Source organism: Leucoraja erinacea, chromosome 31, assembly GCF_028641065.1.
Source record: "Leucoraja erinacea ecotype New England chromosome 31, Leri_hhj_1, whole genome shotgun sequence".
NCBI classification, from domain to species: domain Eukaryota; kingdom Metazoa; phylum Chordata; class Chondrichthyes; order Rajiformes; family Rajidae; genus Leucoraja; species Leucoraja erinaceus.
The window spans coordinates 7,056,070-7,200,248 of NC_073407.1; the positions used below are offsets into that span (position 1 = coordinate 7,056,070).

A 144,179-nucleotide genomic window follows, 5' to 3' on the forward strand; every position below is an offset into this window, starting at 1 on the left:
CCACAAATGGGAGAGTCTAGGACCAGAGGTCTCAGAATTAAAGGACGTTCCTTTAGGAAGGAGATGAGGAGCAATTTCTTTAGTCAGAGGGTGGTGAATCTGCAGAATACATTGCTACAGAAGGCTGTGGAGGCCAAGTCAATGGCAGAGATAGATTCTTGATTAGTGCTGGTGTCAGGGGTTATGGATAAAAGACGGGAGAATGGGGTGTGGAGGGAGAAATAGATCAGCCATATTTGAATGGCAGAGTGGGATTGATGGGCCAAATAGCCTAATTCTCCTCCTAGAGCTTATGAACTTAGCCATTTACATTGAATTGGAACATCAGCAACAAGCCATCATTGAATGAAGAGATGGGATGGATGTTAACAAAAGAGACATGAACAGCCTGTCTGGGAATATTCCATTGCTGTGGGGAGCCTACAAAATAATCCAACCGACCATGGATTCCATATTAATCAATAAAGGGACCTTACAGCGCTAGAGCCCTGGCTTGGATCCTGACTATGGGAGCTGTCTGTACGGAGTTTGTTTGTGGCTCCTGTGACCGTGTGGGCATTCTCCAGGTGTTCTGGTTTCCTCGCACATTTCAAAGACGTCCAAGGCTTGTTGGTTAATTGGCTTCAGTAGGTTATTAAATTAAAATGTCCCTAGTGTGTAAGAAAGCTTAAATGTATGGGGTGATCGCTGGTCGGCATGGACTTGGTGGTGCGGAGGACCTGGTTTCATACTGTATCTCTAAAGTCTAAATATCGAGAATATGCAGCAGATTAGGCAGCATCTGTGGAGAAAGAGTTTACATTTCACATTCATGATGTTTCATCAGAGCTGACTATTTCAGGTTCAGACTTATAAGGCTTGTTATGAGATTGTTGAATTCCACACCGAGTCCTGAAGGCAGTTATGTGTCTGGTTGGACGATGAGGTGCTGTGGTCTCTTAACAAAACAAAGCTCTGGAATAACTCTTAATCTGACAAGTCCTGACCTGAAACATCACCTATCCACGTTCTCCAGGGATGCTGTCTGACCCACTGAGTTACTCCAGTCTTTGCTAGAATAATCAGCGAGTCAAGCAGCATCCAGGGTGACAATGTTTTGGGTCGGAACACTTAAGTCTGAAAAAGGGTCTAAAATGTTGTCTATCCATTTCCTTCACAAATGTTACCTGACCTACTGAATACATCCAGCACTTTGTATTTTGCTCAGCTTTCCAGCATCTGTAGTTTCTTGTGCCTCCGTTTAACTGCTGCAGTCTCCATCTTGGTATGGAACCCATTGGAACCCATAGGAGGCAAAGAACAGGGTGTTGCAGAAGGAACAGTCACTTTGGAATTGCTGAAGGTGAGGGAGTGCAAGACTTGTTGGTACTTCAGTGGAAATTGTGGATGTTGAATGTAAAAGCTGCTGGGGTAGGAAAAGACAAGCAGGTTCCAGGTTTAGTCTCCCCGCTTCACTCAGACTGGGTCCAACTTGTACCAGTTCGCAGAGCAAGATTAAATTAATAGTAAAAGTGAATCAGTTCATTGGGAGCAGTTGAGCGACCAGTTTTGTTTATGTAATTTTGTGAACAGCATGGGGTTGCAAGGTATAGAATCATATTTATACAGCACAGAAACAAGCTCTTCAGGCTAACATGCCCAAGATGCCCCATCTACACTAGGCCCTCCTGTCTACGTTTGGCCCATATCCCTCTAAACCCCGTCCAAATGTTATTATACCTCAATTATTTCCTCTGGCAGCTCATTCCTTGCACCCGCCACCCTGTGTGTTCGGGTGGTGTATATGGAACATCTGTAATTGTGTGGTATCCTATAGATTCTATAACTACATGGTACATTTATATTCTACATAAATGTGCACAGAATTTCCAAGTAAATGATATTAAATTAAAAGCAATAAGCCTGAAATTGTCCCAACTCAATGAAGGATAGCACAGAGCCGCCGACTGCAACTGCACTTTCTTGCCATGAGACCTATAAAGTGGAAGGTAAACTCATCAAATGTTGTCATCTATTCAGCTCATTTATCCCCTTCTCGGGAATTACCATGCCTCCATTTAACACCTCAGCACAGGAACTCAAGGTTTTGTGGGAACGTTGCAACAAAGGCGGAAACAGAATTCCCTATAGTAGCACCGCCAGGCAGTTACCAAAGCGTTTTCCTTTTGTTCAACTGCATCCGGGAAGTAGATTTGTTCGGAGGGTTTAGACTGAGCACCACTGCATTGCTGCTCCAAATGTTGCTGGCAAGTTTGTATGCAACGTACACATTTGGGATCAGATATCTGTAGAAATTCATACATCTCATAGGTTTACACAGAACCTGAGCTTCAATCTTCTGCAGAATTCCATCAGCAGTTACATCAGTTTTAGTCAGTTTAAATACTGACTCGTACAAACATACCTGTGAAGTTAATGTGCTGTAGAACTCGAAGACCACTCACATTGCAAGCAAAAGGGAATTAATGCGGAAATCAATTCTTCAGTAGGGCAAGAACCAAATTCACCAGCAGACACAAACAATGGGATAAACTGCTCCCTTTAATTAGCATTATGGATTGATATATTACATTAATCTCCTTAAAGACAGTATACATTTTTCCTGTGTGCAAGATTGTGCAAGCTCGTTAACTTAGGCTTTGTAAAATCTCTAACAGTTTCAAAGAGGCAGTAATACAGGTGATGCAGCTAACAAACAAAATGTAGTATTGAGTTAGCACAGGTTAAATTTCTCAAGAAAACAGTCCCTTCTGTGTCCCTAGCTGCTAACTGCAGAAAATCAGGAGTTGTCCATTCCCAATGTTTCAGAACATCACTGATATGGTGGTATGTTTGGTCCTTATGTATTTTCTGGCTCAAAATGATTGTGAGTATACAATTCTTTGTTTTTGATTAAAGCAGTTGTAATTTTTTTTTCAAATAATTTACACTCTATGAAAGTGGTAGCTTCCATACATTCCAAAATCTCTTAGGATACAATCAATGACTCATATACAAGTTGTCTAAGCAAAGTAATGGGGAAAGGCGTCAAATGTTTAAGATAGTACTTCAAAATTTAAAACACAAAAGCAACTTAGAATGAACCTGCAGCAAAAGCCTGTTAAAAATAAATAGTTGACAATTCAATTTTCACAAAGTCTAATTGTAAAATAAATAAGTCCCAATCCCTAAACACCATTGCTTATATTCAGATTTCTTTCCTAAATCAAAGTTTCTTTATGGTAAGGAAAACATTAAAAAAAAAAATATATATCAATGTCTTAAAATTTCAAAGTGCAACTGCAAAACCCAGATTGTTGTTTCAGCCAATTAGTCTTTAGCAGAAGCAAGCACCCTTCAGCTGCACCTTCTCACAATGCCATTAGGAACCCAGCATGATAATTCATAATCTGTGTACTATCCTCAGTAAACCCCAATGATGCCCAAACTATCATCCGCAACGCCAGGGAAACATAACATTCACTAAACCAAAAGAGAGCTAAGTTTTTAATTTTTTTTCAAACAATTCCACTCTGTGTCCGATTTTCTCCAATTAGCTCATCTGTAAAACGGTTTTATGCCAGATTAGGTACTGTGAGCAATTCTGCTCAAGTTATCAATTCAGACACTTCATAGCTGCATACAACACCAAATGCATTAATACTCTGCGGCCAGATGTATACATAAATTACTTTCTCCAGTTTTCTAACACTATCAGGCCGAGATCTGCACCAGTGTAAGTAATTCAGGTTCCCAAACGTGTAACCCAAGATTAGATGTATTCAAAAATGCCATTTGATCATGTAACCTTCCATTAGCGTTAACTAGACACTTAACACTCAAACTTAATTACACCAAATAAAAATAAAGTTAAAATAAAAGTTGCTTTTGGTAAGTCATTTCAACTCAACATGAACAGTGATCACCTACTCTCAGTAGGGTTGGCTGAAAAATTCTTATAATGTGCAGATAAAATTAATAACTCATTGTTGTAATCAGGTGAATAGACTTTTGTTTTTTTTTTGTTTTTTTAAATCACCCCAGTGTATGGCTTTATCAGTTGATTGTATTCACCATCGAATCTTCCACCACGTGACAACTGGCAAACTAAAGTGTGCAGATGCACATCAAGATTCATTCCAGGACGTTTTTTTAATTGCACAGATTAAAAGCTGGCGAAGGTTTTGTTCCATGGATCCAGGTTGGGTTGATGTCAAGTGTTCCATTTCTTCAGGACGACAATCAGGGTGGTGTTTGAAATATAGCCGAGTAAGATCTTTTTATCTAGCTTGACACTAAAATATCTTGTCTCACATCAAATATACCTAGTTAGACCATGTTCCGGATTTTGCAAATTAGATAATTAATAATTAAAGAATGTAGAGTCTTAACGTTTGCTGTCTAAGAAATGGTCAATTGCAAGGTTTGGACGGGAGTACTTGCTCTTTAGGTCTTTCCTCCAGAGGGGATATATTGAGGTGCATAATCTGACGCTCAGATAAAGTATCCAACATTCCATGTCCTTGATCCAAACTGCAACACTATCATTAGAGAAATGCTCGGAACAAGTCTCAGGTGAGGACCAGTAACTAAGATTGGGGAGGATGCCATACAACGGCTGCCAGTGGACAGACTCGTATAAGCAATCCAAGGTGGCCTTTGCTGGCCCATGGATCTGATATGTTAGACTGGGTTTTGGATCACCACAATGGAGACCATCTTCTCTCGTTTATTTTCTAAAAATATGCAAAATCAGATGAAATTTACATGAATATAACTATTTATCCACCCATCGAGTAATGATCCCTTTTTATATATAATATAAAGAAAAAAAACAAATCAGACTTAACTTATTGGAGCTGCCATTATTTAATCCTACCTTGTGAGCCATTTATAATGTAACCTAAAATGCAATAATTTAAATTCGTATCATATCTTGCCATTTATATATCCCAACAATCCACATCTGACTCACTGCAGTTTTAAAGTTTGATCTGTAAATTGTTCTGGACAAGCCAAGTCCCAATGCCTCCGACTCTATTTATTAAAAACGGCTTTGTAAAGGTGCAGTAAGCGCAAGTCATCTATGGCTGTCCATTCATGTTGGCCGTTAAATGTTAACTCTGACTGTCGACAAAGGCACTGCTGTCAACTGGAAGTCTCAGCTGCTGTGAGGGATTGAAGTGATTTTTGCTGGTCTTCCACTCAAATTTTCATCTCTCTCAGCCATGGCAGTCATGGTTGCAAATTTCCTCGTGTGCTCCAGGAGATGAAGAGATGTGCTTCTGAGAGGCATGAATGGTCTTCACACCCCAGTCGATTACACAGAGAGAAAAAAAAAACCTTCATGAGAATAAGGGAGTTCAAATAGCAGTCAAGGTTGAAATTCAATTGCAGGCGAGAGTTCAACATTTTCATTGCTGCTTTTACTACATATCTTGCTGAGTTTGGATTGTGGGAGAGTCACCTCTGCATTCCCTGACTAAAACTGGATCTCTTATTCAGAAGCCAGTCTCAGATTCAGTTTTTTTCCTGGATCGATGATTTGCCACGTAATAAAGAAACTAGATTAAGAACTGGAAATACTGAGAGCCAGCACTTAAGATTTTGCTCTTCCTCAAGCCAAGCGAAACCTTGTAAAATTTCCTCCAAAAAAGCATCATTATACGAATTAAGTTTCTAAAGACCCCAGCAACAAAATAGCAGAGTCCCATTCTGCCTTACTAACAGGTTTGTTAAATGTTAACACGTAAAACAGATGCCAATAAGGTTACAATGTCAGGTATATCAGCTTTCTTAAAGAAAAGCCCAGACTTTGGAAATAATTTATTGGAAGGCTGAAAAACATGAGGCAACACAAAAAGGTGACTTCTTCAGAGAAACTGATTGACCTGTTTTTGCCTCTGGTTCAGGCATGCTGCACACCTGCAACAATCTACTTTCAGGGAAACCATGATTTGTTTGGTCAAATGCAAGTTTCCACCCCCTGCTTTGAACGGGATGCTCAAGAAAAAGAATCACTGCCTCATGAAAAAGACATGACGCCATGAGCTGCAGATTCTTTCGTCAGTATTGAGAAGTGGGGATGGGCGTGGTGAGTGAAATGAAATCAAAACAACACTTGTTTAAGGCCCCAGTTTCAGAATTCACACAGACCAGAATAACAGAGAGGGGGAGGTGTCATTTGCTTACAGTACAGTTTCAAATTCTGAAATACCTGAAAAAGTGTGGTCCCTTTTCGCATTGCTGACAGTAATATAAAGACCTGTTAGTAAATTTGATTGTTAATTTTGGTAAAGATCCAGTGAATCTAGTTGTGTTTTGTTTTTCATTTAAACGTCTCCACGCTATGTACATGTATTATACAAGAGAAGATTCAATCCTCAGCTCCCTCCCACAAACAGTTGGTGTAAATCTCTTCACTTTTCCTCGCAGTCTGTTATGCAGGTGGTGTTCTGCATCACTTGCGATCATCAATGGTTTTAATGAATTCAACTGCTGCTGTGAACTGCATCCACCAATAGGATTCCTCTCCACCGAGCCGGCTGGCATAGAAATTATTGATGTACTGAACAGTGGACAGCAGGCAGGGTGGGTTAGCCTAAAGGTATAAAAGAGATGAATTAAAAGCGTACAAAATCAGGAGGGAGAAAGAATCAGACAATATATTACTTTTCATTCAATAGCAATGTCTTAATTTACGCTTCATGGGAAATACATATAAAATGCTACGTATTCAGAGGCATTCAGAATGGTTCAATTAGATTAAAGGTGTTTTATATCACCTCCACTACATCATCTCTCAGACATGTTGCATTGTCTAGCCTTGCCAATTAGCCTGAAGAAGCCGTCATTAGCGCTGCAGAATCCTGCAGGAATTGATGACAATGAATTTTCCTCCAAATGCATTAAAACAACAATCTTTCTGACAGCAGATGATATTTTTAGCTCAGAATATATATATTTGCATAGGATTAAGTGGCCATCTTTTGCACGGCGAAAGCTTTACCACCACAGCCCAAAAGTGGTCCAAATGTTCAAGGTTCAAAGATTTTGCACACTGAATACCCCAATGATTACAGGGTTGGACAAAATTTCACAGGACTGCTGTCACTGCAAACAAAACATCAACAGATCAAGGGACAATCGGAATCAAACTGAAATTTGCTGCATCTAACTATCTGAAAATAATTTTAAATGCATAAAATGGTTCACAAAGCAATTTAGTTTTCGGGGCAAGAGCCATTTTCATTTGGTTAGCTGAAAGATGCATTCCTCTGCTGATGTGCCAAGATGTGGCATTTTGAAATGGCTGCATAAGTGCACTCCTGCACAAAATTGATATTCATTTGATGACTCACCTTGATGAGGACAAACACAAGAACAGGAACAAAGTCATCGGCCCCAGGGACTGAATCCTCATTGGCCAGGCTTAACAGATTCATTATGGTGGAGCACATTCGGAGGATGCACTGAACCTTATCTCTTGGGGTCTTGTATGCATTGATTGTTCGAACCTCAGACTGTGCAGATGGCCATGGAGCTTCCTTCAAGTATACCTGGAAAAGATGCAGAAAGTGCGTGTGATGTACACAACACCACGTCCTCTACTGGCACATTTCCTTAAATTAAGAATTAATTTCTATTTTATGGAGGCAGTCTATCAGAAGCAGGCAATATTAAAAAGGATTAAAACCAGTGTGACCTATTAAAAGAATTATTTGTGCAGTGCAGAGAAAAAAAATTATAATGTGGCTGCCTTTGTGTATTTGCCTGTAACAATAATACCTCCACAGACTTCATGGCGTAGGCATCTCAGCAGCTCCAGAGAGGTGGCTTCCATAGGTACGCACAAAAGAATGTCAAAAGATCAGAACGCATTGGACAAGTTTCACTTGATCTTTGAGCAGCAGCAACTGGGCTGTAAATTCCATTTTGGAGGCAGAAAGGTCTGACGGGAACAGTCTCCTCTGATAATAAGCATAGATCATCTCAGTGAATTAGCAGCACACAGTAAAGGGCCTGGATACTGTATCTTATAGCTGGAAGGAGAGACAGTGGCAGAGACTTGTAATGGATTGGAGGGGAAAGCAAGAGAAGAAAGGGAGGGAAAAAAAAAACTGTGAAGCTACTGCCCGAGACATTCTTTTATTTGGCCATTCTGAATGTCAGGTTGTATTTGTTAAACCGTATGTGGAATTGTACTCATCTAGGACTGAACACCTTCAGGCAAGGGAGAAAGTACAGAAAAACAGTTAGAAGAAAAACATTGAACAGCTATACTGGAAAGGAAAGTGGTAAACAACAAGGACTAGAACAACTACCCAGTCATTAAGTCAACTTGGATCAAACATTACAGAATAAAATGAAACTACCCTGGCGCGGGCAAGATTTAAATCACATTCACCCTGCCTCATGCTCTCGTTCACTTTCTGACGCTGATAACACAACAAACTCTTGGAGATGAGAACAGGTAATCTGCTGAGCTGAGAAAAGCGAGTTTAAAAGGTAAAAGGGATTTTAGGCTCCATGAAGAAGAGCCAACAGCACAGTGAATACAAAACTGTGCTTTGCAGCCTATTTGTTAAAAAAGATTAGTGGCAAATTCCTGCTGTCACAAGTATCCCACCCAACTGGCTTTAGTGGGAGGGGGATGAAGTAAGAGAACTGGTAATTAATCAGGTAAAGTCTAAAATTACCATTTTGTCGAATTAAAAATTTCCCCAAAGTTCATTAGATTGACCCCCAAGACTTGATCATCAGTAACAAACACCAGGAGATGGAGCTGATTCCTGAGGCTGTGGCCAGCAGTGCTGAAGGGAACCACAGGCGTTCAGCCATTGGGACAGATGTCCTGGACGTGTGTGAATATGTCGCCCTGTCACTGCTGTGGAATCCAGTGGGGTATCCGTTTCTTCAAGGGAATCCCAACATTATAATGGAAAATTCACACTCAGATCAATTCAATGTGGTTTCTCAGCAGCAGAATGCAGAAGGCAAATGATTTTATAATTAATTTATGACTATTTCAACAGCTTCTAAATGTCTGAATGTCAGAATCAAACCATCTAAGAGCCTCAGCTTTGGCTCTCATTTTGCATCCTGGTAAAGCCTGCAGGGGTTTTCCAAAGAGTGGGGCCTAATCTATACACCCAACATCGTGTTGGTGCTGAGACCAAGTCATCCGTCTTCAGGATGGAAGACTCAGAGTCCTGCCCTCTCCATCATACCCAATGAGTGGAAGCCTGCATCCAAAACCTGGCCATTGGTCATTATTTGCAAGCCAAATTTCATATCAAACATTTCCTTGCTACAATTATAATTTCAATTCCCTATATCAACTACTCCACGGTATATAAGAGGCATACACAGCATAACTTTTGTCCTTATCAAATCCAATTCCCCCAATTTTGTTCCCAATCAAATGATAGCATTCTGTACTACATGAAAACAAAGGGAAAATTGCTCTGTGACACTTTCATGTTATATTTAACACTAGCTGTGTGAAAATATTAAATCCTCAACGTATCTGTACATCATTCTGAAAGCTCTTGTAGCATCTGCAAATGAAATTAAAACTCAAACAAACACACATAAGCAGGCTACTGAAGCCCCAAGCCTACTCTTACAGGATTCTAACCTAAACTTTCATTCTCATCTACCCATGGTAACCTTTACTACCTTTCTTCAGGTATCCTACTTGCCTCCACCTTCAAAATGTTCCCTTTTAAGGAAGAGACTCCTGACTCTCAATGAAAATGTGACCACTTCTCTGTCTGTTCTACTCTTGTATTCTATTAGCTTGGCAATAGATGATGACACTCAGATCCCTCAATATCTCACTCATCAATTATATAATTGAGTGACTGAAAGGTACAGAACGGAATCACACCCTTCGGCCCATTCACAATAGTTCTATGTTAGCCCGGTTTCTCATCCTTTCCCTACACACTTGGGGCAATTTACAGAGGTTACAAAATCTCCGAGGCGATAACCTACAAAACCACACGCCTTTGGGGTGTGGAAGGAAACTAGAGCACCCGGAGGAAATCCATGCACTCAGAGAGAATGTACAAATTCCATACGAATAGAACCCAGATCTGTGGTTCTGTGAGGCCGTAGCTACACCAGCTGCGCCACTGTGCTGCCCCTATTATTGCTTTTAATATACTTTTATTAGTTTTTAAAAACTTTTATTAATACACTTGTATTTCTCAAGCTAAAGTCGATAACTTTGCATTTTCCCCACATACTGCTTTGCCTGATCTATTTGTTCACTAACTCAACTCATGTATCCTGGAGCCTCCTAAGCTTTTGCAATTTAATTTCCCAATCATCTTTGCGTCATCAAATTTAACAACCATACGACTCAGCAACTTCATCCGTTTATATAAATTGTAGAAAGTAGAAGCCACTGCCCCAATCCTTGTGGCAGACCTTGCCAACTGGAAAAAGATCTATATCCTGTTAGCCTGCTGATCTTCTATTCACTGTAATATATTACATCCTAAAGCACGAGCTTCCATTTCCCACAGCTACATATGAGGTGACACTCTCTCGAAATCTAAAGATAGTACATTCACTGGCCCCTCTTCATCCTCAAGGAACTGCAGTATTTACAATGAAAATGTCAAAAATAGCAGATACCGAGAATGTGAAAAAGCAAGAGAAAATGCCGGAAACACTCAAGTAGGGTGATATCATCAGAGGAAAGAGAAACATCTTTTTTGCTATCGAAAGAATAGGTCGAGAGAGAGTTTTGGTGAAGGGCTTTTGACCTGAAATCTTAATTCTTTCTCTTTCCATTGTTACTGTGTAACTTGCTGAATGTCTCCAGTATTTTGGTTTTTAATTCAATATTTACACATTTCTTTGTTCCCAAACCTTTTCTGCACAGTTTTGCCAAGCAACAAAACTAAATTTACACAAATCATTACCTCTGGGACCTGAAGTGCCCGGTGATTTGCACTGACAACTTTGCAGAGACGCTGAATATGCTCATAGAAGAGTCTGAAAAATAAACATCATAGCGACTCAATTTAAGATTAAATGATTAAAATGTAATAAATTAGTTTAAACAAGACCAAGCCCTTCATTAAATGTCTTTAACAAAGAAAAATATCAAGATATGTTTTGAGCATAAAGTCAGAAACAAAAAGTTGAAGGGTTATAGATTAAGTTATAGGTTGAAGAGAGTGCTGTTTTTACACTTATTTGCAAAATGTGTATTGTGTCCGATGGAATATCTAAATAATTCAGACTGTACATTGCAGAAAAGTCATAAAAATGAATCAGGGGTGCCCATCAGTTATTGATAATGAAACTGGAAATCGCAGTGTTGAACATTAGCGATGATCAGAAAAGTTGCCGAAATCAAAATCAAATAATTTTATAAAAATCAAAAGAGAATATCTGTAGCCTTCTTAGTCATGTTCAAAATCTTTCAAACTATGCTCCAAAACTATATTTTACATATAAGGCACAGTAAAATCCTGATTAATTCAGATTATTAAAAACAAACTGAGCACTTGATCATGGACACTTCAAAAGCATTTATAAAATAAATTGCTTTGAAACAAGAGCATTTTCACAAACATGAATAATGCACATTTATAATATTGATAACTATGACATCACTTCTGTTCATATTACAAAGGTGGCATGTCCTTGGATTTTTGACCTAACAACTTTTTTAAATTTGATTCCACCACAGAGTTAAGAAATATGCATCTCTCTCTCTCGCTCTCATAGTTATTACAACTGAACTCAGTACTTCACGTTGTAGTGCTTAAACCCTACACTGAAAGCTTACCCTTTTCAGAGTGGCAATACACAAGATAGCATTTTGCTGCAAACTTCACATTAGGAGCAAATTTGCCAACATTTGCAACATTTGAAAATTTAAGCTAAAGAAAAGTATGGTTCCTATCATCTCAATATAATGAATGAATAAGTTTATTGGCCAAGTATTCACATACAAGGAATTTGCCTTGGTGCTCCGCCCGCAAGTGACATGACATACAGTGACAGTCAGGAATTACACATAAAGCATTAAACATTAATAATAAAACATTATTGATTAAACATGTGAAGTGAATAAAATACCAGAGCAAAAGGAGGTTACAGATTTTTGGTTATTGAGTAGAGCTACTACTCGTGGATGAAAAACTGGTTTTATGTCTGGCTGTGGCAGCTTTGACAGTCCGGAGTCGGCTTCCAGCGGGAAGTGATTCAGAGTTTGTGGCCAGGGTGAGAGGGGTCAGAGATGATCTTACCCACTCGCTTCCTGGCCCTTGCAGTGTACAGTTTTGTCAATGGAGGGAAGGTTACAGCCAATAACCTTCTCAGCTGATCGGACGATTCACTGCAGCCTCCGGATGTCGAGCTTGGTGGCTGAGCCAAACCAGACCATGATGGAGAAGGTGAGGACAGACTCTAGATTGGCCGTATAGAATTGGACAATCATTGCCAGTGGCAGATTGTGCTTCCTCAACTGCTGCAAGAAGTACATCCTCAGTCAATGGTGGCCCCCCATTTAAGGTCCTTGGAGATGATGGTTTCCAGGAACTTAAAAGACTCCACAGATGTGACTGTGATGTTGTTGATGGTGAATGGGGTGAGGGTAGGGGGAGCTCTCCTTAAGTACCCTCTTTACAAACATGTGTTAAAAAAAAACTAAGATATCAACAGCTACACCATTCATAAATAAAGATCAAAGGACAGCGTTTGGTATGGCATGACCAATAAACATTTTTAAAGACCACTTTCTTTCAGTATTCAGTGATTTTATTATTGTCCTAACTACAGAAAGAAAACAATAAAATAACATAGAATGATGGCCCATTTTTGTTGGATTCAATAACGTTATTGAAAGGAAGCCATAATGAATATCTTGTTACGAGAGTTATTTTCAAAGTTATGCACAATTAGTCATACAACACGGAAACAGGCCATTTGGCCCAGCTCATCCATGTTGAACAGGATTTGACACTATATTGTTACTTATAATTAATTTTAAAATATATTTATTTATATTATTTATTGTTACTTACTGGTCGCGTAAAATATCACCGTCCTGATTGGGGTAGAAAGCCAGTTTGAAAATGCGGTTCATGACACTGCGTTCAATTGCCATCTGTGCATCCTGGAGCTGTTCCTCGCTGGCGTTCTGCCAGATAACGTCTTGTGCCATAGCTCCATACAATGACTGCAAGAATTCTTCTACTAAAGCTGTTTTGTCATCTGCTGCAGTGAGATTCTGAAAGTCTGCACAAATAGTGAAGCTAAATCAAGCAGTGCACAAATTGCTATTTTTGAGAACTTCAGCAGTGGTATCTCTCTCAGTTTCCACCTCTCCTCCTCCAACAGAGTTGGTTTTCAGGGAATATCATTTAGCAGGCGGTGACTGCCCTCTAGTGCTTCACCTGCAAGTCGTAACAGTGAGTTTTGGCAGGCAATTTTCCATGGAGACTGTCAGAGTCTAGCCAGATTCTGTTTCCATCCACTGCCAGCAAACTTCTCAGTATGGGTTAATGGATAGCAATCAAGAGCAAGAACAACAACTTGTATTTATATAGTGGCTGTAATGTCCCAAGGCAGTTCACAGAAGCTTCAAACAGAATGTTGGCTGATGATCTTCCTCCTAACTAGCCGGGGAACACTGAGAGCAAATACTGTGCCCCTAATGCTTCACAAACCAAAAATTAGCCAGCACAGTGTGGGTGCTTCAGATCTACTTGGCCTGACCAGGGATAAGGGCTGTTCTGCACAAGCGCCAGACCACAGGAAACTCTCACTTAAATACTCTGAAAATGTTCAGACAAGTTGAAATTATAACATTTTCAACTTGAACCCATCTACTTCAAATTAAGTACTGAAACTTTCTCTAGTGGCGTTTAGCATTGTACTGGATAACAATTACAGACACATTAATTAAAAATTGACAGTAATTCCAATTGTGGAAGGGATGTCTCTTGCTTGCAAAATACCTGCCACACAAATTTACTTCAGATCCATTTGTCAAAACAGTAACAGAAATTGACATTTGTAGAAAACCGTATTTCACTTTATAATCAACTACAATTGATCACCAATAGTAAACTGCTACACATCCAACAGAATTAAAGCTGATTTTGTCCAATGTTAATAACAAAGTAGAGTGGCATGGTTCATTAAATAAATGCCCCTTTTCTGCCACCATCAGAAAAACAGGCCCAGTAATGGAAACATTTTAAAGAAATTCAGATTTCTGCTCCAGAAATGGTTATTGGGAATAAATACATAACAGATGTGGTCACTGTAGAGTGCGTTACTGGGGGGCGGGGGTAATAACTGTGCCTTGTTAGATTTGGATAATGTACACTCGACACTCGTACACAGCAGTGTTCAGTCTACTTGAGATCACACTTTAATTTTATATCTTTAAATTAAACAAACTAACCCAAGCGCAATTCTCTCATATATTCCCTTTCATGGGAAAGGCAAACACATAATCACAAAGGCTGGCAATTTATCTCAATCTTTTTCTTAATCAGCAAGGTATCTGCAGATATTGTGTATATTAATGCTCATTAGTCTGTTTTGGGGAGTCAGAACAATGATCAAAATATGTGTGAAGACAAAATAAGTGTGAAGATGTCGATGTTTCGTATTTCTGATATAAAATAACTAGCAAAGACCAGATGAACCAAACGAGGGCAGCTAGAATGCAAGGAGCAAACGTTTAATCATCCCACACTCCCAGCCTCCACCAACAGCCACGTTCTCCCCTGGAAGACATTCATATTTTCCATTATCTTCCCCAGCTTCTTGTTGGGAAATGATAGCGTGGACACCAGTCACCCTCTAGTCACCTCCCACAGTGGCTGATGCTTGACAATCAATGTCAGCATCAACTCACTCCATTTCCACACATGCCAAAGACACGTTATCAGACTGGATGGGAAATGTTTCACTTTTTTCCCCCATATACAAATAATGCTGAGGAGAATTGTGCAAACCCAACTTGACCATAACCAATATCAACCTACTTCTAGGAGCTAAGTTCTAGGAGCTTGGAATGGGTGCGGTTCAGCCACTGAATGAATAGATTCACTCCACCAAAGGAATCATAATGTTAACTTTTGATAGTTAATTCAATCAACAGATTTACATCCCACATAGAAACAATCACGAAAAAGGTTTGTTAGTAATCAACTGAAAAGTGTTCCTGTTACCTTTAATAAATTCCAGAATATGCTTCTCTCGACTTTCAAGCAATAGCCTCACACAGACCGTTGTGAAATATCTGTTGGCAACTTCTTTATCTCTCAGCACCCTTTGCAAGAGCCTTTCAAGGTGGGCTTGTGTCGTCTGGAGTCCCTGACGACATCGTGTCAAATAAGCAATATATGGAGCTCGTTTTCTTAAATAAAGAGAAAGATTACTGCACATTTAATGCAAATTAACCAGCAACAATTCATTAGCAAAGTAGGCTGTAACACATAGCAAATAGAGGATGCAGCAAGCTGAAAAATACAGCTGCAAGGAAAAGCTGGCATCATATCCTAGAATTAAAAGCTATAATGGGCTGGAGTGTTAAATGATTATAACCTACTGCTTCTGGTCTTTGAGAAACAATAACACTAGTATGTTAGTATTTTAAACACAAATCATCTCTATGCCTATTTGTATGAAAATACTAAAGTTCTTAAATGTTTCTTTCAGTCCTTTGCGGGAGAGTAGTATATGAATGCTTTCCTGCAACAGAGATAAATAGTTTGATTATTTTTCGTAACTGGGATATATGTTGTTGAGGATAACTCATGGGTTTTCCTTGCCAAAATAATACAGCATCTTTGGATTTATTATGCTAGCAGTAACACATCCATGCCCGTGCTTAAAGGTATTTTCCAAACAGCATAGTAAATAGATTCTACCTGTAGTCGTCAGCAATTGCAGAGAGTAGCTTGCGACAGGTCCTGTTGTCAAATCTGCCAACGCAGCGCATGGTTTCCTGAATCTGTGCCATCAAGTGCTTATCCTGCAAATTGATGGCTTCGGCCAGCTGAACTTTGAGAAAGCACACAATCTCATTGTCTAAAAAATAAAGACCAATATAAAAATCAAATTAGCCTTGGAGTCATACATAGTAGCAATGTTACAAAATTTTGAGATAAAAAAATCAAGCCTGCAATTTAACTCATCAGATAAAGCATAAAAAGAAGTTCTAATTCACTTTTATATCTTCAGTATTAAAAAGTTATGGCCATTTTCATACTCGGAAATTAGCATCCTGTTCCCTATTGCTTTTCCATTGACTTAACACAAAAGCTGTGATCGAGGTCAGTCAACAGCCCATCACTTTCTTAAAAATTAAGAGAACTGAATGAAATTTTCAGTTATTATAGATTGAAGCATTCTGAAACAAATATAAAATTATAATCTTACTTGGATGACCTGAAATTAAAGCATATAATTAGTTAATTACCTAATTGTAGCTAATTACAAAATTGACCGTTGTGACGGAAATAGTAAAAAAAAACACCCAGACTGACTTAAAAATTCAAAAATGTGATATTCTCAAGATCAGAACTTTAATATTATTGTATAATATGCTGTAAGTCCGCAACAGATAGGTAAATAAATTACTATTTCTAGCAATAGACCAAGTCTTTATGGAGAAATCAGTTGCTACCTGGTACATTGGCATAGCATAATCAGCAGCATCAACATACTCCTCAGATTGTAGCCAATGAGCAACTCTGTACACCTTATTTTTCCTCAACTTTTTAATTTTGGCATTGTAAACCACAAGTTTTTGCTCTTCAAACCACACATGGCATGCCTTTCTGCCCACTACTTTCCCATTAACAATATCCTGTAGATTCCATTTCTTAAGAAAAGGATATTTTTTTTAAATAGCCTAAGTATCCAAATAACAAACTAATCCCATTCGCACAAGAATTCACAATATAACATGATTTTTAAATCTCAGTCATGAATATATATTCCAGATGGAAGGAATTTAATGCTTAATTCCCATAAATTAATCTAGAAACATCCACCCAAAATATAATCAAATTATTGTTTTTTGCACAATACATGTGACTCAAGCTGTTGTGAATATTTAGTTTAAAAATAATGATCATGGAGAGAGAGAGAATAACACAAAATATAGACAAAATCAGACAGCTTATCTCCAAAAAACCCGGCATTTTAATCATCTTGCTTCTGGAACATAATTGATTGGAACGTTGCATTTGCAGTGAATTTGAACCCCATATCGGCAGGAAAAACACTGCCGGTTTGTATGGGGCCCACAATGTGTGTGCCGAACACGATGCCAAGTTCAACTGATCTCATCTGCCTGTACATGATCCATTATCGTAGAGTCATACAACACATAAATACAAGAACACAAGAGAATAGGAGCAGGCGTAGGCCACTTACCCCCTCAGGCCTACCCTGCCATTCACTGCCACCCCAGTTGAGTTTCCATAGCCCTTAACAAGAGCCAATAGTATTTTATTGTCATATATTCCAATACAGAACAATGAAATTCTTACTGATGGCAGTGTTAATCCTGGCCAAATTGGAGAGGCTAGGACTTTAAAATGGGGTAACAGCTTCAGGGCTGCTGGGAGATTTGGTCAATTTGGAATTGCTCGCTGCAGAGCTGGGACACGCTGGGGAGTGGTGCCAGTGTGTCTAGAGCCTAGATACAAGTTGCAAGAAAAGAATAAGAACATCTGCAGAGCCTGTCAATTAGGTGCAAAATGCATAGAATGGATTGGATGGCTGCAAACTAGACATACACCTTGTAAATAATGTTGCAGAGTTCTACTTTGCCAAGTGTTGATTGGGTGAGGTATTGAGCCTTGTCTGGGTTTCTTGCAGATCAGGGTAAAAGTTGGCTTCCTTGAGAAGTCCTGTTTGAATACAATGTATTAAGCTGCTGTACTATTGGGTAAGGGAAATGTCTGTTAAGTATGGGGTTAATCGATATCTGTAATTGGATTATTAAGAGACCACTCCCATGCGGTTCGGCCCCTCGAGGTCCCGGGACATATAAAAGTTTGCTACCACGAGGTCCAGCACCAATCTTCTGGGAGAGCACTTGGGAATGCGTGACCTTCTGGAGTGTCTCTGTTTGAGCAAGGCCTAGAGGGCTTGATCAGGCAGATTCGAGGATCGAACCCGTGCTGGGATAGGTACAGCAGTTGAACTGTAATTGCGCTTTTGTTAAAATAAAGATTAGTTGTTCAAGTGCTTGATTCAGTGTTTTTACTGAAACTAGACTGGGGGGAAGCTTAGAACAAGCAATTTACAGCAGCACAACAGATATATAATCATAATTCTCTGTTCCTCTTCTGCTCCATCACTGCAAAGTTCCCAATTCCCCTGCACATTCAAGAAATGATCGAATGCGTAGGAAAGAACTGCAGAAGCTGGTTTAAATTGAAGATAGACACAAAATGCTGGAGTAAATCAGCAGATCAGGCAGCATCACTGGAAAGAAGAAATGGGTGACGTTTCGGGTCGAAACCCTTCTTCAGACTGATCTATCTCATTTTGAAATACCTCCAGTGATCAAACCTCTTTAACCGACCGGGGTAGAAAATTCCTGAGAATCTTCATTAGCGAGAGGAAATTCTGATGATGCATCTCTCTGTGGAATCAACTCAACATTTGTCTCTCATGCTCCCTTAATTGTTTCACAAAGATCACCCTCAATCGTCTAAAACGTCAAAGAATGCAGGTCTAATTTAGCCCAGTCCACAGAGACCAAGCATCCAACTAATCTTGTTTTATTTTCCTCACATTTCCTTCAATTCCCACCAGATTATACCACACACATATGCACTAGCAAAAATTAACCTACCAACATGCATTTTTATGGGGACCAAGAGGAAAATACAGCACAATGAAGGAGATCACAGCAGCTGAAAGGAAATCCACATGGTCACAGAGAGAACATGCAAACTCCACACAGATAGTGCCGGAGGACTGGATTGAATCCAGTGGAACTGTGAGGCAGTAGCTCTACTTGCTGCACCTCCTTGCTTGATTGATGTGCAAAACAAGAAACAAAAGCTGAGCAAGCTAAGAATGCATTGACAGTCGAGGGAAATTCAAAAGCCACAAGAATAAGAATATATTGAACAGAAACTGATAGAATAATGATTCCTTCTGTGCAATTGGAAGGGAGACTCCCTGCACAAAATAAGGGGGGGGGAAAAGCGACATTTAAGAAACATTTAGACAGGTGCATGGATAGGACAGGTTTGGAGGGATACGAGCCAAATGCAGGCAGGTGGGTCGGCGTGGGCAAGTTGGGCCAAAGGGCCTGTTTCAATGCTGCATGGCTATGACTCAACCTTTGCTTCCTGATTGCAGTCAGAAATCATTTTTTTTATTCCCTTGGGGAAATTGATTAAATGGAAATGATTGAATTCAGAATATCCATGAGATGCTGCCCAAAGTGTTAGATATGATTAAAGACCACAAATTATTTTGAGGAGTCTTTACCTTCAGATTCCCCTTGGTCCGGTCCTCCAGGGGGCCCATTTCTTGTTGCTGAATGGCTCACCAAAGGGAAGGCAATCGAGTCAGCTGAACATAGTGCCATTCGCAATTTCTTCTTTGCATCCCTAATTGGAGGAACAAAATGCCATTTTTATATTCCTGGCAATTAAGCAAAATAGAAACAGGGCAATTCTTAACACTCTGAGGTACCTTCCAGTTTTAGCTGGTTGGTCAATCCCATTAAACATGCTAATAACATTTGGCTATGGACAAATTTAAACCATTTTGTCCAAAAGTGGGCAAAATGTACAGGACAATAAACTGAAAAGCAACAAAGCAAAGTGGAGAAGTAGAAACAGGGAATTGCAGATGTTGGGTTTATAATTTTTTTAAAAAGGACACAAAGTGCTGGAATAACTCAACGGGTCAGGCAGCATCTCCAGATAACAGGGTCCCGACCTGAAACGTCACCCATCCATGTTTGCCAGAGATGCTGCCTGACCCTGGAATTGCAGATGCTGCTGAGTTATTCCAGCACTTTGTGCCCTCCGAAGCAAAGTGGAACAGCTTCCTCCATCAAATTCCACATTCTACCAAAAGGCAGGAGACAAGGAGTAAGCAAAGATGAAAGAGGCGGCAAAGGGTAGCTTGATTTTTTTTCTACACAGGAAGGGATAATAAAGGATGGAGTCTGTAATGGCAAATTTCTGACATTTCCAGTGTCCTCTTTTCCAGCTACTTACATAGGTACGGAGGAGTGATCTTACGCAGACCTAATAGAACATGTTCCAGTCGTCATTTCCACATTGGTTGTTTATTGAAGTAGTTGTACAAACAAAGAGATGAACGTACCAGGTTTTCCTTATTCTGCATGCAAGTTGTAGCTGGCTGCTCTGTCTCTGTTCTGGTAAGAACTGTGTGCTCTCCCTCCCAGTGCCCGCCACTTCCTGTCCGCTATGCCCTTATATACACACCATCCTGTGCATCTAATGACCGCCCCCAAGTGTCCAAAATAATACGGCATGATATATCTAGACAAAATTACGTAATATGCCAACAGTAGCTAGCCTAAACATAAATGGCTCCTACAGAGCCAGTCTGAAGACAACAAAACAGACTTATTATCCTACTATGCCTTAGCTCCTGTGACAGACTGAAAAGGATGCTACCTGAAGGAGAATGTGGAGTCTTGAGTCTGGGCCGACTGGCTGGCGGAGTCTGGCAGATCATCCGCTGAAAGGTTCTGAAGAGTTTCATCACGTGGCGAATCGTGCATACTCTCATCTCCGATGACCTCTGGAAAAAAGCAAACAGCTTGCATTGTGACGGAGAGTCACTTTCAGGAAAGAGCGATGGAGCAAAGAAGCCCTGAATTTAACCAACCAATAGGAGCTTGGATGCTCAACCAACAATCTCAATATCATGTGCGTTGATTAGCAGGAACGGTGCAAAACAGTGTTTGGCTTGTGCACTGGTGCTCCATATAATGATGCAAAGTCAAAGTCAAATTTATTCATCGCATGCACCAACCAAGGTACAGTGAAATTAATTTGCCATGCAGCGACACAGTTGTAAAACAGAACACATAATACACAATAACATCTAACACAAACATCCACCACAGCATTCTTCACTGTGGTGAAAGGCATCAAAGTTCAGTCAGTCCTCCTCCCTTGTTCATCCGTGGTCGGGGCCATGAACCCTCCCTAGTCGCCGCTACGGACGACCGGATGTACAGGCCCTCTCATCGGGATGATTGAAACGCCAACGTCGGGATGGTCGAACACACTCCACTTTCCAACCGGAGACTGCGGCTTCCGGATGCTATAGGCCGCAGGCCAGTGGTCGGAGCTCTTCTCCGGCGATCCCCAGCAAGGGATCCCAGACTCCGGAGGGTAAGTCCACGCGTCGCCCGCGGCTTGAAGCTCTGCAGACCACTGCCCCATGATGTGAAAGTCACCAGGACAGCAATTGGGGCACTGCTCTCTGGCATGGGTTCGCCCCCGCTCCGCGATGGAAAACTCCACGCTGCTGAAGCTCTGGGTCCGACTCTGGGAAAGGCCGTTCCAATCCAAGCTGTTAGGCCACAAGAGGGGAGGCGGAGAAGCAACATCGAAAATGTCGCCTCTCCATCGAGCAAGTTACGGGTTTCCCCCCCTTCACCCCCAACATAAGACACACCGAGAGGCACTAAAACAAACACTCGGACATAACTAAAAAAAACAAAAAAAGCTGAAATAACGAACACACTGCTGGCAGGGCAGCCGACTCACAGCACCCCCAGAGGCCAATGGATAGAGAGTGAACAGCCAGCACAAAGGTAAAACAAACACCAAACCATGAACAATGAAAGGTTTAAGAAAGAACTGCAGATGCTGGAAAAATGGAAGATAGACAGAAATACTGGAGAAACTCAGCGGGTGAGGCAGCAACTATGGAGCGAAGGAATAGGTGACGTTTTGGGTCGAGACCCTTCTTTAACCAGAAATGTCACCTATTCCTTCGATCCATAGATGCTGCCTCACCCGCTGAGTTTCTCCAGCATTTTTGTCTACCTATGAACAATGAAAGGATTGCTTTTAAATCACATCAAACTCCTTTAGTTCCCTTCCCTACATCCTGTTGAAAACATGCATATTCCTGATGTGTTACAACATCATGGTTCAGTTTTGATAGTGAATGCTGCAATGTTAGGAATTATGAGGATTCCACAATCTATTAGGAGGAATTCACTGTCAAGTTTGATCCCACACGTACCCGCTTTGGGCAGTTGTATCCAGCATTATCAATGAAAGTTATCATTTTTCCCAACCTTGTGGCAGCATCATTAACACCGATTCCTGCTGCTCTCCGTATCTCCTCTTCTCAGTCTTTTGTCCAAAGTGCTGGAGTAACTCAGCGGGTCAGACAGCATCTCTGGAGATAAAGGATCCTTTGTCTCCTGAGATGCTGCCTGACCCACTGAGTTACTCCAACACTGTGTCTATCTCTGCAGTTTAACTTCTAGCTTTAGCTTGATATTAATTAGTTACAGCTCAATGCCTGCTGATGCTTTGGAGGCTCTTGCATAACTGTGAGTCTAACCACAAAGTGATTCTTCAACCGATTATTTTGTCTGGTACACACTGATAGCTCAGTGGCCTGACTATTATATAAACCCCACATTAATGATGACATTACATCTCCTGCTCATACAAGATCATATGCCATTACTTCAGTAACAAATGTGACTGACACGGTGGCACAGCGGTAGAGTTGCTAACTTAGAACGCCAGAGACCTGGGTTCGATCCTGACTAAGGGTGCTTGTCTGTACATTCTCCCCGTGACCTGCGTGGGTTTTCTCTGGGATCTCCAATTTCCTCCCACACTCCAAAGATGTATAGGTTTGTAGTTTAATTGGCATGGTATATTTGTAAATTGTTTCCAGTGTGTTTTGGACGGTGTTAGTGTACAGGGATTGCTGGTCGGCGCGGACACGGTGGGTCGACGGGCCTGTTTCCGCGCTGTATCTCTAAACTAAAATAAAACTAAGATACGATCAAATACCATTTCTAAACCGGAGTGAACATTAAGATGACTTACCTGTAACCTCATCATTTGCAACTGCTTCACTGGGACTGGATCGTTTAATAGCACTTCTGTATTTATCCAGAATATCCTCAGCAGCCTGGGCTTGTGCATTCAACCTGGGAATTGGCTCATCTGGCAACACACAGAATCAGTGTGAACAAACAATTCTAGCTACTCTTTAAAAAAAAATGTAGAGAAGACTTTTTTAATTCTTAATCTGCATTTACATGTTTATTATTTCTTCTTAAATAGTCTTAACCTTTATGGGCATGTCTTTATTTTTCTTTTTATAAAAGAATCAATGTAAAGTTATGACGACATCATGCTGAAAATAATTATAATGACAAAAATGAACATTTTTAATACTATTAATGGTTGCTTTAAAACAGTTTAAATATGGAAATACGAATTAAAATACAAAATTAAAACAATTCAAAATCAGCATCTTATGATTCTGCAGAATAATTGGTACAAATCGTCATTAGTTAGATATTGGTAATGCCTGCACCAAAAGACAATTACAGAAAGGCTGAAAATGGTTGCCATTTGACACTGAGCTATTTATGGATTAGATCCAGATTGTTAGATTTAATGCATTAATTCTTGAGATCGTTCACACTTTAAAAAAAACAACATATCAAATGATCACCTGTGACTTTGCTCACAGGTAATCCCAGGGTAAAGCGAGAAAACGCAATGGTGCATGCACAGAAACGGAGAAAGCATGCTTACTATACATGCACAAATGTAGGCAGCAAAAACATTACACACAGAAAACAGAGTAACTAACTCAAGGCATAGCTCAAACACCAAAAGCACTAGGAACAGAGCAGAAAGCAAGCATCGTGAAAGAGGTTAACCCTAAGCAAGATGGAAAGGTGCAGATACTACTAAATGAAATGGGTAAAATTTGTGATTAGCTTCGTTCCAGAAATGAAGTTATTGATAGAATTCTGGGGAATCAATAAACTCATTAAAGACCACAAATTATTTCTACCCCCATGGATTTCTCTGACTATTTATGCACAAACGTGAGGTGTTTCTTAGTGAATATATATTGTTTTTTTAAGAACAGTATTTAAATATATGCCATACTGGATAAAAATACGCTTGTTACGCAGCTTTATAAATATCACATTTATCCATCACTTACAATGTCTTTAATGGATAGTATTAAAATGTTTTCCTAACCACATATAGGATTGTTGTCTGATTTTCCACTCAATATATATATATATATATAGATATAGATATATATATATATATATATATATATTTTTTTTTTTTTTTAAATACATTGTCCCCATATAGTTGTCCAAGATGGTAGTTGATGATCTTTCAAAACTGCTCAAGGAAGCAGATATAACTGAATACTTAAAAGGACACAAATGTGCTGGAGTTACTCAGCAGTCAGTATCTCTGGAGAACATGGATAGGTTACATTTCATTTCAGACTATAACTTAATACTGCCTAGGTGATTTCAAACAGCAGAGTGTTAAATGCCAATGTGGAAATTGAGTCACATATAAGCAAATTGGGGACGAATGGCAGTTTTATTTTTGAAAAACGCACTTGAATAAGTTTTATAAACTCAGTTCGCAAAGTAATTTTTACTGATTCTACCCTTTGCTTCCTGGTATTTAAAAATCTCTAATTAATTTTCTAAATAATCAGCGCACAAATTAACAACAATTAGCAATAATTCCATAAGATGAATGCACCACAATTTGAAATCTGCGCACATTACTTCAGAATTTTTGAGTCGGGGAAATAGCACATCTATCTGACTAACTTTTAATCATCAGCATCTTTAAAGTTTTGCTTGTTAGCACCCAAGAAGCACTTTGGGACAATTGCATGTCAAATATGTGATATGAAAAAGGCATGTTTATTGCTGAATGGGTAGAGTTGCTGCCTTGCAGCACCGGAGACCCGGGTTCGATCCTGACTACGGGTGCTGGCTGTCTAGAGTTTGTACGTTCTCCCCGTGACCACGTAGGTTTTCTCCGAGATCTTCGGTTTCCTCCCACACTCCAAAGACGTACAGGTTTGTAGGATAATTGGCTTGGTATTCATAGGATAGTGTTAATGTGTGGGGATCGCTGGTTGGTGCGGTCTCGGTGGGCCGAAGGGCCTGTTTCCACCCTTTATCTCTAAACTAAACTCAAGCAAGAATAATAAAGTCATTCGCCCAAAGTCCCTCAAAGACCCTAAAATATTCACTTCTGTCTAATAATTCCTAGACTAGAAAATTAAATTCAACTAATTTAATATCTTTAAGCTAAAATAAATGTATACATTGAAAGAGTATTTTTCCCGGTGAAGTTGCACTAACATGGTCATCCACATTCGTTCAACATTTATAGAATGAGATTTCAGTACACTGATAGTATGATTTTATAAAAGACTAATTACATTTTAGTACTCATAAAACAACTTCTGTTTATTCTTCTGTCAACGATCTTGGGAGCCACAATTAAATTAATCAGCAACCAGCATCCCATTTTAACCACAATCTACATTTCTACATGCTCCAAAAGCATTTTCGGTGATGAAGGGAGGAAATCATAAAGTTGAGTTATGTCGTCTTAAATTTTCTATGACCTACTTTCACCGATTCCTTTTTACAGACTTGTAAGTCTCTGATCATTTTACACTACCTCAATTATATGGTTGATCATCCACAAAGATTTTGTGATAATGTGACACCATCGGTAGCAGTAACAGGGGAAATCATGTTACGAAGGGGAAATCATGCTTGACTAATCTTCTAGAATTTTTTGAGGATGTAACTAGGAAATTGGACAAGGGAGAGCCAGTGGATGTAGAGTACCTGGACTTTCAGAAAACCTTTGATAAGGTCCCACATAGGAGATTAGTGGGCAAAATTAGAGCACATTAGTGCGAATGGTATGTTAGCTTTCATTGCAAAAGGATTTGAGTATAGGAGCAGGGAGGTTCTACTGCAGTTGTACAGGGTCTTGGTGAGACCACACCTGGAGTATTGCGTGCAGTTTTGGTCTCCAAATCTGAGGAAGGACATTATTGCCATAGAGGGAGTGCAGAGAAGGTTCACCAGACTGATTCCTGGGATGTCAGGACTGTCTTATGAAGAAAGACTGGATAGACTTGGTTTATACTCTCTAGAATTTAGGAGATTTAGAGGGGATCTTATAGAAACTTTCAAAATTCTTAAGGGGTTGGACAGGCTAGATGCAGGAAGATTGTTCCCGATGTGGCCAAGGGGATCAGAGGGTATGGAGAGAAGGCAGGTACGGGATACTGAGTTGGATGATCAGCCATGATCATATTAAATGGCGGTGCAGGCTCGAAGGGCCGAATGGCCTACTCCTGCACCTAATTTCTATGTTTCTATGATGTTAGGGAAGTCCAGGACAAGGGGTCACAGCTTAAGGATAAGGGGAAAATCCTTTAAAACCGAGATGAGAAGAACTTTTTTCACACAGAGAGTGGTGAATCTCTGGAAATCTCTGCCACAGAGGGTAGTTGAGGCCAGTTCATTGGCTATATTTAAGAGGGAGTTAGATGTGGCCCTTGTGGCTAAGGGGATCAGGGGGTATGGAGAGAAGGCAGGTACGGGATACTGAGTTGGATGATCAGCCATGATCATATTGAATGGCGGTGCAGGCTCGAAGGGCCGAATGGCCTACTCCTGCACCTAATTTCTATGTTTCTATGTTTTCTACATGGTATTGGGGGTAGGGTACTGACACGGATTTAAAAAAAATGGTTGCCAGACAGGAAACAAAGAGTAGGGATTAACAGGTCCCTTTCAGAATGGCAGGCAGTGACTAGTGGGTTATCGCAAGGCTCACTGCTGGGACCGCAGCTATTTACAATATACATGAATGATTCAGATGACGGGATTAAAAGTAACATTAACAAATTTGCAGATAACACAAAGCTGGGTGGCAGTGTGAACTGTAAGAGGATACTATGAGGATGCAGGGTGACTTGGACAGGTTGGATGAGTGAGCAGATGCATGCCAAATGCCGTTTAATGTGGATAAATGTGAGGTTATCCACTTTAGTGGCAAGAACAAGAAGGCAGATTATTATCTGAATGGTGCCAAGTTGGGAAAAGAGGAAGTACAAAGAGATCTGGGGGGTCCTTGTTCATCACTCACTGAAAGTAAGCATGCAGGTACATCAGGCAGTGAAGAAAGTTGGCCTTCATAACAGGAAGTGTTGAGTATAGGAGCAAAGAGGTCCTTCTGCAGATGTACAGGGTCCTGGTGAGACCACACCTGGAGTATTGTGTGTATTTTTGGTCTCCAAACTTGAGGAAGAGCATTCTTGCTATTGAGGGAGTGCAGCGTAGGTTCACGAGGTTAATTCCCGGGATGGCTGGACTGTCATACGTTGAAAGAATGGAGCGACTGAGCTTGTACACTCTGGAATTTAGAAGGATAAGAAGGGATCTTATTGAAACATATAAGATTATTAAGGGATTGGACACGCTAACATGTTCCCCGTGTTGTGGGAGTCCAGAACCAGGAGCCACAGTTCAAGAATAAGGGGTAGGCCATTTAGAACGGAGATGAGGAAAAACGTTTTCACCCAGAGAGTTGTGAATCTGTGGAATTCTCTGCCTCAGAAGGCAGTGGAGGCCGATTCTCTGGATGCTTTCAAGAGAGAGTTAGTTAGAGCTCTCAAAGATAGCAGAGTCAAGGGGTATGGGGAGAAGGCAGGAAAGAGGTACTGATTGTAGATGATCACAGTGAATGGCGGTGCTGGCTCAAAGGGCCGAATGGCCTGCTCATGCACCTATTGTCTATCAGGAGCCCAACTAACAACATCTTCACTTCACTATTCACCTCTGTTGTTCCAGCTTTTTGGCAAGATCAGTAGGCAGCAGAACAGCTGGCTTGGGGGTTCTACGTTTCCCCATGAAACAGGCAGCAAGGGTGCATGTGAACGGAACATCAGCTAGTACAGAATAATCTTACTTCACGTGGTCAGTGAAGCACCACAGCTCAACCTGAAGGCTCCAGAGATAGTTTATAGTCCCACAGCACAGGTCCTCAGGGTTGTTGCTGCCAGGACGAGGCACAGGGCAACTGTCGGTGATGAGGGGCAATTACTGTTGGCAGTTTCACTGTGGTCCAACAGCTGGAATACCACACGGATGCCTGCAGGAGCTGCAAGCTGACAAATCACTGAATCCCCATTCACTCTAATGATTCACAATTATCCACCCACAGGATCATCTATGAAGGTTGACTGAGGTCCCACAAAGTTACGTTTCTGTATGTAGTTGAAATGTAGATCAAAATCAATTACTTTCCCCATTGTATCTTTTTTATTTTCTGCATTTCCTTTGTGATTCCCTTTTTGTAATGCTTCCATCTTAGCTGCCAAAACATTTTACTCATATCACCTTTCCGCCAACCACATTAAAAAGATCCTGTCGCCAGAGATAGACACAAAATGCTGGAGTAACTCAGTGGGACAGGCAGCATCTCTGGATGGAAGGAATATGTGACATTTCAGGTCGAGACTCTTCTTCAGACTGAAGGGTCTCGACCTGAAGCGTCACCCATTCCTTTTATCCAGAGATGCTGCCTGTCCCGCTGAGTTACTCAGGCATTTTGTGTCTATCTTGGTGTATACCAGCATTTGCCATCCTGTCACCGGACATCTGTTGAACAGAAGATGCATAAATAACAACCTCCAAGTCTGCCTTGCTCATCGCAGTGTAAATCAAGGATCTCCAGTGTTCTTTGCAAACCAACCAACATTACATTGGTGTACACTGATGGCCATAACAGGTCACTTACTCACTCTTGTGTAAATGAGCTGGAGAATTAAATTATTACATTTAAGCAGCCCAAACATTCTACTGTCTATTGACCCCAAACCATCTTGTGAAACAGTGACTTTCTTACATACATTTGAAACTTGCTCAGTATTTGAACATGTGGATACGAGTAAAATGCCTTTGTGAAATCAAGGTACACAACATTAAACTTCGTACCATCACCCAGTAAAGGCAAACACCTCAAAGAAAGTTAAGTAATCATAAAGAACAATCTGAAACCACGTCGTCAAGCTGACTCCCCTTTCTTCTGTACTTTTAACTTATTTCTTCACAACTTAGGTAATAAGATGCAAACCTGAAGATGGATCCCGACCTAAGGATTATCTGTTCATTTCCCCTCACAGATGCTGCCTGTCTTGCCGAGTTCCTCCAACAGTTTGTTTTTTTACTCAGATCTCTAATTTGTCCGTTTATCATAAGGACAAATGCTAACAATACGAATAATAGTTATTCCGGTGCAGGACTCTAGGCCAGTGAGCTCTGGAGAATTTTGATGAAGGAATCTGCCAGTGAACTTCTTCAGAACCATAGGAGCGGGCTGATGCCTCACCTCACTTAAGCTGCCATCTTCAATGTATCCTGTCATAAGCATTACCATTCATGGGCTACTTTTCACCATTGAGCATTTCTTATTTTACTTGCAGCTACTGATAGAAACTTAATAGCTTCCTTACTTTTCTAAGCTTGGTGATTGCGATTGCCGTTTTTTAGTAACCCATTTCAGTCGGTCATAATGTACGTGCTGAAAACTGCAAACGCCGTTTCCTTTACCGAGGAAAAGCTTTGCCAGGGGCGGTGGTGGAGACATATACGATAGTGGAGTTCAAGAGGCTTTCAGATTGGCGTGTGGATATGCAGGGAATGAAGGGATGAAAAGATTAGTTTATCTAGGCATCATGTTCGGCACAGATATTGTGGGCCGAAGGGCCTGTTCGTGTACTGTTCTATGCTCTTTATACTAAAGAGCCTGTTCTATGCTCTTTATACTGAAAATAAACAGGAGTGCAGCTGCTCATAACTATGATATTCATCCCTGATATGAATAGGGGATATGGTACCAGAAGTGAACCAATGCAATAGTACTCCATACAGACATCAAATCTGCAGGTTATATCTCATAGAGGAAAGCAAAAACAAAATTCATCCTCACTATTGAAAGAAAAATATCATACATTTTACTATAATTTTAAATGTGGCTATGTTTCCAATAAATGTCACCAGAATCAAAATCTCAACCTTGCCTCTTCACTTTTAAATGTATAATACCATGCCATTAGTTTATTTTTGTCATTAAAACTGCAAAGGATATCCCTCTTATTTAAAAATAAATGTCTTTTGACTATCTACTTACAAAATGGTATAACTACATTAATTCTCCATGTAACCCCTGCTACTTAAAATTGAAGACCAATTATTTACAGTCACCAGTTCAGACTTTTCAATAAAAGGTTGTAGGGCTGAACATTTTTAAAGTTCCACCTTCATTAAGAAAAGGACAGGTAGGGCAAACATGGGACCCATGGAGAGTGCAACTGGGAAATTAATTTCAGGAATAAAGGAACGAGCAAATAATTTACACAACTACATTACATCATGGTGAAGGATGGAATTTTAAGGCCTCCACAAAGGCCTGTTGAGTTCCTTCAGCAGTTTTATACTCGATTTAATCCCAGGTTCAGGCCTCTTGGAATTTTAGGGAGTCACCAGGCATCAAAATCTGGTCCAATTTATTTTCAAGATGTATCAGTTTTATTATATGAGAACTATCCATACCAACAGTGTTCTTCTCCATCCTTCCCTACTTCTCTTCGATTACTTTTCAGGAGATGTATGGTCTTGGGGTACCTGGTAATTGTTAACAAGCATACAGCCAGAGCAACCATGGCAGGACAGAATGGTGGATCTCGTGGGAAGCCAAGGACAGCAAGTGCTTCTTGGCTGGTTGGAGTCAATCACCAGGCTACTTGTGGACAATGGATTACATGTTGTCCACCATGGCAGACTGAGAATTTGGAAAGACATTTGCGAGGTCAGAATCTAACAACGGGGATCTCTGCACAAAGTTGTAAATTTCAACCAGGGCACCAATTACATGGAAACACATCCAACTTGCACACCACCCCAACTTCCTCGTTTCTCCATCACTGCAGATATGCAACTGGCAATGTTTGATCCAACAACCTGTAAATGACATAATCAACTGGACTGCAACAGGTCAAGGCATCAGTTACAACCCTACTGAGCTCAACTAGGGATTGGCAATAAATGACACCCTTGCCAATAACATCAACCAGAAGAATGAAATGTGTGGAAAACAACATCTATATAATTAAAAGTCTCATTTTGACCACTTCCTGTCTGCACTGTATATTGATTTTAGAAAAAACGCTACCCTGTATTGTTGTGATTTTTGGCCATCTTACTCACAGTCCTCCTCCGCCGAGCCAGCCCCGAGGATTGTTCCCATCGATGAAAAGTAAAAAAGTTATGACTGTTTAAAAAACCTTGAGATCTGCTGATTGGTCCTCTCGCTTGTCAATCACCGCGTAGAAGATAACTCCCCTTCTGGGGGGCGGCAGGACTATAAAACCCCGGATGCCTGATCGCGAGGGAGAGGCCACGACTGTCATTCTACGCTGTGAACTGTGAGTCTGCAATGTACTTGCAATAATGATTTGTTAGCCCTTAATGACAATGTCATGAGTTGTTTGGCCTGCTGCCCTGCCTCTGCTTCAAAGTGCAATGCTTTATTAGGTTCGACGGTGTTTGGAAGGAATAAATGTTTTATTAGGTTGTGACATCCGCTTAGTGCAGAGGTCGCGCTGATTGCCGAAGTGCCGTTGACTGCGGAAACCACACAGTGGAGAGGCCGTGCTCGGCCGTGTGAGTAGATTCAAGAAAGTTTACTGTCATTTATATGGTGTGTGTGTGTGTGTGTGTGTGTGTGTGTGTGTGTGTGTGTGTGTGTGTGTGTGTGTGTGTGTGTGTGTGTGTGTGTGTGTGTGTGTGTGTGTGTGTGTGTGTGTGTGTGTGTGTGTGTGTGTGTGTGTGTGTGTGTGTGTGTGTGTGTGTGTGTGTGTGTTGGAATTGGTGGCGAGGTGGAATATTGCGTTGGGGGACCAGCCCTCCCATGTGAAGCTGGGACCCAATGGGTCCCACTTAGTCTAGTACAATATAAAAGCACACTGAAACAGTAAAACTTCGGCATAAATTCTATTTAAGGAATTACTCCATTTTTGGTGAGGACATGGTACAAAAAGATTGTGTAGCCAATTGATCCTCAATAAGATGATTTACGTTATCTGTTAGCCAATTACATTTAGATAATTTTGATTTCAGAAGAATACAAATTATAAACTGGAGTGCATCTTTAACCATAACCATGAGTTTGTCATAATTTATGTACTTGTATTTCTTTCCTCTTATGAAAATATTATTTGATTCCACTGACATTTTTTAATGGAGGCTTAAACCAATATTGTCAGACATGTTTACTCCAGGAATGGTCTTTGGAGAACATTCAAGACCACAGCCAAAAGCCAATGTGAGCTCCGCTGCTTCCCAGGTTTATGGACACCAAAACAACATGCAGTATTCCCTGCATCATCAAAGGAAGATTAGAAAACCTAGGGATTGGACATTAGCACTAAACCATACAAACTAATACGCATATTTCAACAAGGGAATCAATAAGGAATCTTGCCAGTGGACTTATTTCTAAGACTTTTATTCTGACCGATTTCCTGAATCAATTGGTTAATTGATTAAACCTCCCAGTACATATACCTGTACAATTATTTAATTCTCCAATACATCAAGGATGACACATCATTAAACACAATGGATAGGAATTAGATCATCATTTAATTATTCAACCTTAAGTTCTTCTCCAATGAGTGGGATTACACCTTGATAACAAGGATTCCCATGTCAGATTCCAATTGATCAACCACAGCTCTGTCTTCAACCACAACCCCATCCAAACTCCTGGACCTTGGAGTCAACGCCCTCCTCTGTCACTGGATCCTGGATTTTCTGACCCACAGGCCACGATTAGTAAGGAGAGGTGACAACTTCTCCTCCACAATAATTATCAACATCAATGCCCCACATGGATGTGTTCTTTGTCCCCTACTATATTCCCTATACACTCACAACTGTGCAGCCAAATTCGGCTTAAATATCATCTACAAGTTTGCAGATGACATTACTGCGGTGGGCTGGATCACAAGCGATGACAAGACAGAGTACAGGAAGGAAATAGAGAACGGAATAATAGTGTCAGGTCAACCACCTCTCCCTCAATGTCAGCAAGACGAAGGAGCCAGTTATCAAGGAAGCCTGGTGGAGCACATGTCCCAATCAGCATCAACGTTGAAGTGGAAATAGTTGAAAGCTTCAGGTTACTTAGCATAAATATTAATCGATAATCTGTCAAGGAACAACTGCCAAGAAGGCACACCCACACATTTACTTCCTTAGGAGACTGATTTGGGAACAGCTCTGTCCAAGACTAGAAATAAATTGCAGAGAGTTATGGATGTAGCCCAGTCTATCACATAGACCAGACTCCCACCATAACTCCATCTACACTTCACTCTGCCTGAGGAAAGCAGCCAACATAATCGAAGACATTACCCACCCCGGTCATTCCTTTTTCTCCCTGTTCCTGGTGGGCAGAAGATAAAGAAGCTTGAAAGCGCGCACCACCAGATTCAGAAACTGTTTATTCCCCACTTATCGGGCCTCTGAACAGTCCTTCCATAAGTCCAATTTTCCTCCACCACATAGTGGACATTGTACTTTTGCTGATGAAATTGGTGCACTAAAATGCTGAGAACTATATTCTGCACTCCGTATCTTTCCCTTGTGCTTGTGTTTGGCTTGATGTATAGTATTCGATTGGGTAGCTTGCTAAACAAAGTTTTTCACTGTACCTCAGTATACATGACAATAATGAACTTAAACCATTCAAATGTGAGGGAGACTTTTTCACGTGAAAATTTTGGGTTAGGGTTAATGAAAATGTACTATAAAGATTATTAGATATTTTGATGACTGATGATTTTAACCTCTCTCAGTTGAACAATTTGAGTATGAATCAGATACCTGCTTTCGAGTCGGCTTTAGTTTGTCTTAATTTCATCTGGATCTCAAATGTTCCCATTTTTCATTACAAAAAGGAGAGGAATCCTATTATTCATTTAGTTACTCTTTTAAACTTTAGAAAACATTTAATATCAAGTTTAAATTGTTAAAAAAGACATGAGATGCACTAGTAACACACAGAGGATGAGCAAAGCAACAAATTGATTATTGCACCGTGAAGCTTCACCTAAAAATAAATTAATTGATAGTGCAGCAGAGGCCTGGAAAAGGTGAGGAGAGTGCCAAAGAGTGAAGAAAAGCAGGTTTAGGAAAAGCACTAAGAATCACTGAAAGAGCAAAGACACAGGCAAGACATCTACAACTTGTCTTGTAATTGGATCCTTGGGTACACTGCCTAATGATCAACTGCACAGTTGTGATCATTGTGGTGATCCTATTAGAATTAACCTTCCAAGCTACAGGTATATGTTAGCATTAGGTTTAGTAACTACTACAGTGCAAAGGCACTTTGGAATCATAGATACAGGCGACATAATTGTATTACATTGTTAATGTGATTGCCATGCATTTGAATATTTATTCCTAAAATAAATCATAATGCTCTGATAATTTGGATTTTCAAGCTATTCCTATTTCATGCAGGTGTTATTCATTTTTGTCGTCCTCATTCACCATTCTTTATGTAAGGTAGGATCAGCCAACCTTGCATGGCCTGAAACCTGTCCTGTGCACCATCTTCTCTGTCTTTTTCTTGTTTATCTTTCTTCCTGAAGGAAATGGGAGCTAAAGAGAAAATATACCACATTACAAAAACAAAGCAACTTCTTCACACACAGGATGAAGAAATTCATGGCTTTAACCAAAACCTTGTGGAGGTGTGCCCGACAGCAATGAAGGTTTTAATATTGGATAACATCTCTCCACACTGCTATACCAGTTACACTGAAAATATTCAGCTGCAACACTACCTACAACTAGTTGTCGATAAATCAACGGGATACAGATGTCACTGCAGTTATGTTAGTAAAATCTATTTCTCGTTCAATGGAGGTCAGCAAAATTAAAACATAAATCAATAAGTTTTTGATGGCAAATATTTGTAACCAGCACCAAGGATAACTATTGGTTTTAAGTAAGCAAGGCTGCAAGACATACTAAATATGGAACTTTTTTTTTTAAATTCAACCCCAAGAGTAGTGTGGGAGTAGGGAAGTAACTGAATTTTGGGAAGAGACAAGTAAATTGACAAGAAATAAAATCAATTCAACAATTCTTGAGAAATTCATAGACTTCTAACATGCTAAAGTAGTTGACAAGCAGTAAAACAAGAAGTGCAAACAAGCAGCCTTTTCATTTTCACAGGTAAGAGTGAATCAAATCAAAATGCACTGAGCTGCCACAGGCAAATGCACAAGAAAGTTACAGAAATAGTTAAGCTAGGAAAAGATCACTTTATTTCAAGGTACTGATGAATTCTAATGCAAAAAATCTCTAATCCAATTAGCTTACAAAACCACTTGATCAATTATTTTATGTTGCACGACAGTCATAATCCCTAGACTGACCTTTCGGAATAGCAGATACAAATCGCTTCTTCCACCAGGATTTGCTACGATCCGATTTCTCATCATCGCTGTCTTTTCTATCCTCTCCCTGTGCAAAAGGGATGTTGAGTTATTTGGAATGCAAAATGATTGAACCATACAAGATAAAGCATTGCGCGTTATTAATTTCACATTGCTACACTCAAGTTTTGTTTTGTTCAGAGATGCAGCATGAAAACAGGCCCCTTCGGCCCATCGAGTCCACACCGACCATCAATTACCCGTTCGCACACTAGTACTATATGTGCCCTACATACTAGGGGTAATTTACAGAGGCCAATTAACCTACAAACCTGCACGTTTTTAGGATCCAGAGAGAACGTGCAAACTCCACGTAGACTATATACTAAGTCAGGATTGAACCCGAGTCTCTTGTGCTGTGAAGCAGTAGTTCTACACTGTATGCTGCAAATTAGAGGTCCCAGTTAACTTGCTTATCTTCTGTATTGTAGTAAGCTTCGCTTCCGATTTCCACATCCTTCCCATGGGGAAACAAATGGTGCACAAATACGAAATTAATATCAAAGTTTAGTGCAAAGTCTGTTTTATTCCACAAACGTATGGAAACTAGGGATTATAACGCCACATCTGGGTGTTTATTGTTTTAACATGCCAAAAGCATTTTAAAATTGGTTATTTGTCCACCAAGAAAGATTTGCATCCATATTATTCGGTATGTCGAGGAATACTCTAATGAACTTCTAGTGTGTACGATAGAGAGGATACTGACTGATTGCATCACAGCCTAATTCAGTAACTCAAACACCCAGGAATATAGACAAGGTTGACACACCCTGTCCACCATAAGTGCTGACCTCCCCACCATTAAAAGGATCTATAGGCCTCAAAAAGGCAGCCATAATCATCAAAGACCACACCATCCTGGCCATGCTCTGATTTCACTCCTACCATTAGTAAGAGAGTACAGGAGCCTGAAAACCATGACCACCAAGTTCAAGAGTGGCTTCTTCCCAACAACCATCTGCTTCTTGAACACTGCACAACATTAACCTCAACAACTATGAACCTTTATGGACTGTGGTTGCACAAAGGACTTCGGGGTGTTTTTGCACTGGAATCACAGTTATTAATTCCTTAAAATTTATAAATTATTACATGTTACTTAAGTGTATGGTCATTACAGGCCTGTTATGCTGCTGCAAGAAGAACTTCATAGTTTGTTGTCGGTACACATGACAATTAAACACTCGATTGCTATTTCAAAAACATTTTTAAACTGGTTATTTTTGTTCACTAAGAAAGATCTGCATTTATATATACTGCCTTTATATACACTATATTTTTGCTCATCTTGTTGACATTAAATTAGTCAATTGATAAACATCTCCAGTTAAGAGTTTTTTTGTTTGGCAAAAAATGAGATGCTTGCACAATGAGACTAGACCTTACCAGGGAGTCTTTGCTTGGGGACGACGTTGGCCCACCGATCCCAGTCACTGCCCCCGATGCAAATATTTCTTCATTCACTGCCCTCCTACTACCTGGAATATTCCATCCAGGATCACTCATTGGTCTTCGAGATGCCAAAACAACATCAGAGCTTCTGCTGCGGACAAGTCTTTCTGGAAAGGAATGTCGCTGTTTAAGCAGCTCCGCTTCAGTTTGGCAACATATGTGTGACCCAAACGGTGGCAATCTGGCGTCACTGCCCCCTATGGCACCTTCTAGTATTGGAGGGTCCGGTGGTGGGTGTGACGGTCTTGCATAGTGCACTTTAGGCCTGACTATTGATGGTATGCTTGAAGCTGTGAATATTGGAAATGAATGAGAAAAAAACAAACACGGATTACGGTATGCTGACACCTCTGACAGGATAGGAAGATCAACTGGAAGAACTAGATCCATCCATCATAGCATCACAATGTACAAATGTTGATAATCCTGGCTGGGATCCAGAGAGAAACATTTCAAATCTCTAAATGTATAACATTGAATTTTGTGGTTTGGAAAGCTATACTTCCATGCATCAACTATTCCGCCCACAAAACCTGCATCATTAACTCCATTTATTCTTTCGATTTATCTTTTAATTTTGTTGGATAAACCACACCTGTTATCAGAAGTTTAATTCTATTTATTGAGCTACTGCTTTAAAAAGGGAATTAAAGCCGGAATCAAAGCTAGGCTTTAGAAACTGAAGGCTTGCCTGGTGGCATTCCAGGAAGGAAACTTTATATAGTCAGTAGTATGAAATATCTAGAAGCATAAATTTAATTAGTCGAGGTAATCATCTATGTAAAACAAAAAACATTTACATACAAATGAATCATTTAGAAGTTTAAATGTTTTTTTTAAACCTTGTTCACATGAAACTGAATTGGATGAACTGAGGACAGAGGCTTAGCAGAGAACAATGCGACAGATTTGTGGGCAAAAGATCAAACCTAATGTCAATGGATCTGCAGTAAGATTATACAAGGAAGTGCAGAAATATGGGTGACCAACAATAATCTGATATTTAAACTGTCTGAAACAAGGTGAAAATTAAAAGGAGCCTCAAATGTCTTCCAATTTCTAATTATCTTCCATCCGATTTCTTTAAAAGCTTTTATTTTCTTTATCCATAACACTGGGATCTCTGTCCTGTAGCTACACTTGAGATTTGCATTCCCTGAAGTACAATGATTGCAGTGGATGTCCGTACAGAGAACGGGGGGGGAGTGAGAAAACCATCACGATATTGAGGCATGGTGGTTGCCGAGAGGTATGGACTAATGCTGCCTGGATTAGAAAGTATTGCCTACAAGGAGATATTAGAGAAACTCAGTTACAAAATGATGGAGTAACGCAGCAGGTCAGGCAGCATCTTTGGAGAGCATGGATAGGTGACCTTTCTGGTCAAGAGCCTACTTCAGACCCTAGAGAAATTTGGATTGTTTTCTCTGGAATGTTGGAAGACCTTATGTCAGTCAGAACCTTATGCCCAGTATGCAAATGTCAAGGACAAGAGGGCATAGCTTTAATAATAATAATAATAATAATATAATAATAACTTTATTTGTATAGCACTTTTCATACAATTGAATGTAACCCAAAGTGTGTTTCACAAAAACACAGGTCTAAACAAAAATACAATTTAAAACTGTAAGGCCATAGACAGTTAATAACATAAAAAAGCAAGGATTTATATAAAAATATAAAATAAAAATAAAAAATGGAGTGTAAAAGGACAAAAAACAAAAACGCTGAGGACAAATACAGTCTCGTATACTATATGAGCACACAAGCTGCTGAATGGTATGCTGAGATAAATACAAGAGAATAAAGGTAATTTTTACAATGTCATCAGAAGAAGAATGGCGTCAGTTAAAAGCTAGATTGAAAAGATAATTTTTTTTTGCTGCCGTTTAAAAATGTCAACTGAGTGGGCGTCTCTCATAAGATGAGAGGGGCAAAGTTTAAAGGTGATGTGTGGGCAGGTTTTATTTTATATAGAATGGTGGGTGCCTGGAACGAGTTGCCAGAGTTGGTTGCCAGGCAGATATGATATTGCCATTTAAGTGGCTTTGAGATGGGCACATGAATAGGCAGGGAATAGAGGAATATGGACCATGTGTAGATGAATTGCAGATGCCGGTTTATACCAAAGATAGACATAATGTGTTGGAGTAACTCAGCAAGTCAGGCAGCATCTCTGGAGAAAAAAAGGATGGTAGACGTTTCGGGTCAGGACCCTTCTTCAGACTGAAAGTAGAGGGTAGGGAACTGGAGTTTCTGTTCTATGTTTTAACTGGAGATGCAATTTCAAATCCTATCACTGCAACAAGGAAATTTAAACAGAGTTAACTAATTCATCTGGAATTTAAATTTTGACTTCAAGTCGCAACTAAACTACCAGTTGACATAAAACCACATTAGATTCAGAGAGAGCTCAACCCTGAACATCGCTTGTCCATTTCCACCACGGATGCTGCCTGACCAGTTGAGTTCCTCCTTTGATGCGCACCGCCATTAATGTCCTTTATTAAAGGAAATCTGCCATTTCTCTCTAGACCAATATAAATTTGGCTGACTCGCATGTTATTTGAAGTCGCCGAGCAAGTCACTCAATTCAAGGACAATCAGGGACAGACAAGAAGTGTTAGCCTTGCTTACATAGAATAAAGACAGAGGTAGAAACTAAACCCTGACAAAAGGTATTGCATGCTTTTGGTTAACATTATGAAAAGGAAGTTCTGGTTTTGGAGAAGATAGACCAAATATCAACCGATAAGTTGAAGCACTTCAATCATAAGGAGAGATTGCAGATATTAAAAATAGTTGAATTCTAATTCACCACAGGGCAAATAAACTAAAAATTTAGTATTATTTGTACGTCAATCAAAAAGACTACAAAAGAACACACCTGTGGTACAAAAACATTCACAGTTAATTCCTTTACAAAGACCATAGTTAATGAACTGTACCGTAGACAATATAAACCAAATATGTTGGCAATTCTATGAGACTAGATAGTTGGGAAAAGCCACAAAGGACAAAACTCAGTGGACTATATCCAGTCGTCAACATTTGTAACCACAGAATAGAATAACTCCTTTATTCTCTGACGTTCAGTCCAATCTAATTCAGTCAACCTTCCGTAAAATTTGTAAACGTGCTGTAGAATAGCAGCACCTTGGGGAGCTCCGATTCTCCACATCACAAGTTTGTCGATCAAGTGGACACAAAGCAAGGCCCATGAGGCAGGCAATAAAATGAATTAGGAATTCATTGGGGGCTTTTCAACTGCATCTTCAGCTGTCACAGACTGCATTGGGGAAGTTCAACAGGGATAGTGTGTAAGGATATACAAATGGGTGAAACAAAACAGAACCTAATGAATTACAACATCACTCCTCAAATTAGTGAATATTATTTTCAATTTTTCAATATTTCAATGGAATTATCTTCTAATATTTTGAGAGAAAGAGAAATGAGAAAGCAAAAATAAAACCAAGCATAATTTGCATCCTGTTGTAGGTGAACCCCATTTCTTTATCAAAGTTCATACGTTCCCAGAGCAGTAATAGGCCATTCAGCCCATCAAGTCTACTCTGCTATTCAATCATGGCTGATCTATCTTTTCCTGTCAACCCCATCCTCCTGCCGACAGCCTTACTAATTAAGAATCTGTCATCTCCATTGAGATGAAAAGAAACTGCTTTTAGCTCTATACTACAAAACAGTGACTTGAAAAAGTTTTAACCTACCATCTGAAGACAGCGGATCAAACATTGCAAGCAATGCATCTGTCTGGGAAAGTGAAGAAGTCAACTGATGTCCACCTGTAAACACAAAAACAATAGAAAGATATGCAATCAAACTTGGGCGCAAGGTTAGGTTACATATTTGAAAGCATAGTGAACATGAGAAAGTTACAGAACAAGTTACGGAGAAGAGAGTCACAAGGAACCTCCGGAATGTCACCTATCTGTTCCCTCCACAGATGCTGCCTGACCCACTGTATTATTCCAGCACTTTGTATTTTGCAGAAGCCACAGATAAGAATGCAAGCATTATTTGTGGCTGATCAGGTGGAAATGTCAACCACAAAACCACATTCTGGTATGGTTGAGGTGTGGTGCAGCACCTGATGTGTGCATTTCAAATGATCATCAATGAAGTTTGCCACCCCTGAAATACCAGTTCTAGTACTCAGAATTAATAAACAAACAACTCATTTGCTGGCAGCTCAACTTATGTATGTTTAACCAAGCAGAACTTTCATGAGTAGATGGGAAATTCTGCTGGGGAAAAAAAAAAAAAAAAAAATCTGCTTAAAATCTGAATGCATTGAAAAGCATCTTACCACTAGGCCATTAGAACTGATTTCTATTAATCCAAATACTTGGCCATTGGCTTAATTAAAACACCTTTATTTACCTTGCACACTTTCCTCCACGTCAGGGCTTGTTACAGAATCTTTTCCTCCAAAATCAGAGCTGCATTCTGATCGTATGTCCTCAACTTTATTGGGTATGTCTTCCGATGTAATACTGATGCCTGTTAAATAGTGTAAAAAGCCTAAAAGGCATTAATTCTTAAATGTAAGTATTGTGATTAGACTTCAAGAAGAAAATTTTATCTTACAATAGAAGCTACAACAGTTTCTTTAGAAGTGACAATTTCAAACTTACACATATTTACCTCTATACTGAAAACAAGTGAGCACAAAATTCTGCTGTTGTGTACCTGATACAACACTGAGTCCAGGAGTACTGGGCCTTGAGTTCACTTCTCTCACATCTGTATCATCGGATGTGCTACCAATCCCAGAACAACTTTCCAGCTCTTGCATTCGTTCCTCCTGCTTCAGGTCTGTGGCTTCTGAAAAATAGTTCCCAATAGTATTTCTATATTAACTATGATATATTTTCTCAAACTTTTCAAGACTTATAAAACTAAACAATTAAAAAAGGAAAATATTTTAATTTCATCTCTTCCCTAAGTCCACGGAGATGAAGATGTGGGACACATTGGTAGGAAGAACAGAAAAGCTGAATATTATTTAAATGAAAATAGATTACAGAATACAGTCAGACAGCAAATCTGGAGAATATGGATAGTGAATGTTTTGAAGTGTCCCGACCGGAAACAACCTAAAACGTCACCGATTCATGTTATGCAGAGATGCTCTGGACCCGCTGAGTTACTCCAGCACTTTGTTGTTGTTTTTTGTAAACCAGCATCTGCAGTTCCTTGTGTTTACATATTACAGAAGGGTCCAGATATCCTTGTGTTTGACACAAGGATATGAGCAATTGGGGAGGCAAATAGAACACTGAGCATAATTGCAATAATGATGGAGTACATAGACACTCATGAGGTTGATTCCTGGGATGAAGGGGTGATTTTATGAGGTATGCCTTGTAAATACACTGCAGTTTACAAAAGGATAATCATTTAAACTAACTGAAATTCCCAAGAGGCTACATGGATAAATGCTATAAGGATATTTCCCCTAATCTAGGATCAAATTTTCAGAATAAGAGACATTCATCACTTTGGCCAAACATCACCTTTAAGGCTAATAATTATTTTGTAATCATACACACAATTTAAATGTTGCACTGGAGACACAAGAGACTGGAATCTTGAGCAAAAACCAAGCTGCTGTAGTAATTCAGTGAGTCAGTCTGACCTGTTGAGTTCCTTCAGCAGTTTAAATATTACACTATTTTCCAAATGCAGGCATCTCGTGGTTTACACAGATGTTACGTGCTTGAAAAGCAGACCCAATTCAAAAACGCACAAATGAAACATATACGCATCTATGCTGTCAGCAGTAAATTTGAGCTCATTATTACAAAAAAACATAAGAGTCCTTAATTCAAGCTTTGGTATTGAAGGAACAAGTGAGTTATTTCAAACACGAGTAAAACACGAGGTGCCTGGGCACTCTTTCTTCCCTCCCTAACCTACCAACACCAGGAGGAAAACAGCAGAAGCACCTGCTCTGGCACCTTTTGGACACAAACATCTGTGGTTATAAATGTACTCATCAGGATGGAGATGAGGAGAAAGTTACTCTTTCAATGGATTATGAAACTTTGAAATGTTCTACCCCAGAGAGCTGTGAAAGTTGACTCATTTGGAAAGTGAGATCGATAGATTGTTGAACAATATAGGAATTGATGAGGATCGGGCATAGAAGTGATCTACACTCAAGGTCCCACTAAAAGACAGAACAAGCTCCACCGGTTGCAGACTACTCCTGCTCTTATTTTGGTTATGTTCGGTTACTGTGACCAATCAAATACCTAAAGGTCAAGACTGATTAACTAACTGAAATTAACTGACTTCAAATACTGCAGTTGTGCCCACAAAACTCATGACTGTGCCTCCTCATGTGCTTGTGTTCGTAACTTTGATCAAACGGGACCTTTAAATCTCATAATTGGTTTCATAACCACACACACACAATTTTAATTTTGCACTCCATTTCCCAAATACACCCTTTCTTTCCCCCCCCCCCAACCCCCTTTGACCTATCAACACCTGGATAATATCAGCACAAGCATCTGCTTTGGCACCTATTGGAGATGACCATCTGTGATTATAAGTGTGCCAGACCTGTTTCTCTTGCATTGCATTGCACTGTACTAAAGCCAACTGAATTCAGATTAACCAACACTAACACCTACCGAGTGTTCGTACCAATCTCATTAAAAACGTGGTCCAAAATTCTATGGGATTGCCTATGTGCTCTCATATTCTCAGCTTTGCACATGGTGAGCCTTATCTTTAGGCAGTTTCAATATCAAAAGAAAGTAAAACTCAATTCAAAAAAGGAAAATGGCTTATGACAAACTCATAAGCTAAACTAAATAATTAAATTCTTGAAACAAAAGACTAGGAATTAAGGCTAATTCTTAATGCTAAGTGCATTACAAACTTCATGACTTCTTTTTAAAGGAAATTACTTATTTGATGAATGTTTTGACAAACCTTTCGTAATATTTGAAAAATGACCTAGACATACACACCCGAGTCGCTTGGCAGCACTTCCACGCTCCAGGCCTCGCTCGTTGTTTCAGAGATCGTTGACCCTGTGCAGGGATCAAGTAGCACTGAACTTGAACCTGGTAATCCTAGCAAACTACCCAGCATATTCTCTGCCGCTGCACCTGGCACACAAAAAATTAAATACTTATTAACTAGTACCATTCAGCGGTACTTTTACTTAACATCATACGTGTCCTTAACATAATACATTGTAGCAGAGTTGCATCTTTCAGAAATTAAAAAATATTGAATTAGCTAGCCTCAGAAACTATGCTATTGGGTTTCACTTGTACTTCACGATGAACACTGAACAAGTACTGATGTGTCTGAAATGCTACAAGTCAACGTGATAACAGTGTGAGTGTGCAAACATTGTCTTCTGAAGTCTTCTCTAAAACAGGACATTGCAATCTCTAAAAGCATTTTACATTAGTCATTTAAGTTTAATTTAACAGCCTTTGCCATCATCATTATACAATAACCATAACACAAAATTGAGAAATCGGGAACATTTTTTTTTGTTTTCTACTCTACACATTTTTTAATCCATTTAGGCTCCATCATCTTATACAAGTCATGTTATTCATCACAAGTACCCACACCAAGTTAAAAACAGTACATCAGAGCAATTGACTGCAATGAAATTAAGGGACGCTTTGCAATCTAGCGTCTTTGCTTTGGTTTTCAGAATTAAATCAATGAAAGAGAAACATTATTTACTATCAAGCACTGACAAAGGACAAATCTAATCAACTCAAAGTAGTTTAAGAAAAACATGAACAGACAAAAAAAAAATTAAATAAGATGCCATATTCTCCATGTAAAACATGGTATAACTTTTTTCATATAAATTGGAAAGAATTCGGAGCATGGATCCCTTCAAGTTAATCCCTCCGAATAAAAACTAAGATGCAGCTATTCCTGTAGTTGAGTAACTCAGGACAACTTTAACATCATCATTTCACTTCTACACCACGAGAAAAGTGGAAAAGCACTGATGTTTCAGAAACATTCAGGGCAATACCAGTCATGGTGGTTGCAACATGTGTACAAACACCGGCTTCTGATGCAAGCTCAGCCCTTGCATCAAAGCCCTTGGGCACCGAACCCATAAAAATCTGCAGGGGCATCTGTAAAAAAATAATTAATTTCAATAAAGTCGAAACACAAATTTTCACCTTAGAAAATTCCATATTAGAAAATATATCATCCTTTGGAACCTAACGGTGAACAATACATTTTCATTTCAGTTCATGCATATAAAAAAGTTAAATTATGAAATGAGCATCTTGAATATCAAACCAGAATATTCAGTAAGAAAATACATGCACTTGAATTAGTAAAAATGAATGAAATGGGGGGGGGGGGGGGGGGGGGGGGGGGGGGGGGGAAGCTGGTCCATATCAGTTTGCCATTTGATTCAAAACCATTGATAATGTGAGACACAAGAAACTGCAGATGTGGGAACCTTGAGCAAAACACAAAGTGCTGGAGGTACTCAGCGGTCAAGCAACATCTGTGGAGGAATGGACAGGCAACAGAGTCTGAAGAATGATCCCGACTCAAAACGTCATCTGTCCGTTCCCTCGTCAGATGCTGCCTGACCCACTGAGTTCCTCCAGCACTTTGTGTTTTGCACAGATAATGTTAGTTGGCCTAGCCTGACTCCTGATTAAATTCATGGGCACTAATGATTTTAATGCTTTATTTGATGCGGATTTTTAACCACCCAAATTTAAACCAATGCAGGATTCTTGTTTGCATAGAAAGCACAAGCAACAGCTTTTAAAACAATATTTACTTTTGCAACATTATTAAAAGATCCGCTTTCAGCATCTTGAACAATATTTGCGGGTCACCAGAAACACTCCCAATTTAAAGCTTACTGGAGACAAATACAGGTATATGATTAAATGAGAGGCACAACAAGATCTGAAACAATTAGAATTTATGCCTCATTATCATGGTAATCTTATCACTGGGATAATGAGGTATTAATGGAGATTTAATGTGCATCTCATAATGCTATCCCTTAGAGAAACACATAAGGAAATTGCTGCAAATTCAGTTAATGATATAAGCATCCCAAAACACATAATCTAAAAGCATGAAAAATGCTGGATGTAAATGAGAAAGAACCAAGGTCAATCACACTGTTGGGATTTCGCAAATGACAGTTGTGTTTTAATATAATGCATTTAACAAAAAAAGTTTAATTGTTTGTCAACAGCAATAAAAGTTTTTTCAATGAAATCTGTTATTAGAAGCAATGTTGATGATTTTGACATTAGTGCAGCTTTCTTTCATTTTGAGGCGGTATAGAGGCACAGCTGGATAGCATGTCAGTGTTTCAATCTAGTCTGCCACAAGTGGTAAGTAATGCCTTTGATTCCCCCTACAGAATTACTGGGTGACAGGTAAGCAGCATCTTTGGAGAAAAATGACCCTTATCTGGTACCCGTGCCTTCCCCCACCAGATGCCTTTGCATATATCTGACAGCAACTAGGTCAAATGGGGTGGGAATAATTAAATCTGGGGTTGCATTGTTGGGTGGGGGAGAATTAAACATAAGGGAAGGAAAAAGTGAGTTATAGCCAATGATTAGTTTTAATGTTTGTTTTTAGTCAGGACACTGAGGAGAAATATTCCCTGCACTTATGTAAACAATTCTTTAAGGTTTTGTATACCCTAACAAGGGGAAAGATGGGAGGTGAATGTATCATCTGAGGATAACACCTCTGATGGAATGTCAAAGTTCCAGTTTGGGAGTCTGCATTAGGACAGAGGGAAAATAAAATATTGTCTATGTGTAGCAGTGTGAGAGGTGGGAGAGAGGTGTGACAGAGACTTGTAGGTGACAGCTAGAACCAAGTGGGGAGGGGATGATGGCCAGATGGAATCACGGGGGGGAGGAAAAGCAGTAGAAACCTTGTGTGTTTGAAGGAACTGCAGATGCTAGTTTACACCAAAATAGACACAAAATGTTGGAGTAACTCAGCGGGCCAGGCAGCATCTCTGGAAAGAAGGAATGGATGACGTTTCGGGTTGAGTCCTTTCTTCAGACGCTTTAATTTAATTTATTATCACGTGCATTGAGGTGCAGAGAAAACCCTTTTTCACAGTTACTGGGTGACAGGTAAGCATCAGTACAGATACAGGATAAAGGAAATAACGTTTAGTGCAAGATGGAGGTGAACACCAGGTGCAGGTTAACCATTATTTGAAAGTTCAACATTGATACCAATGGGTTGTTATTTACATATACGGAGTATGAGATGCTGTTCTTCCAATTTGCGTTTGACCCCAACTTATCGACAGAGAAGGCCAAGGACAGACAGCTGCGGTGTGGGTGTGGGACGGTGATTTAAAATGACATACTGTACAAACAGAAGCCAGTGTTGGCCACTGCAGCTAGAGTAAAGGTGCTTCGCAAAAATGTCGTAGGTATACGTTTGAGATGCCACCACAAGTCATATCTTCATATCTTCTTTCATCCAAATCCCCTTTCTGCTTTCCACAGGGACCACTCTCTTTGAGATGCATTAATCCATTCATTTGTTCCAGATTGCAGCATGTGTAGTCTCTTTTATTTTCCTCTACATTCTATGCCAACCCCATAGCATCTGACTGGAGAGTACGCTAACGCCAAGCCAAAGTGGGCACTTCATTTGCATTATTACCCATTAAAAAGATTTGTTTTTTTTCTATTGATTTCTCAACAATCACCTTCAAATTGAATCCAAGTGAGAGCAGAATCAATTTTGATAATATGACAAAACACTAAAGGTCAAATCATTGAAATGTGGTGTGTAGGCAATCGTACTTGCAGTGGTAAATAATTATCTTTTGGCTGTTTCAGGATATTCCAAGATCAGCAAAGCTCACAAAAGCAGAAAATACTGAAAACATATTCTCTTTGTTCTACCAATCGCTGTTCACTCTACAGCTTAAAACCAATTTGTTTTATTTTTTCTGTAGTTCTAAAGAAGGGTCTTCGACCTGAAATGTTAAATCAGCTTTTATTTCTTCAAATGTTGTCTAACCTGATGAGTGCTTCCAGCACTTTTTTTTTGTTTTGTTTTTCTTACATCCAGCATCTTTTTGTATTACTTTTATTTACAGACCTATATTCATTTTGCCACTAGTAATTGTGCTGCATGTTTAGTTGCTCAAAATTATTTTATCAAATCCACAACCAGCAAAACATGATAATTCCCACATTTTTGAGTAAATCTTTAGAACAATTAAAAGTAAACTAAAACGAAAGAATCTTTCCAAGACCATTCTATTGAGCATAATTGTTTTCATTAGTGGCAACATTTTGGTGGGAAGCGCAGTGTTTTTGTTAATCACTGCATATTTATCACACACTAGACTGGAACATTTACCACACCTCTTCATTAACAGGACAAGCATATTTAACACAATGAATGTTATGTTTTTCTACAGCAAATTGAAAACACAATTACCCTACTAAAGCATTTGGTTTACAAAGATATGCAATGCCATGCCTTAAGCAGTTTTAGAAGCATTTGTCATACATAAGAATCCAAAATTAAAATACTTGTGGAAACGCTGCAATGCTAATAAATGCCCAATCAACTGTAAATCATTTACCTGCAATATCTTGCAGTCTATCTTCATCTATGTTTGGATCAAAATCACTTCCCAGGACATCTGTGCTCCAAGTCTCACTTACAGTTTCCGAAATGTCCCTATCATCTGTCAGCCCCATCATATCACGGATTTCAAATTTACGCAGTTTGTCATCCAGATTGTCTTGTGTTGTGGCTAAAAAGGAAAATATATTAATTCTTGCATAATAAATCTGAAATATGCTCAATAAAAAAGTTATTATGGAGTTAAAACCATTGTTTACTAGATTGTAAGCCTGCAACTGAATATTCTCAAAGCATTGAAGGAACAGAAATTTGTCTCAGAGGTAGATTCATCAACAGTACAGCACAGGAATGGGCTCTTCGGCCCACAATGAGGACAACGAGAAGATAGAGCCATACTGTAAATAATATTGGCATTCTTACATGTCCTTTCCATGCAACCCAAAAAATGTGTTTTCCAGACCACATTTCCAGCATCCATGATTATAAAAGCTGCTTTCATTCCACCAACCAAATTTGCAATGTTGCAGAATTTGTTGCTTAAGGAAAATGAGCATAAAGTGTATCCTATTGTGAGGTATTACTTAGCTGAGAAATCAGTTTCTTAAAAAAAAAAAAATTAGATTTAACATCCAATTTTGGACTATGTCATTTGAATAAGACAAGTTCACATACTTATTGTGAGCACATACATATTGTGAGCACTTTTGGGCACCATATCCGAGGAAAGATGTGCTGGTTCTGGAGAGGGTCCAGAGGAGGTTTACAGGAATGATCCCAGGAATGAGTAGGTTAACATATGATGAGCCTTTGAAGGCCTGTACTCGATGGAGTTTAGAAGAATGAGAGGGGACCTATTTGAAACATACAGAATAGTGAACGGCTTGGATAGAGTGGACGTGGAGAGGATGTTTCCACCAGTGGGAGAGTTTAGGATTAGAGGTCATAGCCTCTGAATTAAAGGACGTTCTTTTAGGAAGGAGATGAGGAGGAATTTCTTTAGTCGGAGGGTAGTAAATCTGTGGAATTCTTTGCCACAGAAGGCAGTGGAGACAAAGTTAGTAGATATATTTAAAGTAGAGATAGATAGATTCTTGATTAATATGGGTGTCAATGGTTATGGGGAGAAGGCAGGAGAATGGGGTTAGGAGGGAGAGATAGATCAGCCATGATGGAATGGCAGAGCAGACTTGATGGACCAAATGACCTAATTCAGGTTCTATCTCTAATGATCTTATGATACTTGTTTTGCGCCTACATTTTGTTTTCTGAAGTTACAATGTAAACAATAAATTTTCATTAAATTTTAGTATTGTGGATGGAAACACAATAGATCATTGGATTAGTTTATTGTTATATACATCAGGGTGCAATGAAATTCCTTGTTCATATGAAATTCACTGAGTAATTAGTATAACCATAGTAATGAAAAAATAAAACAATAAATACAACGATGAGTACAAAGCAATAATTCAAGATTGCAGTTCAAAAGAATATTAAAGTACAATAACAGAATAAGCAAAGATAGATACAAAGTGGAGTTACTCAGCGGGCCAGGCAGCATCACTGGAGAAAAAGAATAGGTGACGTTTCAGGCCTTCTTCAGACCCAATGAGGTAGAGTTACGTGAGGAAATAGAATGTGAAAGAGGTAATTGGTTCAGGAGTTAGATAACAGTGGAGAAAATAGCTGTTCAGTCTGGAAGTCAGACCTTTCAAGCTCCTATAAGGTAGAAGAAAGAATAGGGAATGGCTATGGTGACAGATATCCCTGATGATACATCCAGCCTTCCTGATGCAAAGCACTGTATAGATGGACTGGATGGAAGTGACGAGCTTGTGATGGACTGGGCTGCGTTCATCACCTCTGCAGGTTCAGGCGGTCACGAGCAGAACAGTTGTCATACCAGGCTGAGATGCATCCTGTCAGAATACTTTCTGTAGCGCATCTGTCAAGAAGAAAGACATTCCACATGGATATTCCAAATCTTCCCAAATACCTAAGAAAGAAAATAAGCTGATGCACTTTCTTGATGACCATGTCAGTGTGAAGGGGCCAGGTTAGATTGCAGGTGATATGGATTGCCAGGAGCTTGAAGCTGTCATTTATCCTTACAGCAGCTCCATTGATGAAGATAGGGTTGTATTCACCCCCCTTCTGTCAACAACAAGCTCTTTCGAGTGGCTGACATTATGTGCCAGGTTATTGTCCTGATATCAAGAGACTAGGCTCTCAATCTCTTTCCCGTACTTTGCTTCATTGCTGTTGCAGATCTGGTTGACAACAGCGGTGTACTTGAAGAACAACTTGGCAACACAGTCATGGGTGTACAGGGAGTCAAAAAAGGTAGTGAGCTCACAACAGTCAGAATCAGGGTGGAGGAAATGTGATCCAATCTAATCTACTGAGGTCTGGCCATCCATAAGTTCAAAAGCCAGTTACGTATGGAGACCCCCAAAACCAAGGTGCAGAGGTTTAGGAATCAGCTTATTTCATATTATGGTGTTGAAGGCTGAAATGTAGTCAAGAAATAGTATCTCGTTATTGCCAGGGTGAACCAGGGTGAACCAGGGATGGAAGTAGTGCAAGACAGGTGGCATCCTCCTTACACCTATTTTTCCAGTACACAAATTACAAGGGTTCTGGATTGTCCAGAAGACGAGGGCAAATGTGACCTATACCAATGTCTTGAAGCACTTCATTATGGCCAATATTAGAGCAACTGGGCACTGATCATTGAGACAGATCGCTATATTTTTCTTGGGGACAGGAATAGTGGCAGTTTCCTTGAAGCAGGTGAGGGACAGAAGACTGTGGAAGTGAGAGATTGATAAGTGTGATGTTGAAAATGGCAGCAAAGAATGTGGCAAGTTGATTGGTCCACGAGTCCACAACTCATCCAAGAGCTCCATCCTGGCCAACCGCTTAGTTGGTAATGGTTCATTTCTGGCTTATTTGAGCCCAAGACATAGAATATGGAGTACTGGTAGTTATAAATTCAGCAGCAACACTGTTGTCCACAGTTTTAGAAGCAAATGATGATACACAGTTATCACTATAGCAGATGTAAAAACTGATTCTAAGAATATCATTACTGTTTTCGAACAATAAAAATGAGAATTAACATCAAGGAAGAAAAGCTAGATACAGAGTCATATTCAGGCGTAATCTGTCTCTCACACACAATGAATTGCACCCACGAGAGAAAAATCATCCCACTGTCACGTGCACTTACTGTTGATCCTTTGGAAAGTAGAAAGTGATTCGGGGGGGGGTGGGGGGGGAATAGAATTTAATTAAGACCGACACTCTGCCAAAGCATAGAAAGTGTAATGGAGAAAGAAAGTGCTACATAACTTGAGGACACAGAGGGAAAAATCCATTCAGTTCTAAATGTGGCCAGGCTATGACATTTGGCAGCCCATGGATACCGTGTGACCCGTGGTGCGATCTCTTAAGGATGTCAGTTTCCCCTGCGCAACAGTCTACAGACGTCAGGACTCCCTGCAGAAGTAATGCCAGCATCAAGCCAACAAAACAGTCAATCACATTTCAATAGCAACAGAGGGGGAAATCTCAAATAACCAAAGATTATAAGAAATGTCAAATAAAGTTTGGACACAAAGTGCTGGAGTAACTCTACGGGTCAGGCAGCATCTCTGTAGAAAAAGGGTGGGTGACGTTTCGGGTCGAAACCCTTCACAAATAAAGCTTGGAGTTTGGTTTGGGGACAGCAAGCTTGCTAAGTGGTAAAATTCACTTGCCTCATGGAACAAAGCATTATATTTTCTGAGCAGGATTAACAGCAGGATTCGCTCATAGATATCCTGCGTTATCAAATCTATTGATCAGTTTTCGCTGCCGCGGAGAAGGCAATGACGCATGACAAAAACTTGAATCACTGTCAGCGGTTTTGAGATTTCTGCATAAAATGCATACAAATGTCCAGGAGTAACATGTTCTCAGCAACAGTCAATAATTTCACCATCACTGCTGAGTTTTACAGAAACGAAACAATATTTTAACTATTTCCAATACTTAATAACAGTAATGAGATGAGACCATACCCAATAGCGAGTTCATCAGGACTGTGATGCCAAATGCAACGCTGGCTCATACATCACAATTATTAAGCCTCAAATCTCTTTGTCACCTCTACACCCTGAACTAAACCACAGTAAAGTAGATGTTGGCAGCTTAACAAAAAGAGCTGAAGCCATAAATAACACCCAAAATTATCAATAATACAGCATTTCGCCCCCAGCCACAGAACATAAGGACATTTTCTAAATGGGGAGAGAATCCAGAAATCGGAGATGCAAAGGGACTTGGGAGCGCTGGTGCTGCATTCCCAAAAAGATAATTTGCAAGTTGAATCGGTCGCAAGGAAAGCAAACGCAATTCCAGCATTTATTTCAAGAGGGCTGGAATTTAAAAAAAGGGATGTAATGCTGAGGCTCTATAAGGCGCTGGTCAAACCGCATTTGGAGTATTGTGAGCAATTTTGGGCACCATATCCGAGGAAGGATAGACTAGGACTAGAAATCATAGCCTCAGAATTAAGGAAGGAGATGAGCAGAAATTTCTTTAGTCAGAGGGTGGTGAATCTGTGGAATTCTTTGCCACTGAAGGCTGTGGAGGCCAAGTCAAAGTATATTTTTAAAGCAGAAATAGATTCTTGATTAGTACAGGTGTCAAGGGTTATAGGGAGAAGGCAAGAGAATGGGGTTAGGAGGGAGAAATAGATCAGCCATGATTGAATGGCAGAGTAGACTTGATGGACCAAATGGCCCAATTCTGCTCCTATCACATGACCTTGCTGCCTTTTTTCTTGCACTGGCACTGTTTTTTTGTCTGTTCACAGAATGCAAACATTGCTGTCAACTAGTATTAGACATTCTAATATGCAATTCTAGCATTTATTTCAAGAGGGCTAGAATACAATTCACTCTCCATCATCTGGGAGATTCCAGTATTAAAGCACTTCCAAACTACTTCCAAATAGGGCGCTGATCAGCTAAGGAGGAAAAAAACCATCAATCCCAATTAAATGAGGGATGGAAAGTGATGCACAAACCAGAAATATGTATGAAACACGTTAGATGCAATGAATGCATTCAATGGCTTGCTTGGAAACAGTCCTAAAAAACGCTTCAATCGAATGAACTTTAAAGTGACTTGACTGGCTTTCTATCTTGCTCACCTTGTTCATGTTCCAGCAGCTGCAAAGCTTCAACACCGTTACTCCCAGAGGGTCCTGCTCCAAGTTCAGAGACCGATTCTCCTTCCAGGTCCAATGAGGACACCGAGTTTGAACGGTTTGAAGGTCCTATTAGAAATATAATTTAATACGTGAAATAAGGAAACAGGGAAGAAGAAGATAAAAAGTGCCCGTTGAGGAACATCATGAATGGATTTCATATCCTGCTCCCCCATGACACATAGTTAGCCAAACTCACCCCTAAATTTGGTTTATTTTCAAAAATCCCATTCAGGTCATAATTCACCAATAAAGATTAATCCAGCTGTTAAATCATAGAACTAATGATCTTTAATGGAGTTAGTGAACTGATCACTGAAGTAATACTGATCACAGTAGCCATGTTTTTCAGGTGCAACAATATGAAGGTCACTATAATAAACTGATGCTTTTCCAATTTGCATCTAAAATGCATCACAGTGTTCCAAGGGTCAAGTTATATGCTGCTTAACCCTGTTCATAGTTTTAAATTAATGAATGACTAATAATAGAGATGGAAGCAATATTAAAATTCAAGTTCTAAATATCACTGCATTTACCAGGAAGTGTTCTTTTAATCCACAATGCGACTTGTTAAATCCCCTTATCACAATACCAAAAAGCCATCAGCACCTCAGGAATGGTTTATATAAAACAGAGACCAAGCCAGAAAGGGAGGAGTTCAGAGAGGTGACATAAAACTTATCCAACAAACTTCCCTTGGATATTTTTTGAAGTAGCCAGGAAAGGAGAAACATTTTATGGAGGCAATAAGAAAACCTCAGAACCAGACGTGTCACAATTGACAGAGCAAAAGGAGAGTCATACAACACAGAAAAAGGCCCTTTGGCCCAGCTTGTCCATGCTGACCAAAGAGCCCTGTCTATACTAGTCCCACCTGACCATATCCCTCCAAACCTTTCCTCTCCATGTACCTGTCCAAATGTATTCTAAACGTTGTTATAGCTGCTGCCTCAACTGCGTACTCTGGTACCTCATTCCATATACCCATCACCCTCTTATGAAAAAGTTACCCTCAGGTTCCTATTAAATCTTTTCCCTCTGGTTCTTGATACCCTTGCTCTGGGTAAAGGATACTGTGCATCTACCCTATCTATTCCCCTCATGATCTTATACACCTCAATAAGATCACCTCTCATCCTCCGACGCTCCAAGGAACACAGTCCTAGCTTGCCCAATCTCTCCCTATAGCTCTGGCCCGCAAGTCCAGGCAACATCCTCGTAAATCTTCACTGTTTCCAGGTTAACAGAGGACAGACGGAAAAGGCCAAATTCATAAAGTAAAAGGAAATTTATTGAAAGGCAAGAACCCTAGACTGAAGGATGTTTGACTGACATGCTGAAATGAGATTACGTAAGATTTTAATAGAGAAGCAGTAGAGCGTAAGGAACCAAAAACAAGAAAAATTTATGCTTGCCCATAGGAAAAGCTTCACCTTCTGATATTCCCTCCATATTATCGCTGCACAGAGAAAAGCGCAGGGTTTTATCTGGTTTGCCGTGTAGTTTTCCATCCTCTACAGGCACTTCACCCTGGCCAGTCTCAGCAAGCTGCATGCTCAACACCTGATCAAAATAGAGAAAGACGGCAAAATACATTTAAAAATTCTACTTGTATGTACTCAAATCTATTGGCAAAAAATATTCTTAACTTAATGGTGTTTAATTAGTTAGCAGACAGTTCAAATGTTTCTGCATAAAACTCACATTCTTATGTTGTTTAAATTGCTATAATTATTTTTAAGCATGTTGCATAATTTTAGATTTTCATGTTACTATTGTTTATGAATTTAATACTAATTGAACTCATCACACACAAACAAACTTAAACCATTCAGAAGTGTTGTTGCAGGATGCATTTATTTTTCTGGATTGGGTACAGAACTGGTTCAACAGTGCTGCTTAACGTGATGAAACAGATATACAGAGCTGTATAAGTGTCTGAAACAGATATGTATAAGTGTCCTGTTTAAGAAGGAACTGCAGATGCTGGAAAAGTCAAAAGTAGACAAAATATGCTGGAGAAACTCAGCGGGCGAGGCAGCATCAATGGAGAAAAGGAGTAGGCGACATTTCGGGTCGAGACCCGTCTTCAAAAGAAGGAAAAGTGTCTGAACAAGGGTCTCGACCCGAAACATCGCCTACTCCTTTTCTCCATAGATCTGCCACTGAGTTTCTCCAGCATATTTTGTCTACTTTTGTATAAGTGTCCTGATCTTTGGTGCTTCCATCGTCAAGAATGGAACCAATCTATAGCAGCGACCAATAGATTGCACTGTTTATGCCCTCTACGAATTCAGTTTCATCATTCTCCACCCAGTTCATAATAATCTAGACGTTGCCTCAAAATAATACCAACTTCTGCTTTCCAAATTGGTTGGTGCAAGTTTAATAAGTTTATTAAAGATGAAAGTTAGCACACAGTAGTCTACTCCTGCTCTTAATTTGTGCATGGAATAAAAAAAATCCCACAATGTGAATATGCACAGGGGAATTTTTCGAATACCCCGACCAATATCACCAAAGCAGATAATTATTATTTATTCATTCAAAAGATGCCGTCATGAGGAGTTATGGCATTTACTACCTCATTGCCTCCTCAGTTTAGGTGCAATTCGAGTTAACCACGTTAGCATCTGGTGTCACAGAGGCCAGACTAGGTAAAGATAACCAACTTCCTTCTCCGAAAGGCAATTAGTGAACCATCTTATCACTTGTAACAAGGCTCAACAAGTGTTCAAAATTCCACAATGGTTCAACCCCCACACGTTTCCCTCCCAACGCCAACCTGCTTCACCACGTGACAAGCTCTGGCTGATAGAAACATAGAAATTAGGTGCAGGAGTAGGCCATTCGGCCCTTCGAGCCTGCACCGCCATTCAATATGATCATGGCTGATCATCCAACTCAGTATCCCATACCTGCCTTCTCTCCATACCCTCTGATCCCCTTAGGCACAAGGGCCACATCTAACTCCCTCTTAAATATAGCCAATGAACTGGCCTCGACTACCCTCTGTGGCAGAGAGTTCCAGAGATTCACCACTCTCTGTGTGAAAAAAGTTCTTCTCATCTCGGTTTTAAAGGATTTCCCCCTTATCCTTAAGCTGTGACCCTTTGTCCTGGACTTCCCTAACATCGGGAACAATCTTCCTGCATCTAACCTGTCCAACCCCTTAAGAATTTTGTAAGTTTCTATAAGATCCCCTCTCAATCTTCTAAATTCTAGAGAGTATAAACCAAGTCTATCCAGTCTTTCTTCATAAGACAGTCCTGGCATCCCAGGAATCAGTCTGGTGAACCGTCTCTGCACTCCCTCTATGGCAATAATGTCCTTCCTCAGATTTGGAGACCAAAACTGTACGCAATACTCCAGGTGTAGTCTCACCAAGACCCTGTACAACTGCAGTAGAACCTCCCTGCTCCTATACTCAAATCCTTTTACTATGAAAGCTAACATACCATTCGCTTTCTTCACTGCCTGCTGCACCTGCATGCCTACTTTCAATGACTGGTGTACCATGACACCTAGGTCTCGCTGCATCTCCCCCTTTCCCAATCGGCCACCATTTAGATAATAATGTTAGATGATCTTCTAACTCGTACACCATTTTCCTACCCCATCCCCATATTCTTTGAATACTCGAAAATAAATGTCCCTATTTTGATTCAAATCAATGATGGGGCCTCTCTATGGCTCTCTGAGGTGACGAATTCCAAAGAGTCACCACTCACAGATTCCAGTTCTATGTGGCTTCCCCATTCTTTGAGTTTCTAACCCTTCGTTCTCAAGGAAAAGTTCACAGCCCAAGAAAACATCCTCTCCGACCTCTTAAAATGTTACACTTCTCAATACAGCAAATAAATGTCGATCATAGGATAACATTCAGGATCAATCTTCACTACACTCTCTGTACAGCAAGAACATTGTTTGTTTCAGTAAGGAGACAAATGTTCCACATAGTACTCCAAGTGAGTTCTTCACCAAGGCCTTATATAGGTGTAGTGAGATATTTTTATACTCAGATACTTGTTTAAATAAAAATCACCATACTATTGTTGGCTCTAGTATACTATAGGCCTTCCTAAATTTCTACTGCGTCTGCGTGTTAACGTTCACTAACTTATGTACAGGGACACCCATGTCTCAACATCTGCCAATCCCTCACCATTTGTATTATCTTAGCAAAGTGGATAACCTTGCACCGTCACACATGGTACTCCATCTGTATTGTTGTTGCCAACTAATTCAGTTTGCATATGAAATACAATAGGATGTTCCACAGATATGAAAGTCTCAGTAAAAATGTTAAATCTTCATATTCATAATAATTTTATAAACCTGAATGGGAAACCAACTGAAGAAATGTAAATGCCAAGCCTTTGGATATTTGTTTTAGCACATAAACTGAAGTTATCACCCTTATATGAAAAGCCATTTGATCTAAAAGACTAGATGATGAACTGCACTACAGCTACCAAAACGGTTAAAACAACCAAATAGATTAGAATTTTTCAATCTAATTTTCTTCAAACACCCTCAAGCAACTTAAATTCCTTCACAATCCAAATTCAGTAGTGTTTGTTAAAAATGCATGTTAATAAAATAGCCACAAGGTGGTGCAAATCGCTCTTTTGCTTCCACATGGATGGAACATGTCGCATTTTATTCTGCATTAATCAATGCACTTTTTATAAAAATTGGATGAAGGAAGAAGCTTCGGGTATTCGGAAGCAAAAGATTAAACTGCTGAATGCTAAATTACAATAACAGCATTTGTAGTGGATTAGAACACAGCACTACAGTTCTGGGTAATAGACATTATACTAATAAATGTGTTAAAGTCACTCTGGTAGGAATCTCACAGAAAGCGCACAACCAGATTTCATATGCTTTTGCAAATTAATGTGCATCATAATCATTAATTTTAATACATTATATTTAGAAATATCAGCAAAAATTCAAATTGTTCTAACAAATAGTTATTCCATGATGCAACAAGATACCCAAGATCCCTTCCGCCCCCAAATGAACAAAAAAGTTTTTGTGTCTACTATCAAAAGAGAATTACACATCTGTGACTCATGAATTAAGTGAAATAATTGTGCTGTTTCTTATTTTTAAATGTGTTCTACAAAACAAAGTTGTGGGTGGTGATGTGGGGAGAGGATCCAAAAAGTGAATTTTACTATTAAAGCGGGTCAGTTTCAAGATTGTCAATCAAAATAACTCTGGTTGCATGACTGCAATAGCATCTAAAATTTTAGGACATGAATATAATGGTTTTTTTTTGTTTTTTTTAAATCAGCAGTAATAGTTGTACTGTGTAACAATCTCTGTCACCGATTCAGAACAATCTACTTGGGTGATCAGAAAAATCATTAGATGTGGGAGCAGAATTAGGCCTTTTGGCTCAGAGTCTGCTCCACCATTCGATCATGGCTGAACTATTTTTTCCTCTCCATCCTTTTTTCCTGCCTTCGCTCCGTAGCCTTAGATGCCCTTGTAACATCAAGAATCAACCAATCTCCACTTTAAAGATACCCAACGACTTAGCCTTCACCGCCATCTGCGGCAATGAATTTCGCAGATTCACCACTTTCTGGCTGAAATAATTCCTCCTCATCTCCATTCTAAAGGTACGTCCTTTTATTCTGAGGCTGTACCCTCTGGTCCAAGACTCTCCCAGTGCTGGAACATCCTTTCACATCCACTCTATTGAGGCCTTTCATTATTCGGTAGGTTTCAATGAGATTCGCCTTCATCCTACTAAACTCAAGTACCAAAGCCAAATACCATAGCCAAAGGCTCATCATATGCTAACCCAATCATACTGGGATTATTCTCGTAAACTTCCTCTGGGCCAGCACCAACGGCAGCACATCCTTCCTCAGATATGGGGCATGAAGGAACCAGCATCTAATTAACCATATTTACTCATTGCTTGAACACAGAAACTACAATTGAGGAACTCCTCTGCAATTTCCCCCCAGCTAAACCTTCCACTGAAGGTGCTAACTCATCAGAAACAAAAAAAACAAAAGTAGCACTGAATGTGCTTCTTGAAATCACTGTTTTTCTTGAAACTTCAAACATGGTATCACTGGTATTAAGTAGAACAATGGACCACTACGCTCGTATGTAAATTGATATTTTAGCAGCTTTACATCACATCCTACATAGCGTAACTGCTGTCTCAATGCTTAGACAATGTCTTCATCTTTTCAGTTGTAAATAATTTATTAACTTATACCTCTGAGTTTAAGAAGCAGGTGCTCATCACATGTCAAGTAATATAACATAGTAATTATAATGGTAAAATACCCCTGATTTATTTTACTGGTAATAAATCTTGCATTCATTTGTTGTACCAAGAGTCTGATACAGAACCTCCTCAGAATTACTAATTCAAAATCTCTTTAAATCTTAGATGTCTGTCATATATCGCAAAACTTTCCATTTTTAACCCAACTTTCTGATGATAAACATTGAATAAATTTGAGTTGAAATTTATTTTTGAAGATCATTTCATTCAACGTAGATTTTCAAATGTTGATCTTTTGGAAAATGGACAAAATAATTAACAAGGGTGGCATTGAATTGATAAAGGAATACAATTTAACAAAGGTTAGCTACAGACTAAGGTTTGTAAATTTATGGATGCCCAAGGATCACTTCTTTTTTTTTAAAAGGGGGAAATTAAATAATTTTTGTATGATACTAAAATAAGTACTAAAATAAACAAGCAAATAGACAATAGACAATAGGTGCAGGAGTAGGCCATTCGGCCCTTCGAGCCAGCATCACCATTCAATGTGATCATGGCTGATCATCCCCAATCAGTACCCCATTCCTGCCTTCTCCCCATTTCCTATGACTCTGCTATCTTTAAGAGCCCTATCTAGCTCTCTCTTGAAAATATCCAGAGAAAGGGCCTCCACCGCCCTCTGAGGCAGAGAATTCCACAACCTCACAACTCTCTGTGAGAAGACGTGTTCCCTCGTCTTCGTTCTAAATGGCTTACCCCTAAATATCGTGAAAACTGTCAGCACTTCTGCAGATTATAAAAAAAGGGGTTAACTAAAGTAAAAGTTATCCATTTGCTTTTATTTCTTCCCTAAATTAGAACAAACTGGGGAAGAAATAAAGAAAATGGATAAATGGTAGAGACACTCAATAATTATTGCATTGGCCCTCAAGGTCTGCAAGTCCCTTGTACCTGTTCGCTTATATCCTATGGGCTTAAAGTAAGTAAGTGGCGGCAGAAAAGATGCAGACCAGTTGGCCTAAAAACATTTTTCGGTAAATTGCTGGAATCCATTATTATGGAGGCAACAGCGAGGCATTCGTAAATTTTTTCCAAGCATGGTTTGTGATAGGGAGATTTTTTTTCGTGAATTGAGGAGCAGGCTTGAGCAACAAGCTTACCATGTTCTGGTCCTTTTGTTCTAATATTATTATCCATAGGAACATTTTGTGAAAAATAAGCAATTTTGTGGCTCCAACAAAACTTGTTGAAGATGAGCTACGTTACAAGATGAGAGCAGACTAAAAATAGGCCCCTGTAAAACACGTTTTGACGAATCACTTCTTGGAGGAACAGATTACAGTGAGAACAAAAGTCAGGAAGGCATGTAGAATATTTAAATCTAGTAAATTAATCTGAATTCTTGAATAACTTTTCAGCCCTCATGAGTACAACTAAAATCTAATCAATACAATTAAATCATTAACTAGGGATGAGAGATGGGATGGTGGGTGGAGCCCTTTAACATTATCACACATTTTCATTAAATTATGAAAAAGTTGCCAATTATTTCATAGAATCTGACCATGACCCAGCAATTTTTCATCTATAAAAACACAAAACTGTACGAGGTGACCCGCAGAGCTTAAGACCGTACCTCATTTTCAGACATCATCCCTGGCGTCATCTGAGAAGAAGTACCCAGTGAAATGACCAACACTTCTTCAGGCTGCACTTCCTGCAAGGCCTCTTGTATTGTATTTTCGTGTTCCAAGTGTTCTTTTGCTTCATTTGTCCGGGTTCTATTTCTTCCAGCTACAAAATATTACATCCACAAATTGTCAGTTTTCTTTTCAATTTTATTTCACCTTTCAGGTTGCAGACAGATTTATTTGAAATAGATTCCATTGAAAAATACTTCAACCTTGCACACAAAGGAAAGCAAACAGGACAACTCACAAGGTCAACACACTCATAGTTACTGACCCTGTCTACGTGAAGTAAAATACCACAATTGTTGGACGTGAAGCCTTGGAAGATCTGAGCCTCCAAAAACCAAAGCAAGATGCAAGATGGTTGCCCTATAGCAAGATCTGAGATCGTAGACCTCCAGAGATCTTCCTTTCTATCAAGTATCATATCTGGAGTGCTTGTCCCTAAAATATTATGGACTTCAAGCTCACACAAGCTCCTTTGTGTGAGACAGACATTGCATTAAACTAAATTTAAATTCATTTGGAATATTTTTTTATAAATTTCAATGCAACATATAAAATATTGAATGTCACTTTACAAAGTGCAAAATTTCTTGACAGGAATTTTTGTGAAAAGCTTGAAAATAAAGTTAACTTAATGAAGTTCAAGAATAGACATCCAATTCTTAAATCGATTTTGTTGTACAACTGGATTATGATTGATGAAACAGTACCAATAAATCTAAACAAAGTTCTAGTTCTGCTACATACCGAAAGCGGCAGGTACATTTTCTGTGCTGCACCAGGCACAAATTAAAAATGAAGCATCATTTCAACAATTCTAACAGGGAAGCTATTACCATTCCAGAGTTTGTGGCATAAATCAAGTAATTTCCAGAACCTTCTATGCATGGAAGTGTTACCCACCAAATGGAGCTACAAGAGGAATGTGAGCAGTCAGATTTGTAGTCGAAGTATCCCAGGCGGTAATGGATGCTAATTGTTGTCCTGGGTGAGGGCAGCATTAAAGCAATGGAAATCAAATGCAGATTAATCACCTCATTAAAATTCACAGCAAGATTTTCCCCATGCTCTTATTTTTATTTTGCATCAAAATGGTAACCATACATTTCACTCTTGATTGTTTGCGAAAAAAGGTTCTAAACATTTCCCAAACTGAGAACTTTTTCCAATCTTTGAAGGCTCAGCTGTAACAGCACATCACACCAGCATAAATTCTCCAAGATCATGGTAACCACTGAATTTACCACATCAAACGTTAGGTAAGTAATGTTATGGCTCTTTGTCCAGTCAAAGAAAGAGAGTTCACTTCCTTTCAAGTGAATAAAATAATACGCCTGCAGTTAACAAATATAGCAGTCAGCACCGGGATTTCAGGGATACGGATCACGTGCAGGCAGTGATTAGTTTAAGATGGCATCATGTTCAGCACAGACATTGTGTGCCAAAGGGCCTGTTTCTGTGCTGCACTGTAGAGCTGCTGACTCACAGCACCAGAGACACAGGATTCGATCCTGATCTCGGGTGTGGAGTTTGCACATTCACTCTGTGGGTTTCCCCCAGGTGCTCCGGTTTCCTCCCACATCGTAAAGACGTTCGCGTTCTTCGTTAATTGGGCTCTGAAAATTACTCCTAATGGGCAAAGTGTAGATAAGAAAATAGGATAACATTGAACTAGTTTGAATGAGTAGTCAGCGTGGACTCAGTGGCTGAAGGGCCCGTCTCCTTACTGTATCTCAAAACTGAACTAAACCAAATTAAACTAAACTAGACACACCATGAAACTCCAATTTGTGAATGATGGAATCAGACAGCAATTCAGTATTGACAACAAGGGAAGAATTGTATTCCAAATGGACACTGTCACCAATGTTAGTGCAATTTTTAACTCAAAAATATGGAGCAAATACATTTTACTTACAAACACACTAATATTTTGTCAGGATCCATATTAATTTTAACTGATTTTGTCAAAAATGGTGCTTATACTATGCACGGAATAAATGTCTTAAAGATTGGAAGGAAGCATATAAAGAAAGTGATTTGATCCCATCAATTACCTGAGCACTTTACGTAAACAAAACATACAAATCAATCTATTAAACTTTGTCATGTGATCGTACATTGATATTGGATTTTTAACATGAAAATGAACTACGTATTCGCTTAATTAAAAGTCCGAATTTATATTCCACAGAAATGTAGTAGTATCGAACTGGTATGAAAAATTAGCAAAATAGATTGTTTGTCAATGGTAAATGTGTAACTGAAGTTTCCGACTAATTTAGAACTTAAAAAAAAGATATTTAATTTCCCTTTTGATGTATTCATCAATAAACCAAAAATAAATAATGAACCATGCTGATTTAGCTAAAATGAGCAATGCAACACTAATTTCACAGTCAGGCAGTGTAGCCCATCTTAATCACTGGCTACTAAATTTCACTGGGAATTAAACAATCCCAGTGATGGATATTCACTTTCCAGGCCCAAAAAACATGTTAACCTCAGTTTTCTAGCACAGCAAAAGAAACTGTACAAGGTTCAAGATGTTTACTGTTAGATAGTTCTAAGTTCTAATTCCCATCATCTTAACATGATTAAGAGAATAAATACGAGGAACAAATCACTTTCTTTGTGGGTAGGAAGGAAATGCAGATCAGGTTTACACCGAAGATAGACACAGAATGCTGGAGTAACTCAGCAGGACAGGCGGGTCACGTCCTGAAACGTCACCCATTCCTTCTCTCAGAGATGCTGCATGTCCCGCTGAGTTATCCCAGCATTTTATTTATCCGTGCTTTCTTCTAATCTTTAAAACATTATTCCCTGTGCACAAACATATTTTTGGCAGAAACAGTTGAAATCAACATGGATCCTGACAAAATAAAATCATATTTGGTCCTTTTTCAGAATTGCAATAACTTATTGACTACAATGTCCATTTGGAATCAAATTCCTTACCTCCCCTTGTTGTGAAAGTGGAATTACTGCCCGATTCCATTGTTTTCAAATTGGAGCTTCATGGTCAGTACATATTTACCACGTGTGCAGACTGCTATATTTGTTAACTATTTTATTAACTTGAAAGGGAACGAACTCCATCTTGATCTAAATAGGACAGTCCATTCACTTGACCTGATGAAGTTAAAACAAGATCAAGGTACCTGCAAAACATCATATACAGATGATGTCAACTTGTAAAAACAGTGTTAGGAGTTACAGAAGAAAGAATGCACTGCAAACCCTTGGTCCAAGAAGGATGGCTTCCCAGAGCCTTTTCACTGCAACGGATAACTTGTTTGCCTACAAATTATTGATATTATTTTTTCGTTTGCAAGAATTGTACTTGTATTTTGGAAATCCTTTGTACAATTATGTTAGAATTTACTTCTCATAATAAAATATGCTTTGTTTAAAATAATAACTGTGCTTAATCAGCTGGAAGTATCTTCTCATTGGAGGGATGGGACTCACAGCTCAAAATACTAATTATTGACAGCTAAATCGTTCAGAATAAAGACTAAAGTATTTAAATAAATCTTTCAAAGATATATTCAATATAATCTCCCTAAGGTGAGGGTACGAGAAAACAGATAAGACTTAAGGTCTTGACTCAAATTTAGGACTCTCAAACGAGTACACGTTTCTAATTAGCGTGGATTAGATATAAATCAATGAATTAGGGAATGCTATTTGCATTATGTGGGCCAAATTGGTTATAACACAATTTCGATCAGGAACTAGAATACCATTTAAAAGTTACTTTGGAAATTGGCAACCAGAAAAAAAGCAATTTTTGAGGAAAACCTGCTTCCATGTAATCTCCCCTCAGTAATCAGACACCATCGTCTCCTAAAAACAAAGGCTGTCAGTTTCACAGTGGAAGGCCATGTACTTGAGAAGCAATTGCTTCTATGGACACTTACACTATGATACTCTATTAAACAATGTAACATATAGCATTTCGTATTTTAGCTTGCAGCAATAAAAATAAACTTATTAGAAAAACATTTGTTTTTTTGTTATTGCGAATCGGAACCTCTAGCCCCTAATCTACTTTTCCATTATTCCTCATTGCCATGATTGTTTTCAGAACTTGATTTTCTATAACGTGACATTTCTTAGAAATGCAGCTATCGAGTTATGGTGGAACTACTCGATCCAAAGGTCTGAATAATAGCTCCAGCAAAGAGTTCAAACTGTCAGACCATATGCTAGATTAAAGAAAATAATCCGGCTTTAAGAACTCATTTATTTTCAATTAAATCAACAATAAACTGAACGATGGTCATGTTATTATTTTGGCATAATAACATGAACTGAAGGATTTATTTTCAAAGTAAACCTCCCATCCTTAACGTGGTGCATATGAACCCAAAAGCATGCAAATGTGATTGGTACTCCAACCACTCTCCAAAATGGTAGTCAGAGCATTGAGTCTGGTGTAATGAATGGTGACCTTGTCAGTGTTCCACAGATCACAAAAATGGTTGTTTGATGAAGTAAAATCAGGCTCAGCTGTGCAGATCTCAAAGGAATAGTCTGCAAACTCACTGTCTAGGCTGATGCATAATAAATAACCACTTGGATGGGGTGCTGGAGAGTTTTCATGGCAACTCGTATCAAATTAAGGCCCCTTTGGCTTGGAAAGGTAAAACAAATTACCTTGGCAGCTGGATGGGGTGGGTGTGAAATTAGATTATGCATTAAGGATAATTTAGTTTCAATACTCGGAGTATGTTAAAAACCAACTTAATATAAATTTAGATAAATATTACCGCTAGAGTACATTAATTTACTTGTCTCAAACTGGTGAATACGAGCTAATTCATAAATATCAACAAGCAAAAGTGATGTTTTTCTTTTCAGTGGAAGCACCAATTATAATTCTTAGTTCAAGTCTCCAGTCTTAATGGCAGCATTGTGGACAGTTAAGTATATCTAAGATTACAGCAGGGTCTAGATCAACTAGGAAAATGGGTTACAGATTGGCAGAGGGAAACTTAATTCAGACAAGTGGAAGGTGCTGTATTTAGGTAAACTAAACAGTTCACACAGTAAAAGGCAGGATCCTGGAGAGTTTAGCAGGACCGACATCCGAGTGTACAATTCCTAGTTCCATGAAAGTGGCGACACAAGTAGACATGGTGGTGAAGAAGGCATTTGGCTTCCTTCATTGATCAGGGCATTGAGTACAAGAGTTGGGATGTTATGTTACAATGTGCACAAAATTTGTGAGATCATACGTGTGTTATGTGCAGTTCTATTTTATAGAGGTATATAAAATCATGATAGGTGTAAATATGATAAATGGTCACAGAGCTTTACCCAGTGTAGGGCAATGTAAAGCCAATTTCCGTGCTTTATAACTCCATGAATTTACAGCAAAGTAAGGTTCTTACAACCTAAAATGAACAATGTTTTACTTATTACCGGAACTCTGTGCCATTTTACTTGCAAAGATGTAATCAAAAGTGGAGTTATTGGCACGAGGACGTGAAGAACACACAAGAGTAACATCAAGTAAGAGTTGTCGACCTGATACGCGACACCAGAAATGAAGACATTAACAATATTGTTTAATTATTGTTTGAACTTCACTTCAACAATTGCAAGTGATACCGTCTTGAACTCATGAAGTACACAATGTTCCTTGCAGTTTAGTATATTCACAGAAATTAAATATTTGCCAAAATCCTACAACAAAATACAAAGTAGAATGTTTAATTTCTCATCTAAGTTTTTTTTCCAGAATTATTGATAGAATTAACAAATGCAGTTGCATCTCCTACCTATTTGCAGTCGATTTTTTTTATTGGCTGGAGTAGTTGCAGGAGACAACTGGGGTGTGCTGGAGGGAGTCAACTCCAGACTATTGCTCTTCCCTGTTCTGTGATGTGGAACGTTAATGATAAGGTTCTCCAGAGCCATTCTGTCCTCTTCCCTTAGCAACTCCCCCGGCATTACATGTCGTGCAAAGGTAATCTATGTACAAATTAAATAAGCACAGTTTAAATTTTGTCAATGAAAACCTACATAACAGCAAACCTTTAAGAATTAAGCAAGCCTTTTAAGATTCTGCAGCTGAAAGAAGCTTCAAAGTAACTTTGTGAAGAAATATTTGCAGGCACGATTATAGATTTCTTAGTTTTTCCACCACAGACAACTTTTTGTCCAAGGTTTCTTGTGCCACGTTGCCTTCAAACTCAAAGATTACATAACAGCCTCCTCCCACTCCTACCGATCTCACATATCAACAGGATAAATGTATAAACAATCCCATTTCCCACGTCCTACAGCGCCAACCTCCAGAAGTGAGCCCGGCATTCAAAGCAATACTCCAAATGATTCTGGATAACGTCGCAAGTAAATGCAGATATGGATAAACTAATGGAGATGCTGCCTGTCTTGCTGAGTTACTCCAGCATTTTGAGTCTATCAGAATCAGCATCTGCAGTTCTTTCATACACATGGATAAACTGGCATCATACTCAAACTGTTGGCTGATATTGCTCCAAAACTCTCAACATAATTTAACTGTATGATTATCGTTGGCTCAATTGCTCTTTCATTATGCTTTACAACAGCGAAGTCAAACCTCAAAATTGCGTAAAATACATTACTCGTTATATTAGTGCCCACATAATCCATGCTAACTTTTATATCCAACACAATTATGCTCCAACACCCCTTCATCAAACTCTCAGCAAATCTGTTTTTATACCTTCTTTCTTCCAAAAGCCTGCAAGAATGCAGCCGTTCACTTGATAAAAGTTCTAAATTGAAATAGTCAGCCTTCAACTTCATTTAACTGCTTACTCAGCTCTGCAGTGCTGTCTGCAGGCAATATTAACCATGGCTGCCTGCCAATACAACACTGAATTTAAACTGTCTAAATGAAATGACATCATTGCATAATCACAAGATTATGCTGGAAAGACAAATTCACACCTGTCCCAGTCTAAATTCAATATCTTGCTCACTGATAAAATAGAATAGAATGCAGGAATATCTATAAAACCATTCAGTACAGCAAGTGGCTGAAACAATGAAGCTTTATGGTATTGCAAAGAAATTGGGTCACAGATGAACAAAGCCACAAAAGGCACTGAGTTATAGTTTCCCCCGTGCAATACCAATTTACATCTGTAGATGAGCAATTTATTTTCTAATAGATGCCTAATGAAAATAGGAAAGAGTGAGCTTACCAAGTTTAAAAGCTGATTGTGTGTCATATAAACCACAGTTCTGCTGAGCCCTTCCAGCAAATTCACTGAGGACATGGGAGGAGTTTCCACTGTACGTCCTCCAATTATGACATCCAAAAAAGCTGCAACACAACTCTAAAAAAGATAAATCAAAATACATCACATGTTTGCAAGTCATGAGAAAGAAACCAAACCAAAGCAGGTCACATTTTTCTGTAACATACTGTTTACTATTGGCACATTTGCACAAGTACAATTTTTCTGCTTTCTAACATGGATAACACAGTGTTGCAGCACTAATAGCTAAGTGGCGGCTGAGCAAAATCTGAGGTTCTCTCACGATAAGGACTGTCACAGAAGACAAGGCTGTTGTGTTGTTGGTTCTCTTCTAAAACTTTCCCGTGCTTGCCTATGGTACGCTTACCTTCATTCCAGGGAGCATTGAATATCTGAGCCAAGAAGTCATGGTGCAGCTCAATAGGACTTTGATTAGGCTGTACTTCGGGTATTGCATCCAGTTCTGGTTGCTCCATTGTAGGAAAGATGTGGAGACTTTGGAGAGAGTGCAGAGGAGGTTTACCAAAACGCTGCCTGGATTAGAGTGTTTCAGCTACTGGGAGAGGTTGGATAGACAGATGTTTTGCTTCCTCTGCAATGTCAGAGGTTCTGGGAAGATTTGATAGAAGTATATAAAATTATGAGATGCAGAGATTGGGTAGACAGTCAGAACCTTCTACCAAGGTGGAAACGTCTGACACTAGAGGGCATAGCTATAGGGTGAGAGGGGAAAAGGTTTAATGCAGATGTGTGGGGCAAATTCCTTTTTTTGCAGAGCGTAGTGGGTGCCTGGGTCGCATTGCCGTGGTGGTGGTGGTGAAGGCAGAAGGGATAGTGACGTTTAAGAGGCTTTGCGATGTACATGGAAAAGTAGGGAAGAGAGGGATATGGATCACGTACAGGCAGATGAGATATGTTTAACTTGGCATCATGTTGGGCACAAACATTGTGAGCCGAAGGGCCTTCAAGGTGATTGCTGGGAATTAGCTTTATTGATTTTCATGTGGGATTCAAGTCTGTAACCTGTTTGAACACTCTTCTTTGTCAAACAAATGATTTGGAAAATTAACTAAACAAATGATACCACAAGATATTGTCCGGCAACAATGTAACAGTGAACCATTTCTAGGAATAATTACTTGCGCTGTTATGCAAGTTTTGGTACTGAATATGCATCCAATGATATGAAAAATTAAAATGACATCTGCCCTCATAATATATGTATGACGTGTTGTTTAATAACTTATTCTCATCTACCTTGTTTCAATGGGATACAATCTTGTGGGTAAAATAATGTTCTACCTCCTTAGGGCGATATATTTTGCAACTTTGAAAGATTAAAGGTCATTTTATGTTGGTGTTCTCAATGCTAATTACTTGGTATAACTGTCCATAGTTCTTTCTTGGCAAAGAAGAAGTGTTACACCAGTTACATAATGCTAATTTATTAATGTGTTTGTATCAACAATATGCTAGGTAAAGTCTTGCCCATAATTATCTTCTGGGATTCTATCCATGCTGCTCCAACAACTATGCTCCTTTGATTTGAATAGCCTCATTCTCTGGAGATTGTACTACTTTACACAACTTGGCCAGTGCCAAAAAAAATTGGTGAAGTCATGTTCTCCACGCTCATACTCATTAAGAACTAAAATTAGATTGAACAAACTAATTTTGCATACAAGAGAATCTTTCACCTCACCAGTCTTGGCTCGACTTGAACCAAGGCGAGAGAAGTAGATATCCCGGTCACAACAGTGGCATTTTTATTTATTGTATAACATTGACAAGTGGAAAAGTGCAAAGCATAATTCCAGCAATTCGTTTTCATAATAGACTTTACAAGTTCAGAGTTAAGTTAGGTCTCAAAATCATAACACATTTGCTGAGTGATATTGACACCTTAATGTAAGCAGTGGTAAGAATCAGTAGTGGAAACAGTTTTCCCTTAGGAACACCTCCTATTAAGGAATTAGATATGGTCAAACACTGGTAACTGTTAGGGCAAGAATCATTTGGGGAATTGCTGGTCATGTCTTAATAATGACATGCTGTCCTCAATATGCCCAGGAAAAAAAGACTGCATTGTAATAGAAATGCGTGTCCAAATCTGCACTCAACAAATTCTAATCAAGTAAAAGTATTTCTTATATTCTCATGGATACATCAGAACTGCTCAAAAGTTCAGTTCCTTATCTGCAATGATCTTTAAAAATAGTAGGAACCACAGCATAACAAACAAGATCAAATATGATCCAAAATGTCAGAAACAATAATGCCCATGATCCAAAGGGTGAATGACAGAGGTAGTTCATTAGCTTTGCCACAGGTTATTGAAATTGCAAACCTTTACCCTTTTTTGATGACCTGTGCAGTCGATCTCTACTTTAACTTTATCTCGTATCTGAAATTCAACTTTGCCTTGCCTTCCCTGCTTCATTGTTTCTTAGATCTAATGTTTCCCTGCTTGGTTCCCTCAATATTATTTTACTTGCTCATTGATCATTTATCAAGAATCCTCAACTAGTTCCAACCAAAATGATGGAAAACGCTGCAAGTAATACTTAGTAACCACTCCACATCACAATTATCCTCTATGGTCATGCTAGGCTGTCAAAAATCACATTTATCCAAGCGTTAAATATTTTGTAAATGTATTCATCACATGCTCTTATCAAATCTTTTCTACCCAAATCATTTCAAAGGTGTAGATCATCATCAGACACAGCAATCCAAAATGATTCAGTATCTTTCCAGCTCACTGACAGTCATCGCTTGTCATGATGAATGAGAAAAGGACTCAATTACTTAAAACCTCTTCTGTAAAATCAGAATACACTTCATTTTCTATCAGCTGTCAGATTAAATGTATACAATACTTTATTCATAATCCTGAAAAACAAAACATGAAACAATTTGGGGTGAATAAATCAAAACTGGATCTCAACCGATACCACTCAGTTCAGCTTCCCTGATGTAATAGCTTCATAATGCATTAACATTTCATATTTTTCTTGCAACTTTTATCTATTAAATCTCAGTAACATAGTGTAACTTACTTTATCAAATTTGCAAAGACTGTTCTTGAGTCGTGGATCTGCGTCCTCACTTCCAGTCATTGCTAACTGCTGTAAGAGTTGGCCCACCTAAAGCAAAAATGAAAACAAGCAGAACATTTGCATAGTTCAGAATAAAAGACTGTCTTTAGTTGTATTCCATACACATTCAATGGAAGATACATTTCGCAAAGAAATGAACGTGGTTGATTTGATGACACAATAAACAGTAGATGTTAGAATCTAGAGCAACAAACAATCTGCATCAGTCTGAAGAAGGTTCTCGACCCGAAACGTCACCCATTCCTTTGCTCCATAGATGCTGCCTCACCCGCTGAGTTTCTCCAGCATTTTGGTCTACCAACAATCTACTGGAGGTCAGCCACAGTAGACAATAACAAATGGGCCAAACAGCATCTATAAGTGGAGAGGAATTGTCAACTTTTCAAGTCAAATCCAGTCCAGATCTGAAATGCGATATTTTGGGGTAGAGTTTATTGACAAGCAGTCGCCCCAATAGTAATCCAGGATATGATTAACATTGTCTGAACAATATAGTAGAATGGATAATGAGTGGATAATGAAACAAAACTTTTTTCCGCCGATTGTGTGGTGGCTATCTGGAACTCAAGAGTAGTGAATCTTTGACATTTTCTATCCAAGAAGCAATACAGCTTAGTCAACATCTGACAAGGTGCTACATAACAACCGTTTCATTAATTTATAAACTTGTGGGACGCATCAATTAAGGATTGGTTTATGGGCAGAACAGGAATGAGGTCATTCGCAGGTTAACACGGTAACACCTCATTTTGGAGCACTGAATACAGTTTTAGTCTTGTAGCATCACTTGACACAAAGATACACTTGGGCGGGAGACACTACAGTGCATTTTCCAGAATCATTCCGGAATGAGGAGGTTGTTTTAGGAAGGTTAAGTTAAGTGAATGGTGCAGGTTAGAATGAGGCAATTATATTGAAACGTACAAGATTCCGAAGGCATTTGATCAGGCTGTTTTCTTCTTTTAATTCATGTCTATTCAGTTATCAATTGTCTTTCCTTGTGGAGAGTACTTTACAACACTAATTCCTGTAGGAAGCGTGCCGTTTGTAATCCAATAACAAATTGTAATTGCAGTAGAGCAAAGTTTTAGAAAGGGAAATAAAGAGCAAGGAACTTTAGAAATGAAAAATAAATAAAACTCCAAATGCTGTAATCTGAAACCAAAGCAGAACAAGTCCGAAAGTCAAGTAACATCTGTGTGAAAATTAGAAAACTCCCGACATTTTGACAATGGCCCATGAGTGCCAATTTTCCCACAGAACAATGTTTACATTACAAAACAATCACGTTTAATGAAACCAAGGACACACGAGCAGAAACATCACGTTGAAGTTTTAATTAATTTCACACAGTTGTGTGAGTTTGGTGTGCTAATAATGATCATTCAGAGGCTAAACCAAGCTTTACAAATTACACAAGGCAAACAAAAATTCACTGTTCAAACCCACACTGAGAGGTATACAGGTATATAAGTATTACTAAGTTAAGTATTTAAAGTAAAATATTTATTTTGTCTTACTTGAACGTTCAAAATTAGAGCTTCCAAGAACTTCAAATCAAGAGTTTGGAAACAAAATGAATGCTACTGAAGACGACTTTGAATACAGCACAATACTAAACCTTCCAATAATCGATCAACATTTTATAAAAGGGATAAAAAAATCATTTTTGTGGATCCTCCATAAAGTCCTTCATGGTAGACTGATCCAAACGATTAAGATGTATGAGATTCACTATGACTTGTTTGAATGGATTCAGAACTGGCTCATTCATAGAAGACAGAGGGTTACAATAGAAGGCAAATATTCTGGCTAGACATCTGTGACCAGCTAGGGCCTCCGCTATTTGTGATATATATATATATAAAGGTGACCTGGAAGTAAATGTAGATGGGTTGGTGAGTAGGTTTGCTGATGACATGAAAATTGGAGGAATTGCAAACAATGAGGAAGGCTGTCAACAGATACAGTGGGATATAGATCAGCTGCAAAAATGGGTGAAGAAATGGCAGTTGAGGTGATGCATTTCGGAATATTAAATGTAGGGAGAGAGTAAACTGTTAATAACAGCATTGGTGTGCAAAAGGATCTTGGAGTCCAAATTCATAGCTCACTTAAGGTGGCAGCACAAGTGCATAAGGTGGTAAAGAAGCCATATGGGATGCTTGCCATCATGGTTAGAAGTATTGAATACAAGAGTCAGGAAGTCATGATGCAACTCTATTGGACTTTGGTTAGGCTGCATTTGGACTACTGTGTGCAATTCATGGTCACCCCTTTACAGGAAAGATGTGGAGGCTTTGGAGAGGGTGAAGAGAAGGTTTAACACAATGCTGCCTGGATTAAAGAGTTTCAGCTACAGGGAGGGGTTGGATAGACGGACTGTTTTTTCTGGAATATCGGAGTCTTGATAGAAGTATATAAAGTGATGAGAGCCATAGACAGGGGAGACAGTCAGAAAGATTTTTCCCCAGGGTGGAAATGTCCATCACTAGAGGGCATAGCTATACGGCAAGAGGAAAGTTTAATGGTTAATGGGACCGGTTTATTTTTTACACACAGTAATAGATGCTTGGAATGCATTGCCGGGTTGATGGTGGAGGCAGATATGAGAGTGATGTTTAAAGTATGATGTTTAGATATGCACAAGGAAGTGCAGGAATAGAGGGTTATGGCTCATGTACAGGCAGATGAAATCAATTTAACGGTATTGAGTTCAGCACAAACATTGTGGGCCAAAGGGCCCATTCCTGTGCTGTACTATTCTATGTTTTATGATATATCGTTGAGCTTCATTTTGTAAAAAAAATAGCTAATTTTTTAAACTGTTACTTGCAGGGTTAGTTCTTTTTAAATTTCCTTTCCAATTTTCTGTTGGAGGGGTGGAAGAATACACTTAATTTGCATAATCTTGCATTTGTTTTTATTTATGTTGTTTTGCTAGATGGAATAATCATTTACATCCAAAGAATGTTATTTAAGTTTCCTTGTTGTGGCAAGGCTTTTTCTACTAAATAGTGGTTTCACTTTTCAGTTCATTTCTGGAGATTCCAATTAAAATGTGAACATGTCTCTCCTTTGCAGACTGACTATCATTTTCTGTTACCATTCCAGATTTCCAGAAATTGTAGCTTTTCCTATATGAAAGCATATTGTTCCCATCAGAATCTGTTAGCCCTTGCAGTAAAGCTTCCTCTTTGCACAACTGTCAAAGATATAGATGACTGTATTTTGTTCAGTTTACTTTCAATATGCGAAATATAGAAAGAAATAGCAAGAAGGATGCCGTTTCAGCTCGAGGTTTATAGCCTTCCTCTTCCTGCTCGATCTTAAAAGTTATACTACAACATGTAATTTTCCGAAAGTTTAGTGTGCAGTACCATCAGATGTCAGCACCATTAGCTCTAAATCCTGAAAAACATTGGACAGACCCTCATTCTATGATAGAAATGAACTAACATCCACTCTGTGACAATGACATTGAAGCTTTCATCACAAACTTCCAGGCAATGGGAAACCCCGACACAAGGAGCACACTGCACTGTACATCTGGACAACAAATTGGCCTCATCACAGTAGTACTGCATTATACTAGGATGAAAAATCACATGCAAAAGTTCCTTTCTACAAACATGGCACATTTACAGCACAGGAACCAGCCCTTTGGTCCACGTCGGTGCTAACAATGCATCTAAACTAAAGCCATCTGCCTGCACACTTTCCGTGCCCCTCTACTCCCTGCCTGATAAAACACTTCTGTCTGAACGCACTACTGCTTTTACATGTTGGTATTGCATTTGCCTCCTCTTGTAACAAGTTGCAGGCACCTATTTATCTTGGTATTAAAAAAATTGCAAATCTGCTTTAATCTTTCCTCCCTCACCTTACATTTCTGCCCTCGGTACCTGTCAGTATTTGGCATTTTGTCTCTGGGAAACAGACAAAACTATTTATCCTATTAATGTCCTATAACTTTAATTATGTCTATCAGGTCTCCCTCAGCCTCCGAGTCCAGAGAAAACAATCCAAATTTGACCAACCCTTCCTTATCTATCTATCTATATTACTAAAAGTCTGTTCTTGACCGGTTTTGGCCATCTGTGCTGCGATTCCCGAGAGAACGCCGCCCCCTACGGCCGTCATTTTTGGGCACCTTGCTCAGAGCCCCCCTCCGCCGTATGTGTGCCGAGGATTTCTCTTGTCGATGAAAAATGACAGTGATATTAATGTTTTTACAAAATTCCCCATTCTCTCTGCTGCCCCCGCTGGAGGCAGGGGAAGGGACTATAAAACCAGGAAGTGGTGTGCCACAAATAGTCTGCAAGCTGGAGCTCTGTCAATTAGTCTCTGTCACTCTGAGCTCTGAATGGCACTGAACAAATGTCTACAGCACTGTGAATACCCTTAATTTGGTTTGAAAATGAAAATATAGTTAGTTTGAAAAAGCACTGCCTGCAAATGGTTGTTTGGGTTGAATTAAAAAGGCACTCTCTCTTTCTCCCCCCTCCCTCCCCCCCCCCCCCCCCCCCCCCCCCTCTCCTCTCCCCTCTCCTCTCCCCCCCCCTCCTCTCCCTCCTCATCTCACCCCCCTCTCAGCACACCCTCTCTCCCCCCTTCCCCCCTCCCCCCTCTCTCCCCATCTCTCCCCCTCTCTCTCTCCCCCTCCTCCCCCCCCCCCCTCCCTCCCCTCCCCCCACACCCCCTCCCTCTCCCCTCCCCCTCCCCCCTCCCCCTCCCTGCTCCCCCCTCTCCCCCCTCCCCCCCCGACTCAGCACCCCCTTTCTCTCCCCCCTCACTCTCACCCTCTCTCTCTCCTCCCCTCTCCCCCCCTCCTCCCCCACCTTTCCGCCCTCACCCACCCTCCCTCTAATCCTCCTCTCCACCCCCCTATCCCTCTTGCCCCTCTCTCTGTGTCTCTGTCTCTCTCTCTGTCTCTGCCCCTTCTCTCTCTGCCCTCACTCGCTACCCCCGGGGGGGGGTAGAGAGTGAGTGCATGCCGCCTCCCCCCCCACAACCGCACGTTGGGGGAAACAGACCCAACGGGTCTGCACTTGGTCTAGTAATTAATATACTTTAATCTGGGCAACATCTTGGTGAACTACTTCTGTACTCACGTCAAAGTCTTCACAGCCTTCCTACGTTGTGGCAAACTGAACTGCACACAACACTCCAAATTAGATTAGATTTACCTTTATTGTCATTCAGACCTTATGGTCTGAACGAAATTTCGTGCCTGCAGTCATACATACAATCATACAATAATAAACAACACTAAACACAAATTAACATCCACAACAGTGAGTCCTCCAAGCACCTCCTCACTGTGGTGGAGGCAAAAATCTTAGGGCTGCAGTCTCTTCCCTCCTCTTCTCCCTCTGCGCTGAGGCGATACTCCACCGGGCGATGGTACAAACAGTCCTGCGACTCACCGAACCCCGCAAACGGGCCGGCTCAAACACCACGGCCCGGGGTGGTTGAAGCTGCCGCCCTCCAGTCCAATGGACGCAGCCGCTGGCCTGCAGCTAAACCCCGGACTCGGGTCACCGCCGCCAGAACGCCGTCCCAGCCACCGGAGCACCGTTCCAGCCCCGAGCCGGATCGCCCTCACGTGAGTGCCGTTCTCCCTCGAGCTGGGCCGCTCCGAGGGGAGCGCCATTCCACCTTGAGCTGGGCCGCTCCGACGGGAGCGCCATTCCACCCTCGAGCTGGGCCGCTCCTACGGGAGCGCCATTCCACCTCGAGCTGGGCCGCTCTCACGGGAGAGTCCCAGCCCCGAGCCGGACCGCCCTCACGGGAGCGAGCCCAGGGCAAGTCCTGACTGGCTCTGCCTCCGGAGTCTCGTGGTTGCCAGCTCCGCCATTAGGCCTCAGCGCAGACGGAGGCAGAGAAGGAGGATACGACAAAAAAAAGTCGTATTCCCCCGAAGGGAGAGACAGCAAGCCCCGTTTCAACCCCCCACCCACATAAACACAACCTAAAAACAAAAACTAACTAGACAAAACGAAAAAAAAACATAAAAGTAAAAACAAACGGACTGCAGGCGAGCCGCAGCCGTTAGCGCCGCCACTTATGTGGCCCAGCCAAAGTATTATACACCCGTTTGCCAACTTTAATATTCAGTGCCCTGACCAATGAAACCATGCATGCCACATGTCTCTTGACAGTTTCAGGGAGCTATGGACTTGCATTCCAAGATCCTTCTTTGCGTCAATGCTTCCAAGGATCCTGACATTTACTGTCTGCCTCTTCTTGCATTTGATTCCCAAATTGCATTACCTCACCCGTGTCCAGATTAAATTCTATCTGCCCAATCTCCATCTTGTCTGCCCAAATTTCCAACTGATCTATATAGCGGTGTTTGCTTCCTTACAATCTAAAATTCCACCAATTTCTGTGCCATCTGCAGACCTATTAACAAGACCACCTACATTTTCATGCAAATTAACATATACATGCAAACAACAGAGGTTCCACACTGAGCCTTGCAGACTACCACTGGTCGCAGATTTTTTAGTCAAATAAAAACCTTTCTATTCATATATGTTCCTGATTCTAGCATCTACAGTCTCGTTTCCTCCATCACTATCATCTGCCTTCTTGGATCAGGCCAATTTTGGGCCCAATTTACTAACCATGGTGATCTTATGTGATTTCATCTTCTGGATCAGCCTAATGCGAGAGATCTTGACAAATGTTTTACAAACGGCCTTGTAAACAACATCTACTGCCTTACCAACCATCTTTGCACAAAACAAAGTCAATTATTCCCGTAAGAAATCGTGTCTCACAAATCTGATTGAGTTTGTTGAAGACGTGACCAAAAAGGTCGATGAGGGCAGAGCTGTAGATGTTGTATATATGGATTTTAGCAAAGCATTTGATTTACAAGGTTCCACATAGTAGGCTGCTCTGGAAGGTTAAATCGCATGGGATCCATGGAGAGATAACTGAATGGATAGAAAATTGGCTTCATGGAAGGAAGCAGAGGGTGATGGTTGCTTCTCAGACTGGAGGCCTGTGACTAGTGGTGTGCCTCAGGGTTCGGTGCTGGGCCCATTACTGTTTGTCATCTATATAATGATTTGGATGATAACATACACAACAAGATTAGCCAGCTTGCAGATGATACAAAAGTGGGTAGTTTTGCAGATAGTGAAGATGGTTGTGAAAAATTGCAGCAGGATCTTGATCGATTGGGTAGGTGGGCTGAAGAATGGTTGATGGAATTTAATGCAGAGAAATGAGAGGTGTTGGATTTTGGGAAGTCTGACATGGGCAGGATCTATACAGTGAATGGTGGGACTCTGGGTAATGTTGTAGAACAGAGGGATCTAAGAGTGCAGGTTCATGGTTCCTTGAAGGTGGGGTAGCAGGTAGACGGGTGATCAAAAAGGCTTTTTGGCACATTGGCCTTCATCAGTTAGAGTGTTGAGTATAGAAGTTGGGAGGTCATGTTTCAGTTGTATAAGACGTTGGTGAGGCCTCATTTAGAGTATGGTGTTCAGTTCTTGGCACCGTTTTATAGGAAAGATGTTGCCAAGCTGCAAAGAGTAGAGAGAAGATTTACGAGGATGGTGCCAGGACTAGAGGGTTTGAGCAATAGGGAGAGGTTGAGTGGGCTGGGACACTATTCCATGAAGAGCAAGGATGAGCAGTGATCTTATCGAGGTGTAGAAGATCGTGAGAGGAATAGATCATGTAGATGCACAGAGTCGCTTGCCCAGAGTAGGTGAATCGAGGACCAGAGGACATAGGTTTAAGGTGAAGGAAAAGATTTAATAGGAGTCTGAGAGGTCACTTTTTCACACAAAAGGTGATGGGTATATGGAACAAGCTGCCAGAGGAGGTAGTTGAGGCACGGACTATTCCAACATTTAACATTTACAACCTAGGAGGCCAATTGCACTGCTAAGTCTATGTCAGCTCTCAGAGCGATACCATGAATCCCACAGCCCCACCCAATCTCACCTCAACAGTGCTGACTATGTTTCTGCCTTGCCCATCAATTCCAACCTGGTCCAGTGAGAAGTAGAGTTTTGACCTCCGAAATCAAGAAGATGCAAGACATGTCAAAAGCGGTATGAAGGTTGAGAGAGATGAGCAAGGTGGAATACTGGTCAGGACCTTTCCGAGTGACTTTATTTGCCTAATATATTATATTTAACCGGAGGAGATGTAATGGAATTTTGTTGCACAGTATTGTGCAATGACAATAAACGTATTCATTCATTCATTATGCTTTGTCACCATGTATATTCATATTCACTCATGAAAACAGCCAATAATAACTATTAAAAAATATCCAACAGTAAATAAAGATTGACAAATATGGTTATAAACTTAAATAGAACAAAGCCAAACTCTAACAAAAATGTTTGCAGCACAGTGGGGCAGCGGTAGAACTGCTGCCTCACAGAGCTAGAGAACCGGGTTCAATCATGACTATGGATGCTGTCTATAAGGAGTCTGACTGCCTGGGTTTTATTCCAGGTGCTCCACTGACCTCCCACAGTCCAAATATTGGCTGGTTTGTAGGTAAATTGGCTTCTGTAAAGTGCCCCTAGCATACAGGACATAGAACCAGTATACAGGTGGTATCAATGGTCGACGTGGACTTAGGGGTATGAAGATCCTGTTTCCACGCTGCATCTCTAACCCAAGATAAAAATTGCACTAAACTAAATTAAGTGCTGCTCCATTTATGGATTGATGATGTAATATAACATTATATTTTAATCACACTGATGAGAACCTCACTGGCACATAAAACGGAGAGCCTTTTATTCAGGATTTCCGCCAATGAATGATCCAAACCATTGCTCCAATGTTGTTTTAAATAAATACATCAAGATTGAATTCCAGCTTCATTACTGAGAATGTAAAAATATTGAAGAGCAAACAAATAAATCTTGACAATTTACTTAAAAAGTAAAAGATAAACTTACCTGCATCAAATTAAATCTTGCCACTTCATTAATTGGAGCATCAGAAATTATCCCATACTGTTCTGGATTCACAATTGCAGGGCAAATGAAGTAGGCAAGCAATAGGTCAGTGCACATGGCCTTCACCTCCCCAATATCCAGCCCTTCCATGCAAGACAAGGTTTTGTACATTTGTGATACAATCCAGCGCAAGCTATGTGGAAAACAGTAAGTATTCTGTTTGAGATATCCAATAAATTTGTTCACCAGAGCCACTAGCTTTGCTTCATTGCTCTCTACCATCTCTTGAACCTTCCGCCTGAACTGCTCTGTTCCCTTTTCCCCAAAGAGCTTCTCCTGTTGTACTGGAGTAAACCTTTCAATGAGCTTATTTGGATCAGTTTCCAAGTGATCCTCATCTTCAACAAGGAGCAACATTATTGGTTCATGTAAAGTTGCTGTGAGGAAAAGCTTTGCAGAGTACAGCCCCTCCGAAAAAAGTTTGAACAGAATGCTGAAAGTACAAGCACCTTTTCGGAGCAACCGCCGAGGATTGTCACTTTCCTTCAGTTCAAATTCAATCAGGTAACGCAATACTTGCAGAAGGTAGCTCTCATCTTCTTGCATTATACAGTTACCGTAAAGGGCAGTAAACACTGTAAGGATGACGCTGTGCGTGCTCTCATGATTAAGCTTCTCCCCAGCAACTAGACAAGAGGCGACGAGCCTTGGGTTCTCTCGAAGCCGACATAAAAATTCACCGTACAGCGTCTCTTGGAATCCCAGCTGTTTGTAACCGTCCACGAACTGTGTATCCTCCAACACCTTGGCATGTTTGCAGCATTCTGCTGGTGATGCTTCAACACTGAAAAAAAAACGTAAAAGTCAATATTCTGAAAAAAGGCAACATCAGCATTGCCAGCTAAAAAAGCTAATATCAAAAGTTGAGTTCCTTTCCACCAGCAGTGATCACCCAACTTGAGCATTGTATTGCGTTCAATGTGGGTATGCTGCGATCAAAGCAATAACAGGTCCTCAGGCTCAGGTTAAGTTTAACATTTTATTCTCCAGCTCCTCTACAATCATTAGAGTAACTGTTGTACATGACAACCAGAACACATTTTCATACAAAGTTCGAATTTATTGAATTATAGCTCCAGTAGTTTTCTCAAGTTATGTACTTTCAGGCATGAATATTCCTTTCTCTCATCACTGGTAACTGTAGTGTCTAGAGCTAACAAAGTAAATAACACTATGCACCAAATACTAAACATTGTGCACAAAATCTGTATAGCACATCTTCGTACTCCGTCAAACCATCACAAAGTCATTAAAAATAATTCTCTGTATGTGTCATAGTCATACAGCACGTAAAAATACAATTTGGCCCAACGCATCCATATTGACAAAGAAACCAATCTATGATAGCTCCATTTGCTATTACACATCACAGCAATGTTCTGTGTAATCGCTCAATAATACTTCTTGCTGTCCAAGTATGGTAATCAATTAAAATTTCAAAGTGGATGCCACTATCCTTTCTTGTACTTTTAAATACGTGAACAGCCTTCAACTCACTGCAAAGCCGCTCGCTATCCAACTGACCTCTGAATAGGAGTCAGCCATTTGGACCTTAAAACCTACCCCACCATTCATTAGATGAGGCGGAACTTTGACCTCACCACCTTTCTCCAGCACATTCCCCAGATTCATTCATTCCATTATTGTCCAGAAATCGATCCGTCTGTTTTTGGATAAAACAGTGATGAGTCCTCGTAATCCTCCAGAGAAGAAAATTTCAAATAACCATTTGGAATATTCTGAATATTCTTATTCCACTACTAACTATCACGTCCACTCAGTCTCGCACTCAAAGTCACTCGAAAAATGGATAATCTCACATTTTTCCACGTGACACATTTTCACCACCCTATGTCCATATGCTTTAAAACCTCTTTACATCCTTCCATGTACAAAGCCCCACCTTGCTTCTTAAGTTCAATCAGTCTGAAGAAGGGTCTTCACCCAAAACGTCACCCATTCCTTCTCTCTAGAGATGCGGCCGGTCCCGCTGAGTTACTCCAGCATTTTGTGTCTATCTTTCGCATGTTCAACTATCTCCTCAGCCAAATAGTCAGAGATTGCCAAACCAACACCAATCCCCATTGTACTTCACTCATCACAGCCTCCCAACCTGAGAACATTCATCGGAACCCACTTTGATCTTGGTCTGATAAACAAATATCAATCCATGTTCGTGTATTGCACCCAATTCCATGTACTTTAGCTTCATTCGCCAATCTCCTGTAAGAAACCTTAACTAATACCTTCCATAAATAGCCAAATGTACTGCACCCACTGGTTCTCCCTCATCTACTCACATCCTCAAGATCTCACGCAGATTCATCAAATCAGAAATGCACGCTGATTCAGCTGTTACTCTTTACTGTAGTTACAGCTTTCATTATAAATTCCAGCATTCTCCCCACTGACATCAACTTTAAAAAAAACAGGTGATTTTCTATACGCCCATGTTATATAGTGGGGTGACATTTGCCATCCTCCAATCCAGAGGAACAATAAAACCTCTGTAGTGCTTTTGATGATAGCCAGAGCATCCTCCATCTCTAAAGCTACCTCTTCCATAATTCTGGGATACAGATGATATGATCCTTGGGATTTATCAGCTTTCACACTCACCAACATCACCAACACTAACCCTACTCTTTCTTTCTGACGTAAAAAGGATTGCAAGCCCTTGCATGTTCCTCACCAGATCCACTCTCATATTCTAACTTGCATTTATAATTTCCATGGTCATCCTTTGTTGGTTCTAAAATGCTCCCAATTTTCAGGCTTATTACAGATTAGATCATATATAGTAGATACAAGTTGAATGATTCAATTTCAGAGTTTTGAAAGAGGTGGCCTTAGAAATGATGGAGACCTGGCTCATTCTTAAACATCTGGACACAGCACTTCAGTCCAAGAATTTTTCGATGCACTGAATGGACCAAGCTGTGACGTAAGGAAAGGAGGTGGTGGTGGCATCTACTTCATGAGCAAGTGTGACGTGATGTACTTTGCAAAGTCGAATGCAAGGGGAAAGTATACAGTTAATGGGAAGATTCTTGGAGCAGAGGGATTTGGGGTCCAAATCTATAACTCCTTAAAAGTGGCAATGGAAATAGATAGAGTGATAAAGAAGGTGTATGGCACCCTCATCTTCATCGAGTCCCGGGTGCAAAGAAAGTAGAACAAGGGACTAGGCGCACCGCCTTAAAGCACATCTGTTGATGGTCAGTGAGAAGGAAAGGTAGTTACAGACCCTCGATGATTGAGGTCTGCCGAAGATCATTTAAGGACCCATTTGTAAAGATTTGTAGAATTTGTGTGATTTATGTACAATTTGTTTTGCAAGCAACATTTTAATTGTACTGATAAGCTCACTTGACGAGACAAACTTCCACGTCTGTCGTGACTTAGTTTCTCTCTCCATCCTCTTTAAATATTGGAGTGTTATTTGCAGTATCTCAGTTCAAAAGGCAGAACTACTAAAATAAGAGAATTTAGGAAAAATACAACATGCACGTGCAATCGCTGCAGCTGTTTATTTTAATATAACATAGCAAATGGAATGTAAATTAAACCAGAGGCTCCCACTACGGAACATGAAAAAATAACAGTTCCTCCTCCCAAATGGCAACTTAGAACCACACAGGAACAGAATGCTTGTTTGAATATCAAAGAAAGGATCAAACTTTGGCATGGTGCCTTTATAACAAACTGGCAGCAACTACACGTGAGATCAGTGTCAATGTTGGTACCTTCAAATGGGCCAAACGTAAGAAAGAAATGGTATTATCAAATAGCCAATACACAAATATCAAAAATCCATTCAATTGATTGGGAAGGAAAAACTGATGCAAGTAGTTAACCGTTTTTACATCACAAAAAAAAAGTGTATGCCTTTGGAATTAATTCCTCTTTAATAGTGAGCTGCCAGGTGTTTGCATCAAATGCAAATTAAAAATACTGGGACTTTGTTATCACATTTATCTAGGTACGATGATTTATTTTTGTATATAGTTCAGTAAAAAGTACAATAATGCTTAAGTATACTAAGTACGTCATTTCATAATTAACTACTATGTTAATGTTCACTTTTGTCATCTTGATGGTCTTTGTTGAAATTGCATTCTCCAGTTACCCATCTCAATACTCAGTCTGATGAAGGGTCTCGACCTGAAACGTCACCCATCCCTTCTCTCCAGAGATGCTGCCTGTCCCGCTGAGTTACTCCAGCATTTTGTGTCTATCTTCAATGCTTTTATATATTGATTCAAGTAATCTAGGCAACAGTGGCAGTTCCAGTACTTGAGGTTTTTAGCTCCACAGTCTCTTGTGACTGCAGAATAATTAAGTTTTATTATTCAACAGTTTTGCAAGACAGAACCTTCCTACAAGTAATTCTGGTGTTGCATGGAAGGCAAACCTGCACGCTCTTTTCTAAACCGACTCGGGTAACTTTTCACCAGCTGCTAGTTATTGCCATCTACATATAAAACATGATTTTAGAATTTTAATTCAGGACAGATGTAAATTCTGGGAAGTTGTTACATCAAAGGAGACTGTTACAATGTGTATTAAAAAAATAAAAAATAAATAAAATTTTTAAAAATCAGGATCAAGAAATAAATGGACCACAAAACACAAATTCCAGAATTTTAGGTGAGAATCTATTTCACAACAATTCACTCCAGTTTAGGGTGCCGCAGCTGGTAGAGCTGCTGCCTCATAGCGCTAGAAACCTGGGTTGGATCCTGACCTTGGGTGTCGTTCGTGTGAAGTTTGCACATTTCACTGTGACTATGTGGTGCTCCGGTTACTCCCACATCACAATAACGTGCGGGATTCTAAGTTAATTGGCCTCTGTAAATTGCCCCAATGTGAAGGGAGTGGATGTGAAAGTGGGACAACAGAACTAATGGGAATATGTGAATGATGGTTGGTGTGCTCAATGGGCTGAAGAACCTGCTTCCAACCAATGCAACAATTCCAAAACTCCTGTAGTTATTTAACAAACAAAAAAAATCAATTGTTTATCCTCAGTTCAACAGCAAAATTTACCAGTTAAAAACATGAATCGTTCATACAATTGTTCATAAATGACCATACAAGCCTACACATGCATCATTGCTGCCACACCTCAAGAACCATGAACTACATGAAGTTGTGAAAGTGACTTCACTCGACAGGCTGGACAAGTTCAAAGCCGCAGCTCATCACCACCCTACCCGATCAAAAATAAAGCAATAAACCTTGGCGTCAGCAATAACCACCAACTTCAACTACAGACGGTTGTAAATTCTAACTAATTTGAATGTATAAGAACAAAAATTCAAGATTTGCATCAATTACTGGCACAATTACTGTCAACATATCAATTGATAATTTAATGCGTTTCAACCCTTGCGTTTCCGATGCACCCATTTTTTGTCAGACTAAACTCACTCGTCTCCAATCGACTTGGCATTGGTTGTTTTAGTCAAAGGATAAGCAGCTGCCAAGTAACCCAAATCCAAGCAGGACAGGCATTTAACAACACAGGAATTACCACATTAGAAAATTAACATGGCCCATCCAGTTTGATTCTACGACTATAGTAGGCACAATTATATGATTGTTAACTGCTTACAGAAATTATCAACAACACCTCAAAAGATTCTTGGCAAGAATCCTGGCAGAGAGAGTTCTGACAATCATCCTCCAGATTTCTCTCACCCTCCTCCGACATTTATATTTTATGCCTCACACTTTTGTGAAGCTGCATTTTAAATGGCATTTCCTTAGAATGCCTTCCATAATGTTTGGGACAAAGACCCATCATTTATTTATTTACCTCTGCACTTCACAATTTGCGATTTGTAATAGAAAAAAAAAAATCACATGTCAGATTTTATTAAAAGTTATTTTTGGTTTCACTTTGGTTTCACCATGTAGAAATTACAACTATGTTTATACATAGTCCCCACATTTCAGGGCACCATCATGTTTGGGACACATGGCTTCACGGGTGTTTGTAATTGGTCAGGTGTGTTTAAATGCCTCCTTAATGCAAGTTTAAGAGAGCTTTCAGCACCTAGTCTTTCCTCCAGTCTTTCCATCACCTTTGGAAACTTTTATTGCTGTTTATCAACACGAGGACCAAACCTGTGCCAATGAAGGTCAAAGAAGCCATTATGAGACTGAGAAACAAGAATAAAACTGTTAGTCATTTCTACATGGTGAAACCAAAATGTATAAAAATGGCCTTTATTAAAATCTGACAATGTGCACTTTAACCACATATGATTTTTTCTATTACAAATCTCAAATTGTGGAGTACAGAGGCAAATAAATAAATGATGGGTCTTTGTCACAAACATTATGGAGGGCACTGTATGTCGGATCAGCATTTGACCAAATTAAAGCTCTCTGTAACTACAGTTCCCTTCACCAGCAAGTTTTTTTTCTGGATGAGTAATATTTGTCTACATTTCTTCACTGGTGCACATTAAAGCACTTTACAATCCACTGTTTGCATTTTATTGTACAAATATACCAACTAAAACAAACACATTGCCCCCAAGCCAAAAAAGAGACTCTTATGTAACCAATACGGAACAATCATTAAAGTATTTTGCCAAAATTAGGTTCAGTCTTGTATTTTTTTATTATGGCATCATGTATTTAAATATGCTCTAAATTCACACTGAGCTCACCTTGTTAGTATTAGACGATCCAAGTTAATTCGCTGCTGCTTTGCAATCCATGCTGAACAGTACAGTTTTTCTGCAGTTTTGAGCACATCTGCATTTAGCCGCTGAAGCAATTGCTTTTCAGAGTTCACGTAAAGACGCTCTTGCTTGAGGTGATGGGCCAGAGTGTGAAGATCAGGCTTCACCATCTTCAAATGGCACGAGGAATATACCAACTGTAAAAGCAAATTAAAATTAAGACCTAGCTAGATAGGTTATAAGTTGCCACAATATGGCACCAGACTTAACTCCAAAATGTGCATCAAGATAATGAAACTGGCAACCTCAGCTTCATTTATCACCCAAGAATTTTAACCTTTCAGGAATTTGGAATTGTCCTTCGAGCTTCCCCAGGCCAAAAGAATTGTCCATCTGCTTATAACAATGTCATGCTTATAAAATCCCAGATGCATAGGAATAATCCAGGCAGATTGTATTTATCTCCGTTAATAAAGCATCCATGGCAACAAACCAAGTTTCATGGCAAGTTTTATGATTGTAAATCCACATTCTACAATGATGAAATGGAGCTAGTTGCTGATTTTGGCAAGTAAAAAAAAACTTCCTTCTGAATTAATAAGCATGATGACAGGGTAATGGCATTAAATTAATTCAATACAAAATATTGTCAGTCTAACGTATTCCAATTACCAAATATTTATCAGCTCAGGCTTCACTGACAGGCACACACTTAAACAATTCTCAACTGCTTATTAATAAAATTCAGTAAATCATAATAGAGAATTGTAGCTAACTTTCCTTGTTATGTTATTTTAAGTATTTTCTTCCTACTTTCATTGTCGTAGACTAACCACGATTCAATTCTGTTTCCTTTATTACAATTTTGAAAAAAAAAAAAGTAGGTTATGCTTTCAGTTACCTTCTAGTAGTACAGAATTATTTGAAATAACCTTTTGCTCCTCATGCTGATTTACCACTGCCTTACGACATATGGTAATGGTAAGCTGCATTTACCCAAAATAACAGTAATAATTTAATTGAAGTACCATGTCCTGTCCAATAATAATCATGACATTTCTGAAGCAAGTAAGGATTAAAATATAAAGTCAAAAATAAATTTGCAGAATGGAAGTAAACTGTCCAGTTCCAAAGTCATATTTAGTATTGCTCCTTGCATTCATTTTACAGTCAAGAGCCAAATATATATAGCTACAGGCATCACATATGCCTATCATCTTTTAACAATGTTAACAAAATGTTAACCAGTAAACATAAATCTTAGCTTTTCTAATTGTCAAAGAAATTAAATAACCAGCTGCTTCAAAAGTGGAGAAAAAGTCAGCTGTAGCGCACAAAGATTGGAGTAAATAATTCAGCAAGATGCATCAGCCAGACAGTCACCAACTGTTCTCTAGTTTGTTGTTTCCTAAAAGAAAAGTTGGTAATATAATTTGACATGCTATTAGAAAACACAGGTGGAATAAGTCAGTTTCTAATCCACAAATGTGAAATTTGCACTCATCCAATGCTGGAGCTTACATGGACATGATGAAAGCAATGGACCATTGAACTCCCTCAGAGAGATTTTTCCTACAATCATCGTTCTCAAATAGGAAAAGTAGAAACAAGGAACTGCAGATGCTGGTAAGCAAAACACGACACAAAGTGTTGGAGTAACTCAGCAGGTGAGGCTGCATCGCTGGAGAACATGGAGGGGTGATGTTTTGGGTCAGGACCTTTCCTGAAGGATTCCAACCCAGAACGTCACCTGTCCATGTTCTGCAGAGATGCTGCCTGACCCACTGAGTTACTCCAGCACTTTGTGACCACAAATGTGAACTTATTTATTTGTATGCAGATGCAACCCGACATGCTATATTTTCTCAGCAGTTTCATTAAAAAATGACAACATTCATACTGTCAATAACAACCAACTAGCTGACCAACTTAGGAAAGGAAATCTGTTGTTCTTGCCTGGACTGGCCTGAATTAAATTCAAGATCCACAACAATATGACTGATAGTAGGAGAAAATACCAAAAGTTCAAAGATTTATTCTTGCTGAAATAATTATAGGAGCAGAATTAGAGCATTCGGTCCATCAAGTCTTCTCTGCCATTCAATCATTGTTGATCTATCTTCCCTCTCAGCCCCATTCTCCTGCCTTCGCCCCATAACTTCTGACACCCTTACTAATCAAGAATCTGTCAATCTCCACCTTCAAAATATCCATTGACTTGGCTTCCACAGCAGCCAGTGGCAATGAATTTCACAGGTTTCCCACCATCTGACTAAAGAAATTCCTTCTCATCTCCTTTCTAAAATTACGTCTTTTTATTCTGAGGCGATGGCCTCTGGTCTTAGACTCTCCCACGAGTGGAAACATCCTCACCTCATTCACTCTATCCTGGCCTTTCACTATTTGGTAAGTTTCAATGAGGTCACTCATCCTTCTAAACCCCACCGAGAACAGGCCCAGTGCCTTCAAAAGCTCATCATATGTTAACCCAACCATTCCTAGGATCATTCTCATAAACTTCCTCTGGACCCTCTCCAACGCCAGCATACCAGTCCAGCGTACCAGCATATCATACCAGATATGGGGTCCAAAATTGCTCACAATACTCCAAATGCCGTCTGACCAGTGCCATCTAAAGCCTCAGCATTACATCCCTGTTTTTGTATTTTAGTTGTCACAACATAAATGCCAGCATTGCATTCGTCTTCCTTACCACCGATTCAAATTGCAAATTAACCTTTTGGGAATCCTACACCAGCACACCAAATTCCTTTGCACCTCCGATTTCTGAATTTTCTCCCCATTTAGAAAATATTTTGGATTCATATCCAGGTCCAGCTTTAAGATTCTCTCATGAAAGAGGTGGTTCTAATTATTTCCGTTCCTTTATTACGCACTCTGCTTTATATTGTACTTCTTGAAATAAAATCCATTACAACGGCTGACTGAAGTCACCCAACCCAATTCCCCTAGACATTTCACTGGGTTTCAGTATCAGTGTTTGCTCATCTGGGTGCCACCCAAGGATGGGTTACAAATGAGACTGGGCTGGGCACAGCACAACTTTCAACTCAACAACATACTCTGGCTGAGATGCATAGGGTGGAAGCAAAATCTTTGGCATTTCTATTTACTTCACTGTGAAACTAGTGGAAGCCTCGGCAGATCAGAAAATAAATATTAACATGAAACACACACATGTCAAACATCACTCCCATTGTTACAGATTCAAACTAATTTTAATAAATTCTCAACTACCACGTTCTTCGGTATCAAAAAAAATACCAGTGTTCAATCAGAATTGACCTAAAAGATGGTCTTTGAATATAATCTTTTCTTACTTTTCTTCATCCAGTGCATAAATACTCACAATCCCCACAAATAAAATGTAGGCTTCACCAGACACTGTCATAATCTGCATGATTACCCTTGCATGGCCAGGAGGGTTAAAGGAACACTTGAATCTTCCTTTTGGCTGAAGTGAACTCTCTCAGATAAGTACTTATAATGATTTACCAGGATTACAAGGTATAGAGCAATTAGTAAATAATTTAATTTGCTATTCTTTACTAATTATCAACTAAAGGGATGATTCTCAACTTTTATCAACAGTGCTTCGACATGGATAGAACTTTCCAGCAGAATCCATATGAAAGAGAAAGCAAGCCCCAAAGTAATCAGCAATTTAGTTTGTCATGGGTGTTAATACATTTAAATATTACAAGCTTGAAAAGAAGCTATCCCTCAGCAAGTTAAACTGGAAAATCTTGTTAAAGCAGCAGACCAATCGTGCATATAGTTATCTACTTAAAATGCCCGCTTTTATTCATTTCAGGCCTCAATTATATATGGGTATTTATCCAAGTAAATCCTTTTTTTTTTAAACTTACTCAGACTTGAATTAAATTTATATTGGTTTATACCAAGGCTCAAAAAATGTAAATATTAAATGTGAAGTAAATCAAGTATAAAAGAAAAATATACTGGGGGGGGGGGAGAAATTGGATTCAAACTTTTATCTTCTACTGCCCGCAATAGCGAATCAATTGTGACCAATATTAACCAATTTAAAATGATCAGCACAAAACCAACAGTAAAACAAAAATAAACCAGCAACTCAAAGAGCCAAAGCACTGTGATATTCAATATCCAGAGGGCACAAATATCTTGAAAAAACATTCAGGATATCGAATATCTCTTACAAACAATTTCTTAGCAGAATTTTTCTACTTGTAAATTACCATTAAAAAAGATTAAGGAATAAAATGACGTAATGTCGTAAATAACATGCAATCTATCTGGAGTTCACAACCAGCAATAATTTATATGGGCACATGGATATGCAGGGAATGGAGGGATATGGATCACTGGCAAGCAGATGAGAATAGTTCGACTTGGCATCTTGATCGGCAATGGTCATAAGGTCATAAATGATAGGAGCAGAATTAAGGGCCTGTCCCACTTAAGCGACCTTTACAGGTGACTGCCGGCACCCGTCATAGGCAGCCGAAATTTTCAACATGTTGAAAATTCAGCGGTGACCAGAAATACGCTACGACTTTTTGGAGACCTTTCACGACCATACAGGCTGTAAGGTCGTGAGAGGTCTCCTATGGTCGTGAGAGGTCACCCGCGACATGTCGCTAGGGGTCGCCTGTATGGTCATGAGAGGTCTTGTATGATCATGTGAAGTCTCCAAAGAGTCATAGCATCTTTCTGGTCGCTGCTGAAAATTTCGGCGACCTATGCCGGGTGCCGGCAGTCGCCCGTAAAGGTCGCCTAAGTGGGACAGGTCCTTTAGGCCATTCGACCCATCAAGTCTACTCCACCATTCAATCATGGCTGATCTATCTCTCCCTCCTAACCCCATTCTCCTGCCATCTCCCCATATCCCCTGACATCTGTATTAATCAAGAATCTAACTATCTCTGCCTAAAAAATATCCATTGACTTGGTCTCCACAGCCTTCTGTGGCAAATAATTCCACAGATTCACCCCCCTCTGAATAAAGAAATTCCTCCTCATCTCCTTCCTAAAGGAACGGTGTTTAATTCTGAGGCTATGACCACTAGTCCTAGATTCTCCCACCAGTGAAAACATCCTCTCCTCATCCACTCTATCCAAGCCTTTCACTATTCGGGTCAGTTCCTGTGCGGTACATTTCTGTGTTCTATGTTTACGAGCATGTCAACAGCAATGTGTATGCAGTTTCTTGAATCCAAACAAGTTTCAGAAATTTGAAGATGGGTCTTGACCCATGGGTCTATTCCCTTTCTCCAGAGATGCTGCCTGACCTGTTGAGTTACTCCAGCTTTTTGTGTCTATCTTCAAATTTCAGAAAAGCTCAATCATTAATTAAAAATGAATATACTTGACATATTACTGTCAAGAGGTACTACGTCTACACATTTCCCCTCCAAGTTGTCAAAGTAGACATAAATTGATTTTAGAAAGTTTGGTTTCGCTTACTAATTTTAGGTGCTGCACAAAGGTCACATTTAGTCATACTGCAATGCGAATCAGATTATGGCTGTTACATTTACACTGATGAACAATTTCTACAATCCAGCTGTTTAAGAAAGAACTGCAGATGCTGGAAAAATCGAAGGTAGATAAAAAAGCTGGAGAAACTCAGCGGGCGAGGCAGCATCTATGGAGCGAAGGAATAGGCGACGTTTTGGCTCGAGACCCTTCTTCAGAAGTCTGAAGAAGGATCTCGACCCGAAACGTCACCCATTCCTTCGTTCCATAGATGCTGCCTCACCAGCTGAGTTTCTCCAGCTTTATCGACCTTCTACAATCCAGCTTATTAACAGAAACAGTGCCAGAAACTAAGCTTTCCTTAGAAAGAAACACGTTACCTAACCATTAACTTAAGTGTTCTTTTACTTTTTATTTTCATATTTGAATAAAAAGGGAAAGGTGTGTCAACCTACAAATTGAATGCATTAATCCAGGGATTCAGTTACAATTGCCACAGCATGTCATCTTTATAATGGCAGTATGACATTCTTTCAAATAATAGGGGGTGGGATGGTAGCACAGTGGTAGAGTTGCTGCCTTACAGCGCCAGAGACCCGGGTTCAATCCTGACCACAGGTGCAGTCTGTACGGAGTTTGTACGTTCTTCCCGTGACGGTGTGGGTTTTCCCCAGGTTTCCTCCTACACTCCAAAGACGTACAGGTTTGTCGGTTAATTGGCCTCAGTAAAAATTGTAAATTGTCCCTAGTGTGTCGGATAGTATAGGTGTTCGGGATTGCTCGTTGGCACATGCTGTTTCCACGCTGTATCTCTAAACTAAATTTTAATGAAAGATTATCAACCAAAATGCTATATTTTTCTATTTTCTTTCTACTGTTACTCATGATGAGGATTTTCAGTAGTTTTTTTTTATATCAGTAACTGGCCCTTTAATGTTAGCCATGAAGGCACTCATTTTACCCTTTTATTCCAATTCAGGCTTCATAGCCACGAGGAGACATAATCTTGAGTGAATACCTGCTTGTACGCGAGTTAGCAAGATGGAGCACGTGGAAGCACAAAATGTCTGATATCATGTCTGTGTATTTTCTCACAGAATTATGTCCCAAATAATCAAGAACAAATTTTGAACTAGTTATGAAGCCAGTGTTCAGCTGCCATTTTGCTTCATGTCCTAATAATCAGGGTGATTTTTCCTTTAAAGCCTAAGATACTCAGTCCTTCACAACATTAGTATTATTTGTCCAAAAGGTGGAAAAGTCATGGAAGTATGATGCATTTTAAGTTATTTGTACTCAACTCACCAGCTGTACAAGGGATTTATTTTCCCACACCAGACACAAATTAACAGATGCACAGTGCAGAAGATCATTCACAGTTTATAGGAAACAAGAACTTGCTTTTGACAGAAGCTTTTTCGATTGGGCACAGAAGCAATGTGAACAGAGGATGAAAAAAATAACAATTCAATCCACTATCCAGACATGTACAAAAGGCCACACAAGGTGGAACATTGTTTAAATTGGTTCTTGACAGCAGAATGTTATCAGCAATGATGTGACGTAGTAAGGCTGCTTTTGTACGTATTTGTACATATTTTTGTACATATTCTAAACAAAACAGATTGTTACTGCATTGCAGTTATAAATAAGTAATCTTACCTAAAATTAGATGCAGAATTATCATTTCTATAATGAACAGACGATCCGATAAATACAAAGTGAAATCTTAAAAAACTCTCCGCCCCAATGCATTTGTAAAATAAAACCACTCTTGGAAAAATAACCAGCAAATACAAAATCAACTTCATCATGGCTATAACAAATTAGCAGAAATAAACTATACACAGCTGTGTACTATGTGCTATCACCTGTATTTAAAAAGCGTCTGGAACGTTAAAAGGGGAAGTTAGTTCGCAAGGTTTGGTTAAAAATAGTTTGGTTTTGAGTTACTGCAATATTTTAGAGACATTAACAGGAAATGTAGTTCCAAGTTTACCTATCTTCAACAGAAAAAGGGAACTTTAAACTCTCACTTTCAGAGGTTATTTCAACTTGGATTAACCAGAGGAAAGCATGGAAGTCATTATTGTCCCAAAAACAAGATAGTAAATATTAAATGAGAACTGAATGGTGCTCAATTTGATGTCTTGCCATTTTAGGTATCCATCCAAATCAAATCCAAAACTGAAATAAACATTCTTCAGTTCTCTCCCTACTTAGTCCACACAGACTCTTAAGACTCTCAGCCTGAAGGATAAAGCTTTCCACAGCTAGAAACAGTAAACATTGTATTTACAAATCTCTCAGTAGGAAATGTTACACAGGCGCCGTTTTTGGGGCGATTTTCCAAGGCAGAAGTTTCTCCTTGGGTTGAATTATGCTCCTTGACCACTGGCTGTTAACAGGGAACCATCAGATCGCACAGTGGTTCTTAACCTTTTTGGCACCAGCACGCGCAAACGAGAACAAAATACTGTATGTGTTATGTACCTTTGTTAGGTTCCTAAACATGGGCTCAACAAATTGATATGTTATTTGTGACCCTACAAAGCCCCAAACCACCCTCAGGTTAAGAACCACTGAGATGATAGCAGCTAATTGTACCTCAGGAAGTCTCAGGCTCCCAATGCATGTGTGATCAATTGCGTAAATCTAAGGTCAGATGCTGCTCTATTACAGGATGCACAATTGAGTTTAAAAGGAAGAGAACTTCCTGGGAAGAAAATCCAGATGCACTCCATACCCGACACTCAGTTTATGTTTCGGGAGCATTTCTGTTCATGTAGCTATGGAAAATCTGCTTTCATTAATTTACTTTTCTTTGAATATTTGTTGGCCTTTTAACAAGTTTTTGTTTATTATGCATTAGAAACATTTAAAAAGACTATTAGTGAATTTCAAAGACACATTTTATTCAAAGAGCAAACCCTGATGCTCCTCACCATACACCCACGGGAGGTCGGGGATCAGCTCACTTTGCATCTAAAACATACACATAGGTGGGAAACATAAGCATCAGGTAAGGCCCAGGACCAGGACAATCCAGACCTCTATAATTGAAGAGTCGCTGATACATCTCTCTGCAATAAGCCACATTATTTCTCAGGAGTCATGGCCTAAAAGCTACAGATCAATAAAGGCCCTGTTGTGGTGTGTGGGTCTCGAAAGGAGGCACGAAGCCCAGTGTTTTGAGAAGCACCTTTATTGTATTCCTCCCGGTTGAAGGGAAGACGAAACCAGAGGAAGATGGCACCCAAACCCTGCCTTTTAAACCCTCCAGCTGAGGGCTGCGTCCGGACTGCACCACTCCTGTGCCGAGGGGTTCGGCAGTATAATGGCACGACCCTTAGGAGCCTCCACAGGACCCCCCCCCCCCCCCAGAACCAGAGGCACAAAACGCACCGGCGCGCGCACGACCCGGCCGGCCCGCGTGCGGAAGTCAGCAGATCCCGGGGCTTGCGGGGGCGTAGGTGGAGGGACAGGTCGAGGGACCGGCGGAAGGACAGATGGAGTGACAGGTGGAGGGCGTCATGAGGGGGGGCGCCCTCGGGGCCGAGGTTGGGCAACCAGCACCGGCTGGTCAATGTCCAGGTGCGCCGGCTTTAAACAGTCAACCGACACGGCCTCCGGCCGGCCCCCCATGTCCAGGACAAAAGTCGACTGCCCGTGTTCCAGCACCCGGAACGAGCCCTCGTACGGCCTCTGGAGTGGCGTCCGGTGGGCATCACGGCGCAGGAAAACATACGGGCAGTCCGTGAGGGCCAATGGCACGTGTGGGCGAAATGTCCCATGGCGGGACGTCAGGACGGGTGCGAGCCTGCCAACTCGCTCGCGAAGGCGTTGAAGGGTGGAGGAGGGCGTTCCCTGCTGCTCCGGCGCCAACGGCACGAACTCCCCGGGCACTGTGAGTGGCAACCCGTACACAAGCTCCGCCAATGATGAGGCCAAGTCCTCTTTGGGAGCGGTCCGGATGCCCAGCATGACCCACGGCAACTCGTCCATCCAGTCCGGGCCGGAGAGTCGTGCCTTCAATGCCGCCTTCAGCTGCCGGTGGAACCTCTCCACCAGACCGTTAACTTGCGGGTGGTAAGCCGTGGTGTGGTGCAGCCGCACACCCAGCAAGCGAGCCAAGGCTGACCACAGCTCGAAGGTGAACTGTGGCCCCCGGTCTGAGGAGATGTGCGCCGGCACCCCGAAGCGAGCAATCCAGTGCGCGGGACAACGCACGAGCACACGTAGCCGTTGAGGTGTCAGCCAACGGAATGGCCTCCGGCCATCGCGTGAAGCGGACCACCGTGGTCAGAAGGTGGGTGATGACCCGGGACGGCGGAAGGGGCCCCACAATGTCCACGTGGAGATGGTCGAACCGCCGGCGAGGTAGACCAAACTCCTGGAGAGGTGCGCGGACATGGCGCTGGATTTTTGCCGTCTGGCACGGAATGCAGGTGCGAGCCCAATGGGCAACCTGCTTGCGCAGACCGTGCCACATGAAACGAGCTCCTGCTCCAGACTTACGGACTGAGTAGGATGGAGCGGGCAGGTAGGATCCTGCATATGGGGGGCCTGGGCGACCAGCGGCCATCTACCCTCCTAAAGGAGATGGTGACGCTACTGGACGGGCACACGCCGTGCCTGTTGTTTGAATACACCTACCTGCATCTGCTGCCGGCCTACATTCGGTTGCAGCTCACCGACGTCTCTTTTGCCGACCTTCGGGCCCTCAGGAGGCGCGCTGACGCCCTGTGGATGGCGCGCCCTGATGACGTCAGCGCGCTGGGCGTCAGCAGAGACGGGGTCGCGCTGAGGTCGACGCGCCCTGATGACGTCAACGCGCTGGCCGTCGGCAGGCACGCCGATGACGTCACCCCAGCAGCTCCCGATTTCCTCCGGTGGGGCGGGGGAGCTGTGGAAGGAGCGACAGCTCCAGCCCGACGGCCCGCACGATCACCCCCAGCGGCAATGAGGGGTACTGCACCTGCAGTCCAGTGCCAGCAAGCTTCAGACACCACCAGCAGGAGCAGGCAAGCTCCAAGTGACTCCAATAAGAGACGCTGGTGCTACTACCATCAACGCTGGGGTGCTGCATCACGTCGGGGTCACCAATGTGGTGCGTGGGTCTCGAAAGGAGGCACGAAGCCCAGTGTTTTGAGAAGCACCTTTATTGTATTCCTCCCGGTTGAAGGGAAGACGAAACCAGAGGAAGATGGCACCCAAACCCTGCCTTTTAAACCCTCCGGCTGAGGGCCGCCTCCAGACTGCACCACTCCTGTGCCGAGGGGTTCGGCAGTATAATGGCACGACCCTTAGGAGCCGCCACACTGTCCCACTTTCCCGAGTTATTCACAAACTCTCCCAACTCCGAACTGGGGGAATGTCAGTAGCGAGCTCGTAGGAGCCCGTAGATGTTTCGTAGCGGCTCCTAATGCCAGCCGTAGGAACTCGGGACGTTTTTTCAACATGTTGAAAAATGTCCACGAGTAAAAAAAAATAGCCACGAGTACCTACGAATGGCTATTACTGTAATACTCAGAGTTAGAATCAAGGAGAATTAGAAACTCGGGAGAGTTTGTGAGTAATTCTGGAAATTGGGACAGGGCCTTAACTCTAAGGCAGGTTGTGGCTGATGAGTTTTTAAAACCAGCATGGACACATAGGCCAAAAGGACTCTTCCTATGTCATAAATTTGCTACGATTTGCAAACATTTGATGTAAACACTGGAAACCCAACACAATCATTAATCTATTCCTAGCACAAGCATTTCTCAGCTTGGTATCTGAGAGAAATAACAAAACCAATATGGACGTGTCCAAAGAGTACTGATTGGCTGGCTTTACAGTTGGATTATGCCTTCTTGCAGGCTCAGAATTACTGAGGGTAATTAGCTTCCACATCAGTTCTCACACAATGCTCTACAGTAGGTCATTCCACGCCTTCATTCACCACCAATAAGCTTTCGGGGTGATATGAAACTCATAAACAGAACAGAATGCTGACAATTTCCTAGCCCCATTGTGACAGTACAGAACATGTTCTGCTTGCAAGCGTAACTGGGTACTAATATGATAAAAAAGGAAGTGCATTCGTGATTATGGGAAAAACCTCAATTTGTTAGTCACGAGAGAACAAATATCCAGTTCCAATTGTACAACTTTTCACAAGCAGTTTCCAAGCAAGCCAATTTACATTTCATGTAGTTCGTGTATATGGAAAAGGAAATCCGGCAATGGAAAGAAGCTTATTTATATTTAATCTGTCAGCCTGTCCAAAATGATAAAAAGGTCAATAAGAGACTAATATCTGAAACATAAGATTAAAAGCTACTAAATGTTCATTAAGTGAGTAAGCCATTGAAAGTAGACTCCTCCTTCAGTTTTCAATTTCTTTCCCAAAATTTAAAAAAATGGTTTATAATCTTACAACCTTTCCTTCTGCCCAAACATGGTCTGAAGAAGGGTCCTGTCACCTATCCATGCTTTCCATTGATGCTGTCTGGCTCGTTGAGTTACTCCAGCATTGTGTCTTTCATTGGAGTTTCTTGTTTCTACTGTCAGGCCCTCACTGGACTCGACCAAGAACATGAATAGCAAGCAGCTCATGAACCCTGCTTTCATAAGGTGACTTATTATCTGTTCAGCTGTCAACCAATCAATCAATCAATCAATCAACCAATCAATCAGATTTATTCATCACATACACAATAAAGTGCAGTGAAATGAACTTGCCAGCAGCGGTACAATCAAAAAAGAACACACAATACACAATAAAAATGTAACACAAATATTCACCACAGTATTCTTCACTGTGGTGGAAGGCACAAAGTACAGTCAGTCCTCCTCCATTGTTAAGCAATGGAGGACTGACTTAAGCAAAGCACAAATCAGGAGTAAAGCTTGCGATGCAAATTCCTTTGCTTGGAGGTATGATGGCACAGAACGGATAAGTACAACTTTAAGTCTTCTATCATTGAATTTTCTTTTAAACAATGCGCATCTATTACTGCTGGTAAAAAAAAAAGGTTCCATTTCCCAGTAAGCAAAACTAGACCATAATAATCTCTGAAATTGGTTATATCCAAGTATAGAGACTACTGGTCTCAATGCTGAGATAGGAATTCATGTTAAAGAACACCACCGCCTATTCATAGTAGGAGCCATTTCATTCTGGGAGAAGCGTCACAACTGAATAGCAACCAAGACTTGTACATTAAGGATAAAACCCAGTTGCAAAGTCCCTATTGATCAAATAACCCCCTAAGCTCACACTTAACCATCATTCCTTAGACTTGCATCCCAAAGCACAAAATGGTTCTTTCAAGTTAGGAATTTGAATACGTTTAGTGTCTTTAAATTTATCCCCAAGATGTTGAAAAGCATACTTACTTCTCAGCAACCTTTAGCAGCTGGCCACCTGCAGAGCTTTACAGTAAACAATTGGACCAAATGTTCAATATTTTAATCTTTGCAATATGATCTGAAATGAAAAACAGTAAATGATTTAGAGCAAAGTTAGTTGCTCTCTTCCAAAGAGGAAGTTGCACTGAACTAATAAACAGCCACTCAAAAGTAGCATATGACGAAATTAAAAATAGCAACAGCAATTAGAAGTGTAAACAAATATGACAAAATAATTAATATTGAACAATTAACTAGTTCTACAAAAGATTTTAAGTGAATTTTTAGATAAGACAAATCTAATTTTAGATACAAATTCTATAGTTTGATTCGAGCCATTTCCTATTTCACTTAACCCATTATTCATTCCACAAATGGTTGGAAGAGAACATCACGTTCCTGTTCTCTGCTCTGTATATTTAGACAGGGTTTTATAACCTCAATGTACATAGGTTACACATTTGTTCATTGGAGCCAGACCATTGTTATAGCTTCACATCTAACTGAAGATAGACACAAAATCAAGTATCAAGTATCCTTTATTGTCATTCAGACTTTTCAGTCTGAACGAAACTTCATGCCTTGCAGTCATAACATAGAATAAAATAACAAAACACACAATAAACACAGATTTAACATCCACCATAGTGAGTCAACCAGGCCCTCCTCACTGTGATGGAAAGCAAAAGTCTTAAAGTCCTTGTTTCCAGATCTGAACCGGAATTGTGACTAAAATTATGAACAAAGTTTGATTTGGAATACTTTTAATGAGGACAAAATACAAAAAATCCAATTCAGAGACCTGCTTCACTGCAAAATGTGTGTCCAAAAACTGACCAAACAAGGTTGGAAAAGTAAAACACAAAATATAGTACAATGGAAATGGGAAGGTGATAATTGTAGTATATTTCTCAAAAGATTCAAAAAATATTTGCTGTATCTTAAAAACTAATAAATGCTTGTAATTTTCATCTGTGTGCTTCACTTGCATTATTTTTGCCAGAATCTAATGAATGAACAAATGCGTTTCAGTCAGCACAAAATAAACGACAGAATATTTTTCCTCCCTCTCAGCCATGGGTATGTAAAGAACAAAGCACCCTCTGTATGTGGATTTTTTGTTTGCATAAAATCCAAGGATCACATACTGATTCCAGCTTCCTCAGATCTAGAGATTTATTTTGATTTTTTTTTAACTCAACAAATGGATGCTTTTTATTTTTTTAAAGCAATCACCTGTATCCATACACAAAGATCTAAATGACAATTTCAATTCATAAGTGTAGTTCACATGCAGTTTTGATCAACACCACTGCAATGGCCATAATCAAACAACAATTTAAAGGAAATGAAAATCTAATGATCATATCATACCTGCATTTTACATAATTACTTCTACAAATGCCAGTATCTAGAAGCAAGTAGTTCAATAGTTTGAGGTTTTAGACTCAAATTCCTCTGAATTAAGAGGAACTGTGGCATAGTGGTTAGGTTGCCAAAACAGTAACCCACTAACCTGTGGACTAGACTATAGATCTGGTGATTCGAATTCAAATCCTATTTAGCAAAATGTAACCAAATTCACACAAAACAACATTTCAGCTTAGTTACTTACATAAACCTAGAATGAAAACCTAATGACATTGATAATAGCAAGAAAACATTGGATTGCTGAAGAACAATAAAGACACTTGAGATCTGAAATACAAAGAGAAGATGCAAGAAATACTCTGCAGGTTGTGCAGTATTTATGGATGGTTAAACAGTGGACATTTCAATCCACGTTTCAGCATCTGCAGCCTTTCCTGTCTCCTTAATTAAGCTTTAGTTTATTTTAGAGATACAGTGTGGAAACAGGCCCTTCTACCCACTGAATCCGCACCGACCAGCGATCCCCGCACACTAACATTATCCTACTCACACTAGACAATTTACAATTATGCCATGCCAATCAGCCTGCAAGCCTGTTCGTCTTTTGAGTGTGGGAGGAAACCGGAGATCCCTGGAGAAAACCCACGCAGGTCACAGAGAGAACGTACAAACTCTGTATAGACAGCACCTGTAGTCAGGATCGAACCGGGTCTTTGCCGCTGTAAAGCAGCAGCTCTACTGTTGTGCCGCTTAATATTTCAATCCATGCCTTTCCACCAGAACCAGGAAAGGTTAGAAAAGGCGCATGTTTTTAAGTAACTGGGTAGCAGGAGGGGTGGATACAACAAAAATGTCTGTGATTGTATGGTCAAGAGAAAGTGCATGACACTGACAGTGTTGGTGGCTGAGAGAGGGTGGCTAAGGCTTGTTAATTGCAGCAGATCTGTAGGAGGTGCAAGTTGAAGGAGATGAATAAGAACAAAGAGAGAAAAACATAAACATAAACAATGCTGACAATGCTAGAACTGAGAAGAGCACATTAATTGCTGAAAAACTGAAGTAAATCTACACTGAAAGTGCCCATCAGATCAGGGAACACGTTTAGGGAGAGAAAATCTGATATAAATTACAGATCAACAACCTTAAATGAAGATTGACAATCTTAGAGGTGGAAAAAAATCATGAGAGGAGTAGATCAGGTAGATGCACAGAGTCTCTTGCCCAGAATAGGTGAATCGAGGACCAGAGGACATAGGTTTAGGGGAAGGGGAAAAGATTTAATAAGAATCTGAGGGGTGACTTTTTCACGCAAAGGGTGGTGGGACAGAGGAAGTAGTTGAGGCTGGGACCATCCCAACGTTTAAGAAATAGTTAGACAGGTACATGGATAGGACAGGTTTGGAGGGATATGGGCTAAATGCCGGCAGGTGGGACCAGTGTAGCTGGAACATGTTGGCTGGAGTGGGCAAGTTGAGCCGAAGGGCCTGTGTCAATGCTGTATCACTCTATGACTCAGTGGCTCCGCGAGATGGTCAGTATTGACACAAACTGAAAAAGCTGGTTAACCTCCATTTTAATGACTGCACTATGCCGGGATGGATGTATTGCTTTGAGAAACCAGGCAAGTAGTCGACTGAAAACTGCACTCTGAAATTGCCAGCACAACTTTCAGTTCAACAGCAATTAGGATTGAGCATAAATGCTGGTTTTAAAGCCAGCAACCCCCACACTCCACAAATGAATAAAATGTTAATACAAGTTGACAATAAAACTGTTTTGCAGAGCCTTACTGCACAAACTTGATCAGACCAGAAGTTATCAAGGCAGCTGTTCTATACACTATCTCAAAAAGGCACATCTTACATTTTGTTTTACCAAACCCATTTCACATCTCAAGTACTCCTACTCATTCCTTTACACCAGCATCCACATTTTTGCAATCATAGTGATATTTTCTGAACCCATCTTCATTTTGTAATATAATAGGCCTTATCCCTGAGCACTCAGGAGGTACAGTGCGCTCTGCGTAGGATCAATCCACGCAAGGCTGCAGGCCCGGATGGAGTCCAGGGAAGGGTACTAAAGGACTGTGCTGTACAGCTGGCGGATGTATTCACGAGGATCTTTAACCTGTCTCTATCTCTGGCAAGTGCCTGAAAACAGCTACCATAGTGCCGGTGCCGAAAAAGTCTAAAGTCACCAACCTGAATGACTACCGCCCGGTTGCCCTAACTCCAATACCAATGAAGTGCTTTGAAAGGCTGGTCCTCTCCAACATCAAATCCAGCATCCCTGCCTCACTAGAGTCACATCAATTTGCATACAGGGCAAATAGGTCCACAGAGGATGCCATCTCTCTGGCTCTTCACACTGTCCTGACTCACCTGGAAAGACAGGGCACATACGTAAGGATGCTTTTCATAGACTATAGCTCTGCCTTCAATACGGTCATCACCACCAAACTCCACCAGCTAGGCCTCAACTCGCCGATATGCGATTGGATCCTGAATTTTCTGACGGATCGACCGCAGGCAGTGAGACTGGGCCTGCACCCGTCCTCCACTATCACCCTGAGCACCGGCACACCACAAGGCTGTTTACTGAGCCCCATGCTCTACTCCCTCTTCACACACGACTGTGTTCCTGCATTCGACACCAACACCATCGTCAAGTTTGCAGATGACACAACGGTGATCGGGCTGATCACCAACGGTGATGAAACAAAATACAGAGCAGAGGTGCAGAACCTGGCAGACTGGTGCTCACGTAACAACTTGTCACTGAACACCTCCAAGACCAAGGAGCTGATTATCGACTTCAGGAGGTCACATAATGGAGAATACGCCCCAAGCTAGAGAGAAAGTGCAGGTTTAGAAAAAGTGCAAGGGCCGCAACAAAGTAGATTGGAAGATTGGTAATTTAACCCAAGCATAGAAGAGGTCTGTTCAAGAGTGTGATAACACTTTTGTTGAGGTGTATTGCCTTTCTACTAAAGCACCATTTTAATCTGACCCAGAAGAGAGTCTTCAAGTCTCAGTCCAGACACAAGAACTGGCATTTTATATTACTGTAGGGATCATTTTATCTTTATGAGACATTAAATAAAACCCCGATCTCCTGGATTGGATGACAAAGATCTGACTGCACCTTTTTAAAGAGGAGCAAAGAAATTTGTTTTCTTTTAGCTCACTGGTCATCACCAGTTGAAGTTGGGAGGTTGCAGTTGCACAAGACATTGATAAGTAATGTGTTCAGTTTTGGTCACCCTTCGATAAGAAAGATGTCATTAAACTGGAAAGATTGCACATAACATTTGTAGGGATGCTGGCAGGACTCAAGGGTCTGAGCCAGAGAGAGAGGTGGATTTCATTCTTTGGATCACATGGGATGCATAAAATCGTGAAAGGAAAAGATAGGGGAAATGCAGTGTCTTTTTCCAAAAATAGTTGCCGATTCAAGAACTAGAAGGCATGGGATTAGAGGGGAAGGAACCCGAGGGCCAGATAGAACTACTATCTCTGCCTGCTCGTTCCATATACATAGGACCCATAACACACAGGGTCCTATGTATATGGAACGAGCTGGCAGAGATAGTAGTTCAGGCAAATGCTATAACATTTAAAAGACAGTTGGACGTGCATTAATATAAATAGTTCAAAGGGATACGAGACAAACGCAGGCAAATTATTAGCGTAGATGGACAAGCTGGGCCAAATGGCCTGTTTCCGTACAACTCTCTGACTGCAGGGTCACTGTTCAAAAAACAAAAACAAAACAACAAAAAATCACAAAACAACTTTATTAACATTAAATCCTCTAATTTTAGGTAATTAACCTCAATAGTCCTCCCCTTTTCCCAGTGCTCCACCTAGACACACATCCATTTCTCCCCTCGCCTCCACCAATATTCCTTATCTCACACCCTTTGTCTTTTCATCTTTGGCCTTGGTCCAACCATCTGCCTTTAACTCAAAGATAGGCACAAAATGCTGGAGTAATTCAGCAATTCAGGCAGCATCTCTAGAGAAAAGGAATAGGTGGCGTTTCGGGTCGAGACCCTTCATCAGGAGAGGGGGACACCAGAGGTATTGAAAGCTCCTCCTTTTCAGCTCTCTCACCAACCCCCAAGACCCACTCCAAACAGTATGAAGAAGGGAGAATATAGACATTTTGGGTCAAGAATACAACACATATGCAACTTATAGTGAAACACCTCATAGAAACGGGCCTTTTGGCTAAACATGCCAACCCAAATGGCATCCAGTCTGAAGAAGAGTCCCAACCCAAAACGTCACCTATCCATGTTTTCCAGAGATGCTGCCTGACTCGCTGAGTTACTCCAGCACTTTATGTCTTTTTTTTGTAAACCAGCATCGTTTCTTAATTTTAATTGACGATACACCCCACTATTATCAAACTTTGCAGTGTATAAAGCATGATTTTTATGATTTCCTGCATTTGAGTAATAGCTTGGAATTGAACCTTTGCAAGTCATAATTTGCGTGAACCAAAGACAAACTCCTTATGATTTAAGTTCCCTTAGTCAAAAGCCCAATTTGAACAAATATAAAACAAACAGCAAATGCACAAGATCACAGACAATAATCCCACTTCAGTGACCTGCCTCAAAAATCATGGTCACATCATTGAAACATAGAAATTAGGTGCAAGAGTAGGCCATTCGGCCCTTCGAGCCTGCACCGCCATTCAATATGATCATGGCTGATCATCCAACTCAGTATCCTGTACCTGCCTTCTCTCCATACCCCCTGATCCCTTTAGCCACAAGGGCCACATCTAACTCCCTCTTAAATATAGCCAATGAACTGGCCTCAACTACCTTCTCTGGCAGAGAATTCCAGAGATTCACCACTCTCTGTGTGAAAAATGTTTTTCTCATCTCGGTCCAAAAAGATTTCCCCCTTATCCTTAAACTGTGACCTTAAACAGAGATGAATGGGGTTAAAAAATACTGTCCGTTTAAATAACTGCACAAAATTAAAGTTTTTTATTTTTACAATTTACTCCAATGCCACACAGGTGAGCAAAGCAGCTCCAGGTAGACTTTAGATTATAGATACAGCATGGGAACAAGGGGAGCAGCCCCGTCAGCTCACCGAATCCCCACAGACCATCAATCACCAATTCACACTAGTTCCATGTCATCCCACTGTCTCATACACTCCCTACACATTAGGCACTGTTTACAGAGGCCAATTAACCTAAAAACCTGCACATCTTTGGGATGTGCAAGGAAACCGGAGCACCTGGCAGAAACCCATATGGTCACAGGGAGAAGGAGCAAGTGCCATGTGATACCTTATAGCACTTGTTTGAAAAGAACAGTACTTCATCCTCCCAATTACCCCTGCATCTGAGAAAGGAAACCGTTTTATAGTGAAGAAATGTGAAGAGACTCAAAATTCTGGCCTACACTGCATCGTGCAATGGAAATAAAAATATATATTAATGACATTCACCAGCCCTTTAAAGTTGTCAACTTGAATACTACATCACTTTTCTAACTAACTCACCAGCACATTTGATTGGAATGCTATTGGAAAATTATTAGTTAACAATAGATACAATGAAAAGAGGAAGCATACATGCCATGATCAGCGGGCAGATATGTCAGTTCTCTGGCTGTGTTTCAGAACATCCTCGGGGTTAACCAGAGATTGTTCATATTACAGGCCAAGAGGGAAGAAAAGTAAAAGCAAGTCACTGGGGAAAAACTGTCCCAAAAACAAAAAGACTATTCATTCACCTGTAAAGCTCATTCCACCTATAAGTCGCACAGAATTAATCACATCATGTATTTTGGCATACATAATACTGTGACAAGTATAGATACTGCCGTGCTGCCCTTCTCACACCAAAAGATAAAGTCAAAACCATTAAAGATATGTCACCTCTTACAGCCAATGTCTCTAAGGTCCCCTCCAGCAGCTGGGGTGAAAATATTGCATCCTATTCAGCAGTCAGAAATCCTCCTCGTGTATTGGTCCCGAGTCATTCTTCAACAATAATCCAAAACTAATTCCCAGTCATTCTTATTATTCTTACTCTGAGTGGCTACTTACTCTAAACACATTGACTGTCACTTTTATCCGCCTAATATTCATAGACTCATACAGCACGAAACAGGCCCCTTGGTCCGATTAACACAAAACAGGCCCTTTGGCTCAATCCATCCATGCCTACCAAAATGTCCCATCTAGACTTGTCCAACCTGCCTGCATTTGGTCCATATCCCGCTGAATCTTTCCTATCCATGTACTTGCCTAAATGTCTTTTAAATGCTGTAATAGGACCTGCCTCAACTACCTCCACTGGCAGCTCGCGCCATCATCCTCGAGTAAAATGTTGACCCTCAGATTCCAATTAAATGTTTCCCCTCTCACATTAATCATATGTCCTATGGTTTTTAATTACACTACCCTGGGGAAAATTTCTATGTCTTCACCCAATGTATTCCTCTCGTGATTTTATACACACCTATAATATTACCACTCAGATTCCTCCTACGCTTTAATCATTTAAAATGTCCTCTCCTTGACTTAGTTCCATAATAATGATTGAGGAAGATTCCAATACTATCTTCATTGCCCCTTTCAAGATTTAGGACATCCTAAAATGCTTTACAATTGATAAAATAATTTTGAAGCACAAGGAAATAAGCAAAAATAAAGTATGATCTGTGTACCTGCGCCAGAGATCCGGGTTCGATCCTGACTATGGGTGCTGCCTGTATGGGATTTGTCCGTCCTCCCCGTGACCGCGTGGGATTTCTCTGAGATCTTCGGTTTCCTCCCACACCACAAATACGCACAGGTTTGCAAGTTAATCGGCTTGGTATAAATGTAAATTGTCCCAAGCATGTGTAGGAAAGTGTTAATGTGCGAGGATCGCTAGTTAGTGCGGTTCTGGTGGGCAAACAGAAATAGGAACTGGGACCAGGATGACTAAACTGGTGCGAATACTCCACCACCTCCTCTCACCTTACTTCATCTCCATCAATCAAAATTTGTTTCTATTCCCTTCTCCCCCATTTACTTATCTAGTTTTATTTAAAATGCATCTATGCTAACCACCATTCTTATTCAGCACACTCAATAAGAGATAAGAATACTGATTATGTCAATTATGAAACAGACGCATAAAATATTTTTAATTATGCCCGTTTTCCACATTTTGAAAATTAATGCAATGTATTCACATTAAACTGTTAATAAACAAGATATAGATTTGATATCAAAGATATTCATAATTACTGGCTGGATGCGACCGAAAGCTGTTAACGTTTGTCCATAAATGTTGCTTCCAATTCTTAGACTGAGCTGAAAAATGTATCCCAAGTTTTCTTTAAGTTACCGAAGAATCTTTTAATCACTTAGCTGAAAGATGTTGGCCTGATGTTGACTAAAATTGTTAAGAATGGGTTCCTGACGTGATCTGCTAACTTATACACACAAGACATTTTACACGTTTCAAATGTATTGAACTCATACCCAATCAATAAAAATCCCACAATAATTTGAATGAGTTAGTTCTTGTTATGTCTGAAGTAGCTTTGAAAAGAAATATAACTTTTTTATTGGTTTTGTTTCGTACTTTCTACGCTATTGAATCATGCCATCAGTGTTTTATATTACCAGACAGCAATCTTGATACTTTGCCAAATCAGTCATGTGCATCAGAATACTCAAACAATAACTGGATATAGAATCAACGCGTGTCAGCCATGACTAAAGGAATAGAACTTTTACCCGAGTTAAGTCTGACAAGTTACGTTCCAAAGAGACAAGCTCCAAAAATCTATAACAACCATGGATCTCACTTCCCCTAGTACTGCACTTTGAGGTATCTTTTCTCAGTCCAACATTAAATCTCCTCTTTGATATGCTTTAGAAAAAGTCTACAACAATTTGTGGATCAAAATGTATTGCTAGATTCTAGGCAATATTTACCTCTCAATCAAACGCATCTACAAAAAGTAAAAATAAAAGTATCATAGAAAGAGACAAAGTCAAGGTCGGAAGATCAGACATGCTTTCTGCTCTTGAAACAGGTTCTAAAAAAAACATTTCTCAAAATTGACAAAAACAGAATTAACTGATATAGATCAAATCCTTAAGAAAATTTGGATTTAGCAAGAAATAGAAAATGCAATGCCAGATGATCAAAATGTAATATATTAAAAAACAACACAACCATAAAGTGGTAAATGTAGAGTAATGACGCACACTACTCCAATGCTACACCTTTGGTTTAATTGTTTCTTCAACCTTAAATTATGTGAACACATGTTCACCAATGACAAGTACATCACAACTATAACAATCACCCTGCTGCACAAACCATGCTCTAGATTTCAATGTAAACCAGTAAGCGGTATTTACTGACATTTATATTCTGATTTGATGTATCCACTATTTACCTAACATCAGAATGTACTGCACAACTTAGAATCAATAAGATACTGCACCAAAGGTACATAATGTTCATTTTAACAAAGATTAAAAGATTGATAACGTTATGAATCAGTTGAATAACGTAGTAGAAATAATGTTTCCACATGGGCAGCACAGTGGCACAGCTGCTTCAGAGACCTATGTTTGATTCTGACCTCAGGTGCTGTCTCTTTGAAGTTTGCATGTTCTCCCTGTGGGTTTCCTCCAGGTGCTCTGGTTTCATCCCAAAGATGTACTAGTTTGTGGATTTAATGGTCTCTGTAAATTGCCCCGAGTGTATAGGAAAAAGATGAGAAAGTGGGATAACATAGAACTGGTGTGACTGGGTGTGACAGTCAGAGTAGATTGGATGGACTGAAGGAATGCGTTTCCATGTTCTATCTTTCCATCAATCAATGGAAAATCTTGAGAGAAATCAACTCTGGCAGATAATTATAATCAACGACTACAAGATAATTACTTAGAGATTCATTAGGAAAGGTGGAAAAACACTCCAAAGTTGAATTCACAATCACTTGTAGAGGCCAAGGCAAATAAGCACAAATGTACATATACACGTAGAAAGGTTCACTTGCAGCTCATCCAACCTCATCTACTATATCCGCTGTTACAGGTGTGTCGGCAAGACCAAGTGCAGGCTCAGCGATCATTTTGTTGAACACCTTTGCTCGGTCCACCTGGACCTCCATGATCTCCCAGTCACTAAACACTTTAACTCCCCATCCCATTCCCATACTGACCTTTCTGTCCTGGGCCTCCTCCACTGTCAGAGTGAGGCCCAATGCAAATTGGAGGAATTAGCACCTCAGATTTCGCTTGGGCAACTGACAACCCAGGGATATTGAGATTGGAACTCTCTAATTCCAAGTAACCCTTGCTTTCCCTCTCCGTTCATCCCTCCCCATCCTGGTTCTCTGCCTAGTTTGACTGTCCTCCTGGTTAAATTTTACTCTGCATGCCTCGTTGTCAGCGACGTAAAATGTACAATGATCTATTCTACATTTTCCTTGATCTTTGTCCCCTTCGATCTCTTGTTTTCACAACTTACCCTTCCATATTACTCGTTTCCCTCTCCCCTGACTCTCAGTCTGAAGAAGGGTCTCGACCCGAAACATCACCCATTCCTTCTATCCAGAGATGCTGCCTGTCCCACTGAGTTACTCCAGCATTTTGTGTCCATCTTAAGAGAAATAAAAAAGTGGACTGAAAGTCTTCAACATATATAATGTAAACACCAGCACAAAGTAGATGAGCCTGACGCCCTGTTTCCATGCTGTATCTTCCGGTTAAGGTGTGTTTTAGGCAAATGTGAAGTCTCTCACACAGAGTAGAGAGGAAACGGAAGCACACAATCGAAGATGGAAAAGTGAAGGAAGTAATAAACACATGTTCTGTTAATTCTGTTCTTTGTCATGACCTTTCTGAATACATTCATTTAGTCTGGCACTATTGTAAAGATAGAGTAACAAAGCTTGCAAAATTATGTATAGGTAAGTACAAGTTTTTGTTTTAAGTTGATTAAAAAGATAGCCCAAGATCAATATACCAGGACTCGAGATAGGACTTGAGTTGGAGATTTCTCGATGAGCTGGGCGGGAAAGCTGTACCTCGCCTGTATTCTAGAGATGGCTTCTGCATCTGTCAGTGAGAGGGGAAAGGGGGGCTAACCAGACAGGAAGAAGTATCTGAAAAGAAGGGAAAATACAACACAGAGACACAAGGAATACAGTTGCTGGAATCTTGAGCAAAACATAAAGTGCTGGAGGAACCTAGTGGGTCAGGCAGCATCTGTGGAGAACATGGACAAAGATCATTTCAGGTCAGGAATACAGCACACATGGGGGACATACAGCAAAACAACTCAAGGGTCAAAGTTATACGCATAGAAACAGGTCCTTGCCAACCAAAATGACATTCAGTCTGAAGAAGCGTCCCGGCCCGAAAAATCACCTTTCTATGTTCTCGAGAGATGCTGCCGAACCCGCTGTGTTACTCCACCATCTTGTCTTTTTTTTTGTAAACCAATCAGCATCTGCAGTTCCTGGTTTCTAAACTGGCATTCTGGACTGGTCCCATTTGCCAGCGATTGGACCATATCCATCCAAACCCTTTTAAATTCATCAGATTATGTAATCACAACAAAATATTTCTCACCGTGAACAAGTGATACCAAGTACCTAATTTGTCTCTTGCATAAATCAGTGGCAAATAGATTTCTTGAAAGCACATTCCTCCTTCTGTCTAACATGTTACTTTCAAGTTGTAAACCTACTGACAACATTCCAATGCCATTTTTAACCTCCAACATGTTTGACTTTCAACTGTCATCTGAAATAACCTAATAAGCCAGTCAATTTTAGAAATAGGCGACGGATACATTGCTTACCTATGACATACATATCTGTAAATGAATAAGCAATTCTAATACTCATAATTTCTGTAACTTAATTTAAATCATTTACCAAATTACACTAAGTCATGTAACACTAAACGATTCCTGAATTTAAAAAAATGTTCTCAAATTTACACCAAGGATTATTCACATCCAGCATTATGTTACATACAATCGAAAATATGAAAATCGGATGGATTAAATAGATGTAATAGAAAGTATATCAGATGCATACAAAGTATAACATTAGACGCAAGAAAGATAAATGACACACTGTAATTTATAAAGTAGAGAACATTGCCCATAACACTAAGCCACTTTAAGTGTGAACTGGGAGGGTGTTCAGGCAACGTGAGGTGCCACAGAAACCAAGCCCAGGCACAGGTTGAAAGGAGCAGCAGCAGCAATCAGGCTGCGGATTGCAACGCGAATATGCAGCAGGTCGGCAGCATTGATCCTGAACCCCTCTGGTTCACGGGGCTCTGGCCGGAGCCTCGGTGCGAGTGGCGGGGAAGAAGCCGGCGGCATCTGAGGTGAGTGGTCCGGGGCCGCGTTGAGGGCGGCAGGGCCGGGCCTGCGCCTGGCAACCGCCGCCCCGGTCTCGGCTAGGCCACAGCCCCGGGCAAGATCCGTCACCGCAGGGGGGTGCAAACACGCCCGATTCAAATCGCAAACCTCTCCCTTCAGACCCTCGGGAGAGAATAGACTCACCGAGCACGGCCAGGAGGATCCCCGCTCGCTCTCACTCTGGCTGCCGCTCGCGTCCTCTCTCTGTCTCTCCCTCTCTCCACTCCCACCTCCCGTCTGCGGCTGTCACGGCAGCGCGCATGCGCCGGCAACCCGCTCCATGCCGGGACTTGTAGTCCATCAATGCCCGCCCGCCCGCCCAGTGCATGCTGGGACTTGCAGTACATCGATACCCGCCTGCTGTATGCCGGGACTTGTAGTCCCAAAAGCCCGCCCGCTCCATACTGGGAGTTTAAGAAGGAACTGCAGATGCTGGAGAATCGAAGGTACACAAAAAAGCTGGAGAAACTCAGCGGGTGCAGCAGCATCTATGGAGCGAAGGAAATAGGCAACGTTTCGGGCCGAAACCCTTCTCCATACTGGGATTTGTAGTCCTCTGTTGACCGCCACAACCCTGGGGAAAGGCAAGCGGATGTCCTGGACCCATTACTGAACTCTACCCTGGAGAACTGTACTCTAGAGTTGAGTCATCTCAACCCTCTATATTACAGACTCATACGCGCCCTCCTTTTTTTTGGATACAAACTAAGAACAGGATAGTCCAATTGCTCGGTGGAGTCTGTTCCAACATTCTGGTTGCCTCATTATAGGAAAGATGATTCAGTTTAGTTTATTGTCATGTGTACCGAGGTACAGTGTAAAGTTTTTGTTGAGTGCTAACCAGTCAATGGAAAGACAAAACATGATTACATTCACGGTGTACAGATTTGTGATAAAGGGAATAACGTTTAGTGCAACTTTAGTGCAGCTGACAGACGTCTGGACTGACATCTTCAACCTGTCACTTGCCCAAGCAGTTGTCCTCACGTGCCTTAAAACCACCTCCATCATGCCGGTGCCAAAACACTCCACTGCGGCGAGCCTCAACGACTTCCGCCCAGATGCACTTACTCCCATCATCACCAAGTGCTTCGAGAGGCTGGTCCGCAAGAACAGGAGTACGGAGGATGCCATCTCAACGGCACTTCACTCTCCACCCTCTCCCACCTTGACAACAGAGACACCTACGTGAGAATGCTGTTCATCGATTATAGCTCGGCATTTAACACCATTATCCCTTCAAAACTGATCACCAAACTCAGCGACCTGGGCATCGACCCCTCCCTCTGCAACTGGATACTGGACATTCTAACTAACAGACCCCAGTCTGTTAGGTCAGACAAGCACACGTCTTCAACCCTCACCCTGAACACCGTCGTTCCACAGGGCTGTGTGCTGAGCCCCCTCCTCTCTTCACCTACGACTGCACACCTGTATATGGTACTAACACCATCATCAAGTATGCAGATGATACAACGGTGATTGGCCTCATCAGCAACAACGATGAGTCGGCCTATAGGGAGGAGGTCCAGCTCCTAGCAGCATGGTGCGCTGACAACAACCTGGCCCTTAACTCCAAGAAGACCAAGGAGCTCATTGTGGACTTCAGAAGGTCTAGGGGTGGCACGCACACCCCCATCCATATTAACGGGACGGAGGTGGAACGTTTCCAGCTTCAGGTTTCTGGGGGTCAACATCTTCGATGAACTCTCTTGGACCCACAATACCTCAACACTGATCAAGAAGGCTCACCAGCGTCTATTCTTGCTGAGGAGACTAAAGAAGGTCCATCTGTCTCCTCAGATTCTGGTGAACTTCTACCGCTGCACCATCGAGAGCATCCTTACCAACTGTATCACAGTATGGTATGGCAACTGCTCTGTCTCTGACCGGAAAGCACTGCAGAGGATGGTTCAATTGCCTGTTATCAGCTGGGTAAAAACTGTCCCTGAATCTGGAGGTGTGCTTTTTCACACTTCTATACCTTTGGAATCTTTGGGGAGGGTGCAGAAGAGGTTTACCACAATGCTGCCTGAATTAGAGAGTATTAGCTATAAAGAGAGGTTGGACAAACTTGGATTGTTTTCTCTGGAGAGTCGGAGGCGGAGGCGAAATTTATAAAATTACAAGAACCCTTTTCCCCAGGTTGGAAATGGCAGTCTAGAGGGCAGAGCTTGAAGGTGAAACGGGCAAAGTATAAAGGAGATGAATGGGGCAAGTTTTTTTTACACAGGGTGAGGATGTTTGGAAAGGGCTACCGGGAGTGGTGGCGGTGGCAGATTGATAACGGAGTTTAAAAGAATTTTAGGTAAACATATGGATATGCAGGGAATGGGGAGATATAGATCATGTGTAGGCAGACGAGCTTCATTTAGCTTGGCATCATATTTGGCACATATATTGTGGGCCAAAGGGCCTGTTCCAGGGCTTTTTCTATATAAAAAAACACATAATGTGCTGGAATAACTCAGCATGTCAGGTAGTATCTCTGGAGAACATCGATGTGATGTTTTGGCTTGGAACCTTTCAAACAGATTGTAGTGGGGAGGGGCGTAGAAAGTAGGAAGCGAGGAGGAGCAGGGCAGTCTGGCGAGTGATGGGTTGATACAGTTGAGGAGGGTTTTGATAGGCATATGATTGGATCAAGGCAAGAGATAAAGGTGTGAGATAAGGATAGAGGATGTGTGAATTGTGAAGCCAGAGCAATGAATATAGGTGGAAGGAGAAATGGGTGCGAGTCCAGGTGGGGAACAGGAAAGGTGTGAGAGGGCTGTGTGTAGATTAGTCATCTAACCTACAAACACCTCCTCAAGCCTCATCTACTGCATTCGATGTTCTCAATGTGGCCTCTTTTACATCGGAGAGACCAAACGTAGACTCAGAGATGTTTTCACTTGCACGCGGCCTGCTGGATCTTCTGGTTGCTTACCATTTTAAGTCCTCTTCCAATTCCCATATTGACCTTTCTGTCCTGGGCCTCCTCCATTCCGAGAATGAGTCCACGCATAAACTGGAGGAACAGCACCTCATATTCTGCTTGGCTAGCTTACAACCTAATGGTTGAAGATGGGTGGGTAGCTCGTGAAGTGATTTTGGGCACCAGCTATAGGAACGATCTTGTTAGGCTGGAAAGAGTTCAGAGAAGATTTATGAGATTGTTGCCAGAACTTGAGGACCTGAGCTATAGAGAAGTTGGGAAGGCTAGGACTTAATTCCTTGAGTCACAGGCTGAGGGGTGATCTTAAAGAGGTGTATAATATCATGAGCAGAATAAATAGGGTGAATGCACAGTATTTTACCCAGTTAAGGGAATCAAGAACCAGAGGACATGTTTATGATAAGAAAAAAAAGACTTAATAGGAACCCGAAGGGCAAATTTTTCACACAGAGGGTGCTGGGTGTATAGAATGGGTAGCCAGAGATGGTAGTTGAGGCAGATAATATAACAACAGTTAAAATATATTTGAGCAGATACAAGCGAAATATGAGGCGCTGTTCCTCCAATTTGAGCTGGGCCTCAATCTGATAATGGAGGAGGCCCAGGACAGAAAGGTCAGTGTGGCAATGAGAGGGGGAGTGAAAGTGTTTTGCAACCGGGAGATCAGGTAGATTTAGGCGGAGTCTAATTGCATAATATATGTAAAGTTCTATATTATAGCTTATATTATATAAATGTAGTATAATATAAGTAAAAATCCAGCACAAATTGGAGGAACAGTACCTCATATTTCATTTGGGTAGCATACATCCCAGTGGTATGAATATTTACTTCTCTAATTTCTAGTAGCCTATGCTTTCCCGCTCTCTCCCTTCCCTTCCCGGTTCTCCAACCAGTCTGACTGTCCCCGATTACATTTTATCTTTGCTTTGTTGTCACCTCCTAGCTAAAATTATCCATTCTACATATTCCTTGATTCTCATTCCTTTTGATGTCTCATTCTCACACCTTACATTTCCTTATCTCTGTCTCCCTCTCCCTTGATTTTCATTCTGAAGAAGGGTCTCGACCCGAAACGTCACCCATTCTTTCTATCCAGAGATGCTGCCTGATGAATTACTCCAGCATTTTGTGTCTGTCTTCAGTGTAAACCAGCATCTGCAGTTCGTTCTTACATATTGTCCTGCTGTTCTCCAGTCCCTCCTGTGTCCACCAATCACAGATGTTCTTGTCTGTGCCTGGGGTCCCATGTGCTGTCCAGTGAAGCATGGACATTAGCACTGCCAAGGAACAGGCACGATAATCGAAATGTGTCTCAATGGCTTTCAATCGAGATTTAGAGTTGGCTGCCAAGGTCAGGGTCAGAAGCAACTCAAAGGAGATGTGTCTATTTGCAAAATCGTTCCACACCGAATGTCCATGTTGATATTAATGCATCACACCAACAGTACCTACTAACAGACCTCATCCTACTCATAAGAATCTTAATTTTTTTTAAAGCTGGCAGTATCTGCCTCATTCATCATCCACTCGTTAATTCATAGCCTAGTGCACACACTACATTTTTCTCACTCTGTATACAAAATCTCTTCTGTTTAATTTTACATCCAGATATCCCCAGTCACTGGAAACCGTCTAGTTTTGTTGTGTGATTAAGTGGTTGGGTGTGGGAAATGGAGATTGGATAAGAAATGAGAAGAACAAAAATAAGTAAACACTGACTCATTACCAAGAGTCTACTGTCGATACATTTGAAGTGTAGGGTGTGGGAGGTAAAGGCGGCAAATCTTCTCTCAAGTGGCATAAGATTAATGCGACAATAATAGAACCCGGTAAAAACTGAGAATTCCAACCTTCTGAGACCAAGTATTTGTAGTTCAACAGGTTTCTTGCTTCTCATTCAAAAATATTTCCATCAGTTGCAAGTTATTAAGTCTGTAAGTGCAGTGGCACATTAATAATCAATGAACAACAAACAGTAGGGAGAAGCCCAACTGATAAAAAAGAAAGACTTAAAAAGCTGAGGCAACTCAGTGGCTCAGGCAACATCTCGGGAGATCATGGATAGGCCACGTTTCAGGTCAGGACACTTCTTGTTGAAAAAGGATCCTAACTCAAAACCTCACCCATCCATGTACGCCAGAGATGCTGCCTGACCCACGGAGTAGCTCTGGAAATTTGTGTCATTCTCTTGTATAACCAGCATCTGCTCTTCCTTGCTATTGCACCTAACTGATACAATCCTGTTCCTTGACTGGAAACACTGAGACAACTTGTATTCATAACTAAGGCTAGCAAACTCCGGACAATGCAGAAGGAAACCATCCCTTAAGAAGGCAGTTAATATTATCAAAGACCCACACCACCCTGGCTACCCTGGCTCAACTCACTGCAATCATCAGAAAGAAGCTACAAGAGATATTGGGCGGCAAGGTGGCATAGCGATAAAGTTGCTGCCTTACAGCCCCAGAGACCCAGGTTCGATCCTGACTATGGGTACTAGTCTGTATAAAGTTTGTACGTTCTCCCTGAGACTTGCGTGGGTTTTCTCCGGGATCTCCGGATTCCTTCTGCACTCCAAAGATGTATAGATTTGTAGGCTTATAATGGCCTGTTTCCTTTATCATCGTTACTTTTTTACATAACTTTCATTCATTGTTCTTTATCTATCCACATCACTGTCTATATCTCTTGTTTCCCTTATCTGTAACCAGTCTGAAGAAGGGAGAAGGCAGGAACGGGATATTGATTATGGATGATCAGCCATGATCACATTGAATGGCGGTGCTGGCTGGAAGGGCCGAATGGCCAACTACACCTATTTTCTATGTATCTACGAAACGTCACCCATTCCTTCTCTCCAGAGATGCTGCCTGTCCCAGCTGAGTTACTCCAGCTTTTTATGCCTATGTTAGGAAGAAGGTTTATAGTGGTTTTAGAATTGGATTGGATGCATGTTAGTAGGTACTATTGCTGCAAAACATTAACAGCAGTGTATCCTCGAGATAAATATTTATCATTCCAATAAAAGACAAAGCCAGCCTGTTTCCTTTTGATTACTCCACATGTCTTTATGATACTTGCTTTAAATGGAATACAGCTTGAAGAAGCAATATCAGTGTGTCATAAAACTGGTACTTATAGGCTGTTTTACCACTTTATTCAGACAGTTATAGAACATAGAACAGTACATCACAGGAACAGGCCTTTCAGACCACAATGCTAATCTGAACATGATGCCACGTCAAACTAATCCACTCTGTCTCCGTGTTCTAAATATATCCTTCTATTCCCCGCATAATCATGTGCCTATCTATAAGCCTCTTAAATACCACGACTGTTTCTGCTTCCACCACCACCCCTGGCCGCGTGCTCCAGGCATCCACCATTCTCTGTGTGAAAAAGAACCTTGCCCTGCACATCTCATGTAAACTTAACCCTCTCACGAGAGCATAGAAAATAGCACAATAACAGGCTCTGGCCCACGATGTCTGTACCAAACGTGATGCCAAGACCCACTCTTATCTGCCTGCACACAATCCATATCCCTCCATCTCCTGCATATCCATGTGCCTAACTAAAGGCTCTTAAATGGCTCAATCACCACCCCTGGGAGCGTTCCAAGCACTCAACATCCTGTGTGCAAAAAGCTTGCCACACACATCTCCTGTAAACTTTTCTGAGGTCTAGGAAGATATGCTGAAGGACGTGCTGGAGCTTGCCATTGCCATTGGAGTTCAGCAGGAAAAGCCAGCGTTTATGGACTTCCTGTCAGTGCACACTGGTAGATTGAAGCTGTGTGAAAATCTGCTTGTGGAATGGAAGTAAAGAAAAAATTGACATAAGGCAGTATACTGTAAATAAATCTTGTAAGTAAAATGATCAGTCATGTACTGTGAATATGAAAATGATCAGTACATGTACGGCATAATATATTTTTTTAAATATTACTACCATTTCTCAATTTTATTCTTAAAAGCTGATGATTTTGTGGAAGGAATGGACAGAGAACCTTGGGTTGGGAGCCTTGAGTCTGAAGAAGGGTCCAGAACCGAAACATCACAAGTCCATTCCCTCCACAGATGCAGCCTGACCTGTTGAGTTCCTCCAGCACTTTGTATTTTGCACAAGATTCCAGTATTGCAGTTTCTTGTGTCTCTGCTTAATGTTTTTCCACTGTGAAAATTCTGAGGAAATGTCTGTGCCCAAGAAACCAGGCCCCAAAACTGAAATCAAGACACGATTGCCTGAACCATCTGCCAAAGGCTTCAAAAAGCTGAAAAGGTTGAGGAAGGTGCGACACTACATCTACAGCCACAAAAAGATGAAGCAACTTCATGGTGACAAAACATCTCCTCCTGGTAATCCATCAACTCTTTTGGGAAAGTTACGTAAAACAGGAGAAGGGTCCCAGACTGAAACGTCGCCTGTCTATTCCCTCCACAGGTGATCTGATCTGGAGGATTCCTCCAGCACTTTGGGTTTTGGCAAATACTTCTGTCTGTTTCATTACAATAAGCTGCCAACCATATAGAACCTAGAAGATCCAGACCCTTGACCAGTTGCTGTTACTTTGTGCACACAGTTACTGCTAATGTGCCTTCTAATATACCAGAAGGCACACTGCCAGTAACTGTGTGCTCAAAGTAAACCTCCACAAAATGCTGACACAGCAAACTACTTACAATCTTCCACTTTATCAGCAAATAAAAAGTGGATTGTGTCCTCCGAGAACCAAAGAAGAAATTTCCAAAGAAATGCTGAGAAAATATACCACATATGACTCCTACCCAGACAGTACGTGACTTCCGGTGGGCAAACACCAAGTGTCACTTTGTGCTGTGGGACGCATTATCCCCACTACTATGTAGGATACGTGTGGGCAAGTTACTGCTGAACCTTCCAGTCAGTGGGATTGTATGTTAACATCAGTCACTTGTGAAAGATTTGTGCAGAAAAATATGTTTGACCAGAAGTAAATGTAATAGAGATCTGCACGGAATGTCCTTGAGGCCTCACGGAAGTGGAAGATGGTGGATCATCTCAGGTAGTTCCCCAACCAGACTGGTAAATCAAGTGGGAGTTCGCCTCATCACCAGAACCATGGGGGGTGGTGAGAATCCGGAGGAAACCCACGCAGTCACAGGGAGAACATGCGACTCCACGCAGAAAGCCTCCTTCACGCACAGCCAAGCGTCTCATTGACACTGTGTAGGTACCTCAAAGTGACTTTGATGGGAATCTACTGCATATCCTTTTGGACATTTGCCAAGCAGTTCTGCAGTCGTCTTTGTTTAACACAGAACTCTGTGTTCTAGGAGTTGTTCCCATGGACACACACACAGACAAATTCCAACTGCAGCTGATGAATTATCAATTGGTGAGACAGGGCCTCTGGTTCAAAAGCTTACCTGAAGGGTGCTGTCCATGACCAAATGTTCTAAGGCCTGAATTATATTTTATATAAATATATGCACTAAACACAATTGAGGAATGCCATTATCTGCAATCTTTGTGCCATCAATTCGATACAGCCTTTTTAAAATACATCAACACCTTTCAGGTTTCCAACTTAAATGAGGCAAAGCTGAGGTTAGATGCATCCACTGTAAGGGTGTGACAGTGTGGGGGCTTCACACCCCTGCGCACAGAGGGACAGGACGCCAGGAGTAAACCCCATGACCTGTTCGGTCATGGAATGTAACTGAAGGAAAAAATAATGACATGCAGATATAATATTGATCTTGAACTCAAGTAGAATAGTAAGATTAAATGAGAACTTACCAGTTTGAAGTTTGATCTTGATTTTATGAGGAGTTACGATGAGCGATTACGTGAAGAAGAGCCGTCCGTATGCGTGCGCGTCAATCTTCAAAGCAGCGGTGTTAAATCTCAGATAACTAAGAAGACCTGAGAATAGTAAGATTGTGAAAAAACTAGAACTTCCATGCAAACACCTCCGTTGCCATGCGGTGAGAACGGAGAGGTTGAGAAGGAGTTTCTTCCCAGAGGCAATTCGGACTGTAAACGCCTATCTCACCAGGGACTAACTATACTGAACGTTTTTCCTTCCATTATTTATTATGTAAAAGAATATGTGTGTTATGATTGTGTTTATAATTTGTTTGGTTGTTTTGTTGTTTGTCTTTTGCACAAAGGTCCGCGAGCATTGCCACTTTCATTTCACTGCACATCTCGTATGTGTATGTGACAAATAAACTTGACTTGACTTGACTTGACTTGACCTTGATAATATGAGGGTGGGAGCGGTGGGCACGTAATCGCTCATCGTAATTCCTCATAAAATCAAGATCAAACTTCAAACTGGTAAGTTCTCGTTTAATCTTACTATTTTACTTCGGAGCCACGTGAGTGACTACGTGAAGATTTCAAAGCTCTGTGATTTTACGCCGGCTACAAATCCAGGCATCACTCACTGAATGGATTGACCATGGATGAGATTATTGTTAAAGCATTCAGACATAACGTAGTTAGTAACGACACTGATGCTTTTAAATAAAGGAAAAAATAAATGTTGTATTTGCTTCCCCTCCCAACCTGTAGGAAAGCTAGGTAACAGAACTTAGGATGGCACGAGCAAATACCCCTTGTCCGATTATGGGTTTATTATAAAACCACTGGAGCGTTCTTTCGTTCACCCATCCTGCAGCTGCTAGAATGTCATCAAGGGGCACGTCCATCGTTCTTGCTGCCGACGTAGATGCAGCCCTGGTGGAGTGAGATTTAAAGATATGAGTATTTATTCCCGCTACCACCATTACCTCCTTTAACCATCTGGAGATAGTTTGTGTCGACACCTTTCAGTGTGGTTTCTTGTGGCTGATGAGGACCGATTGTTCTGAGCCTCTGAGGTTTTCCATGACTCTCAGGTAGTGGTGTAAATGTGTTACCACACACAATCGTAGGTCCTCTGGATATGCCAGGAACTGGATCTTCATCCCTGGCATTCCTGGCCTGCTCTGTTTGATCAGGTCCTTGACAACGAATGTTATATTATTCGTGTTGCTGGTAATGTAGTCCAGTCGTAGTTTTTGTAGTGTCTGGACTCTTTGGGCTGTTATTAGCGCCATCAGCATAACCACTTTCAATGTTAGTTTAGACAAAGATAAGGCCGTTGGCTGGCCCCACTGACGAAGTAAGGTCAGTACCATGCTCACATCCCATGTGTCCGTGTACCTAGACCTTGGAGGTATCGAATTGTAAATTCCTTTCATGAATTTTATTACGAAGGGGCGCGTTCCTATCGGCCCGTGCCCTGCCTCCAGTGTCAAATAGGAGGATAGTGCACATCTGGCACTGTTGATTGTGCTATAACTTAATTTATAGTCATAGTACAGGGTTGATAGGAACTCCAAGACATCCGTTATCCGAACTGTGTTGTATGCTATATTGTTTGCATGGCAGAAAGCTTCCCACTTTTTAATATGAGTGGCGTACTGTTTTTTGGTACTGTCCCTCCATGCCTTTGTGATGACATCCACAGTTCGTTCGGATAATCCAATGTCTTGAAATGGCCTCCTCAGAATCTGCAAACCAACAAATCAATCCGGTCAGAAGGTGGATGGCTGCACCCTGAAACTGGGTTTACTAGGAGATCTCTCCTCTTAGGTACAACCATTAATGGCTGGACTATGATCCCCAGTATTTTCAGGAACCAGGCTTGTGTAGGCCAATCTGGTACTACTAAAATGCCTGTGGCTTTGTCTTGCTTGATTTTAGTCAAGCATCGGTTTATGAGGCAGATTGGTGGGAATGCATAAATATACATTCCTCCCCAGTTAGGGAAAAGGCATCCACTGACTCTGCTCCTGGGTCTGGCTCCCAGGACACATATCTGGATAATTGATGGTTTAATCTAGATGCAAACAGATCCAAATCTGGAGTGCCAAATCGTATAGTTATTTCATTGAATACCGTACGATTCAACATCCATTCTATGTTGTCATTGAACATTCGTGACCTTGCATCTGCCACCGTGTTATATCTTCCTGGCAGATATACTGCCATGACCCAAATATCCCTCTTGATGCACCAGTGCCAAATGAGGTTAGATAATCTGTCACAGGATACAGATTTTACACCACCCATGTGATTGATATATGCTACCGCAGTAGTGTTATCAATCTGAATTTGAACATGCACATGTTGCATGTTGTTACAGAGAGACTTGTGTCCATATTGTGCCCCCAACAATTCTAGGTAATTGATTCCATATTGTTGGAGTATAATTGACTCTTGCTCATTCCATCTGCCTCCACAGCTCCTGGCTGTGTTAGTGGCTCCCCATCCTAATCCGCTTGCGTCGGTTTGGAGAAACACTGATGGGCTCTCAATTAAGATTTCCCTTGAGCTGAGTCTTATGTTTGCCATCCACCATTGTAGTTCATTAATGGCTTCAGCTGGTAACCGCATTGATTTGCCAAACTGACCTGCATGCAATTTCAATGCTCGTTCCTTTGCCCGCTGTAAATGCTGGTAATGCAAAGGTCTGTAGCGTACTGCAGGAAAGGCAGCTACCAATTTGCCAATAGCACTTGCTGTTTGTCTGATAGTTGGTTTGTGTTTTTCTATCAGATCATTGCAGGCTTTCCTCAAGTCTTTTTGTTTGCCTTTTGGCAAAGTCACCAACATGGTTACTGTGTTGATAGTAAATCCTAGATAATCAATTACCTTGGTAGGAGTTAATTTTGATTTTACTGGATGGATTAGGAACCCAAGTTTTTCAAACAGGGTTTTGGTTGCCTTGACTGTTGCTTCCGCCAATTCTTTGGTAACTCCAAAGATGAAAATGTCATCCAAATATGCCATGACTATGTGATTTTGAGATCTTAGCAGCCCCAGAATTGGTTTAAGTAATTTGGTAAACAGTCTAGGGGCTGATGTCAACCCATTTGGCAGAGCCTTGTATTGCCATTATTGACCCATCCAGGTAAACTTCAAATATCTCCTATACTCTTTGTGAATAGACACCGAATAGTATGCATCTTTTAGGTCGATGCATGCCATATAGCCATTTTTGGAAACCAACTGAGTTGCTGTTCCAAAATTGTCCATTTTAAAGTGTTTGTATTGCACATATGTATTTAGTTCCGTAAGATCCAAAATAATACGGATCCCTCCATCTTTTTTCTCTTTTGGAAAAATATTGGATATAAATTGGTGAGGTTCTGTGTATGACCTCTCAATGACATTATTGTCAGATAGCGTTTCTATTTCTTTTTGTATGTCCATTGTCTCTTTTTGGGAAAAGACATATGTGCAAGTATTAGAATGTGTTGATGGTGGTGATAAATTTAAATTGAACTCAATTTTGAATCCTTCTATACTGTGCAGTATGAATGGATCCTTAGTAACCCAACACCATTCTTTTAAGGAGTATTTCAACCTTCCCCCAACCTGTAAGTGAGGTTCGTTTGGTATGTTCCCTGAGAAACTGATTTGACTTACCTCTGTTGTTACTGGCATCGTGGTGCTGGCTTTCGTCCGCGAGGTTTGGGGAGCAGAGCTGGTGGTTGCTCTCTCTCCTCATCCTCGCTGTCGGCCTGCTGGTGCCTGCCCCTAAAAAAGACCTTGTCTCAGGGGTGAATCTTCCTCCGGTGCCTGGCTCTCTAGGTGTAAATCGCCGAGAGCTGTAGGGGTGGAATCTCGTGGATGGGCCCCTGGGTGTGGGCTGAACTCTTGTTATGAGGCGCACAGTTTTTGCCTCATCATCCAGGTCCCGTACCTGTCTAGACAGGTCTTCTCCAAACAGGTAGCTTGCGGGCTGGGTGTCGCTAGCTTTGCAAAGTGCTGCGAACTTCGAATCTATAGCCGGTTTTATAGCCTCTTTCCGTATGCAGTTTATTTCGAAACGGGCATTATATAGCAGTGCCATGGCATCCTGCTCCCGCTCCGTGAGGATGCCTCCTTCCACACCTCCTGCAAACGAAGTGATTCCTGACCCCAGCAGGTTTAACACTTTTTGGAACTTCAGTTCCTGGTTCCTGATTATGGGACCTATTTGTCCCCAAATTATGCAGTTCACCGCTTGTACCTTGAGGGAAACACAGTTTGATGGTGGGGGGTACCTGTTTAGGGTTTCTTCCATGACAAGATCCTTGAGTTGATGAGACGCCAAGTAGTTGATGTTACTTGCTAGGTCTTCATCCAAGGGTGCTCCCAGTGCTGTGGAGATCGCAACTTTAGTTGATTGTAGGGGTACTTCCTCCAGTCCCCCCTGGGAGTGTTCCCCCCCCCCTGTGCTTCCAAACTCTGAGTCCGGGTAATCCCCGTATGTACTTCCCCCTTCCATGGGGAAGACATATTGCTGCCCAGAGTATGAGGCTGCTGGCACGGTCTGTAAATGGGACTCGTGCTGATAATGCTCCTTTCTCCGGAGTTTATCATTGTGGAGCAGCTTCTCCACAAGCTGCTCCATGTGGAAGAGTCGTCCTCAGACGCTTCCCGATGAGGGAGGGTATCCCTCTTCCCCGGACTCATCCTAGTCTACGGGTCTGGCAGACTTATGAGTGGCTTTACGTCCCGCCGGGACCACCACGGTGCTGATCTCCTGCACCAAGTCTGCTCCTGCCAGTTCTAACGCCGGCGGCAATGTCGTCGAGAATGAGCGTCGTCCGCTACCGGGAATGCTGCGGTCTTCGGCAGCTGGTTTCCCCGCGGACCTTCTCTTTGACATTTTTGGGGCTCTGAAAGAAAAATCACTTCTTTAGCCCGAACAGAAAGCGCAGGGTAAGTGGTTCAACTTTTCTTACCTGCCGCCTTTTTTTAAATCCCAACGGCTGGGAGGTCGCAGTGCCGCTCCCGTCCGTTGTGCGCGTTGCTTTCAGACGTAATGACGCGCACGCAGACGGACGGCCCTTCTTCACGTAGTCACTCACGTGACTCCGAAGTAAAATGATCTATTTTGTAGTGAGAATGTTGACGTGAATGTATTGCATTGCATATTTGCATGATTTACGAATAAAGTACATTTTTGGAAAAAGAAACACGCCTGCTATTGAGGATTAGCCTGGTGATTTTTCATGGCTTCTCATGTTGAATAAAATGTTTAGTATCATCCAGCCCCACATCTACAGGAATTTGTAAGAAGCTCACGGATGCTTAACTGATCTGGGTTTTTTTATTCTATATGAAGTTCGAGGTCTACTAATCTATCTTTGTTGCTGAACTAATCTTTGTTAATTGTAGTTTAGGGATACAGCATGGATACAGCCATTTGGCCAATGCTGTATCATTCAAATAAAAGTTCACAACAACCATTGTTCATCCATTCACACTAGTTTTATGTGATTCCACTTTCACATCCATTCCCGACATACTTGGAGCAATTTACAGAGGCCAATTAACTTACAAACCCACACGATTTTGGGGAGTGGGTGGAAATTGGAGCATCCATTGGAAACATGCATGGTCACGGGGAGAACGTGCAAACTCCACACAGACACCACCCGAGGTCAGGATCGAACCCGGGTCTCTGTCTCTACCAGCTGCATCACTATGCCACCCTTAACTTGCTTCATTGATCTGGATTTTTAATTCTAAATGCTGTTCCAGGTTTATTAATCTAGTTTTTCTGTTATTTTAAGATATTTTTAAGCGGGGTAAGCTTCTGTTTTTATTTCTAGTGTCTACCATTTCAGCGCAATGCTTTAAAGATCAAGCATATTATGAGTTTGCCAAATCCAACTTGGCATGGGCAGCAGAGACTCTTTAATCAGAATCTGTGAGAAGAATTAAACAAAAAAAATCAAATTCACAAATCGGAAAACAAATCACATGATGATCCTAAACAAGTCCTGCTTCATTAACACTGCCAAATAAGCTGCATTACCATCTGAACATAGCAACTGTCTAATCTGTGAATAGTCATATTGTCTGACTACAAGTATAATGTTCTCCATCAGACAAATACTTCCAATTCATATAAAGAATCGCTAATTTAATTAACTGGAACAACCAGATCTCATGCACAGCTAATTTGAAAACAAAACAAAATCCTAATACCTATCTTTTCAAGTTATAAACAACATGAAAAATATGTTTGGAGACATAAGGAACTGCAGCATCATCAGTGAAATACCAAGTGCTGGCACAACTCGGTGGGTTAGGCATCATCTGAAAAGCCAATGAACAGTCAACGTTTCGGGTCTGTATGAATCTTATTCAGTCTAAAGAAGGGTCCTGATCCAAAATGTCATCTGTCCATTTCTTCCATAGATGTTGCCTGACCCGCTGAGTTCCCCAGCATTTTGTGTTTTGAAAGACTTTTTTATTCCATCTGCAATCTACCTTTTTTTTACAGCCTGTGACCCAATGTAAGACTGTTGATTATGCCAAATGCTATACCCACCAGAAAAAAACATTCTCAGGACAAGCTTCTCAGTTTGGCCATTATGTCTTGTACCACTTGCAGCCATTTGCATCGATCCCTTTCAGAACAAATATTTATCACATCTGATGACATTTTTGAAACATGAAACAATCCTGAATATTGCTGCAAAATTAAATTGAGAACTGGTCACATCTGACAGGTGGATATAAAATATTCCAAGGCACAATTTGAAAAAGAACAGAGAAAAATTGCCCAAATATTTATCCCCCATTGATCATTTTCATATGTGAGTGACACAGTGTTGCAGCAGGTAGAGCTGCTGCCTCAAAGGGCCAAACACCCAGCTTTGATCAAGACCTCGGATTCTGTCCGTGTGGAGTTTGCATGTTCTCCATGTGATCGCATTGGTTTCCTCCATGTTCTCTGGTTTCCTCCCACATCCCAAAGATGTGCGAGTTTGTCAGTTAATTGGCCCAAATGAGTCGGGAGTGGATGCGAAAGTGGGACAACATGGAATGAATGTGAATGGGTGATAGATGGTGAGCATGGACTCGGTGGGCTGAGGGCCCGTTTCCATGCTGTAGCTTTCAATAAATCAATGACATGTTGTGGGCACATTAGCTGTCACCTTTCCTACCTTGTAACAGTGATGAAACTCCTAGGGTGCATCAATGACCAGAAGGCACTTGTGGATATCCTGTTAGAAACATGATAAGCAATCTACAGAAAAAAACAATAATTCATATATTTCATTGCATTGTATAACTGACATACAAATTAATCCTCATCATCAATGTGTGGAAAGGAACTGCTGATGCTGATTTATACTGAAAGCAGAAACAAAGTGCTGGAGTAACTCAGTGATTAGACACCATCTCTGGAGAAAAAGAATGGATTTCTCTAGAGATGCTGCCTGACCCGCTGAATTACCCCAGCACTTTGTGTCTATCCGCATTATCAATATGACTGATATTGAAATCTCTTTAAAGAATTATATAAATATGAAGTACCCAAGTAAGAAAGTATTCATTCTTTTCCTGGCAAATTATATTATACATTTGTGGCAGCTTCCAAACCAAGCCAATGTATGACATTACTTGAAATCTGTGTAAATATTTACAAAAGTACAACTCTTTCAGATGCATTCGGAAAGAAAAAAAAAGAATGACTACTTTAATAATGAGCAGCTGCAGAAGGAAAATAACCACAGGAGGGGGAAGCAGTCTATGGGTGGAACTTAATGTTCCTAAATCAGTTCAAGCTAAACGACATTGGGCTTGATATTCATCTTCACCACCTGGGCCCTGCTTGAGTTGATTGCCTGTTGTAGAAACTATTTGATATTCATTCAATTGAATATAGAAGGAGCTTCAATTTACATCTGGTCTTTGCAATAGTTGGCTTGGGAATGCTCGATCATCACACTGGATACCCAAACTGGAAAGTATTCTACTAGCCAATGCTTATAAGCCTCATTTTAATCAGCTGCTTGTGCTGATGAATAGAGACATGAAAGGAACATCATTCTCCTTTTCATGCTGATGACTGTGCGGTGCTATCCATGGTCTCAGGCTGGTCAGTGGCCAACGCTTCAAGGATTGTCCAGGTTGCTGAGGAAGGAAGCAAGGAAATTCCTGTCATGCTGCATGAATACCAAAGCTGTCTGGGAAATAATCCAAGGAGTTATTTCAGATCCAAGGACAGCTCGTGGCTGGCAGCAGCTCTGTGTCTTCAGGAAAGATGCCTACATGCCCTGATTTGCTCTTTAAAGTTATTTCAGTGCACACTGAAAGTGCAATGGTGTGTACTGCCTTTCAGCCCTTCAACACGGGTAACAGTATCATGAGCAATGCTCGTCTCAGCAACTGAACCAGCTCTCCGTCTCTATAATTGTCTTTCAGTTATCTCTGCGTACTGGTTTGACGCACATTCTTCAACATTTTCAATGTATTTTTGTCTCATCTCAGTACCATTGCACAATATTTAAGAAACATTTATACAGGAATATGGATAGAATAGGTTTAGAGGGATATGGGCCAAATGCAGGTGGGTGGGAATAGTCTAGATGGGACATGTTGGTAATAGATGTGGTCAAGATGGGCCGAAGGGCCTGTTCCCACGCTATATAAAGGGCCTATCCCACTTTCACGACCTAATTCATGATCTTTTTTACTCGTGGACATTTTTCATCATGTTGAAAAAACGCCCCGACCTACTTGATGCCACGAGTACCTACCACTAGCATCACGGCCTGCTACGACCTCGTGACGACCATGCTGCGAGTATGAGTCAAGGGCAAACTCGGCAGAGGTCGTGAATTAGGTCGTGAAAGTGGGACAGGCACTTAACTCTATGACCCTCTAACATGTCATCTTCAATTTTAAAAGTACCATGTAAATATGTTTTTTTTTTTTTAATTTCTCTTTATGACAAAGTAGGAGACCATTTAGTCCTTTTAATCTATGCTGGCCCTCAGAGCAATCTCATTTCCCCATTTATTTTCCTGTAACCTATTCTTGCCCACATGCCCTCAACTACAAATTGATTTTCCCACCACTCGCATGTTTTTAGGATGTAGGAAGAAACTGGAGCACCTGGGAAAAGTTGAGTACAGTGAGAACATGCAACCTCAACGCAGAAAGCACCAGAGGTCAGGATAGAACGTGGGGAACTGAAGTTGAACACCATCTCTTGCATCACTGTGTTACACACAGTCCCCACTGCTGTTTGAATTCAAGATTAGTTCATTTGAGTCCAGATGAAGGGTTCCCACCTGAAAAGTTGACTGTTCCTCCTTCAATGTAGTTTACGACCCATTGAGTTCCTTCAGCAGATGGTGATTCCTCCAGATTCCTATATATGCAGTCTCTTGTGCCTCGTAATGAATTTAAACCTGCCGCAAAGCTCAATGATGCAAGAAGATCCACTGTTCCACAGCCATGCATTTGAAACCCAAATCTTGGTCAAAGTTGTGACTACAGAACACATTCCTCTCTCTGATGTGCATAGATATACTGCACAATAAAGTTATGGCACTTATTCTAACTCATTAGCAACCCAATTCACTCTAACAACTAGACATTGATTGGATGCCAAATATTGCCACTGATAGACTTACGGCTTCTGATCTTATGCACACACGGATGGAATCAAAAATTGTGTCTTTGAATTAGATTCTTTGAACAGCATTATTTAAGGAAAGTAAAGCCCAGCCTTGCTTCAATTTGTCTTTATCATATCTTCCTTTTTATGTTGTACCCTCTCTCCCGAGAAAGTGTTCATGACCTCACCAGATTCGGATTCAAATTCAGATTCAACTTTAATTGTCATTGTCAGTACACAGTACAGAGACAACGAAATGCAGTTAGCATCTCCCTGGAAGAGCGACATAGAATATGATTTAAATAAATAAATCTGTTTACATGCATACAGTCATAGACTTCTTTTTTCCTGTCGGAGGAGTGTCCGGGGGGGGGGGGGGGGGGGGATTGATTGGCAGTCACCGAGGTACAATGTTGGGTAGTGTGACAGACGCAGGGAAGAAGCTGTTCCTGGACCTGCTGGTCCGGCAACGGAGAGACCTGTAGCGCCTCCCGGATGGTAGGAGGGTAAACAGTCCATGGTTGGGGTGAGAGCAGTCCTTGGCGATGCTGAGCGCCCTTCGCAGACAACGCTTGCTTTGGACCGACTCAATGGAGGGGAGCGGGGAACAGGTGATGCGTTGGGCAATTTTCACCACCCTCTGCAGTGCTTTCCGGTCGGAGACAGAGCAGTTGCCATACAATACAATACAATACAATACAATTTATTTGTCATTTGAACCCCATTGAGGTTCAAACGAAATGTTGTTTCTGCAGTCATAGACACAAGAAAGAACCAAGACACAACACAATTTACACAAACATCCATCACAGCACATCTCCTCCTCGCTGTGATGGAAGACTTATCTCTCCCCTGCACTCCCCATTCCCCTCCCGATGTCAGAATCAAAGCCCCCGGCGGGCGATGGTAATTGTCCCGTGGCCATTTACGCCTCGCCGGGTGATGCAAGGCCGCGCTCCGGGTCTTGTTGTTGGAGTCCCCGGCGAGTGCTAGCAAAGTCCCGCAGCCATTCCAAGCCGCGCGGGGCGATGATGTAACGCCCCGCTCCAGGTACTCTTCAACCCCACAACTCGGGCGGGTGAAGTCGCCGTGATACAGTTGGTAAGGATGCTCTTGATGGTGCAGCGGTAGAAGTTCACCAGGATCTGAGGAGACAGAGGGACCTTCTTCAGTCTCCTCGGGAAGAAGAGACTCACTGTGAGCCTTCTTGACCAGAGTTGAGGTATTGTGAGTCCAAGAGAGGTCATCGGAGATGTTGACCCCCAGGAACCTGAAGCTGGAAACACGTTCCACCTCCGTCCCGTTGATGTGGATGGGGGTGTGCGTGCCGCCCCTAGACTTCCTGAAGTCTGCAATGAGCACCTTGGTCTTCTTGGAATTAAGGGCAAGGTTGTTGTCAGCGCACCATGCTGCTAGGAGCTGGACCTCCTCCCTATAGGCCGACTCATCGTTGTTGCTGATGAGGCCAAGTTGGGCATCCATAATAACAGCCACTCTCAATTCTTCTGGTAAATTGATCATTATTCAGGCATGGTCTTTGATGAAGACCTATCTCACTATGAAGACACATCACCTGAGAATGGTATTGTTCTTCTTTACATAACCCGCTAACTGGGTGGCACGGTGGTGCAGCGGTCGAGTTGCTGCCTTACTGGCCTGGTTTGATCCTGTCTACAAGTGCTATCCCTGCAGAGTTTGTACGTTCTCCCCATTTCTCTTGGAGCTCCGGTTTCCTTGCACGCTTCAAAGACGTACAGGTTTGTAGGCTAATGGCTTTGGTAAAATTGTATATTGTCCCTAGTGTGTGTAGGATAGTGTTAGTGTGCAGGGATCGCTGGTCTACGTAGACTCGGTGGGTATCTCCAAACTAAACTCAACTGGAAAGCAGCATAGTCGACAATGAAGACTCGGGAACAAAGACCCTGTCACGTTTTTCCTTCTGTGACCACTAGATAGAGAGAACAGGCCACCACTCTACAGATTCCACCCCACCCAAGGCAAAATCAGCCAACTGAGCACAAACTAGTGAGTGGTTCTCCATTGGTTCTGTGTGTAAGAGCCAATGCCCTCAGCCATTCACTTCCCAAGACAAGCAAGGTTGAGCAAACAAACTTAGCATGTTGAGGGGATTATGCAACCTAGTGGCCAGAATATGCAGCGACAAGTCTGTACAGTGTACAGGATAATGAAAGGGGAATTTATATTTGAAGAAATGATCATACAAAAGCTGTGAAAGTAGCAAGACACAGGCAGGAAATGTGCATTGAAACAAAATTCTTTGTTATCTTTCATGCAGGTAGGCGTTAAAGGGAGGAAATATGTTAAATTGTAGGCATAGATAATCAGAACCAAAAATGTCAAAAACGAGATGGCATAGCTTTAAGGTGAGAGAGGAAAAGTTTAAATGTGTGGGGAAAGTTTTTTTACACAGCGAGTGGTGGAACTTACTGCCAGGGTGGTGGTGGAGGCAGTTATGATAGTGGTGTTTAAGTGGCTTTTGGATAGGCACATGGATATGAAGGGAATGGAGGTATATGGATCACATGCGTGTGGTTTAGATCAGTTTATCTTGGCAACATGTTCGGCAGAGACATTGTGGACCAAAGGGTCTGTTTCTGTGCTGTACCGGTCTATGTTCTACTCCAAAATCTTGTATGGGTTATTCCTTCAAGTTTTGCTTTAGGATTCAAATGTATGTCACTGCATTCTCTGGCCACTAGGGTGCACAACATGCTTCCTTGGTTCAATCAACCGTGCTTTCCTTGGTAAAGTGATTGGCTGCTGCCCAAAAACTTAGCACATGGTCAACACAATTAATTGTCAAAGATTTTATCATCTTTTCTGAAAGTGTCTTTTCTGACTTGCTTGCAAATTTGCACTGACAGTATTCCCAATTTTCCTGTTGCCTTTGCAAATTAAAAAAAATATCTTCTTCCTTTGTAGAGCCTTACCATTAATGCATGGTGGTGGATGGTTGGTTGAGTGGCCATTCAAAGACAGTACTACTTTCACCACGGCCATCATTAGCACTTGGCAGCAATACTTGCTGGCACATTGGCACAGCTGATAGAGCTGCTGCCTCACAGCGCCAGAGACAGCAGTTTGATCCTGACCTCAGTTGCTGTGTGTTTGCACATTCTTTCTGTGACCTTGTGGGTGTCCTCCACATGCTCTGGTTCCCTCCCACATCGCAAACGACATGTATTTACGGCTTTGTAAGTTAATTAGCCTCTGTAATTTGCCTCGAGTGTGTAGGGAGTGGATGAGAAAGTGGAATAACATAGAACTATGTTATCAATGGTCAGCGTGGACTCGGTGGGCTGAGGGCCTTTTTTCCGTGCTGTATCTTTCAATCAAACATGTTCCCAAACAATCTGCAAACTGTTCACTATGGGAGGTATAATGTTTAGGTTTACCCTTCATATTAATCTTCCAAAGGTTACAGTCCATATTTTCTGATTTCACCTTCCTTTTGCCCCAACATTGAGACTGATTGTAGGGCATGCCAGCCTCGTCAAATGCATGGAACCATGATGAATAATAATGAAACATAGGAACAGACATAGGCCATTTGGCCAATTAAGTCTGCTCTGCCATTCAATCATAGGTGATCTATTTTTCCCTCTCAACCCCATTCTCCTGCCTTCACCCCGTAACCCTTGACGCCCTTACTAATCAAGATTCTATCAATCTTGCCAAACATTAGGAATGTAATTAGGATTAGGAGCCTGAACAGGTATACATATATCAGTCAGTCTGAAGAAGGGTCCCGACACAAAACGTTACCTATCCATGTTCTCCAGAGATGCTGCCTGACCCTCTGAGCTATTCCAGCACTTTTGCCTTTTTTGTAAACCACCATCCGCAATGAAGAAACCTTGTCTCTACATTAGGAATGTATTACTTGAGTTTTGGAAATTCATGTAGACCAGAATAAATTGAGTAATGCAATTTTTCTTGAATTTTGTTTAATTTTCCATTTTGTAATTTGAATATCATTAGCCTGAAATTGAATAATGTTGTATCATGCAGGGATATTAGTGAGGAATTTGCATTTCAAATGTATAGTAGACCTCAAAGAGTCCTCTGGTGGAGAGAACATGTAAAGCAAGTAGATACCAACCACAACTTTTGAATACAAATAAGGATTCCATCAAAACAAATTTTTTAATGATTTTAATTACTACAAGCGTTTGTTGGTCACCTTAAAGATATATTTACGGCTTTTGGAGAGAGGCTGATATTCCATTTGGACTCTGCCAGTCACCAACTGTCCCCCAAAACTGGGGCTGGAGAGATGAAAATGTAATGACATTAGAACATATTAACACAAACATAAAATACTCTATTTGACCTCACAGTTTTTCTGGGTATGGATTGAGCCCATGACAACTGAAGTAACTTTGTTTGGTTTTCCCTAAGGAGTGGCCCCCCTTAAATGACATCTTTGTCTGTCACAGTTCTCAAAAAGAAAACTACAGTACGTATAAATTCAGTTTATACATTATTCCTTTCATGAAATACAGGCTGGAAAGCTAAATTCCAAATAACTTTGTTACTTGCTCCATTTCTTTCTAATTTATCATTCCTTTATCAGTTTGACAAGGGATAATCAGATTACATCTCCTGGGTTATAAAGCATAAATTCTGTTTGACTCGGTAAACAAAGATGCACTTGGAAGCCTCATGGAGGGAAACTAGTCAACTGCAAACCTTAAAAGACAGAAAAACATTGCACTGACTTACCAGAGAACCAACTAGTGAATGGTAAAAAAATGGTCAAGGAAGATAAATAGTTCTCTCAATGAAACTTAGCTCAGATGATGATAACTTTATTTTGTCCATTCAAGAAGTTGGGAAAAGGAACATATTCTGTAAGTAGTAGATAGGAACTGCAGATGCTGGTTTAAACCGAAGATCTGTGGAGTTACTCCAGCTTTTTGTGTCTATATTCTGTGAGTAGAGATGTTACATGCCTGTTACTGACATGCTTGCTTGTATTTTTAAAATACATTTACTTTAGAATTAAAGCTTAAAGAAAATATATAATGTGATGTTCCATTCTGAATGAGGTGAGAACACGTGTAAAAGAAGATTTCAGAGCCAAAAAGCAAACTTTGTTGTTGATTTCCTCATTACATTTTTGAAAGCTGACTTTAATCTCAACTTTTATCGAATGTGATAGCATTTCTCAAAAATTGATTCACACTAATTAATAATATGTGAACTAAATGTGAAGTCTGGTAAGAAAGGCTCCAATATACCAATATTCATTTAGAGCAATTAAGCCTTGTGGCTCAGGGATAATTTGATTAACTAAAGAAGGTTTCCCTGAAAAAAATTTTGCTTAAAATTATGAAATTGAATGTTTGCAAATCAAGGAATACTTATACATTTCCTCAAGCAACAGGTTAAAATTTGTGGATTCTTCTTCTTATCGAATTAACACACAAGATTAGAAGTTGTGCCGCCAGAGCTGAACACACTTCTCGGTATCTGCATACAATGGTGTCTGTCTTACGCTTGTACATTTTGTGCGTGGTGATGGAAAGATTGGTAGAAACAGGGCCACGACGTGAACGCTCTTTCCTTGACCCCATTTGTGCATTGTATGATATATATATGATGGGAGAGTGGGGAAAGAACTGGCAGATGGAATACAGTGTAGCAAAGTGTGCGGTCATGCCCTTTGGTATAAGGAATTAAGGCGTAGATTATTTTCCAAATGGGGAGAGGATTCTGAAATCAGAAGAGTGCTGGTGCAGGATTCCCAAAAGGTTAACTTGCAAGATAAATCGGCAGTAAGGAAGGTATATGCAATGTTAGCATTTATTTCGAGGGGACCAGAATATAAAAGCAGGGATGGAATGCTGAGGCTTTTTCCGGAAGTGGCGGCACTGTTGACAGCTGCGGCTCGCCTGCAGTCCGTGTGTTTTTACTTTTTTTGTTGTTTACTTTTGTCCTGTTTTAGTTACATTTTAGTTTATTAGTTTGTGTATATGTGTGTGTGGGGGGGGGGTGAAACATGTTTTTTTGTCTCTTCCTTCGGGGGAATGCAACTCTTCTTGTCGTATCCTCCTTCTCTGCCTCCGTCTGCGCTGAGGCCTAATGGCGGAGCTGGCGGCCTCCAACTGCGACCGACCTCGGGACTCCGGAGGCAGAGCCAGCCAGGACTTACCAACGCGAGGCTGGTCGAATTCGGGCTGTGGCGGCATTCCGGCGTTGGTGGCCCGGCTTCGGGGATGAGGCGGCATTCCGGCAGCGGCGACCTGAGTTCGGGGCTCGGCCGTGGGCCCAGTGGACGACATCGTCGGGAGCTCGCAGGTCACAGGTTGGTGACCTGTTTTTCCGGAGCTCCCGCAACTACAGCTGCGTCCGCTGGACTGGAGGGCGGCAACTTCGACCACCCCGGGCCATGGAGCTTGAACTGGCCCGTTCACGGAGCTCGGTTGAGCCGCGGGACTTACTTACCATCATTCGGCGGGGTCACAACAATGGAAGCCTGGATCGCCTCAGCACAGAGGGAGAACAAGGAGGGAAGAGACAGAGACTTTAAGACTTTTGCCTCCACCACAGTGAGGAGGTGCCTGGTGAACTCACTGTGGTGGATGTTAATTTGTGTTTATTGTATGTTTTGTTATTTATTATTATATGTATGACTGCAGGCAACGAAATTTCGTTCAGACCGAAAGATCTGAATGACAATAAAGGAATTTAATCTAATCTAAATCTTATAAGGTGCTGGTCAGACCACATTTGAAGAATTGTGAGCAGTTTTGAGCCCCATATCTGAGGAGGGGTATGCTGGCGTTGGAAAGGGTCCAGAGGAGGTTTACAAGAATGATCCTGGAGATGATTGGGTTAACATATGATGAGCCTTTGACTGCTCTGTGCTTGTACTCGCTGGAGTTTAGAATGATGAGGGAGGACCGCAATTAAACTTATTAAATAATGAAAGGCCTGGATAGAGTGGACGTGGAGAGGATGTTTCCACACAGGGAAGAGTCTAGGACCAGAGGCCTCAGAATGAGAGGATGTACCTTTAGATAGGAGATGAGGAGGAATTTCTTTAGCCAGAGGGTGGTGAATCTGTGGAATTTATTGCCAGACGCCTGTGGCAGGAGAATGGGGTTGAGAGGGAAAGGTAGGTCAGCCATGATATTGAATAATGGAGTAGACTCAATGGCTGAATAGCCTAATTCTGCTCTTATGAACATGAACTTATTATCAATGACCTGATAAAAATGTGACTCATCCTATAAATTGGGGGCATAGTCACAGGGTGATCCAATGGTATATCTCACAATTATATTAGTATTTATATTACTGCAGAGGCAGAATTTGTATTTTATTACATATTGAAATGACTGTGGTACAGGCTTATAAAGTAGACTCAAGAGTCAAGAGAGTTTATTGTCGTGTGTCCCAGATAGGACAATGTAATTCTTGCCTTGCTGCAGCACAACAGGATATTGTAGTCATAAATACAGATCAGATCAGTGTGTCCATATACCATAGAATATATATATACACACATCAGTAAACAGATAAAGTGCAATAGGTTGTTATAGTTCATAGTTTGTTTGAAGTTGTGTTTAATAGTCTGATGGCTGTGGGGAAGGAGATGTTCCTGAATCTGGATGTTGCAGATTTCAGGCTCCTGTACCTTCTACCCGATGGCAGCAGAGAGATGAGTGTGTGGCCAGGGTGGTGTGGGTCCTTGATGATGCTGGCAGCCTTTTTCAGGCAGCGACTGCGATAGATCCACTCGGTGGTAACTTTCCTTTTCGACGGCTCAGTCAATATTTGCAGACTTGGAACAGCACTATCTCAGTTAATTTGTATCTCGTGGTGACAGTATTGGACTAATATTCAAACTGAAATTCATTTATATCTTATGCTTGCTCCATATGACATGAAAGCCACAATATTAATCGATGGGTCTCCATCAAAACCAGCCTGTGTGAAGAACAGTGTCAAACAAGACTGCATCATTGCCCCAACACTTTTCTCAGTCTTTCTTGTTGCACTTCATCTCCAAAAAACATCCTGCTGAGGTGGAGCTAACCTTCAGAAGTAATGGAAAGCAGGTCAGACAGTTCACACACTAGGCCCAGGGTCATCCAAACAGTGATAATTGATGTGGAGTGTGCAGTTGACTCTTACAATGGCACAGGTCAGACGCAGGGTCCCTAGCCATTGCCAATACTTTCACTGAACCATATAAGAGGCCTCACACTGAACATTCACAAGACAAAGACTTGCCCCACTGCACCACATCACTCTCCCTCAATAACCAAGCAGCAATCCCTGTAATACTCCACGTGTTACAACCAAACCATTTATTCCCACTTTTTGCCTTTTGTTTGTTAACCAATTCTCAATTCACTAACCATGGAACCGCGAGCTCCACGATGTTAAGTCTGCAGTCTCCCTGTGTTGGAGCTCCCGAACATGATCCCTGATAAAGAGATCGCAAGCTCCACGATCTTAAGTCCGCAGGCTCCCACGGTTAGAGCTCCCGAAGTCGATCCCTAGCAAAGGGATAGCCAGCTCCATGATGATAGATCGCAGTGCGGACGGAGATACGTTACGGAAAAAGTCGCATCGCCACATTTCTATTATCTAAAAACTTGTTTTTCACTTTCCCCTTTGGTAAAATATTTCAATTTCATCTCAGTTGTTTTTGCTTCAATTTCCAAGAGAATACTGTGTCTCTCTTCAATCCCAATTCCACGTGTCTCTCCACAGTTTCCCCCACCCCTTACATAATACAAAACTAGAGCTACACTAAAACATACGTTTAACAACAGACTAAAACAACAAAAGAAGAAAAAGATAACCGGTTGTGGAAAGGGGATCAGAAATGGGGGGGGGGGGGGGGGGGGGAGGGTTGGGGAGGGAGGGGGGGAAGTCATGGAGAGTGACCAGGGTGGGATGTCATTCAAAGGAAAGAGGATGTGATAACAAATTAACAAGGCTTCACAAACCACTGTATGAAAATAACCTGCAATTTGAAACATAGAAAATAGGTGCAGGAGGGCATTTGGCCCTTCGAGCCAGCACCAACATTCATTGTGATCATGGCTGATCATCCCCAATCAATAACCCGTGTCTGCCTTCTCCCCATATCCCTTGATTCCGCTAGCCCCTCGAGTTCTATCTAACTCTCTTTTAAATGCATCCAGTGAATTGGCCTCCACTGCCCTCTGTGGCAGAGAATTCCACAAATTGACAATTCTCTGGGTGAAAAAGTTTTTTCTCAAATCAGTTTTAAATGGCCTCCCCTTTATTTTTAGACTGTGGCCCCCTGGTGCTGGACTCCCACAACATTGGGCACATTTTTCCTGCATCTAGCTTGCCCAGTCCTTTTATAATTTTATTAGTTTCTATAAGGTTCTGTGTTTATTCCGGGTTTTATTTTGTTATGTTGATCAGAAATTGGATAATTATTGAGAAAACAGGTACTATTTTTAGGTCTTTTTTTAATATAGCACCCATTACAAATCATCCACTGGAGAAGGTAAACACCTGCTGTTTTCAGTTGAAAGATGACATCTCCAACAGCGCATCACTCCACCACGACTGCACTGGAAGGTGAGTCAACGAAATGTCACCTATTCCTTTTTTCCAGAGATGCTACCTGATCTGCTGAGTTACTCCAGCATTTTGTGTCTACTTAGGTGTGTCTTGATGTTGTGCTCAAGCATCACCTCCCATTTCAGAGGTGAAAACAGTGCCATCTGTTAATGAAACATGCTGCTGCCATCCGTCTTGTCGAAACAAGTTTCATGCAACAGCAGACAACATTCTAACTCCTATTCAATCTTATATTTCCTCATGTTTTGACCATTGCCACCCACGCCCCTTTATTCAATTTCGTTTGACTTTTGTTATTTAACTTTTGGCTCCCCTTTTCCCGTTCTTTAGCATTGATTCATTTCCATTATCCAAAAACCTGTTTTTCCCTTTCCCCATTTAATCTCAGTTGTTTTTGCTTCAATTTCCAAGAGAATACCGTGTCTCTCTTCAATCCCAATTCCACATGTCTCTCCACAGTGAAAAGACAACAATTTCACCACTGTTTTCCGACTTGCTCTTTAGTCCTCTAAGAACACAAAAAAATTTGCAGACGGTATTGCTTTAGCAAGTTTTAATTCCAATTTGAACCCACATTGCTGAAGACGATACCATCTAGTGGTAAGTCCAAGAACTGATCACATTGAGATCAAAAGCATCTATTCTATTCTATTCTATATTCTATACTACAATGTATTGCTAAAACGCTCATCTTGACCACTTCCGGTTTGCGGTTTTTTTAATTTGTGCAAAAACGGTAACCTATATCGTTAGGATTGTCTTTTGCCATCTTATTCACCGTTCTCCTCTGCTCCAAGCGCACCAAGTTTTGTTCCAATCGGTGAAATATTAGAAAAGTTATGAAACATAGAAACATAGAAATTAGGTGTAGGAGTAGGCCATTCGGCCCTTCGAGCCTGCACCGCCATTCAATATGATCATGGCTGATCATCCAACTCAGTATCCCGTACCTGCCTTCTCTCCATACCCTCTGACCCCCTTAGCCACAAGGGCCACATCTAACTCCCTCTTAAATATAGCCAATGAACTGGCCTCGACTACCCTCTGTGGCAGAGAGTTCCAGAGATTCACCACTCTCTGTGTGAAAAAAGTTATTTTCATCTCGGTTTTAAAGGATTTCCCCCTTATCCTTAAGCTGTGACCCTTTGTCCTGGACTTCCCTAACATCGGGAACAATCTTCCTGCATCTAGCCTGTCCAACCCCTTAAGAATTTTGTAAGTTTCTATAAGATCACCTCTCAATCTCCTAAATTCTAGAGAGTATAAACCAAGTCTATCCAATCTTTCTTCATAAGACAGTCCTGACATCCCAGGAATCAGTCTGGTAAACCGTCTCTGCACTCCCTCTATGGCAATAATGTCCTTCCTCAGATTTGGAGACCAAAACTGTACGCAATACTCCAGGTGTGGTCTTACCAAGACCCTGTACAACTGCAGTAGAACCTCCCTGCTCCTATACTCAAATCCCTTTGCTATGAAAGCTAACATACCATTCGCTTTCTTCACTGCCTGCTGCACCTGCATGCCTACTTTCAATGACTGGTGTACCATGACACCCAGGTCTCACTGCATCTCCCCTTTTCCTAGTCGGCCACCATTTAGATAATAGTCTGCTTTCCTGTTTTTGCCACCATGAAGGTTTAAAAATCGTGGGATCAGCAGATTGGTCTTCTCGCCTGTCATCACCATGAAGGTAACGCCCCTTGCAGCACCCGCGGAGAATACAGATTCCCCGGAGGCAGAGAGCCTCTGAGTGAAGTCGGAGTGGGACCTGGACTGGGAGCTGTGCTTGAGGCCGAAAGCTGAAGTTGCGGGGTGAGCAGAGTGCGAGCTGCGTCTGCTGCGACCACCCTCCTTCCCCCCCTCCCCATACCCCTCCCCCCCACCCACACCTCCTCCCCCCACATCCCTCCTCCCCCACATCCTCCGCAACCCACCTCCCCCACCTCCCCCCCCCCTCCTCCCACAGCCCCTCCTCCCCCGCACCCCCCCTCCCCCACACACCCCCACCCCTCCCTTCCCCACGCCCTCCCTCGCACCCCCACACCCCCCTCCCCCCCCCGCACACCCCCTCTCCCACACACCCTCCCCCACACCCTCCCTCTCCCACCCCCCACAAACCCCCACTGCCCACACCCCCCACCGTTCACCCCCCCCACTCCCCCCACCACCCTCCCCCCACACACATGAAGGGGAAGGGGGGCGAGTGCTGGATATGAGGGGAAATGAGCCGCGCCTGCGCTGTTAGAGTCTACGGGTCAGTTGTGGAATATTGCTTTGGGGGAACGGGTTGCATTGGGGGGACCAGGATTCCCGTGTGACTGGGACTCAACGGATCCCACTTAGTCTAGTATTTCTTATCAGGGAAGCTGCAGAGTCACCGCAGAGCTATGCAATACGGAAACAGGCCCTTCAGCCCAACTGGTCCATTCAGTTAAACCGAGCTAGTCCTACTTG

General features: G+C 41.0%; 1 protein-coding gene across 12 annotated transcripts; it reads right to left on the reverse strand.

The window, feature by feature from the left end:
• Positions 1–2,523: 2,523 nt before the first annotated feature.
• gapvd1 (GTPase activating protein and VPS9 domains 1) lies at positions 2,524–113,991 on the reverse strand. 12 transcript variants are annotated; one of them, XM_055659828.1, is made up of 28 exons: positions 113,875–113,991; positions 100,915–101,005; positions 88,036–88,247; positions 81,293–82,136; positions 72,288–72,374; positions 69,172–69,306; positions 67,756–67,948; positions 62,867–62,947; positions 61,903–62,060; positions 55,435–55,564; positions 53,942–54,067; positions 48,737–48,910; positions 44,100–44,240; positions 41,806–41,940; positions 41,497–41,616; positions 40,824–40,898; positions 37,024–37,379; positions 35,575–35,662; positions 34,712–34,792; positions 23,070–23,189; positions 20,655–20,781; positions 19,489–19,610; positions 15,897–16,056; positions 15,195–15,382; positions 13,032–13,245; positions 10,917–10,989; positions 7,341–7,538; positions 2,524–6,580 (listed from the first exon to the last, which is right to left on the reverse strand). In XM_055659828.1, exons 3-28 carry the CDS (start codon positions 88,218–88,220, stop codon positions 6,440–6,442), a joined length of 4,452 nt encoding a protein of 1,483 aa, XP_055515803.1. In that variant the 5' UTR covers positions 88,221–88,247; positions 100,915–101,005; positions 113,875–113,991; the 3' UTR covers positions 2,524–6,439. The 12 variants fall into 12 exon arrangements, with proteins under 12 accessions (XP_055515803.1, XP_055515798.1, XP_055515795.1 ...); XM_055659823.1 differs by having other exon boundaries at positions 34,682–34,792; XM_055659820.1 differs by having other exon boundaries at positions 34,682–34,792; positions 41,497–41,637.
• Positions 113,992–144,179: the final 30,188 nt, after the last annotated feature.

Excerpts from the sequence above, each read along its gene's own strand:
- gapvd1 (XM_055659819.1), bottom strand. The coding sequence starts at position 88,220 with ATGGTGAAGCCTGATCTTCACACTCTGGCCCATCACCTCAAGCAAGAG. Across the intron at positions 62,948-67,755 it reads AAAAAATCGACTGCAAATAG|GACAACAATTAGCATCCATT; the intron begins GTAGGAGATGCA and ends GCCCTCACCCAG. Across the intron at positions 41,941-44,099 it reads AGTGCTGCCAAGCGACTCGG|AAGCCACAGACCTGAAGCAG; the intron begins GTGTGTATGTCT and ends ACTATTTTTCAG.